Raw genomic sequence first — 126,228 nt, 5'->3', positions numbered from 1 at the left:
AGGCAGTGACCTGGCCCAGGCCCCTGGTTTGGAAGAGAAGCTGCAGCTTCCCTGTGAAAGCCATGGGAGAGCTCTGAAAAGAGTAGAAGATGGCCTTGGGGGCTCAAGAGGGAGGGGAGCAGGCTTAGGTTTTTCAAAACCTATCTTAATAAGGGTTCTCAAACACTTCAACCTCCCTCCCCCAGCCCACCATCTAAAGGTAGGAGGAAAACAGGAAAAACAGGACAAGGGACCTGTTTAGAAGTAGTTCTTTGGTGTGATTTCCAATCTCCATTGTCAGGATACCAGCAGTCCAGTCCAGTAGGATCAGGATAGCAAATACAAATCAGCAGTGGTGGCACAATCCAGCAGAAACAGCCAGGCCTCTGCTGAATCGGCACAAGTCAGCAGGAGTGACCAGAACCAGTCGGGTTGCCATGAGTTCTCTGCCGTGCCTCTCAGTGAAATGAAGATCAGCCAAGATACAAGGGCACCAAAGCATTGAGAGGTTAGCTATGCAAGCCCCTGTCACTGTCCGTTGAGTCCCATTTATACTCTCTCCAAATATCACGCGTCCTCTCATGGGTTTTGCCTCAGCAAAATACCACATGAGTCTGCATCAAATGACGCTACCAGAAACTTCCACTTCATAGGGGTGTGGCCCATGGGTGATGTTCCAGGGCATGGCAGTGTGTGCTCACACGGAGGAGAGACATGGAGGCAGTATAGGGAACACTCAGTGGTGGTATGTAGTAAGTTGAAGAAGACAGAAATATTCATAGGTAAGGTTTCTAGCAATGATGGTTTGAATATGCTTGGAGAGGCACTATTAGGAGATGTGGACTTATTGGAAGAGGTGTGGCTTTGTTAGAGGAAATATGTCACTGTGGAGAAGAGACTTTGAGGTCTCATGTATATGCTCAAGTCTGGCCAGTGGGACAGAGTCTCCTCATTGCCTTCACATCAAGTTGTAGAACTCTTGGCTCCTCCTGCACCATGCCTGCCTACGTGATACCAGGCTTCCTACCATGGTGATAATGGACTGAATCTCTGAAACTGTAAGCCAGCCCCAGTGAAATGTTTTCCTTTGAAAGAGTTGCTTTGGTCATGGTGTCTCTTCACAGCAATGAAACCCTAACTAAACCAGAAAACCACGATGCAATGGGGCAAGCAGGTTGGGTTGTTTAGAGCAGACAAATTCAGTGTGTGTGTGTGGCAAGGGGAGCTGTGTCACCAGACAAAACCTGAGAAGGTGGAGTGGGCTCAGAATCCCTGGTAAATTCTTGAATCTGAGAATAGTAGGTGTTTCATCTACTCCTGACCTGGTTCCTGTCCTGGAGCACATGACCACGACACCCTACATGAGGATGGTGACAGGTAGCACAGAAGACAGAGTTCTCCATGCTACTAAGGAGGTATCTAGAAGGGCCCTGAGGGTTTAAGCTTCCCTTCCTGAACATTCCTTGCAAAAGGTATTTGATTTCTGGTCCACCCTGAGTAAGTGGTATGCACCCATTTTCCATGATGAACAAATGAATAAACAGTATGGACAAACAAGAACTGTCTCTCTCATCATGAACCACCATGGGGAAAGCCTTGGCCATACACAGCCACACAGCCTAAGTCTCCCACAGAAGGACCCTCTGCCCTCCAGACACAGACCCTCACCCCTGAACTAAGCCGGAGCTTTCCCTCCCCCTAGCCCATTGCCAGCCCACATGGCCCCCTGATTCCCAACTCCACTGTTCCCAGCAGTGACTAGATGCTCTGGAGTTTAGGAGCCCCTGCCCCCTTCCTCAGCCTCAGCCTGCACCACCTGGGCTGAGGCCCGGATCTTAGCCCTCTGTTCAGCCACCCCCACACCCCTATGGCGGTGAGGATGGAATGGAGCCTAGCACCCCCTTGTTTTTTCTGCCTGGGTGTGTTTGCACATTCTAGCAGTGAGGCAGAACTAGGGCCCACAAGTATGGACACACTGAGTGCAGAACTGGGCGAAGAGGGGGGGCCACCCAAGAGACATTCCACAGGGTATTGAAACCCAAAGTCTGGTTCTGAAGACAAATGGTTCAACTTCTAGTAATGGGAGGCAAAAGGTTTGTTTGTTTATATTAATCCTTCTTCCTTCCCTCCTTCTTTCCTTCTCACCCCCACCCCCCGCCCCCGGGTCTATTGTAGCCCTGACTGGCTTTGAACTTGCAATATGACAGAAAATGACCTTAAACTAGTAGTTCCACCTCCCAAATGGTGGGTTGTAGGTGTACACCACTATGCTTGGCTTAGTTCTAAGAATCGTACCAAGAAAAAAACAAAACAGAAGTGTTTGGCAAAAGGCCTTGATTTTTTTTTTTTTATTTCGGTAGACATGGTTACATCTGAGTGTGGGACTGTGCCACAGCTCAGGCGTGGAGACCAGGGGTCTGGGCTTTTTCGTGAACTTGGGCCTTGATGTTCGTTATGCTGGCTGAGCACGGAGCACCCAGGACCCACCCATGTCTGCCCTGTCCGGCACTGGACTTACAGATGTGCACCACCACAGCCAGATGTTATGTGGGTGCTGGGCATGAGGACTCAGGTCCACATGTCTGTGCAGCAAGTGCTTTACTGAGTGATCCTGAACCCAAACCTGTGCTGCTTTCTATAGGATTTCAGGGCTGGAGAGATCACTCAGGTGCTGACAGGGCTTTTGGCTCTTACAGAGAACCAGAGTTTGGTTCCCAGGACAAAGGTCAGGTGGCAGACACGGCCTGTACCTCCAGTTTCAGGGGATATGCCTCTTCTGGCCTCTGTGGGCTTCTGAACACACACACCAAACACATACCCCAAACACACACACCCCCCAAACATACACATATACATACACACCAAACACACACACCCCCCAAACATACACACACACACACACACACACACACACACACACACACACCACGTTTTTATAAAAGATATTTAAAATGTATCTAATGGAGAAAGGGCAGGTGGATTTCCATGAGTTTTGATCAGCCACGGCTACACAATAAGACTGTCTAAAAAAAGCCCTGAACTAAATATAACAGAATCTAAATTTGAGGTCTGCCTTCATCCACTAAAAATACCGGTCAGTGGGGTGTGGCTCACTGGTAAGGCACTTGCCTAGAGCAAAGAAGGCCCAGAGTTCCATCTCCAACACAGAAAAAGAAAAGGCTTGAGATAAAGTCATATCAGACCTTTGTGTTCCAGACACACATCCTGCCATTAGAATTGCCCCTGAATTTTGTCTTACTAGATTTTTTTGTATGCTTTGTTTGACTTTTACTGACCCATCCCCCCACACACACACTTTTTTTTTTTGTGGTTTGAAGAGTGTCTCAGCCCTATGGTTTTGACCTCATATGGTGTCTATTGGTTTTGACCTCAGACCCATTTTTTTGCCCCAGCTTCCTGAATACTGGGAGTCACCAGTGTTTACCATCACAATCTATTGATTCCTTTTAAAAAATATTTATGATTTATTTTGTTTTTGTTTTTATTTTTTAGTGTTTTTCAAGACAGGGTTTCTCTGTGTAGCCCTGGCTGTCCTGGAACTCACTCTGTAGACCAGGCTGGCCTCGAACTCAGAAATCCACCTGCCTCTGCCTCACAAGTGCATGCGCCACCACTGCCCAGCTAATATTTATGATTATAAGGCTCTAATTGTTAAAAAAAAAATTTGTGGTGAGGGCTGGAGATAGCTAGCATTGCAAGGTCCTGGATTTGATCCCAGCACAACAAAAACCTCTTGTCCTAGACTGACTTTCATTATGTAACTAGAAGGCCCCCAGACCTTAGCCCAACTGACTCCATAATGGAAGTACCATTCAGGCTGTAAAATTCGGTATGTAGACAGCACCACCAGCCAGAATAAAAGCAAAGACCTAACCCGTCAGAGTTCATAGTTCTGGGAAAGTCTCTAAGGCACTAATCTTGCCTTTGGGCTTCTGTGGTTCTGCTTTTGGCTAACTGTTCTTGTTAACTGAAGTACATCAACCCAGAACATGATTTTTTGTGCTTAAAAGCTCACTGTGAGAAAGGCTCAGGGCTACACTGAGATCCTGAGCACCCAGTGTAGTTGCTAGCCAGCTAATACAGGCTTGATACTAACTTAAATCTGTGTTCAAGCCATCTTCTCTGGCAGATACCACGCAACGTTTCCACTTACAGTGTACACTTCAGCAGAGGTGCACAATATGCCAGAAAAGTCATAACAAGTAGCTCTGAGATGTAATTTACATACACATTCCTTAAAGGGATAGGTAACCTGTACTGTCTATTGCCATGTACTAGCCGTCTCAAAACTCTTCATAACAAACATCGTCTACAAACATCGTCTCACACAGTCTCTCAGGCCAGAGCTCTGGGTGAGCACAGTCAGGTAACTCTGGCTCAGGAGCTCTCCTTAAGCCAAAGGCAAGCTTTTGACCAGAGACACTGCCCTTGAAATTTTCACTGAGGCAGGACAAGGCTCTACAACACAGAACTTGGCTTTCCTCAGAGGGAGGGAGGCAAGTGGGAACAAGCAATATGGAAGCCCTGATAATTCTTAAACAGTTTTATTGAGATAGGATTTACATGTTTCATATATTCAAAGGTTTTTTTTTAATCTACCAGTGATGTGCAATTACAATTGTTAGGACATTCCCATCACCTGGAAGAAGACCATCCCCTCTGGCAGTAGCTTCTTCAAACCCCTCCAGCCCTGGGAAACCACAGTCTACAGGACCTCTCTCTGCAGGCTAGGCCTGCCTGGAACTCCCTAGACAGCCAGGGATGACCTCTGACCCCTGATGTCTAGCCTCCACCTCCCAAGGGCTGAGATTACAGGCCTGCCTGGCCATCACTGGAGAGTTTAAATTTAGGCTCAGCAGATGCTTGCCAAGCCTAAGAACTTGACTGGTTCCTGGGATCCACATGGAGGAAGGAGAACACTGTTTCCTGAGGGTGGCCACACACAGAGCACGAGTATACACCACTAGGATTGGCTTATAACATGCTCCTAGCAAGTCTGGGATAATCTAACAGAGGCTGACAGACAGACAGACTCTCCATCATTCTGTGGTCTGAGACGATACACTACAGGATTAGTCTCAGCCGTAATCTTTGTTTTAGCCTGTTTTAAACCTCTTTCTTGCCACTCACAAAAGGGAGACAGGAGGATCTGAGTTCGAGACCAACTTCATAACAAGATCCTGCCTCAGATAAAAACAATTTCTCCGATAGCAGTTAAGAAAAAGCAAGGCTAGCTGGGTAGTGGTGACGCACGCCTGTAATCCCAGCACTTGGGAGGCAGAGGCAGGCGGATTTCTGAGTTCGAGGCCAGCCTGGTCTACAGAGTAAGTTCCAGGACAGCCAGGACTACACAGAGAAACCCTGTCTCGAAAAAACCAAAAAAAAAGCAAGGCTATTTACTAACTCTCATCCAATAAACTCAAGAAAAAGTGTTCGTTATCTTTGATTATTTCCTTTACATTCCTGATCACAGCTTCCCCTCCCCCACTGCTCTCAGTCCCTCCCTCTCCCCTCCTCTCCTACTATTCTACCCTTCTTTCCTTTCTCCTTTGAAAAGAGGAGGCCTCCTTGGCATAACACGGTGCAGTAACTGCAGTGAGACCAGGCGCATCTTCTCCTACTGAGGCAGACATTTAGGAGAAAGGGATCCAAAGGCAGGCATGTAGCCAGAGACAGCCCTGTTCTTTGTCTTTAACTATCAGAGAAATGCAAATCAAGTCCACAATAAGATGTCACTTCATGTTAGTATCCAGAAAGACAGCATGTGTGGGTTGGAGGCCTGGGGGACCGGAGCCCTCAGAGCCTTCATCCTTGCTGTGGGAAGTGACACCAGTTGCTTTGGGAATCAAGTCTATCATTTTGTCAATTGGTTAGACCCTGAATTCCTAGACATACCCTCCTCAGTGTTCGCCCAACAGAAATGAAACATTCCTTGTCATAGAAACGTGTATAGTACTATTCAAGTCAGTATTATTCCTGATAGCCCCAAAGTAGAAATCATCCAAATGTTTATCAGCCATGATGGTATAAAATGTGTGGATGAACTTTAAAAACACAAAGCTAAGCCGGAGATGCCAGATCAGATAAATATGTCACTCGCTGTAGCTTGCTCACCCCTGATTTAAGCCTCACATTCCTGAGAAAGTTCGCTGTGAACCTCTCCAACTAGAAGCAGTTGTAAGCAATCCTCAACTTCCCCCCAAATGAGACATAAACCACCCTAGGTACACAAATACAACGGGGCCGTTGACCCTGCTTGTCTCTGGAATTGCACCCACACCTCCTTCCTCCCCAGCCTACAAGGCTGCTGCTCTCTCAGACTTGGGATAGGTCCTTTCCTGTCTCCCAAAAAGACCTGAAGCAACACGTGCTGGAAGAGCCCATGACATCACAGCTCTGAGCAGAGATTAATGCGCCAGCAGATCCCTGAGAGGTGACTCCAGGGCTAGGGCAGGGGGCGCTCAAACATCCCCAAGCTCAGAGTCAGGGAGGAAGATCAATCCCACCACCAAGGATTATCCTTCCTGCCTCAGTTTAGAGACCTCCAGTGCTACAATAACAAAATTAATTAATTAGTTAATTAATTACTTAATCTACCCACTGTAGGTCACCAACAAGAGACTCCGTCTCTGCTAGTTACCTCCCCTGAGACATTAACCCTGAATCCTTCCCCTTCAAGAACACGCATAGCCCAGCGCTCTACTTTCAGACCCAAGCACTGAGCACCACTAGAAGGAGTCCAAAGCCACATTCCTCCCTTGCTCTCTGTCATTAAATTGTGAATAATAATGCATTTACTTATTCTCCCACTTAAAAAGTTGTTTAAATTCTTTGAAGAATCTTGCAAGGCAGCTTGGCTAGACAGCAGGCAGGACAGTCCAGTGCCTCAGGTGGGCAGGCAAGGGTCTTCCATTCGCCTATCTTTTGGTCCAGCAAGTAAGCGTTAGGATTGATGGTGTAGTCCTTTGTCTGGACATCGCTGGCTGTGGTGACGCCCCCACATACAAAGACCTTGCTGTCTCCGATGGAGCAGATAGCGTGGGATACATCCAAGGGACAACTGTTGGGCAACAGAGGTACTGAGGTTGTTGACTTGTTGGCCTTGATCTTCTGTAAGTTGATCTCCACGCTCTGCCGGTGGCTGTGTACACGAAGGATGTTGTCCTGATGGAAAGAGAGCAGGGGCCGGTGGTTGAATTCGATAGGGAAAGTGATACACTGGACCACTTCCCCTGTACAGGTGTCAAAACAGTCCACAACACCGACCCGGGAGATGTAGCCCTTCACCAGGCATCGGCCGGTGACAATGTACAGGTTCCGGTCACCCTTAGTGATCACCGCTGTGCCGTCCATAGGGATGCTCATCTTCCCCGCCAAGCACCAGGCTTCCTTCCGCTCATCATAGCGATAGATGTTAGAGACGTACCGGCGTGGGGCAATGCTCCCACCCACTGAGTAAACGGTTCCCCCACAGGTCACCATAGTGTGGAAGACAAGCCCAATGGGCAGGTCTGGTAGCTTGGTCCAGGAGTTGTCATCCATGTCATACCGCCACGCTGTCTTCAGTCCTGAAATCTGCTCAGTGGTGCCACCAGAGATGTAGATGTACCGGCCAGCAGCGGTGGCACTGAGCGCGGCTGCCCGGTACGGCATCTCTGAGAGCTTCAGCCACAGGTTCTCCTGGATGATATAGGCAAACACACCGTCGTTGAACTTGCCATGGGCCTTCTGGCCACCGAGGATGACGACCGAATCGAGCAGGGCCCCTTTCCGCTGGTAACTCAACAGGCTGCAAGGGCGCTCCTGCTTGCGGTCCATGAGGACGCTTTCGATCAAGGTCGCGTGGGCAGAGTTGTTCTCCAAGCCCATGAGCTTGTTGCTGGCAAACATCAGCGTCTTGTTGGAGACAGCATTGAGATTGATGTAATTGAAGAACTTCTTGAAGTATTTTTCCCGCTCTTCCTTCCGGAAGTACACCCAACTGATGAGTGCGCTGAGAGCCTGGTCCTCGTTGAGCACGTGGAGGTTTTCATCACGGAGCAGGCGGCCGAAGATGACAGGTGGGCAGCGCATGAAGTGCATTGAGCCCTCGGGACTGGCCCAGAAGTGGAAGTTGTCACGAATGCCAGAGTAGGCCAAGTCTGATACTTCTTTGAGCTCAAACAGCTCAGCCAAGAAGAGGTAGCGCAAGCAGTTGACACGGCGAATAGACTTAATCAGGAAGTCATTGCAGTGGATCCGAAGGCGTGGGGTATTGAAATACTGAGCGCCCCGGAGCAGCTCCTCCACATTCTGCTCTGAGATTACCACTTTGCCGCTGTAGAAGTAGTCCAGGAGTTGGTCCACCGTGGCTGGACTCAGGTAGTTGGGGTCAATGGTGATGTAGAGCTCATCGGTGGTCTTCATGTCGTTGCTGGAGATGAGACTTTTCACTAGTGGAGAGACGGCAGCCAGCACGTTGCGATGTGCGAAGAAGACGTGGTGGTCCACAGTCAGGGCCATGTCCCAGTACTCTTTGCGCTTCCTCTGTTTGTTCAGGTTTTGCAGCACAAAGCTGTTGTAGTTTTTCTCTGTGAATTCCAGTTTCATGGTGCTTCTTGTTGGCTGAGACAGAAGATCGGTAGCAGGTACTGGAGGGAGGACTTTTTCAGGCCTTTGGGATTTGTACTGATGGTTGTTTGCAGGGCAGCTGACCAGAGAGGAGTGGGTGTGGGAGAGAGGGTGATGTCACAGAATGGATGAGGTCATCATAATGCAACCCCCTCCCCACCCCCAGGCCTTTGTCAGAGGCATGGGGCCTTTCTCTCCCCAGAACTTGGTAAGCTCAGGAATGGGGGCCCTGGTGTCCCCCATTTCAAGGCTTCGACAGGAATGTCAGAACTGGTTTGGGTGGGGTAGGAAGGCATCAGTGGAGAGGGTAAATACTGGGGTGGAGGGGAGGTTACCTTTGTCTAGAAGCCTCCCTTTCAACCAGGAGGCTGGAGTCCTGCTGAGAAAGGACTCCCCTGTGCCACAGAGGCAGTTAGAGGCAGAGCAAACCTGGAATTCCCGCTGTGTGGCCGTGTGTCAGGCATTACCCCTTCCTCCCCTCCAGGAAGTGGGGACCACCCAGTTTTCATGGTTCAATTCTTAGGCCCTAAAGGCCCCTTTTCTACCAACGTTCCTGAACATCTGAGAAGACAAACACTGTAGTCGTTAAAAAGGGAGAAGTGGGTGACACTCACTAGAGCAGAAATGGTGGGGCCAGCCAGCCCTAGGAAGCTGGGAAGACTTGGAAACGCCCAGCTCCAGATTTTCAAGTATCTAGTAAAACGCAGGGGACGGTGCCTGTTGGTGTCTCTCCACTCCGAGTTTCTTAGACCAGTTGACTCCTGAGTGAATGAGACGAGGATAATACTCGCTTCAAAGCGCAGCAGGCGCAGTGCTTAGCTTGCAACAAACATTCAAATAAATGCCAGCTCTTGTTCTTAGTCAATATTACCGCAGATTATGGGCGCCGGTGGGAGGCCGGGGGCGTCCCTGAAGCTCTTGACGGGTTATAGGAGCCTGCTTCGGCCGCACGGTGGCGCTGCCGGCAGGAGCTCGCCGCCTGCGGGCCTTGCCTCCCCAAAGGCTTAGAGAGGAACCGCCCTGGGGCCCCCTTTCTGTCTGCTTTGTCCCGCCAAGGGCTCCTTTGTGTGGGAGCAACTCCGAAACGCACACGCCTGGACCCGGGGCTCACAGAGTGGCACACCCACGCCTGTTCTCATTTTACAGATGTGGACAGAGCCCGGCAATGGTGTGTGACCGACAGAGAAGAGCCATCCTGGGAACTCTTGGGAGGAACCGTACCACACCGGCACTTGTAGTGGTCAGGAGGACCTGACGCAGACCCTGATCTCCGCTGGGCTCCAAGCCTCACTCCAGACCTTCCGGTCCTCCTGAGTGCTCCTCCCAGACAGACAGTCAGCTCCATTCCCTCCATTCTCCAGCCCTCTCCCCGCCATTGGTTCTCATTTATCTTTCCATTCCACACCTGGCCTTTTCCTTATCTAGGAACTTGGTAATTTGAAGTTTGTTTATTTGTTTGTTTTTGACACTGGGTTTCTCCGTGTAGCCTAGACTGTCTTGGAATCGCTCTGTAGACTTAGGCTAGCCTTGAACTCAGAGATCTACCAGTCTCTGCCTCCGGGGGGGGGGGGGGGGGGGAGGGCTGGAATTAATTGAAGTTTATGTTTAAAGCAATTACATTTTAATACTGAAGTTATACCTCTTTTTTTTTTTTTTTTTTGAAGTTATACCTCTTGATACCTGATTTTGGGGACAGATAGTCTCTTTGGATGTGATTGATCCTGTGAAGGGCTTAGAACTCCATTTCTCCATGGGGAGTACTTAGGTTCCAGCCCCACTTCAGAGAACTGATGTGGCTCAACTCAGTTCTCCACTGCCCAGTCTCTCTCTCTCTCTCTCTCTCTCTCTCTCTCTCCCTCCCTCCCTTCCGCCCCACCCCCTCTCACAGAGAATTTTAGACTTGCATGTTTCTCCAGGTCTCATCACCCGAGAAACAGGGGCCACTTGTCTAGAGGATGCTGATAAGGACAATTGGATCCAATGGCACCCAATGACTGTCAGACCCCACTCCCTGGGACGTTTCCCAGAAGCAGAAGGTGGTCAGATCCCAGCTCACCAGGACAGTAATGAGCTCACTCTCCGTGTGCCTGCTGGAGATCATGGAGGTCCGGGAGGGTCTGACAGACTTGACTGAGGCCTGGAAGAAGAGGCTTGTTCAACCGGAGAGTCCGCCACAGTCTCTTAACTGCAGAGTTCGCCATCCCCACAAACTCAAGACTAAAAGCTCGGAATCTCAGAAGCCGGAGGAACTTTGAGCTCAAAAGTTTACGGTCAGCCTGGGCAACAGAGACCTTAAAACAAAACAAAAACTGGGGTGTGGTGCTCCACATGTGTAGACCTTAAAATTAAAGGTTGGGTGCGGTAGTCCATGTGTCTCGGACCTTGGAGATTAGGAAAGGCCTAAATTCAGGCCAGCCTGGGGCAACATAATAGATTGCCTCAAAGTTAAAATTTTAAAACAGCAAAAGCTCACAACCCTGGGGTGGGGATTGGGGATAAAGCTCAGTGGATAGAATGCTTGCCTGTGCACACACAGCCGTAGGCTGGATCCCTCGAACCACATAAACTTGGAAGAGTGGCACCTGCCTGTGATCCAGGCTCTGGAGAGATAGAAGCAGGAGGGTTGGAAGTTCAAGGTCACCTTTAGTTACATAGTCTTACATTCTGGGCCAGCCTGGACACTTGAGATTTAAAATTAAAAAAAAAAGAGGTGTTCGGACAGATGTTGTTGAGGTAGCTCTGCAGGTAAAATGTCTGCCCAGGCCGGGCATGGTGGCGCACGCCTGCAATCCCAGCACTTGGGAGGCAGAGGCAGGCGGGATTTCTGAGTTCAAGGCCAGCCTGGTCTACAGAGTGAGTTCCAGGACAGCCAGGGCTACACAGAGAAACCCTGTCTCGAAAAAACAAAAAACAAACAAACAAACAAAATGTCTGCCCAGCAAGTCTGTCCACCCAAATTCAACTCCTGTAACCCACATAAAGGGAGAAGGACACAGAGATTCCACAAAGCTGTCCTCTTTCCTACACACGGGACATACAGCTTTATTTTGTTTAGAGATGGTGATATATTTGGCCTGTATGCAAGGCTGGGGGGGAAGGTATGGGGGAGGGCCCAGCCCACTGTTGGCACCATCCTTGGGCAGGTGGTCTGGAGAGTGAGCAGTCAGTCAGTAAACAGCACTCCTCTGTGGACTGTTTTAGTTCCTGCCTCTAAATTCCTGCCCTGTGCTCCTCAGTGAGGGACTGTTAAGTGTAAGATGCAAGAGCCCTTTCCTCCCTAAGCTGCTTTTGGTCATGGTGTTTTAACGCAGTAATAAACCGCCTAAGACACAGGGTCTCCTTAAGTAGCCCTGCCTGTCCTGGAACTTGTTAGGTAGCTCAGGCTAGCTTGGAACTCATGGAGAACTGTCTGTATCTGCCTCTGCCTCGGCTGGAACTAAAGGTTTGCACCCCCACGCCTGATTAATAAAATGTTCTTCACAGTTAAAGAAGGAATGAGCCGGAGCAGGAGAATTGCCAATTTGGAGCCAGCTTAGTGTACTTAGCAAGTGCTGGGACAGCCAGGGCTACTTCGTGAGACTCAGAATTTGCGAAGGAAAGTGGGTGTGCCTGTGCCCCTCAGCCAGCATCGCTGTCTGGCTCTACTCCAGTCCTGGAAAGCAGCTTGCTTCGTAGTCCCAACCAACTGTGGAAACAGACGCTAGCTTAGGGAGTGGCTCCACGCCAGCTTCCACAGCCTGGTTCTAGGCAGACATTGGTACTCCTAGGGGGGGCGACAGGAAGTTCATTGGCTCTTTGCTTGCCCTGCCAGGTGTCTCTAGCCTACCCACTTTCCCCCTGCCCTGACCAGCATTTTCCATTTATGGGAATTTCCTGGGAAGGAGACCCTAATATTCTAATTTTTATAGGTTGACATCATTGTATTGCAAACCCTTAAGGATAATTAGGGCATTTTCAAAGATATACAGAATTACAAGCAGGCAGCCCAGGATAGCCTCTTGGTCCTCAAAGCATGAAGCATGGTACTTGTTCCTAGAGCCTCGGGCATCCAAGCGACAGTCCTACCTTCCTGTGAGACAGGGTCTCAGCAAGTTGTCCAGGCTGGTCTTGAACTTCCGTTCCTATCGTCTGGCCTCAGTTTTTGGAGTAGCTAGGATTCTAGGCTTGGGCCCCAGGGCAGGCTCCCCTGTCTTTACTATTAATAACCGGGCGACATAGCATATAGCTTAGGCTTGCGGGGCCTCTGTTTTCAGCTTGTACCACCCGGTTACTTGCAGTTCCACCAGTAAATTCTCTCCATGTGTCTGAGCTCAAATTCCTTGTCCCTGGTGTGCCCTCGGATCAGGTAGTCTAATTCATCTGTGAGTTACCAGGTCACGTGCTTCCAAAAGTAGCTATTTAGACAGTGTGGTCCCCAGGGGAGGGGGCCCGGGAGGAGGAAGTGGCTCAAGTTGGATTCAGAGTCCCAAATTACCTCAGCCATAAACCAAGCACGAATCGCAACAGAGGAAGAAATTACACAAAAAGGAAAGGATTTTATTGTCTCGTTAGTCGCTATCCCTGGATGAACCAAGTGGCGCAGTGTGGGACTGTTCACAGTGTAACGAAGACCAGCCAGCCTTGCTGCCTTTAGGACAACCACCCCTTTATCTCCTTGCAGGAGGAGATACCACCATTTCAGGGATCCGCAATTGAACATCTGGCTTGGTCCCTCCCTGGTGGACCTGGTTAAATCATCTCTTTCAGAGGGAACTGTGTATAGTTTGAGGCAAAACACAGGAACAAATTAGCGTTCCTAATCTCCTTGTTTGGGCCTCTTCCTCCCGCGAGCATTTGGGCTTGTCACACATTCCTGGAGGAAGGCAGGGCGCAGCTGAAGCCACAGCTGCCGCGGACAGGCCTGGGTGGTCACCGCCTGCAGGGCTGGGGAAGGAGAGAGGCTTTGGGGCTTTCTCCAGGACCCCCAAGTGAAGCTCACCCTCAGCTCTGCTCTATTGAGTTCATAGTCCAGGGCTTTGGCCGAGAGCCCGGGCAGTGGGAGAGTCCGCCGAGCTGAGAGGGGGCGGGGCTGCATTCCAGACCTAGCCCCGCCCCCCGAAGCCAGAGTAGTGCTGTGAGCATTGAAACTTTCGAAAAACAAAACACAAAACAAAACAAAACAAAAACGTGTGAGGTGTGAGAGCGGCTGTGGTGTTTGCTCTTTAAAGGTTGGAAAAACTTCAAGGATGTAAGGCTCTTTTTTCCGTCTCCATTTGGTTTTTTTTTTTTGGCAATTCCATTAGGGAATCCCGGAGGATGCAGGATGATATCATGTCTTCCAACTGAGAATGAGAGAGCTCACTGATCCTGTGAAACGCAGCTGGCCACATGTTTCTAACACAGTTGCTTCATGTCATATCTAAAGGACGTGTTGATCCCTTCAATATCTGCTGAAAGATTACAACGCAGGAAGAGCGTATGGAAGGACCTCACTTCTCAGAATGACAAATATTCAGAATACTCAAGCCCAAGGATGCATACTAGAAGTAAGACTGTTTCAAATGAAATTTGCTTTAAAAATAACAGAAGAAAGAAAGTAACCAAAATCCAAAAACAAAAAATCTAAAAAACAAAATAAAACCAGGCAGTGGCAGCTCATGCCTTTAATCCCACATTTGGGAGACACAGGCAGGTGGATCTCTGTGAGTTCCCGGCCGTCCTCATCTGCAGAGTAAATTTCAGGACAGCCATGGCTACACCAAGAAACTCTGCCTTGAAATAAGCAATAAGTGCCGGGTGGAGGCGGTGGTGGTGGTGGTGGTGGCGGCGGTGCACGCCTGTAATCCCAGCACTCTGGGAAGCAGAGTCAGGCAGATTTTTGAGTTCGAGGCCAGCCTAGTCTACAGAGTGAGTTCCAGGACAGCCAGGGCTACACAGAGAAACCTTATCTTGAAAAAAATCAAAAACGAAAAAAAAAAGAAATAAACAAAACAAAGAAACAAAAACCCCCAATCCAAATAAAAACAGAAAAAAAGATGTCAGAATTAATCTTACCCAATCTCAGTAACTGTGGTCTGGCTAACCCTCTGGATAGATATTTTGGATGCCCCTCCTTTAATCAGAAGGAGCTCATGTGCTGCTGCTCACAGGTAAACATGTAAGTACATACACCCACGGGACCAGACACTCGCGGGCGGTTTGTGGTTCTATAGGCACTTCACATATGCGTCTCCATCATTACATTTGGTGGTGTGAGTTACTTCTTTGGAGGTGGGACATTCTCTTCAAAGAAGCCCTGGTTGACGATATTCCCCGCTGGAAAGTATCTGGCCACCACAAAGGAGGACCCGTCACTCGCAGATGCCTTCCCCACGCCTATCTTCTTGGTGTTCTTCCATACCATGGCTGTGAAGTGTCCTGTGGGAAACAAGGGAGGGGCAGGTGAACAGACAGAACGCAGAGAGGATTTTTAAGGGATCCTCAGAGCCCTGTGCATCCTGGTCCAGCTCAGGCTGTTTGGGATTTGCAGATGCCAATTATGAAGAAGAAAGCACATTGGATGTGTAAAGCACGTCCTGCCAGTCAGTCACACAGACTTCAGCCCACTCAGCAATTCCTCCTGGTCTTCCTGAGATCTGGTAAAGCACACGGGTCCAGCGACCCTGACAACAGCTTACCGGGCACCCACCCCAATAATGCCCCCCCCCCCAGATGAAACTATCGTTTAGACTTTTAAATTTTACTGTATGTGTATCAATGTTTTGCTGGAATGTTTATGGTTTCCTGGGAAGTCAGAAGAAGGTGTCACATCCCCTGGAATTGGAGTTCTGCATGGTTGTGAACCACCACGTGGGTGGTGGGAACCGAACCTGGGTCCTCTGCGACAGAAGCAAATGTTTTTTATCTACTCAACCATCTCCAGACCCCCCCAGAGCTGAACTTAAACATCCCTGTTATTTTCTGGTCTTTTTTCCCCCCTTTAAATCTGTGTCTTATTTGATCTCCCAGGAACACTACTGCCATCAATGTCCCTTCCTTTCTAAGCTTTCTCCCTCGCTGAGTTCCGGGACACGAGTCTCGTAGCATCACCCCCCAGCCTCCACCCTGGTTTTTCTCCCTCCGCATCCTTCCCAATCCAACGCTCTTCTTTTTATCTACACTCTACTCTTGGGGCAATCTCATCTTTTCCTGGCTCCTGGTGGATTTCTCCAGCTCAAAGCTGCAGTTTCTGTTCCCAAAACACATTTCCACATCTGTGACTCACAGATGTAATCTATCCAAACCTCACTCTCCATTTCCGTCCTCCAGACCCCCTCCTCTGCTGACCCATCTGTGTCAACAGCATCTTGGTGCTCATGAACCTGGGATGAGCCTGCGCTCTTCCCCCTCCTAGATATTTCTCATAACTTACTGCTACTTCCTGAGGAGTTCAAGTCTAAAAGCTGACTCCAGCCTATGTCCTTCCAAAACCTTGGTTCCATTCAGCTTTCTCTCTTGGAATACAGACCATCTCATGACTGTTCTCGGAACCACTTCCGTGCTCTCTAATTCATTGTCACTGTGAAATCAATGACTCGGCAAGGTGATGAATTAGAGAGAGCATGCCGAGGCATCAGTCCTATCTATTTAATTTCCTCAAGTAAAAACTGTACACTCATTTCCGGTCACACGTGGAATGAAAGCTAATACTTCGGCCTGCTATTTCTGACCAGAGACCCTGTTGGGAATAAACCCTTGCTCAAATTAGCCTATGTGTGGATATTTTTGTTTCTTTGTTTTTCAGTACTGGGAATTGAACCCAAGACTGTGCATGCCAGTAAACACTCTGCCACTGTAGACCCCCAACCTTGGGAGTTCTTCTGTTGACCCACAGATTCTTGTCCCTTAGGTCTCTGACTAAATGACATTTGTTTAAATAAGTGGTATACAATCACCCTTTTGTTTACCAAACATCTCCCTCTCTACCCTGACTGTACCCCTGTACCCCATTTACTCCCCTCCCTGTTCCTGCTGTCTTCTTCACCTATGTCACCCTACACACACACACACACACACACACGCACGCACGCATGCACATGCACACATACACACACACACACAGCAGAGAAAAGTCCCCCTTTTTTCTTTCACAGAGTTGGAGTTTGATAAAGGTATTTCAAGTTCGGTTTATGTACACACATTGTTCAGAAAAGGGAGGAGCCTAGAAAAAACCATGGCACACTCAAGAGCACAGGCTTGCAAAGAGAAAGTCATAGACAGGAAGACAGATGCATCCAAGCGTGGGTGTGGTCTCTCCAGGGGAGTCATAGTCAGTGAATACAGCTGGTATTCAAGAACGTGACAGAGGAAAAGGAAACATTGTGCTGTTTGGGCTAGAAAAGCAGGCACTTTTTTTTTCCAGACACACACCGGAAGATAGCATCAGATCCCATTACAGATGGTTGTGAGCCACCACGTGGTTGCTGGGATTTGAACTCAGGACCTCTGGAAGAGCAGTCAGTGCTCTTAACCGCTGAGCCCTCTCTCCAGCCCGGCACTTTTTTTTTTTTAAGCCAGGGTCTCTGTATGTCAGGACAACCTCATATTTAATATATAGGAAGAATGCCCTGAACTTCTGATCACCTAGCCTCACCTCTGATATCACAGGCACATGTCAGCAGCACACCAGCTTTAATGCCATGCTGGGGGGATTCAACTGAGGACCTCATGTGTGTGTGTGTGTGTGTGTGTGTGTGTGTGTGTGTGTGTGTTAAACAGGCACCCCTACCACCATGCCCAGCTCATGTACTGGGGACTGAACCCAGGGTCTCAAGCATGTTAGGTGTGTACTTTACCAGCTGATCTGTATCTCACCCACTGATTTCTGTTCTTATTTGCCCTTTGGATATCACTGGCTTTGAATTCAAAGATTGAGGCTGTCTTCCTGACTCAGTCTCCCAATTGCTGGTATTACAGCCCCAAGCCATCATACCTGGTTTGTGCTTAATGTTTTTAAATTGAAAGTTACATTTGTTGCTGGGCCTGGTGGCACATGCCTTTAATTCCAGCACTTGGGAGGCAGAGGCTAGCAGATCTCTTGAGTTTGAGGCTAGCCTGGTCTACAGAGCAAGTCACAGGAGTTACAGGTTAGCCAAGGCTACATAGAGAAACCCTGACTTAAAAAACAACAGCAAGCCGGGCGGTGGTGGTGCACGCCTGTAATCCCAGCACTCTGGGAGGCAGAGGCAGGCGGATCTCTGAGTTCGAGGCCAGCCTGGTCTACAGAGTGAGTTCCAGGACAGCCAGGGCTACACAGAGAAACCCTGTCTCCAAAAAACCAAATCCAAAAAACCAAACCAAACTAAACCAAACCAAACAAAACAAACAAACAAAAAAAAAAACAAACAGCAAAACCAAAACAAAAATTAGTCTGTGAGTGTGTGTGTGAGTGTGTGTGTGTGAGTGTGTGTGTGTGAGTGTGTGTGCACATGTATATGGGGGCACATGTGTGCCTTGGCACCCCTGTGAAAGTCAGAGAATAACTTCAGGAGTCAGTCTTCTGCTGCCTAAGCGTAGGTTGTCATCTTTGTGGCAAATGACTCTGAGCCAGCTCACAGGCCCCTAATTTTTAAATCTTGAAACCCTAGCTCTAAAGAGGCAGAGGCAGAAAGATCATGAGCTCCGGGTTAACCTGGGGTACATAGCAACTTCAAACTTAGACTATACAAAGAAATCCTATCTCAAAGATTAATTTTTTTTTTTTTTAAGCAGAAGAAGACTGCCTAGGTACAGCTCTACATCTTTACTTATCTTTAAACTTGTACTGATCTCAGCTCTATAAAGTCTGGTTTTCAATTCTGAGCAGAGAGGCCCTTCTGGCCTGGCCACCCTTGGTTGATCTGTTGCGGATCACAGCTCCAGGCGCCGGGCAACTGTGCCAGGCACTCCCACTCCCATGGCTGTCTCTTGGCCAGGGCTCAAGCCCTTTCTCCCACAGGCTTCTCTCAAGTGACCATGACCACAGGCTTTGGCCATTGACCATCCTTCTGTTTCCCAGAGGAGGAGGAAGCAGCCATCATCCAGTGGTTGCCAAGCAACTGGCTGGACAGAAAGCGCTCCTCAGCGATGACTTGACGCATATGCAACTTTACTCCTTAAGGGAGGTCACTGAGCAGTTTCTGTGGAGGTTTCCATCTGCATGGGGTAATCCCATTATGGTGTTTAGAGATGAATTAAGGAACATAACTTCCTTAGCAACATCAGATACATACTGGTTTCTAACACTAACTTCCAACAACAGTTCCCTTTTCTTTTCTTCTTTGTCTGAACCCCTTAAAAGGATCACATCCTCTTTCCGGCTGTGGACAGAACTTCCTAGAATAAGCCGTAGAAAACCACACTGAACCAATGACAGTATATCCTTGCAAAGAAATAGTGTACAAAGAGAAGAAAGAATGAGACAACTTTCTGTGTTGATATGGACAATCTCTGACAGTACAAAAGAGGATACACACAGATACACATATGCACATATACACACACTCACATACTCATGCACACACACACACACAAACACACAGTCACATACATACACACACATACACACAACTCAGGATAGCTTTAGGATGATACACAGAAACCATGAGCTTCCTTTGCTTTCAGTCAGCGTGCTATGTCAGATTAGTCCTTATTTAGAATAAATAAATAAATTTGCTCATTTAAATAGAACAGAACAATAATTATAAAGAATAGTAGGGCAGTTTGCTAGACCACGCGTGGCTGGCTGAGGGAGGGGCTGTCAGTTCAAGTAGATGATAAGGTATCTCAGAGGCCTACAGAAGCTCAGGTTGGGGAGCCCCAACAACAGTGCAGCAAGAAGCTAGGAATTGAAAGACTGCAGGATGGGCTTGACAACCCTCAAGGCTTGAAGCCATAGCTCCACCACACCATCAAGGCTCTACTCTGTCTCAGCGGTCAAGGGTCATTTGTCCCCAGCGTTGTGCAGGGGCCATGGAAGAGCCACTGGGTGGGAGCAGAAGACCCGACAAAAGCCTTTCTCTTTGTAGGTCTCAGTCTTCTCTTTTGCTAAATGGGCAGAATAGAGCCCTGCTTTTAGCGCCATTGGAGGCTGGTGTGGCTGTGGATGCAGTCAACTGATCAGCATCAGGCAGTTCTACGTGCAGCTCCAAACTCCAGCATGTGTCCGGTTGGTCAAGAACCTCACTCCCGGGGAAAGCAAGCTGTGAGGTGAAAGTCTCTGGACACCGTGTTAAGAGGAGCCAAGGCTCTGCCTACACACTAATCACTGCTCCCTCTCCCTCATTCAGTGGCAAGGTCATTGCCATCTGAAGCTCGGGCAGCTGCTTGCCGCTGCTCAGCCTGGCAACCTGGGGGCGGGGGCGGGGTGCTAACTGAACAAGAAACGCCCCGATCTGCACCTAAGGTTGCAAGAACCCTTCCTGGACATGGTGAGCAGTAAGCCACAGGAAATGGTGAGAACATGTCATTTCCTGCTTCTGAAGAAACTCTCCAGGGGATGGGAGGCCCCAGATGGTGCTAGATGGGATGATGGGGGAGGGCTTGGAGTGATGAGGAAACTCCCCCTTTCAGTTTCTCGGGTGTTTTGAGTCAGACACACATTCCTTCCTAGCCTGTCCTGGGCTCAGGAGGGTCTGAGTCACTTCTAAGGAAAGGCAAGGGGTAGGGGTGGGGGCAGTAAATGGACCAGAAAGACCTGAGAGGCCAGAAAAGCTGTGCAGACTTTAATAAGATAAATGTTTGCTGTCCAGGGCTGGAGAAAGCGCTTGTCCTTAATCTGGTGCGCAAAGGTCTGTCCAGCAACGTTGTAACCTCCCAGTCCCCTCTGGGTGGAGTGGGAGTAGGGGTGGGGCTCACTGGCTGGCCAGGCTAGTTAAAGTGCAGGGCTCCACATACAGCGAGAAACCCTGTCTCAAAACTAAGGTGGAGAGAGACTGAGACAGACATTAGACATCAACCTCTGAGCTCCTTATGAACACTCATGTACGTACACACATGTGTATATATACATATACACACAGATGCACACACACAGACACACACGAGCATCATCATGCAGACACACGTGTATCTGAATGCACAAACACATGTATCTGCATACACACACACACACACACACACACCACACAGCTTATAAGAAGGGTGATCTTTCCTGCTTCTGAATCAACAGTTGCCAGAAGCACCAGAGAGGCCACCATCATGTCCTTGGATAGGGAAAAAAGAATGACTCAATGTGAAATGAAGAGAAGCAGTGTGTGTGTGTATGTGTGTGTGTGTGTGTGTGTATGTGTGTGTGTGTGTGTATGTATGTATGTGTGTATATGTATGTGTGAATGTGTATATGTATGTGTGTATGTGTGAATGTGTGTATGTGTATATATGTGTGTGTATGTGTGTGTATGTATGTATGTGTATATGTATGTGTGTGTATGTATGTGTGTATGTGTGTGTATGTGTATGTGTGTGTATGTATGTGTGTGTATGTATATGTGTATGTATGTGTGTATGTGTATGTGTATGTGTGTGTATGTGTGTGTGTATGTGTGTATGTATGTGTGTGTATGTGTGTGTGTGTATGTATGTGTATATGTATGTGTATGTGTGTGTATGTGTGTGTATGTGTGTGTATGTGTATGTATGTATATGTGTGTGTATGTGTGTGTATGTGTGTGTGTATGTGTATGTGTGTGTGTATGTATGTGTGTGTGTGTATGTGTGTGTGTGTGTGTGTGTGTGTGTGTAGAAGTAGGAGGTGAAGACAAGCCTGACCCCAGGGAGCCACAGCAGGGTAACTAGAAGAGCAGCTAAGGCAGGAGAGACACCAGAGGCAGAATGATCAGTCGGTCATATGTGCTCAGGTATGCTCAGCTCAAGAAACACTGCAGGAACACACCAGACTTTGAGCTGGCTGGGGATGTGGTGTCTGGGGTCAGGGTCAGCATCCTTGGTGCCCTCAGGTGAAGAAAGGATGCAGGTCTGGGATGGTAGTGGGTGGGGTGAGGTGGGCAGGCACTGGGAAAGAAAAGCGTTGTGTTCTGGGCAGAGTCAAACCAGACAAGTATGACTGAACCAGCGCAGGAGAGAAGAACAAATGTTCTGGAGACCGCGTAGGCCGACGTTTAGCCCAGGCCGCTCCACTCACCAGTCCCGGAGGTGAAGCCAGGCCGCTGGAAGTTGTAGCTCTTGATTTCACTGTACCACCTATCAGCCACATCCTTTCCTGGACAGAAAAGACATCTGAGAGCTCAGCAATAAAGTCTACACACACCCCATCTTCTTCCCCATACCCCAAACTCCCATCCCACACTGGATGTTTGGCAAAAGCATTGGCAAGGTAAAAACATCAGGGTTACTCCATGCAGAGTCCTGGGGACTCAGGAAGAAGACAGTGCCTTCGCTGGGTTGAGTTGAGTACTGGGGTCAAGGGTCCCTAGATGAGTTAGCCTACATCCTGCCACTGAACCACTCACGGTAGCATTCTAGACAGGGCGTTCCCCGCTCTGGACCTCTGCAATGGAATGTCGGACACAGTGCATCCCGAAGGTCTTCTAGCCATGTTTTGAATTTCTGGGAGCCTGTCCCCATCCCACCTGGGGTCTGTTTCTAAAATACCCATAGGAATAAAGGGAGCTGAGCCAGTAGGGCCTTCATCTTGAGCATCCACTGTCAGTGTGACATAAGGAAGTGTCTCCTAGGATCTATTGATCTCAGAGCCACAGCTCCAATCAGGACATAGGTGTCAAGATGAGTCACTCTGGGAACTATTTATAAAAGGCCAGGGTCCTTTTTGAGATCTGCTGTATTGGTTTCTCTAGAGGAGAAACCCAGGGGTTGGGAAGTATTCTAAGCTCTCCAAAAGATCCTAGTATGTGACTAGGAGACATCAACTCAAACTTCTTTGTGCGGGAATGGGAAAACTCGGGCCAGAGAGAGTACTGACTTGACTGTGATGCCCTGGGACCCAGCATAAGGGCAGGCTGGATAGAACAGCACCCTGGGCTCCTATCAAGTCCACATCCACCCAGCATCCTTCTCCTGGTCAGGAGGGGCCAGAGCCTGGGCCCAGAGTCTGTAGGCTGAGGAAGAGGCTCAGAGGCCCCACCATCAGCTGCCTTCCAGGCGCATAGCTTTTGGGGAGGGGACAGCTGGTGTGTGTGTGGGGGGTGGGGAATGCTAGGAAAGCCAGGCACTTGGGGAATCCCCTTGGGAGCTCCTAGGAATGTGAGGAGGGTGGGGTGGAGTGGGGTGGGGGAGTGGGCGGGAAGGGAGTCATTTACTTCTGGGATCTGGAGAAAGCTCCAGACAGTGACATCTGTCACTATTTTCCTAAAAAGCTACTTCAGGGCTGCAGGAGATAGAGGCTCAAGAATGTCCAGTGGGGGTGGGGTCATTCCCTCCCAGGTCCTGGGCAGAAAAATCATCTTTTTCTCTTCTTCCTTCCTTCTTTTTTTTAAGAAAAGAAAAATGCTCAATTCATCTTTTTCCTTTCTGATTATGAAAGCAATACATCTCCAGTGCAAAACCAAATAATTCAGTAAAGCCCAAGGATGCCCCGGTGCCCTCGGAAGCAGGCTGACGTTATGCAGATGCTGCAGTCTCCAGCGCCCACGCCTCTCACTAGGACTTCTGCACCCGAACTGTCTGGTCTGACTCATCTCTCTGCAGGCTCCCAGCCTACTGGCTGTGGGCCAGCTACTGAGGTCAGCCCAAGAGCAGATGCCGAGAATTCAGGGGTTTTCTCTTCCTTCTTGGGCCTGTGGCTCTGCCATCATTGAACCATGAAAGGCAGTGCCAGGCGGAGTGCCCAGAGGCTTTGTTCTAGGTTTAGCTGAGAAGGGCTGAGAGTGTCCTACCTGTCTGATCATAGGATGCCCACGCAAGGTTCTCTCCACACTGCCCACGGCTGGACTCTGGACTGTGCTTGAGAATTCTTGTGCTGGCCAGGGCCTCCGAATACCTGTGTAATGTGTCTCTTTAGAGAAGGCCCAAACCAGGGACACCCCACCTCCACCTCCACACACCCCCATGCAATACAAACCCCATCTGGCCTCTGAGATTTGTACAGCTGAGCCTCCTTTCCTATCTGGGCTCACTAAAGGGATAGCAGAAACACCTGTCCTGTATAGCCTGGGCCTCCCAACAATCCCATTCTCAAAAGATTGAACTGACTGTCAGGAGCAAAGGGACCTGCTTGGGCCAGCAAAAGAGAGGGTCCTTAAGTCTGGCTATGTCTGAACCCCAACCACATTCCTTCAACCACCCAGGGACCCTCATGATTGCAGAAGCAGCGCCACAAAGGCCGGAGCCCGATGGCTGCTGCGGACTCACTGTTGAGCCTCCCGGTTGAGCTTCTTGCAAAGCTTCAGGGGCGGGACGCCGTGCTGAGCCCGGTACTCATTGTGGGCCTTCAGGACCTCGTTATTAAACTGTTTGGAAGCTGAAAGGATAGAGGAATGGACAACAGCTCAGTGCAGAGGGGAGACCACCAATGGTCTATGGGCACACTCCGGGACACAGTGACGGCCAGCCCCTCCCTTCCTCTTCATCCTGGTCACACCAGCCCTGTTCCACACCAATGTTCATTCTGCCTCTGTCACCACATCACCCTCTGCGGATCAGAGCTCTATAGATTAGGATCTTCTGGGCCATGTTGGGGACCTGGATCTTTATCTGAGGCAATAGGAGATGACTGAGTAAAAGCAGGGAATTGGTGGAGTCAGAAAACTGCAGCTGGTTGCTGAGCGGTGCCGAGGAAGGTGCCGAGCTGCTCAGACATTGCTAGAAGAACATGTCTGAAGGTGACTGGATACCTCAGACTAGACCAATGGAGTCTGGAGAGACCTGGGGTTGGGAGCTCAGGGAGAAGTAGCATGGCTGGGGTGGGTGGGACCATACTGGACCAGTGAATACAAGAGGCATGGGTGGATGGAGAAAGGGAGGAGGAAAACACACAGAGAGAAGGGGGTGGAGAGAGAATCAGATAGTGCCAACGAAAGAAAGAGAATTCGTGGCAGCAGCCTTGAGGGATGGACCGAGAGCATGGAGAAGAAAACACCAAGGCTGTGGGAAGGAGGACGGCATCACATCGGCTGGGTGGGGCTGTGGCGAGGGATGAGCCTGCCCCACCTCAGTTACGAATTCAGCAAAGTTAACATCCTGAGAACCGGGGTTAGCGAAACAGGAGATGGAGCACAGGAAGGTCAAGAGTGGACAGAACCCACACTGCTTCCGATGGCTCTAAGACAACCTCATCCTTCCGGCATCCTTCCTCCATTCGATGCTTACCCCAACCCATCCATCAGTCCCTCCAACAAACCACCACGCACCAAGCATCCATCCGCTTCCCACCTTTCCAGCATCAGCACCTGCACGCTCATTCCTCCCCTGCCAACACCTACCCATCCCCCAACCCATCACAGCCGCACAACCCACCCGAGGGCTGGCCATCGACTCAGTCCAGCGTTAATCTCATCCGCTCCCTGAGCACAGCCCCACACGACACAGGCAGAGAACGGTGATGCCACTCGAAGCAGACTGTTAATGGAGCAAGAAGAACCTGGAGGAGTGGCCAGGATAAGCTCACACACCGTGAACAGCCTTGGGAACCTAGGAACCCAGCCTCCTCTGGAGACCTGGGGTACAGGGCCGGCCTATGAGTGAGCACCAGACGGGTCCCATCTGCTAAGAGCCTGCCTTGGCCGGGGTAGGAAGGGTGTAGCTACAGTCATGAAGGAAATGTTTAGGGCTAGCTGCTGGCAGGAAGGAGGAAGAACTGAAGGTCATGGTTGGTGATCACAGGGTCCTAGGACAAGTTATGGAGGAAGTAGACTGGCCCTAGGGGCTGTAGAGTCCGGCGAGGCTGCATAGGAGATACAGTCCCAGGAACATGTGGTGGGGCAGGGTTGAGAGGGGCTCTGAACCTATTTCTGAGGTTTGGGGTAACAGGTGGGGATGTGAACAGAAGGCAACATGGTAACTGTGCAGAGGGTGGAGTCGCAAGCAGAAATCCTCACGTCCTCGAGGCCAGAGAAGGTCCACACCCTTGTGAGAAGAAAGACAGAGATCAGGTGTCCTGAGGTAGGAGGACACCGGTGGTGTTTAATGAGTGTAGAATTTGCAAAGTGAAAAGATACTGGAGCTGCTTCACGGGCAGTGTGAATCCATGTGACAGTAGGCGGGCACACGTGCAGCATCTGAGGGTGGGTTTCGGGTTTGGCATGCTGATATGGAACAGGGAACATCCAATCACAGTCTTTCAAGAACCACAGGGAGTGGGGGGCAATGGGAACGAGGGCAACTCCTGGACCCAAGTCACAAGCTGGGTCTCTTGCAGCGAGCTAAGGAGCCAGCAGGATGATGTGGTAACCAGAACCGCAGGCCCCAGGCCAAGGGCACCACACCCTGCCTTGCACAAGAGGCAGAGAGAGCCAGAAGTGCGTGCAGGAGGCTGAAAGTGAGACCCTGTGAGAGTAAGCAGGAGATGAGACTGGGGGATGCACGTGGGTGGGGTGCTCTGGTAAACACTGGGATCCTACTGGACAGAGCTGGAACCAACCAGTAGACAGGGCAGGATGACGGTTTAAGCTGGACTAGGAAGGCCCTGTCTCCCAGTGAAAATGTTACTGGAGCTCTACGGGAACAAGCTGGGCCTCTGGCAGCCCTGAGAGTGAGGGTCCACCCCATCTTCAGTACTCCATGACAGCCATCCCTGTCCTCAGATCTCCAAGATAAGAGTGGGAAAGGAGAGAAAGGTGACAGCATGGCCATGTTGAGGTCTGGGTTTAAACGAACCTTGCGGATAAGGAAGTGGTTCTGCCCAAGGTTGGCCCGCACACACATGTCAGCTCTTTTCAAGTTGTCAAGACTCTATGAAGTCTCTTCCTGGAAGGCAAGTCCCTTCCCCCACCCCCCTGCAGCCCTTTCTTTCCCCAAGCATGAGACTCTTGGGGAGCTCCAGTTCCTTGAGTCCACTGTCCCAGTAGTCTGATGTCTGGAAGGAAATATGTGCTTCTGCCTGAACTGTGAGGAGAGCTTTCTGAAGACAGAGGGGGCTTCCCCCAAGAAGGTGGCAAGAGATCTGCCACCCGGGCCTGCAAGCAAGTTAGTCTCCATCCCTTGTAAGGTTCCGTGGGTGTGGGTGAGAGAGATGGAGGGCTGACCTATAACTTCCTGGAGTTTCCCCGCCCTTCAGTAAATAGGCTGTGTAACAAAGCAAGGGCTTGAATGAGCCACATGGTCACAGTGAGGAAGGCATCCTGTCTCAGTGACAGGTGCAGCCAGGGCCATCTTGAACTTCCAATTCCCATGTCTCAGACAGGCCGGGGAAGGTCTGGTGGGACACCTTGAGAGACTCTGTGAGATATGCGCTATCCTGGGAGCTCCCTGGAAAAGTGTTCCAGGATCAGGAGGCACGAGGAGGAGGGAGAGGCTAAGGGTGCAGAAAAGGCCAGGCTATTAGGGACCCAGGAGAAAGGGCGCCACCTCGAAGCACTTGGGGGTTGGGGTCAGTCTGTACTGGACCCAGCTGTGCTGTAGGTCCTGCAGGCTCTTCAGAAGAGACATATAAGGCCTTTTAAAACTAGGTCAGTGCACTCCCAGAATGGGGGAAGTTCCAAGGGACAAAAGTGAAAGTCCCTGACCCAACAGGAGCTCAGTGTCAGGAGCTGATGCCAGACACAGGCCACAGCAGGGCCAGGCTCCCTCAGTCAGGGCCTCTGTGCGGGATCACAAAGAGTCCAGAGAGGAGGGCTCTCTCAATGCCCTTAGCTGGAAGCCAGAGGCCCCTCCAGCCACTCAGGGTTCTCTTCGGAGTCCCCTCCCACACTGAGCAGGATAAGAGCCCTAGGAGGTAAGTTATCGCTGGTGACCACACCCAAGCCAGGGGCGTGCCCTGCTTCTATAGAAAAACCCAAGAACACAGAAAAAGTCAAAGTAAAATCTCCAGCCCCCAGGCAGGCCAAGAGGGCCCTCAGCTGTGCCACGATGGGGAAGGGCAGGGATCCACACTGAATCTTGCTGAGGACCCAGAAGGAGGGGCAGGCAAACCCATCTGTCCAGGCTTCTGCTTTCTCCTGCTGTCTCTCCTTGAGGCCTGGCCATCTCACTAACAGCTCACCACCCCTTGGAGCAGCCTTCCTCTACCCACCTCTGGGACGAGACCAGAGAGAATGTGCTTTGCAAGGGAGAGAACCTGTCCGATTTCCCTTGCTGGTCCGGGGGTGCCATCAAGAGGGATCTAGATCCGAAACTAGGCCCCGTTCTGAAGTTGAGTCATAGCCCGTGGGTCACCAAATGGAGTGGTAGAAATGTCACCTAGGTGACGCTCAGGCTTCCGGAGGACAACCAGAGGAGCAATAGGAGAAAGGATCCCACACTGGCAGCTGTCTCCGATCTCTCACAGGAGAGATGAGGAAGGAAGGGGAGAAGAAACAAGCACATTCCTCAAGAGTCTCCTCAGAGCTGGGAGGGCCTGCCTGAGAGGCTCTGCCATCTTGGGGCTGCAGGATAAAGGGGACAGCAGGACAGCTGCAAGGCTGGATGTTCTGGGTGGGGCCACTCCAGGTCCTTTAAGATCTCTTAGGGACCTGAGGAAGTGAAGGAATTCTGAGGTCCATCCTCAGCCTCCTCCCCCCTCCCCACCCGCACTTTTGGCAGACAGCATCTTCCCTCAGCGCCCTCTTCCCTGAGGCCACATTGTCCTGTTCTGCTTCTCTCTCCAGACTCCCCACAAAAGATGTGAACAGGTCCCTGGACATCCTCTGGACGAGAGACTGAAAAGCAAATTGCTCTGGAAAGAACTGGTCTTGCATCGTCATAAAGAGTAGGAAGTGGGTAACTGGAGGGAAAACAATTTTTTAAGGTATCTTTGAGTTCTTTCAAGCCTGGAAATTTCGCTGTGTGAATGAACAAATGAATAATTTTTTCACACCAGGTACAGAGACAGTACCAGGACTAGGTTCCTGTCCTTGTGTCCAATGGAGAAATCACATCTGGGGCAGTATACGAATTGCCTCAGGTCACTCAGACCCAGCAAGCGGGTTAAAGCCAGATGTAAGCACACCCCTCCCCTCTCCTCTCCTGCCCTCTCTTTTGCACACTTTCTACGTCACACCCAACATCCCCTCTTGATGTCAAGAACAGGCAGCCAAGAGTTTTTCAGTGGCCCATGGGCAAGGAATCCATGTCTCTCGGAGTGACGGCCAAGCAGACCTGCTTGCAAGATGCCGCCTACGCAAGTTTTGAATGACTGACGCTGCCCTCAGCAGTGCCTGCTCAGGCGGCTCTGCTGCCAGGCCTGCCCATGGTGTGAAGATCAGCCTACAGCAATGGCTCTGAACCTTCCTAATGCTGTGATCTTTAATCCAGTTCCTCACATTGTGGTGACCCACCAACTATAATATTATTTTTGTTGCTACTTCATAACTGTAATTATGCTACTGTTAGGAATTGTGATGTAAATATCTGTGCTTTCCAATAACCTTAGACACCCCTGTGAAAAGACTGTTCTAGCCCAAAGGGACTCGCAACCCTCAGATTGATAAACACTGGTCTAGAGTCAAGTCCCTGCCCCCATAGGCCCCAGGCTCTCCTCTGTGCTTACAAAATGACAGCTGCATTTTGAGATGGCCTCAAAGCAGGGGCAGGGGGAAGGGGGGACACGTTTGAACTGAAGTTGCTGGTATTGCCCTGGCCCATGTGGCCTCTCCCTGCATAGGTCTCAGGCGCCCACCTGGTAGAAAATGCCTGGCCTTCTGCTCTCATATTCCCTGCTATTAAGAGTCCAGTGTCTGGAACACCAAGCTTCTTAGAGATGATTCTAGTGTGTGTGTGTGTGTGTGTGTGTGTGTGTGTCTGACTGACAGTCAGAGTCCATTTGGGATGGAGACTGGAGTGAGGACATGTATGCTATGGAAGCAGAGTTTGGAAGTCAAAGAGCTAGGCTCTGCAGACACACACACACAAATACACACCACACACACACACACTCACACACGCGCACACTTACTGGTCCAGACATTACATAACAAATTGACAGTAAAGGCCTTGTGCGCTATTTAAAAGGTTAGTAATATAAAATATCTCACCCTGCTGCCTATCATACACCAAGAGGCTACATGACTGGATATCACTATTATTTGGGGGCAAAAACTACCTCATTCTTAGGACCCAGCACACCTGTTGCGCACTGAAGCCAAGGAAGGGGAACAGGACTGTGGGCAGGACCTTGAGATCTTCCAGCACTGGCCCAAGCTCTCTGTGTTTGAGCCTCGGCAGTCGTGTGATGGTGTCATGGGGTCACTCATGGCCACCATGAAGGTCTAGGAGTATAAGTGAGATTAGGATGTAAAAACTGAGTGACATCTGTTCCATGAGGCTAAACTGAGGCCCAGACAGGCAGGGACTGATTCCCTAGGTGGTCTTTTGGGAGCCACATAGAACTCCTAGGTCAATGAGTGTATCTCTGAGAGCCACCTCCCTGAAGCCTCCGTTGGTGGCCTGGATTTTCAGGATTGGGTTTGTATACAAGGTTTACTGGGTCTGAGTTATCCAACAAAGTCACTTTCTCTTTTGAGAACTTAGAAGAAGCAGATGTGTGGATGGACTGTAGTACTAGCCAGTGAGTGTGGGGGCCAGTGGGGGTGACACCAGGCTCTGCCCCTCCTCCCTGATGGCTCCCATCCTGTCCTAGGCCACGGCTTCCCACACTGTGGGGTAAGACCCTAGATAGGCACATCACTGAATGTGGAGGTGATGGAAATTTTGGCAACATTAAAAGATTTCTGGACTGGGCGGTGGTGGTGCACGCCTGTAATCCCAGCACTCTGGGAGGCAGAGGCAGGCGGATTTCTGAGTTCGAGGCCAGCCTGGTCTACAGAGTGAGTTCCAGGACAGCCAGGGCTACACAGAGAAATCCTGTTTCAAAAAACCCAAATCAAAAAAAAAAAAAAAACAATCTGAATGCACCACTACCAAAACTTGATTTAAAAGCAGGGGAGCGGCTCTGAGGCATTTCTGCCAGTGTTGGCCAGGTTGTGTGGCTGTCTCCCTGCAGCCTTAGTTCTGATGGGGTTCAGATGCACATGTCCTCACACCAGGCACTTCTCGAAGAAGCTCACTCGTTAGGGATGCCCCTGGTTTTATTGCACATATGAAGTGTTCTGCTCTTACAGAAACACAATGGTTTAATAACTGAAAACACTTTTCTTCTGTCCTTTCTCAGTCAAATTAGTAGAGCTTTGGATTCTATCTTACTAGAATGCTAAGTTCCTTCTCCTTCCTCTTCCTCTTCTTCTTCTCTCCTCTTCCTTTCCCCCTCCTCTTCATTTTTTACATGTTTTCAGGATGTGTGTGAGCACCTTGGTCTGTGTTCAGAGGCCAGAGGACAACCTGTGGGAGTTGACCTGCTCTGTCTACCATGCAGGTCAATTTCAAGTCTCCAGGCTTGGTGGCAAGCGCCATTACCCACTCATCCATTTTGTTGTCCCTAGAATGCTTGATTTTAAAAATTGCTGTTGAGTTACTGACTGGAGAGCAATCAAAAACCAGCAAAGATCAAGGGGTGTTGTCAGTGGAGGAATAGTTCCGTGTTCGATCCCAGCAAATCAGTGAATGGATTTTGGCTCGAGTTAGCACAGAAATTCCAACGATAAATTCCATATGACAGCGCATGCTTTTAATATCAGCACTCAGGAGGCCGAGGCAGGCGGATCTCTCTGAGTTTGTTGAGACCAGCATAGCCTACACTGCCAAGGCTACATAGTGAGACTGTCTCAAATGTGTGTGTGTGTGTGTGTGTCTGTTTGTTTGTCTGTCTTGAAAGAACTTTTAGAATAATTTTCTTAGAGAAGGGGAAATGGCTTTTGGTAAACACTTGCCAGGCCAGCATACTGATTTAAGTTTGGGTTCTCAGGATTCCTGTTTAAAAACAACAAAAGCCAAACCCAAACTGTAAAACTGGGCACAGCAGCCAGGCCTGTAATCCCAGAGCTAGAAAGGCAGAGAGGAAGATTCGGGGGCTCAGGGGCTCGATGGCCAGCCTATCCATCCGAATCAGCCAGCCCCAGGCTCAGTGGGAGACCCTGTCTGAAAAGATAAGGTGGAGAGCCACTGAGGAAGACACCCAGTGCCGGCCTCTGGCCTGCATCCACTCAGGAACGCAGAACACACACAATAATAAAACCAATTTCCATATGAACTGTTATCAGTAAACATTTGACTTGTATGCTGGTTTTAGCCTGCACACCTGGAGTTGTAAAACAATCTGTTGGGCGGGGCTAATTCTTTCACAAATAGACAAAGTTTAAGAAGCATGGCCCTAGGTACTTGCCGTACTGTCTTCTGTCTCCCCACTCTCTAGCTCTAGCCTCTCCCTTCTGATCCTCCTCTCTGCTGCATCCTGGTCCTTACCACCTGTCTCCCTTCTCCAAACCCTCTAGGTCTGATCAGTTTCTTCAGGCTCCTTTGATGAGCCTCTAGAAGATGCCTCTCTCCTGTGCTTCCTGCGCCCTGCGCCCTCCCGCCCTGCGCCCTCCCGCCTTCGCTTGCAGACCTTGGCCTTGGGTCATTTCCCACCTCTTCCTGAGTCTCATCCCCAATCAGTTTCATTTACTCATTGCACAACTCAAATGAACTGTTCCTAAAGACCGGGCTGTCCCTCCACTGTACCGGTCCCCAGCTTGGAAGAGAGCACAGATGGTAAGAGGGCGGGGACACAGGGAGAGATGAGAGACGTAACAGGAGGACTGCACATGCGCAGTTCTAGAAAGTTGTATCTTAGAGCTGGCGCTGGAAACTAGATATCTTTAGAGTGGGCTGGAGCAGGGAGGGGGTGCGCTTTTAATCCCAGCACCAGAGAGGCAGAGGCAGGTGATTCTTTGTGAGTCTGAGAGCAGTTTAGTCTCCCTAGGGAGTTTCAGGCTAGACAGAGGTACATAGTGAGACCATGTCTTTTTTTTTTTTTTTTTTTTTTTTTGTATTTTGAGACAGGGTTTTTCTGTGTAGCCCTGGCTGCCCTGGAACTCACTCTGTAGACCAGGCTGGCCTCTGGAACTCACTCAGTAGACCAGGCTGGCCTCGAACTCAGAAATCTGCCTGCCTCTGCCTCCCAAGTGCTGGGATTAAAGGCGTGCGCCACCACCGCCCGGCGAGACCATGTCTTAAAGTACTAATACTAACAATAACTATCCATCAAATGAAATGTAGCTTTAGAGAATCCCTGGGTTGACTCATGAGTCTGGAGAGGAAGGAGTTAATTTTTCAAGTAGCGATCTCAGAAGGCTTTCCCAGGTCAGGTATCACTTGCCCCACCCCCACCTCCCATCTTTTTTTTTTTTTTTTTAAATTACGTGGCTTTTTTCCTTTCCACTGCAAAGGATCACATAGGACACCTTCTTTGTACAGATGGGTAAACTGAGGCACGGAGAAAGAAAAAATATATACTTAATATCACATAGCAAATGATCCAGTCCAGTATCGAAAGCCAGGCTTGTCACTAAACTTGGAAGAAAAGCAGATTAGGACCGGGTGGGAAGATCACACTTCCCACACAGCTCCTCGGTCCTGGAGGACAGGTCCACAAAGGGTCTCAGCCTTGGTCCTTGGCTGAGGCTTACAGCCCACGGACTCCCTGAGTGGTTGTCAGCCTGTGGGTTGCGATCCCCTGGGGTCGGTGACCCCCCCCCCCAGGGGTCACACATCACTTATAATTTATATTACATGTTATAACAATATCGAAATGACAGTCATGAAGTAGTGACGCTGTAATTTTATGGTGGGAAGGGGGTCACCAGAACGTGAGGAACTGAATTAAAGGGTTGTAGCATTAGCAAAGTTGAGGGCCACTGCTTTAGAGCCTCCCACAAGGCAGGAATGATGTCCTAATAAATAGGAAGCCTTGATGCCCATGAGGGAAGTCTGGGGCAAGAAGATCTGTTGCCCACCTGTCCCTTGTCTATGCAGGAGTGACAACAAATGGCACAGGGTGTGGGCTGTCCCTCTGAAGGAGGAGGGAGAGACTACGGGCGCGATCCCCTTCACAGAGTTGAGCACAGAAGGGTGGGGAGGGTTTCAGGCTGCACGATGGGCAGGACACGGAGAGGAACGGACCTGAGTGCCTGACAGCCAGCCGGCTGTGTCGCCGAGCGGGTGTTACCAGTGGCCAGAGGGCCTGACAATGGGGGTGGCAAACAGGGAGCGACAGGAAAACTGCTTTTCAGAAACTTCAACTTTACAGCCACAGCAGTGAGGGCGGGCGGCAGCAGGGCAGAGGTGACAGGGGGAGCGACTCTGCACAGCACCCAACCTGGCCCAGAGGGGACTCAGGAGCCAGAAGAAAGAGAAGGAGTCTCAGAGCTGCCTTTAGTTGGGTGGAACCAGGCTAGCTGCTTCGCAGCCCGGGATGCTGCCACAGTTTCGAGACTTTTTCCCACTGTAACTTTGTCCTCCTCTGGAACAAAGCGTAGCCACGCCTTGGCAGACTCGGACCGCTACCCCCATCGGCGCTTGGAAACCCTCCCTGACGCAATCCCCGGCTCGCGGCCAGAGGGACCCTCCATCTCATCCCCTTCTTTCTTTCTCTCCAAGCTGGTGTTCTTACCGCTACCTCCGCCCCCGGGTAGGAACCAGAAACAGCCCAATCGCTCCCCCGAGCGCTCTGCTAAGCGCGCTCTCCATCCCGCACCCTCCATCCCGCACCCAGGGATCCCGCATTGCAGCGAAGAGTGACGGGAGACCTTCCGGGGGCTCCCGGGGGATCAAGCCTCCGATGGGACAGGGTGACCGTGAGGGTCCAGGCGCCATCCCCGCTCCCCCGCGGGCCCTATGGTGGCTCACCTGATTTGCCCATGGCCTGCTGTGTGTGCTCCTCGGCTCCGCTGCGGCTGCGTTGCTCAGCGCTGGGTAGCGGGTCCCAGCAGCTGGCCGGGGCCGGGAGGGACAGGGGTGGCCACAGCCACTCCCCCGGCGCCGCCCGGCCCCGCCTTATAAGGCAAAAGCAGCTGCGGGCGGAGGCGCGGGGGGCCACCCCTAGAATTCATTTGCCTGGTGGGATTCCGCCGCTGGCTAGGGCGGTCCAGATGTGGACACGAAAGCTGGTCCTGAGCTTGCCTCTTCTCCCTGAGCAGAAAGTGCGCGTGCAAGACCGCGGGGAGTCCACGCCTTCCCTGTAGCGCCCCACGGTTCCCGCGCGACCGACGCCTCAAGAAGGCCTGGTGAGGTACGGTTCCCTCCGGCGCCACCAGGGGTCGGTACCCTCCCAGACTCAGTCCCAGACACCACCCCCTCCCAGATCCCCAATGCTCTGCTTCCCCTTGCCTGTGACAGCGTGCTCCAACCGCTGCTTCTTAGGACCGCCATGCGACCCCAGCTTGTAACAGTCCCAGCCCTCCAGCTCCGGCCGCCCCAGGGTGGTGCCCACTGCCCGACTTGGACCTATCTATCCTCTTGACCCCCCACTGCCTTTAAGACCAACCCAAATCCTCCACCCGAATTTGGATCCAGCAACCCCGAACGTTGGTATCATGTAAACAGAGTACTCCCCACCTCCTTAATTCAAAATACATCTTTCTCCCCATAAAAAGTTTAATGATTCATAGATTACAAGGACAGTTTGCCTCCCCTTCCCTGGGTACATATATATTTTAAAAATACATTTATTTGGGCTAGACTTGGCGGTACATGCCTTTATTCTTAGCACTTGGGAAACAGAAGCATGCAGATCTCTGTGAGTTAAAATTAGCCTGGTCTACATAGTGTGGCTTTATCTTTGCATTTATTTTGTTTGTTTGTGTGTGTGTGTGTGTATGTGTGTTTGGTGTGGGGTATGTGGGGGCATGCATCTGTCTGGGTGTTTGAGTGCTATGACCTGGGGAAGTCAGATGACAACTTGTGGGAATCTGTTCTGACAATGTGAATTCTGGGGAATAAATTTGGCCTTTATTTGATAAGCCATCTCACCAGCTACATTATCTTCTCTCATCTTTTCTAGTTTATTTTTTGAGACAGGCTCTTCCAGAAGCTCAACTGGTCTGGGGCTCCCTACATAGCTGAGAAGGATTTTGAAGTTCTGATCTTCCTGCTTCTGCCTCGCTAGTGCTGTGACCACAGACACACCCAGCAGTCCATATGCTATGACTTTAAATGCATTTTGTTTTCAGGTCATTGCTTGTCAGATGAGTCCCAGGTACAGCCCATTGTAGGTCAGGCCTTACCACCACACCCGGCCTCCCTCCCCAAGCAGTAAGAGCTCAGATGTATCCAGTAGGTTAGCACAGAGCTAAATGCTGCCCAGCCCCCACCTGCTATTCTTCCCACATGGCCAGCAAATATAATTCCCACCTTCTACACTTCAAACAGTGGATACTTGTGCCCATCTGACTTAAAGGAACGTTTAGTGCTGGCTTGGGATTCTGACTCTGCGTTCAATTCTCTGCTCCATTTTGCCTCTAAATTCCCATTGAAATAATCAAATGACTCAGGAGGAATCCCTATCACACCAAGAATCTCTAGAAAGCTATTCCAGAAGAACCAGAACTGCGAGGCCATAAGGAAACGGCTGAGCACAGAGGAAATCACCTACTGCATGCAGAGGACGAGCATCAGTCCCACGTACACTGTGCGCAGAAGTGTCTTTGGAGATGGGAGGGCTGGAGACCCGGCGAGGCTAGATTCCTGCCTCTGGTCATTACAGTCTATGGTTAGTGTGCCGTGTGCTCCGTGAACTGGCTTTACCAACAGCACAGTGTGCCAAGTAGACTTAGGGTTGTTAAAGCTGATTTCTACTAAGGGCAGACAGAGACAAGAGACAAGCCATAACAAAGATCAGACACCAAGAAGAGAGATAAACCCAATTTCTGTTTTGTTACCTAGCCTGGGCTCACATCAAACTAGCCATGTAGTTGAGGATAGCCTTGGACTCCTTATTCTCCTGACTCCAGCTCCTAATCAGTTTCATCAGTTTTTCTTGGTTTTGTCTCATTTAAGAACTCCAAGCCTCGGGCGGAGCTCAGCAGACTCTGCTCAGCCTAGGGAAGCTTTGCCTCCTTGTCCCCGCCATCACAGAGCAAAGGAGACTTGCCTCCCCACCATTGTCTTGTGAAGCTTGTGGGTTCTGGCTCTTGTACTGGAGCTCTGATCGTGACCCAGCAAGGAGAGCGAGCCTGCGGTTCTCTCTGCCGCTTCGTTGCTGTTTTAATTGGTGTGACTAACCTGTTGCTCTGGGATTATTTCTTTTTTGCTCTGTCTTCTCTGTGAAAAGCAGAAAAAGGACTTTCCAGCCGCAACGACCTCCCTACAAGCATGTGCTTGCCCTGAGGCTCTCCCTGCCTCTCCAGAAGAGAAGAGTGCCGGGTGAGGTGCATCAGTTCTTCTCGTGGGTGTCGTGGGTGTCATGTCCAGGATGCTATGAAAACGGCGGGCTCTCAGCTGGCGGCTCCACGGTGTCACCTGTCTATAGGTGGGAAAGCAAGGCTGACAGATGGATGAAGCACCCGGACCAAGATGAAAGGAAGACACTCCCACCCACACAACCCAGAAAAAGGAGACTGACTTAGTGGGTCACCCCGGGAAGAAGGAAGCGGGCTATGACGATCCCCAGCCCCCAGTCCATCTTAGGATCCTTACATGAGGTTCAGGTTTGAAAAGAGGCAAAGGTGTGTTGTTAACTAAGCACCCAGCACCATTATCTCAGTACCGGTCCCCTGCAAGGTCTTCTGACAAGCTAAGTCTTCCCCCAACCCCAGGCTGCTGTGATATTATGATCAAGGTGGCCTATAAAAAAATTAACTGAGTTTCCAGTTCCAGAGGATTAGAGTCCATGATGGCAGAGCCAAGGTGTGGCACCAGGAAAGCTGAGAGCTCACATCTCAAACTGTAAGTGGGGGACAGAGATTCTATCCATTTTCGCCATACACTTTGAACCTTTTTATTTGAACATAAACATTTATGACTTTTACCATCTTGATAAATTCACCCTACCCCACCCCAGTTCTCTCTCTCTCTCTCTCTCTCTCTCTCTCTCTCTCTCTCTGTCTCCCACTCTCTCTGTGTTCATATTTCTTCCTGTGAATTATATGTTTTTTTGACATTAGTACAGTCATTCTAGCTTGGTTTGTCTGTTCACTGTAGTACTGAGATGAACCTGAGGCTTTGCCCAGGCTAGGCAAGCTACCTCTGAGCTGAACTGTCTGTCCCCAGGCCAGGTCATCTAATTTGTATCTTTTAACTTCTTTTCCTCTTCCAACAAGTTCAGAAGACTATTATTGTATACAGCCAAACAAAGTGTACTGGCTGGTTTTGTGTGTCAACTTGACGCAGGCTGGAGTTATCACAGAGAAAGGAGTTTCAGGTGAGGAAATGCCTCCATGAGATCCAGCTGTGGGGCATCTTCTCAATTAGTGATCAAGGGTGGGAGGGCCCCTTGTGGGTGGTACAATCCCTGGGCTGGTGCTCTTGGGTTCTATAAGAGAACAGGCTGAACAAGCCAGGGGAAGCAAGCCAGTAAGGAACATCCCTCCATGGCCTCTGCATCAGCTCCTGCTTCTTGACCTGCTTGAGTTACAGTCCTGACTTCCTTTGGTGATGAACAGCAGTGTGGAAGTGTAAGCTGAATAAACCCTTTCCTCCCCATGACCTTCTTGGTCATGATGTTTGTGCAGGAATAGAAACCCTGATTAAGACACAAACCAAAACGAAAAAACCCAAAAATTACTTTTATGGTTTATAAAAGTGACCTTTACTGGCATAGAGGTCTTGATATATTTTCAAGCCTTCTTCAGTAGCGTGGCAGACTACTTGATAAGTAGCAACTTAGGTCTTTGAAGAAGGGCTTATTCTTTTAAGTGTGAGGGGGGATGCAGACTCCTCAATGCATTGCGGCTAGGAAGGCGTGGCGGCAGGAGAAAGAGCAAGCAGTGAGGAGGCAGAGAATGAACAGGGAGCGGGACAGACGGACACCTCAAGGCACACCCACAGGGACCGACTTCCTCCAACAAGGATCTACAACCCTCCCAAACAGCACCACCAGTCGGAGACCACGTATTCAGATGTCCATACAGGGTATTCCACGTTCAAACTACAGCAACAGCTAAGGTATATTGAGTTAGTTATGAAGTATGCAAGAAAAAATTTCATACAGAGGCAAAAGGATTGCTACTTGCTTTACTGCAAATTTATTTGTATTACAGTGGACGGTAGAGGCGCTCTGCCTTTAATCCCAGCAAAGGTAGAGGCTAACCTCGGTTAAAAAATGAGTTCCAGGATAGCCAGAGCTATACAAAGAAACCCTGTCTCAAAAATAAAAAGAAAACCAACTAACCAGAAACAACGAAACAAAAAAACCAATAAATAAATAAATAAATCCCCTCTCTCCTGTAACTTAATGTTTTGCAAAATGAACTCTGTGCCTGTCATAGCTGGATGTAGTGTTGTAATGCCAGGGAAATGTTAGTGATCCCCCCAAAACAGACAGGAGCCGTTCTGATGCAACTCACAGCAGGGTCTTTATTCTATTCCAGTTAGCTTGCCTGCCCCCCAATGCAAGACCGTCACAACAGGCGACGGTTTTGGTGTGTGTGTGTGTGTGTGTGTGTAGCCCCAAATGTCTATCAGGGCAAGGCTTTATAGTAAGCAGCAAATGGAATACGTGTGCAAGCATCTAACTGGAAAGCTACTGTGGCCTTTAACATAATTGGCTGGTGCTAATCATAAACTTAACTTCTGCTCCCCTCTGCGTTGGTTAGGCAGGGGGTGGGCTTGTAACCTGGGGGTGCAGGTTTGTTGGGGGAATAACCTGGACACACTGGTCTTGTTGCGGGTGTAACCTGGAAACGCTGTGGGCCTAGAGATCAGAGAGCTAGGCTCCGGTTTGTTGAGGGGCAACTTGGAAACTAATGCTAGGTACAAGCCTGTTAGTTTACCTGAGTTCAAACGTAATAGAGTCGGAACTTAAAAAATTTGGCATCTCAGTGTCAAATGTCTTTAATCCCAGCACTACAGGAGGTAGAGGTAGGCTGATCTCTGTGAGTTAAAGGCCAGCCTGGTCTACATAAGTGAATTCCAGGTCGGCCAGGGCTACATATGAAACCCTGCCTCAAAAACAAACAATCCAAAATACAAATCCCAAACCAACAAACAAAAAAGAACTCTGTGGAACAATGCATGAACTGAGACAAGTGAGTTGACTCAGTTTCCTCCTCTGTAAAAGAGGTGGTCACATAGTCCTGTGACCAAAATTCCTGAGAAGACAGTGTACGGAGAGGAACTATTTATTTTGGTCACAGTTTCAAAGCCTTCAGTCCATCGTGGGTGGGGAGGTCATGCGAGCAGAAGACAGAAGGGCAGAGGAAGCAACCGGAAGAAGCTGGGACGTTCCAAAGGTCACGCCCCAGGGACCTGCCTTCTCTACTCAGGGGCCACTTCCTGGTTGTCAACTCAGATGAAAAAGAATTAGTGTGTGTGTGTGTGTGTGTGTGTGTGTGTGTGTGTGTGTGTGCCTGTTGGGAGGTGCATGCTTCACGGCTTGTTAAAGTTTGAAGTCAGGAGACAACTTGCTGAACTTGGCTTCCTCCTCCCAGGGGGACTGACCTCAGATCAGATCAGATCAGACCTCAGATGTTGAGCTTGACACGTGCTGCCCCCCCCAGGGCTGTCTGTGGCCTCTCCTCCCCCACAGCCATCATTCTCAACTGAAAGTTTTAAATCGTCCTGAAAAAAAAAATCCTCTTAGGACACTGAACTGCAAAATTAAAACATATTTACAAACGCATAATGACTGGGCTGTGGGTATGGTCGAGTGTGGGTTGATTTGGTTTCACGGTGACCAAATTGGGACTTTGGATTGCTGCTCACTGTGACTCTGACTCACGTGCTGGGGCCTCACCATGGTCTTTACTGTCACCTCTTCTGTAGCAGGGATATAGTGATACTTGGAGATCAATCAATCTCTCTCTTCCTTCCTGCCTCCCTCCCTCCCTCCCTTCCTTTATTTAAAGACAGGGTTTCTCTGTGTAGCCCTGGCTGTCCTAGAGCTCACTCTGTAGATGAGGCTGGCCTCAAACTCAGAGATCCCTCTGCCTCTGTCTCCTGAGCGCTTTGATTAAAGATGTACGCCACCAGGCCTGGATGCTTGAAGCATTTCTTCACACTCCGTCCAGTTAGAGAGCTTTTACCTCACACCCCTGAGGCAGAGGCAGGAGAATTCAAGCCCAGCCTGATGGACATGGGGTGATTTTGTCTCAAAAACAAGGAAGAGACAACCAACCAACCAACCAACGCTTGGACTGAGCTCTGAATGCAGACATTCTCAGGAGTGTTCGCATCAAAGTCAGGACTTCCTGCACGAGGCTCTGCTGCCTGTGTATGGAGGAAACCGGTTCTACAGCTTATATTCGCACTGCAGATGACATTTGAACATATCCAGTCAAGGAAACTCGGTCACATCTACTTCAGTTCCTTTAGGGAAAATAGTCCAGCACCTCAGAATCTTTCCTTGGCACACCTTAGAGCCAGCTCCTCTAGAGTCCCTGGGTTCACAGGGCCTGAGTCCTGCCCTCGTTCACAGGGCCTGAGTCCTGCCCTCAAATCAGAGCCAGAAAGAGGGCGGGCGGCACAAGCCTCCTCCCACCACTGTCCGGCCTCGGCTGCATTTACCGGATTCTTCCACTTGCTAAGCAATCTAATCTAGCTGATGGCCACCACCCCCTTCTTATCTTTTCCCTTGTCCTTTCCTTTCTTCCCTTCTGAGTTTGGTTTTAAGAGACTGACTCTCAGGTAACCTAGGGTGTCCTTGAAAGTTACTTGGAGCTGGAGATGGCCTTGACCTTCGGAGCCTCCCGCCCCTGTTTCCCACACAATGGCATTAGACATGTACTCCCACACCTGGTAACACACAGAAACACACCACACACATACATACAAAGAACACACACATTATATATACATGCCCCATATACATCATACATACACAAAACCCTCCACACACATCACAGAGAACACATACAAATCACACACACACACAAAACACATACCACACACATATACATACACAGAGAACACACACATATACACACACCCCATACATATACACATAACACATAGACATACACACATAACACACACATACATCATATATGCATACCATACATATCACACACAAATCATACTACACATACACAAACATCATACACCCCCATACACATTACACATACAGAAAACACATACCACACACACATGCACCACTTACACCCACCACACACACCATACACATTCACACACACACATATACATATCTTACACCACACACCCCATGCACATCACACACACACATACACACACAAAATACACATACACACTACACACATACACACACATTCACATGCATACAGAAGACACATACCATATACAAACCCTACAAACATCACATCACACATACACACATCCCACACCACACATATATATGCAAAATATACGTACACACAAAACACACACCCTACACACATTACACACACACATACTATATATATCACATACACACACCACACACATCCATCCCACAACACCTCCACCCCCACCACCAAGCACACCATACCACACACATGCATATACATACACAGTTTTTCAGAATTGAGGCTAGAACACAGGGTCTTACATGGAGTGAAAAAGCTCCCTGCCACTAAGCTACACTGTAGCCACACCCTTTTCAAAAGGGAGACTTGTTTCTATCTCATTTCCCCAGGCTTCAGCATTTAACTCATCCTCCACTCAGTGTCTAAGCTCTCGAGCTGCCGGAGTTCTCCCTCAGACTGTGGCTTATGGGAGAAGCTGTACCCAAGGCATAGCTTGACGCTTTGGTTCTTGATCTGCTGAGGTTTGAGAAGGGAAAATATTCACTGTAATAGACAATGGGTTGAAAGTGATGTTATTAGGAAAACGGCAGAGGGTTTCATTCTATTGCTACAATTTATCATCTTTGTTATTCTGATTGTCTCCTGACACTTCAGGATGGAGCCCAAGGCCTTGACCATTCATGCTGGGCAAGTTCTCTATCACTTTTTTTTTTAATTATTTATATTATGAATGTGATACACTGCAGCTGTCTTCACACACTCCAGAAGAGGGCATCAGATCCCATTACAGATGGTTGTGAGCCGCCATGTGGTTGCTGGGAATTGAACCTAGGACCTCTGGAAGAGCAGTCAGTGCTCTTAACCGCTGAGTCATCTCTCCAGCCCCCTCTATCCCTTTTTATCTTCGCTGGAAAACCTGGGCTGTAACCAAAGCTGCCCCTGGAGGGAAAGGGTGGCACGATAAATGTGAATGTCGGCTGAGTCAGACTCCGTTCAAAATGTCTTTGCTCTGCTTTTAACCAGCTGTGTAACCTCAGAGAATCATGGCTTCCATCACCTGCCCTGACAGGAAATAGAGTTCAATTCCTGACTCTCACCAACTTAGTACAGTTAAGGTCAAGTCTTCTTCTTAAAGGACATTGGTTTATATACTTAACTTGTATGTTAAATTTCTCAGTTTTTTTTTTTTACATCATTTGATTCCTATTTTTGGAAGGATATGACAATGGATTTATCCCTTCCTTTCCCAGTTTTATATCATAAATTGTTATTAGTTTAAAACCTTTTAATTTTTGAGAGCATAATTACATTATTTCTCCCTTCCCCTTTCTCCCTCCAAACCCTTTCACATACCTCTTCTTGTTCTCTTTCAAATTCATGGCCTGTGAAAATAAACCTTTTTCTTTGTGAATTTCGTATCATGCACCCGATCTCATTCGTCTTCCTGTCCCTCCATATCCTCCCCCAAAGCTTGCAAACTCCTCCCAAAAAGAAAACAAACAAGAACCATTCTTGCCACGGAAGCTGCAGTGTGCCCGCAGTGCACCCTCTTGTCCACACATCTTTACTTGCAAATAAATGTTCATTGCAGCGAGTCATTGGTCTGGTTGTTCGAGGCTCCGGCTTCTGCTACACTTTCAATACAGGATCCTCGCAGACTCCTCTCGGATCGCCTGCTGTTGCTGTGTTGTGGAGATGCTGCAGCCCTGGATCTGCAGGGCCCGCCCTTTCACACACTCCAGCAGCTCACAGGTGGGGTAGATGCTGGGGTGGACCAACTTCTGAGCCCTGGCTCTGGGCTTGGGGCGTAGCTAAGTCAGTCAGCCCGTCAGCTCTCCCATGATCTGCACCATGCAGGGCGAGCTCTCCCGTTCTGCCCAGGCAAGGGGTAGGGCCACCTCTCCTGAGCCTGTGGCCTCTTTTTTTTAACGGTGTTATTACATGAAATTCAGTGTATGTTATTATTCAATGTATGCTATCACATGCATATATGTATTTGTGTAAACACATATATTCCAAAATACAACCTGCTCAGTCTGTATAATGTTACATGTATGCATGTTTTCAGTGCTGATTTGGTATAGGATAACCAATTGTGTCTGTCTCCCTGGGGAAGATTACTTTCCCTACTCCCTGAGGTCAAGTCTTGAAAAAAACCATTTAATTTGTGTGTGTGTGTGTGCATGCCACTTGTGTGCATGAATCCACGGAGATTAGAAGAGGAGGCTTTGGACTCCTGGACCTGGAGACACAGATGATCGTGAACCACCTTGCTGCTGCTGGACCTAGACCTGGGTCCTCGGCAAGAGCTGTAAACACTCTTGACCTCCGAGCCATCTCCCTCTGCCCCTAATATAAAATCTGAATCGTATCAACTGTGTGGTGTTAGAATCGCTGAGTATGAGGATCCCACGAGAGAATTCATTTAGGATTTTGGCGCTGTGCTTAGATGACAAGAATCCTCGGGCAGCCTTGAGGAAGTGGGTCAGGAATCTTGATTTTTCTTCATCATTTACCAAGTGACAGTTCTCCCAGGGGAAGGTGAGACATAAAACACAAGCTGTCCCATTTCAGGGGACAACTGTACAGGGCCTCTGAGTGTCCTCCGGGTGGGGCGGAGACCGGAGGAATGAAGAGAGGCTGTCTAAACAGCGGATGGTAGTGAATGCAATTCTGGAACAAGAGCCGTGTGTGGGTGGGGTCTACTACTTGGCCGGGGGACAGAGGTGTACTCAGCAAAGCCAGAATGGTCCCTTCTTCTTCTTGGAAAAAAATAAAGTGTTTTTATATGAAGCAGAAACTGCAGAGTCAGACACGCAGAACCAGGTTGTGTAAGCGCCAGCTCTTTGCTGTCTAGCTCACCCACACTGCAGAGCCTGTATTGGTTCTAACAGCAGCAGTATAGCCCCTGACTAAGCTAGCATGGCCCCCACTCCCCTCGGCCAGTAACTAGTGTGGGAGCTTGATCCTGTCGGCCACAGAGAAATGAGGGTGGATGTGGAGATGGTTCTGAGAAACAGTCCTACCCATAAAAGCTGCTGCTGAGAGAAGGGCTCCCTGGGGCTCTAGCCACCTGCCCTCAAGTGAGAACACTGAGGTCTGCGGACATGACTGCATTACCCAAGCTACAGAAGCAAGGCAGGCCCTTCTCACACCGTTACCCCAGCCACCATGCCTTCTCGTGCAGAAGGCCTTTCCCCCTGCATTCTCAAGTGCTCCCTGCTTGGGTAAGCTCCAGGGCACAGGGATCTCTCCTCAGTCTACTTCTCTGCCCGTGGATCTCAAGATCACTGCTGGGGTAGGCGCAAAGGCTCCATCTGCTTGGTGGCTGGGAAGCCATTATGATCTGTGCACAAGGCAGTTGGATGTCCACTTTAGCATCAGGGCCTGTGAGGACATTATCCCCCAAGCTAATCTGATTCTATCACCATTTGGGGGTTCTTGTGATTATAGTCCTAGGGTGGGATCAGCTTTAGGTCTCTCCATTCATATAGCCCTCACCCAAACCCAACCTGACTTCCAGGCCACAGCATATCATACCCACCCACCCTTCCAATAGAAACCCAGCCGGTCCTGGCTCTTGTCCGCCCTCATGAGGACTGCATCATTCAAAATACTCCTCACCTCTCCCCAGGATGCAGACACCACCACCATGGGAATGCTTTATATATTCCCACTCAGAATTTTGCTCAGGAGCAGTCATGTGACTTTCTCTGGCCACTAAAATGTAGCAGAAATGACTGACACTTGGGAGTGGAGACTTTGGGGACAGCTGTAGCCTTTCTCCCTTCTCTAAGTAGATAGCAATGCGACAGTGTCGAGGAGAGCTGCAGCTATGGGTGAGAGCCAGGGACACAACAGGGTTGTGTGCTTATCCTAAGCAGGTCCTCACTGGGAGACCTTACACCCCCACACTGCGGTCACCTGCCCCAAATATTCCCTGGAGCTGGAACACGAGGCCAAGGGAAGAGACCTGTCTATTTGTTCCTGTCTTGGAAGCTGCAGCCTGCACCGGACTCTGCTCTCTGGCCGTGCCTGGGTGTTTGATGCATTGCTTCCCTCTCCTACAGGCCTTGGCTTGGGATGATGGGACCTCTCACTGTACAGTAAAGACACAACTCACATATGGGTGAGGAACTGTTTCATTCTGAGTGTTCACATTGCCTGAAAGTACACATGATCATATAAAATTACTTTTATTAAAATAGAAAAGCCTTCTAGTATATTGCTGTATACTACATATAGGATATATATAGTATATTGTGGTATACCATATAAAGAATAAACATACAATATAGTCTAGTATATTGGGGACATTTAGACAGAAACAGGCAGCTGTGACGGAGGCACATCATCGCACTGAGGCCCTCTGGAAGCATTAAGTGCCCACTTTGCAACAACATTTGGTATAATAAGCATATTGCTATATTTCAGAGGGTACATATAACACTGAAAAATACTTCATGTAAAATCTGAGTTCAGGTGCATACAAACAGGAAGTATTACATTAATAGCTTATTTCAAACTGTAAAACATTCAAAGTATCCAATTTCTTAGACAACATGCAAACATTTTAATATTTAGCCTGACATTTTAAATATATAAACCACATTCTTTATAATTCTATATAAAAGGCAAGTCAGACACACACGTCTCCACACTGTGCACACTGCAGATGTGCCTTCCTGAGCGGACAGTGTGCAGCTAACACACATGATTGTCATTTACAAATATGGCTGTTCACCTTCTAATAAAGTTAAAACTCATGTACTATTCACATGAACTACGAACTATCTTACTTTTTGGCAATTATATAGTAGCAGCAATTGGCTTAAAGTCTGATCTTTAAGCCTGTGGACTCGTGAGTACTACTGATAAGTGTATCTGGCTGACACAGGCGCCTGGATGCTGCGGGGCTGCCGCCATTCACAGGCACAAAATGGCAACTACTGAGCGGCCACTGTGAGACAGGCACGTGAGTGTCACTTGGTCGGCTTGCTTTTGCTAAGCGCAGTAGAGTCCTGCCTTAAACATCTATGGCGTCAGCCTGATGAGCTAGTGATGAGTTCTCTCCTCCCCGTCAGGGCAGCAGCCTTTCACTGGGCCCTCAGCTCCTAGACACAGAAACACGGCAGCCTCAACTCTTACGGGAACCAAGGACCCAGGGCATGAACCCAAGGCCAAAGGGACCTCCCCCATAAAGTGGCCATGTCATTGATCAGCGATGCTAAATTTGCTCTGGGAGCTGTCTACCGAGCACTGGCCAGTGCTCCTGCAGTGAGAGGCGCCGTCTTCCATTACATCGAGAGAGTCTAATTTAACATTTTAAAAACCAAGGCAGAACGCCTAATATTGGCAGATTAAAAAAATACTGTGTGGTGCTAAGAGGTGACACATGCTGTGCTTGGCCACCAGCTAGCAGTCCTGAATGTCCTTCACACCGTGGGATGGCTGGGTCAAGGAAGGCTTTGCTCAGGGCCAAGTCTGGAGCAGGTGCACGGTGAGGCCCAGGCCGAGGAGGAGGGGCAGGCAGGGAAAGGGAGGTCTGGCCACAAACGCAGAGGACGGGAGGCTGCTGGAGACCTGCACTTGGGAAATGATGAGGGCAGAGAGCGGGACGTGGGACGCCAGCGTGGGGCTGTCGGCGTTGATGAGGGACTCGATTTTCTCGGCCTCCTTATTGCAGGCCTCAATCTGCAAAGGAAAAGGTCCTTTCAATGTAAAACCTCAGCACCTTGAACAGGTCCAGGCAGCAGGTCCTGGCACATGTCAGAAAGACAATGGCCACAGAGGCAGCTTGTGCTCCTCCGTCCCTACTGTAGCCAGAGCTACGGGTAACCATGGCCTTAACTTACCACACATATGCAAGAGCACTAACGGAGATTAGAAACAGCCACGCCACGGCCCTCGCAGTCAGCCGTTGGGGTTTTGCACTACAGCCCCGCGCACTGCCTGTCTATCTCACTAGACACCATGGCTGCCGTTAGGCACAGCCACAGGAAACCCTTTACCTCTGCTTTAAATGTGAGGACAGAACCAGGCTTGGACCGAGGCAGCTGGAACTGCTCCCGTTCACCCGCCTGGGCCTACACGAGTGAGCAGGCCTTGGTGGCCTCATCTGCACAATGGTGAGACCTGGTGTGCCCAGCCTCAGCCTGGCACAGACTGTCATTCAGAGGCCGCCTTACTCTTTCCCTCTGCCCTCTCCAACTTCCGAGGTGCTCCCATTCCCTCACCCCGTAGTCCCCTTCTCCACCCAACTTTAAACGGACAAGATGGCTGCACTGCGCACTGAGCCTCACCTGCAAAGCTTTTGGATAATGGTCCACAGGAATAATCAGGATCACAATTTCCGATTCAATGCTCAAGTATCCAAACACATCACACTGTGGCACAGACACGTGCATGCGGATCTTCTGGAGAATCTCCAGAACCGTTATTGGCTTCTTGTTTGTCACCTGGAAGACATTTCAGGCCTGGAGAGGACCCCTGCTTGCTGCCCAGGCTACTCTGCTCCAGCGCAGCCAAGGAGGCTCTGACCCTGCGCTCGGCACCCGGCGTGGCTCTGCTGGACACAATCCTGCCCCTCAGGGCCCGGAGTGTAACAGGGTTGGGCCGCCCGCAGAGGTATGCAGCTACAGTTAACACTGACCAGAAGAACTGTCTTTTATTGTTTATGTTTTCTTTTGAGCAGGGCCTTGCTCTGCAGACCAGGCTAGCTTTAAATTCACGATCCTAGCTCAGAAGTGCTGCACATTTATTTAGGCTTATTTGTGTTTGCAATAGGGTCCAGGGAACCAAGGATGGCCTTCAGCTTCTTACCCTCTTTCCTCTGCCTCTCAGGAGCTAGGAGAGGGTAACATGCCTGCTCTGTCTGTGTGTGCATGGGAGAGAGAGAGAGAGAGGGAAAGAGAGAGGAAGAGGGGGAGGGAGAGGGAGAGAGGGAGGAGGAGGAAGAAGAGGAGGAGGAGGAAGAGGAGAAGACAGACAGACAAACAGATAGACACAGACAAACATGCACAAGTCAGAGGTCAATCCTGCATGTTATTCCCCAGGAACTATTTATACCCCCTTTCAAAAACTATTTTCAGATTTTATTTTAATTATGTGTGCATGTAATTTGTAAGGGTGTTGTATGTATGCGCGGGTCCCATGGAGGCTGGTGTGGCATGTGGCTGTACGCTGCCTGGTGTGGGCACTGGGAACCACATCTGAGTCTTCTGAAAGAGCAGGAAGTGCAGGAGCACTTAGGGACTGAGCTAGCTCATGCTGGTTTTAAGACGCAGCCTCTCATTGGCCAGGAGCTTGCTGAGGACCAGAGCTGGAATCACAGATCTCACATCCATCAAATTGTAAAAATTCTGTGTGTGGTAGGACACATTTGTAATCTCAGCAGAGATACAGAGGCAGAGACGGGACAGCCGGGTGCGCTTGCCAGGCAGTCAGTTTAGCCAGATGCCAGAGCCTGACTGTAAATACAAGGCAGAGTGACTAAAAAGGCATCCCACTGGGCGATCTCTCCAGCCCCATATGCACTTCTCAAAAAGTGAGTGAGTGGGGAGGAGGGCACAGGGTCCCACAGGTCTCAATAAAGACAGGAAGGTGCTCTGGCAGTGGCAAGTATTTGCCTGCTGTGTCACTAGAGTTCTGGCTTCCCAAAAGAGAGCAGCAGGCAATGACAGATGAACAGACAGGGAAGTGTGTGCTGTGACGAGGTGGGGTGCAAACTGGATTTCTACTACTGTTGGCCAAGTGGCCCTGACCATGCTCTCTGAGCTGGCAGGGGCTTTCCTAAGAAAGGGCAAGCAGGAGGGAGCGCCGGAGGAGTCAGCCTCACTGGGTACCAGCCCGTTTTATTGATTGTGAGATATGGTCTTGAGCGAGTCTAGGGACCTGGATTTTTACTGAAACACAGAGACAACACATTCTGCTCTTGAGGATTCCTGAGAAGTTTAGCACTATGCTTTTGGCAGTATCCGGCTTATGAAGCAACTTACCTTAGCAATCGTGTCCAGTTTTTCTTTGTCAAATAAAACCCGTAACATCCCAGCACATAATGGGCAGCAAGCCCCTGTAACAGAAACCATTTTTGTATGTTCAGAATTAAAACAAGGAGGATCCAAAATCCCCGGTGAGGTGGCCAGCTTCCATGTGGCCCTCCCTGCCCTCCTGGTGACTGTATTTTCAGGTGTGCTCAACGGCCAACCCAAGGTCCTAAGATCACAAAGTCCTCCCTCCTCAGAACACCGGCCTCTGGTGACGGGGGAGGAACAGCACACCAGGCCCACCCGCCTCTCATCTCCCGCTCTGGTCCTGACCTACAGCTTGTGCTGGGCCTCTCTCTGCTTCTCTGTCTGCACAAGGGAATTTCAGGGCTCCCGAGTGCTTGCTTCACATGTAGAATATTATCCTGAACACAGTGGGGCTGGTGAGCCCCATGAGCTTACACACGGAGACTCTGGAGACCCAGAATCACCTGGACTGAGCAGGCTTGGAGTGAGGGGTCCTCCAGTCCTGCCTCTGCCTCACGGATGAGCATGTGTGTGAGGTAAACTGTCCCTGAAACTGACGCTCACAGCTTCCAACACACAGCTAAAATAAGGCAACTCCCCCGCCCCCACCCCTGCCTCTCTCAATTACACGATTGTGTTCATCAAAACATGTCAACTATCCATTTAACAAATAATTAGTTGTCCAGGCATTTAAACATAAGTAAATGCTATGTATCTAATCCATAATCCTAATCTTTTAATTTAAATGCTACTTTACCTGCTTATGTATTGATGCTGATGTAAAATATTGCTCAAAAAAGTTGCCATGCTGTTGTTTTTCTTTTTAATTTTTATATTAGATTTATTCATTTCATGTGCATTTTCATGTATATGTGTGTGTATGTGTGTGTGTGTGTGTATGTGTGTGTGTATGTACCATGTGTGCACTGGGTGCCAGAGGAGGTCAGAAAGGGCATAGGCTCCCCCAGAACCAGTCACAGATGGTTGTGAGCCAACTTACTAGTGCTAGAAGTTGACCCAGGCCCTCTACAGGAAGTGCTCTTAACCTGCGCTGGCTCTCAGCCACTGCCGAGCTGCTCTGATGTCAGCAGGGCACACGCTACCTAAGGCAGCCATGGCTTTGGCGTTAGCTCACGGCAGTCAGCATGAGTCACTTTTCATTTGGGACAGCGTCTTCTACCGTATCCAGGATACCTGTACCATGGGCATCCTTCCTGTCTCAGCTGACTCTGTGATCACAACTTTTCAGAGTTTACAGACCAGCGAACTCTCTTCTCGATGGCTCCTTTTCTGGGGTGGGTCAGTGAATCTTTCTGGTCCCACCCCTGCCTGCCCCACGGCTGCAGCTCACCTGGTGGAGTGATGGGTTTGCAGCCCATAGCTGAGCGGGAAGGGCACTTCACAGCAGCGCACTCAGCCACGGCGCTGTATTCGGAGAGGACCCCGACAGCCTGGCAGGGCCCATAGTAGTCCACTGCCACACGGTCCGAGTAGGCAGCACACACACTACTGTACGTCTCCCCATTGTGCCCACAGACAGGCTCTGTGGCTCTGCAGAAAGGCTGATGAAAGACAAATGACTTTAAGACTGGAAACTTCCACAGTACATCTTTCTAACTGTGAGCATAGAGCTGATCTCTCTACTTTCGGGAAGTAAAAAGACACAGGTTAAGTTTTGGGGACCCTCTAAAGTCCTGGGGTGGACCAAGTAATAGGTTGTCACAAGATAACTGAAAAGCCTTTGAAATGTTGGCTTATTCCACTGAGACTAATACAAGATAAAAATATCCCTTCACCCACACTTCTCTTAGCAATCATGAAAGTCTAAACAAAAAGATCACTCTTCATGAAAAGGTGGGTATGGGAATGAGGAGGGAGGGATGGGAAGACATGCTCTCCGATGATTGGGTAGTAGGGATATACCTGAGAGGGAGCAGGGGCAGGGATGCAGAGAAGGGTGTGTGTGTGTTTGTGTGTGTGTGTGTGTGAGAGAGAGAGAGAGAGAGAGAGAGAGAGAGAGAGAGAGAGAGAGAGAGAGAGAGAGAAGGAGAGAGAGGGAGAGAGAGGTTTCAGTGGTTTGCAGGTGATGCTGGCCTAAGAGTGGAACCTCCCAGGCAGGGATCAGCACAGGATGGATCAGGTCAGCGGGAAGCCCCAAGCAGGCTGTCCCATGAGGTTATTTAATGGGGAAGCAGATCTTACCAGCCTAAAAGGCTGGGTCAGGCCTATGTAAAACAAAGCTTAGAGATTTTCCTGTCACTTCAGCACAGTGGGAGAAGGAAGGAAGCAGGAAGTGGGGGAGGGGAGATAGCTTTTCTTCCTGATTTGTTATCCTTCCTTCCTTCCTCCCTCCCTCCCTTTTTATTTTTTTATTTTTTTTTTTGAGACTGGGTTTTTCTGTGTAGCCTGTCCTGAAGCTCACTCTGTAGACCAACCTGGCTTCACACTCATAGATCTCCTCCTGCCTCTACCTCCCAAGTGCTGGGATCAACGGTGTGCACCACCACTGCCTGGCCTGATTTGTTTCTATGGCAGTCCACAGAACTGTGAAAAGATGGATAGCAGTGACCACAGCGGGTGTGAAACCCTAAGTCTTTTCCTAGGCATAGGTTCTACGAAGCCAGCGTCTGCCGGCTCCTACACCCCTCCTCAGAGACAACACACACACTAACACCCAGGCAGCGTTAGCCACAGACTGCTTTCTCAGCCGGGCTGCATTCTGCTTGTCTGAAAAGGTCCCTTGGGTTTGGTGGCCACAGCACATACCTGGCACGGGCCTCTGTACGACAGGGTTTTTCCTCTTTGGTACAAAGTGCAGAGGCTGCTGTGCTCCATGTGATCCGTATCACACACCGGGTCGCGGGCCTGCTCACAGCTGAGCTGTCTGGGCACACACTCATACTGGCTACATCCAAACTTTTCAAAGGTTGTCAGGCAGACTTGCGGTTTTGGCACACATCTGAAAATGATGACAACAGCAGGTGACCAGGAGCAGGGAGGAACTGCGGTGGGGCAGCAAAGCTCTGGGAGAGGTACAGGAAGCTGAGGAAAGAGTTGGCTCGTGCAGGGGAGGACAGTCAATAGAAAATGGCAGAAACAAAGGCTCAGAGGGAATTAGTTGCCGAGTGGTGAGCCGGGGCACTCAGAGAGAGGGCATTCTAACTGGAACTTGGGAGGAGCAGGCTAGGCTGTGGGGTGGGGAGGGGCAGCCTGAGGTGGGGCTGGTAAATGGAGGGTAAAAGCCAAGGACTCAGGCCTGGAGTAGAAATGCCTGACCTAAGACTGCGAGAGGGTGGGTCCAGCACTGGAGAGCAGTCAAGAACCAGACCTTTCCAGATGCTTTATTTCTTAAGGCAAGGTCTCACTTGGCCCTAGCTGGCCGGGAACTTACTAGACAGAGGAGACTGCCCTTGAACTCACAATGACCTATCTGCCTACGTCCCGGATGTGGGACCTCTATCTCACCTAGCTACTCACTTAACTTTTAGCTTGATTAACATGAGTCTATCTTAAAAAAGGCTTCACTTTTTATACTAAAAATTCAGCTTTCTGTGCCTGTTGGATGGGGGTGAGCTAAGGAGAGGCCATAGAAGCAAGTCCTTCTGGTGACCCAACAAGGAAGGCGTTAGAAGCAGGGGTAATGCAGGGAGGAAGCGAGGGATCACACTGAGGACACCGAAGTAAGAGGCTGGGCTGATGGGATGGATGCCCAGGGGACAGAAGCGCGTGCCGCACAGCCTGATGTCCTGAGCGTGACCCCAGAACCTACACACACACACACACACACACACACACACACACACACACACAGAGAGAGAGAGAGAGAGAGAGAGAGAGAGAGAGAGAGAGAGAAATTTTGTTTGTTTGCTTTTTGAGACAGGGTTTCTCTGTGTAGCCCTGCTGTCCTGGAACTCATTCTGTAGACCAGGCTGGCCTCAAACTCAGAAATTCACCTGCCTCTGCTTCCCAAGTGCTGGGATTACAGGTGTGCGCCACCACTGCCTGGCTTTGGAGTTTTAAGAAAAGGAAGTAAGAGGATCGCAGGAAAAGGCTAAGGATCTGGAGGATAAATGTAAGAAAATGATCCACGCAGTGATGGTCTGTCTTACCTCATCATGTCCTAATGTATAGAAAGATGTCTGGTTTATCAATAGGTATTTGAAGGAATATAACTCTTTCTTAAGAAAACAAAGGTAGAAACTAGCCAACCCTCCACGACTACTGCTTTGAAAGATGACACGCACCCGTGGGTAAAATGAAGAGGTGTAATGGCATCTTGTGCAGTCAGCCCCTCCTCCTGCAGCTCATGTCCCAGGTACCCAGCTCCCTTTCTTAGCTACTCCTTCTGATTCTTGCAGAGATACTGTGTGCAGGAAAGAACCGTTACCTATACTGACCCAGAGGGACTGTGCTTTTCCCTTGTGCTAGGCAAGTACTCTACCACCAAGTTACATTGCCAGGGTTCATGCACTGAAAACTGGCTCAGGGGCTGGAGAGCTGGCTCAGTGGTTGACAGATGTCTCTTTCCGAGGAGCCAGGTTTGATTCCCAGCGTCCACAAGGCAGCTCACAACTACCTGTACCTCCAATTCTAGGGGATCTAGCGCCCCCCTCTGGCATCTGAGGGCACCACAAGCACATGTAAATAGACATTCACATAGACAAAACACTCATCCACATACACTTTTACAGTAACAAAACAGGTTCGGACCTGATTGCCCCCCAGAAAGAAGGTACTAACTTTCTTCCAGCCCCTCTTGTATGATACCATCTGTTTTTTAAATTTATGTTACCATTTTTATTAATCTTTGCCAATCCAATAGATTCGAAGTGACACACAGTTTTAATTTAATTTTCATTTCTGGCAATATGGTGAAGGTTAAAGGTTGGTGCTAACTGATGTACATTTGTCAAAATCACTTAATCTCTTATGGGTAATATATATATTGCATTCCCCCCTCCCCCCATCCCGGTAGCTGACTAGGCCAACAGCCTTGAGTTCTAGCAGTGGAAGAACTCAGTAGTAATTACAATGGAACCTCTTCAGGTGGCTCATGACGGTGCTCAAGAGAGCCCTTCATCCCCCCCTCAAAGCTCCTAGCCAGCAGTGGGGAGTATAAAGGGCTTTGTAGTTGTAGAGAAGGCAGAGTCACTGCAAGAGAAAGCCAAGTCTCTAAGGAATGGCTACTGCAACCACCTGCTGAATATGACGATGGACTTCATTTTCTATCATATGAAAGAACTGAATTTTGGTGATTTGCATAAAACAGCTAGTTACTTAATTTTTAATAAAGCTGCCCCCCAACCTCTGCCAAATGTTTGAGAGCCACATCTACTTTTTCTGTGCTTACCTCCTTGGCCCATAGTTTTTATGAGGCCATGGTGGCTCACTCCCCTGCTTTCACATTGAGTTCACATTCTTCACACTGATTTGTTAGGGCTCTTTCTCTGTGACATTCTACCTAATCTGTCATAAGTTACCATGCAAAAAAAGTGTGATTTTCATGTAGCTGAATTTTTTTTTTAACTTTTCTTTTATATTGTCATTATATCCAAAAAGGCCACTCTACTTGGAGATTGTCATGGTTTGAATATGCTTGGCCCAGGGAGTGGCACTATTAGGAGGTGTGGCCTTGTTGGAGTAGGTGTGTCACTGTGGGTGTGGGCTTTAAGACCCTCATCCTAGTGCCTGGAAGTGAGTATTCTGCTAGCAGCCCTCAGATGAAGATATAGAGCTCTCAGTTGCTCTGTACCATGCCTGTCTGGATGCCGCCACGTTCCCGCCTTGACTGAACCTCTGAACCTGTAAACCAGCAACAATTAAATGTTGTCCTTTATTAGCTCTTCCTTGGTCATAGTGTCTGTCCACAGCAGAAAACCCTAAGACAGAAGTTGGTACCAGGGCCTGGGGTATCGCTGCGATAACCCTGAGCATGCTTTTGTTTGTTAGGATGTGGATTTCAGGCTTTGGATTTGGAAAGCCACGGAATGCTTTAAGTGGGCCTTGATGGGCCAGCCTACTAGGAATGTGGAAGACTTCATTGCTGTGAGTGATTTGAACTGTGCAGATCTGGACCAAGAGGTTTCAGAGGAGAGGAATTTCAATATGTGGCCTAGAGATTATTTCTGTGGTATTTTGGTGAAGAATGTGGCTTCCTTCTGCCCTTGTCTGAAGAGTCTGCCTGAGGCTAAGGTAAAGAGATTCAGATTAACTACGTTGACAATTTGTACTCTGGTTAAGTCTCTTGAGGAGAATTTTGAACAAATGCAGCAAGCTTATAAAGAAAAAATATAAAATATATGGCTCAAATATTAAAGGGGTACCAGGAAGTAAATGGAGCTGAATCCTGTGATAAAGGAGATATCAGATTAAGGGAGTGGGACTTTGGGGCAAGATCCTAGCAAGTTAAATTTAGATCTAGGCATGGTGGTACACACCTTTAATCCAGCTTTCAGGAGACAGAGCCATGCAGATCTCTGAGTTCAGGTCAATCTACAGAGCAAGTTACAGAAAAGCCAAGCTTAGGCAGAGAGGGAGTCAGAGAACAGAGAGTTGGTAATAAAATAAGGGGGGGCATGTTCCAGCCCCCTAAATTCAGCAGAACATGGAAGCTTTGGCCATGTGGCTCTGACTTTAGAGTGAAAAACAGAAGGGACTTCTGGGACAATTGTTGCTGTTTAGCTGGAGCTAAGAAATTAGCGGTGATTAAGAAGAGACTAGCAGCACTGAAGTGAAATCTTCTGGGAAGTGTTTTCTGAGAGCACAGAGGCTGTGTTCCAGAGATAACTAAGGTTGTACTTTGTGCTGCAGCTGTACTTGGTACTGTGCAAGAGTCACCCAGTATGAGGTATGAAGGGGTCATGAAGAACAGCTGAGGCTCGGCACTGTGAGAGGCCACGGAAGGCCACTGGAGAAAGTGCATCCTCAGTTGTAGTTGACGGCCCAGGACTGTAGGGGTCATGTAAAGGAGTAAAGGCTTGGCACCGTGATGAGAGCCTTTGAGAGGCTATTGGTGAAGCCTACTTGCAGCAGAAGGCCCCAGTGTTTTGGAGATGCCAGTACCATGGGATGATGACCGAGAACAGCGGTGGCAGTGGAGTGGATCAACCTGAGCTTAGAGTGCTGCAGAGGGCAGAGATAGAGAAGTGATGCCAGCCCTTTGCAGGAGCCCCGAAGATCATGTGTGGATCCCAACACTGGAACAAGAAGCTGTAACATTGAAGGTGCCTTGGAGACACCAAGATTTTCAAGATGCCAGAGCCATGAGGTATCTGCTGAAGAAACCTGCTAATAGGGAGTGGAACCAGCCCAGGAAAAAGAAGTTTGCAGTCAACAAAAATGAAAAAAGGAGTTGGAAATCTGAAGACAGCTTTGACAACAAACAAGGAGATGCAGAGTCTGGAGTTTTGCCAGCCGGTTTCCTGGCTTGCTTTGGGGATTACAGTTAACTGATTGGATAAATTTTGGAAGACTTTGACTTTTAACATTGTTGATATTGCTCTAGGCTATGGGAACTTTGGAAGTTGGACTAAATGTACTTCTTTATTATGTTATGGCTAGATATGGCCCCCATAGACTCATGTGTTTGAACAAGCCTATGGGGGTCAGGGGGTGGAATGTCATGGTTTGAATACGCTTGGCCCAGCGTGGAACTATTAGGAGATGTGGTCTTTTTGGAGTAGGTGTGTCACTGTGGGCATGGGCTTTAAGACCCTCATCCTCGCTGCCTGGAAGTGAGTATTCTGTTAGCATCCTTCAGATAAAGATGTAGAACTCTCAGCTCCTCCTGTACTATGCCTGCCTGGATGCTGCCATCTTCCTGCCTTGATGATAATGGACAGAACCTGTAAGCCAGCCTGTTGTCCTTTATAAGACTTGCCTTGGTCATAGTGTCTGTTTACAGCAGTAAAGCCCTAATTAAGACAGAGATGTAAAAATAAGTCAATTTTATTCAGGGTATCAGCCAATACCTCTCAGTTTTGTTCCAATTGTGTGGATGTGCTGGTTCGCTTTTACTGTCAGCCTGACACAACCAAGAATCATCTTGGAAGGGAAATTATCTGTATCCTGTCGGCCTGTGGTCATGTCTGTGGAGACTGTCTTGATTGCCCTGTGTAGACAGCTGCATTTTATGAGCTGGGTCCTGACGGTGTAATCAGTGTAATAGCGAGTGTGACAGAGCTGTCCCTCTGCCCCTGCTGTGGACTGATGCCTTAGGCTCCTGTGTGGTTTCCTGATGTGGCAGACTGTCACCTGGAACGAGCCCTTCCCTTCCTAGAGCTGGACTGTGCTCAGGGTGCTTTATCACAGGAGAGGCGACACTGGAACCACGGGTTCTGACAGACAGTGGCTGACTCTGCCACTTTAATACCTAAGAACCTCCCCCCTCATTCTGTGCCAGGATTTCTGAGATGAAGACGCAATTTTCTGCAGAAACTCCTTCTTCAGGCTGGGTGAAGACCTGCTCAAGTCTCAAGGTGAAGACCCCGGGTCTAGAAACTGATCTAGGTCAGGCACACCTGCCTGGGCCTCCACATACAGAGGTCACCAAGGCCAGGCTACTGTCATCTGGCTTGGTGAGATGACAGAGAAAGAAATCCACAGAGGAATGACAGCAGCTAGCACTAAAGCTCACTCAGTCCTCATGTCCACTGCCTACAAGAGTGCTCTAACAGAAGAACCATGGGTGGCCAACAAGGACGCATCCGCCTCTCTCGGCTCCTTTGCGACTGTCCTGTCCTCTCTCTCTGCTTCAGTCTTATGGAACCCCAGCAGACTCTCTCCTGTCCTGCTCCTGTGGCCGCCCACTTTCACCTACGTCAGCTTTCCTCTCTATCTGCTGCTTTTCATAGCTCCAGCCGAGTGTCACGTCTGAGACCTTCTGAGTCCCTCCCTACCCAGCTGCACTATTGCTCTCCGTCTACACTTGTCAGCGTGAAGCCAGTGTGCTCCGCAGCACTTTCTCTCCAGACTCCACTAAATTCAGGACTGGGATCACTCTTTCCCTTGAGACGTGTGGACATGTAGTACTGCATGACCTTGAACTCACAATTCTCCACTGCTCCAAGTGCCAGGATTCCATGTGAGCCACCAAGGCCAGCTAGATGACTTCTCAACCCGCTTTATGCGTTCATCCTCTAGGACACGCAGCGTGGATAACCTATCTGGTCTTTGACAGAGAAGGAGAAGTCATTTTTGGCCTACCTTTGGTTTTTGGGGCAGAGGTTAGGATTACAGGGATCCTTGGAGATACAAGGTCCGAACTCAAACTGATGGTCCTGGAGACCCACACAGCGAGCGATGCAGGCACTGGGGTAAGTGCGTCCATTCTGTGCACACACTGGGACAAACTGATCTGCGCAGTTACAGGGCAGCCCTGAGGAGAGAAAACAGCCTTACATGAACACGTCTGCTCCTTCCTTACGAGCTGATGAAGGCAAACCACTCACAAATCATAGCAACATGGAATCATGTTAATTAACTCGGGGAAAAAGACAGAAACAAGACAAACCTCTCCCACAACCCCTGACATCTATCTATCTATCTATCTATCTATCTATCTATCTATCTATCTATGTATGAGACAGGACCTCACTATGTAGCCTTGGCTGACTTGGAACTCGCTATGTAGACCAGCTTGGGCTCAAAGTCAGTTATCTGCTGGCCTCCGCCTCCCGAGCTCTGGCCTCTCAGGTGTGCGGCCCCACGTCTGGCTCTAGCAGATTGTAATGAGAATAAAGCTCTTTCTGCAACACGGCATTCCTTTGTTCTTTTCATTGCTATTTAATAGGTGTCTCCAGACCCAGGCAGAAATAGGGCTATAGGTAGGGTCAACAAAGCTCGTTTCTCCTGACCTAGCAAATCAAACTTAGAAATCAGATCACTGAAGTCTAGCTTGGGGTTCCTGAGTCTTGTCTGTGGAAGCCGGTGCCAATCAGTGGACGTGGAGAGCTGGCTGAGGAAGAGCATGACGAGAACACAGCTGGACGCCGTGGACCGCAGGCTGCTGCCCAGGGCCGACCTCGGGCTCCTTTGCAGACAGGAAGAGCCCGAGGTCTGAGGGAAGGTGCCGTGCTCTCAGATGGGAGGTCCTACACTGCCTAGATGAGGACGAGTGCAAAGAGCGATGGCCCTGAGGACAGGCTCTGGTCACCATGGCTACCTGTGAAGGTGCGGCGGTCATCGTCTGAACTGTGCTCACTGAGGCACAGACGGGTCGAACACACTAAATTGCCAGCAAAACACGAGCAGACATTGCAGTCAATAGTAAAGGACGCTCCATGGCCTGAAAGAAAGAGAACACCGATGACATTGCACACTAGGACGCAGAGCACAGGGCTGGGAGAGGGCTCAGGGGTGCTGCTTGCACTCCGCCCACCGGAGTCCAATCCCCAAGGCCTACCTGGTGGAAGGAGAGAACTAATCAAGTCCCCCAAGTCTTTCTCTGATATCCACAGATGTGCTGTGGCACAGACACACAGACACACATGTACACACATGTATACATACAAAACCAACATAAATTAAAATTTAATTGTTTGAAAGTTTAAAATTTTGAAAATTTAAAAGCCTGAAATTAAAAAAAAAAAACTACTATTACTATTGTGTATGCACACACATGCGTGGGTGCACACGTGTACCACAGTGTGAATGTGCAGGTCAGAGGATGACTTTTCAGAGCTGGTTCCCACCTTCCATGGTAGGGTCTGGGACCACACTCAGAATGTCAGGCTCACACAGCAAGCAAGCCCCACCAAGGCTGGGTTGCAAGTGTGTAACACTGTGTCCAGCATCTTCACGTGGGTTACAGGGAATCAAATTTAGGTTGGCTCAAAATGCTTTGACAAATGAACCATCCCCCAAGCCCCTCAAAAAGTGTTACAGTGTCAATTCTTGAAAAACAACTTATTAATACATAAACTAGGGGCTTAAACCTAAGATATTAATTTTGAGACAAAGTCTAATTATGTAGCACTGGCTGTCCTGGAGCTTGCTATGTAGACCAGGCTGGCCTCAAATGACAGCCCTCATGTCTAAAATGCAGTAGTATACTCTTAGAAACTCATTTTATTGTCCTTAGATCGCACCACCCCCATCCAAGTCTCCCTCTATATCTCAGGCTGGCCTGGAGCTCACTATGTCACCCAGGGTGTCCTGTCACTCAGTCTCCCACGTGCTGGGGTCACAGCTGTGAGCTTCGGTGCCTGGCAGAGTGACTCCATGAGAATCAGTTGTGATTAGTGTGATTGTTTGTATATGCTTGACCCAGGGAGTGGCACTATTAGGAGGTGTGGCCTTGCTGGAGTAGGTGTGTCACTGTGGGCGTGGGCTTTAATACACTTCCAAGTTGTCTGGAAGCCAGTCTTCTCCTAGAGGCCTGCAGATGAAGGTGTAGAACTCTCAGCACCTCCTGCACCATGCCTGCCTGGATGCTGCCATGTTCCTGCCTTGATGATAATGGACCAAACTTCTAAACCTGTAAGCCAGCCCTAATTAAATGTTGTCCTTATAAGAGTGCCTTGGTCATGGAGTCTGTGCACAGCAGTGAAACCCTAACTAAGAGAAGTAGCAATAATGACAATGCCAACACAAGGAGGAACTCGGATGATTAAGAGAAAATGTGAGGTAAGACTTGGCATTGTGCTTGGCACACAGAGTTCACAGAGATTTACAAGCAGGCCCTTCTTGGGAGGCTTCCAAGAGGGCTCTTTAGAAGTCCTAGCACTTGCTGGTTGTGATGGTGCCTGACTGTAACCCTATTACTTAGAAGACAGAGGCAGGAAAGATTATTGCACATTCAAAGTCAACCTGGGCTATGTAGTGAGCTCCAGGCTAGCCTGGGCTATATCACAAGATCCTATTTCAAACAAAACATCCCCCCCAAACTCTCAGTATTCTGTAAAGATTGAAAAGTATTGTCCTGGAATACATGATGTGTAGATTGCACTCTTGAGTAAGAACTCATAATACTCTTTGTGCAAAGTGAAGACAATCAAGTTTGCAGTGTAATCAGACCAAACACGAGCATCCTCAAGACTTACTTTTTCTTTTTCCTCCAACAATACAAGACTTCTGGAGGTCGATACAGTGCATTTCCATACAGTTTTCCAAAAGGCCACTTTGTCCACAGGAACAGATCTTGTAACAACCAACATCCCCCGCAGAGGACGGCACCTGGATCAGTGTCCCCTGGCGGACGATGAAGTCAGAAGCTTCTCCCAATTTGCAGCCTGTACAAAAATACAGAAAGAACGGGACAATGAACTGATAATATTGTCTATGACAATGTTTCACATTAGGCATACTTTATAGATGTCTTCCAGGACTGTAGCTGTTAAAGATTGTAAGGTTATGTTACAGAGCTGGAGAGATGGCTCAGCAGTTAAGAGCACTGTCTGTCCAGCCAGAGGACCCAGGTTCATTACCCAGCACCTGCGTGGTGGCGCATAACCTTCCTTGCTCCAGCCAACCTGACACCCTCTTGTGGCCTCTGTGGCACTACACTCACATGGTATGCATATATAGATGCAGGCAAAACACTCAAACTCATAAAAATAAATACATGTTTTTTTTTTAAAAAGATTATATTACAGAATTTTTATCAAAATAAATTGCTTTTGCTCACTGGCCAAAACAAAAATACAAAAAAACAAAACAAAAAAACCAAACCTTTCAAATGAAAATTCCATGTCTTATGCATGATTAAGAAATGTACCCCAAATAATTTAGTACAAAAATACTACGAAGATACATAGCTTTGGCCAAGTACAGTAATATACACCTGTACTTCCAGAACTGGAAAGCTGAGGCAGGAGGATGGCTTGGGCTACTGTGTAGTGAGAACTTTTCAAAAAATAAATGGAGGCTGGAGAGTCGGCTCAGCTATTAAGAGCACTGACTGCTCTTCTAGAGTTCCTGAGTTCTATGCCCAACAACCACATGGTGGCTCACAACCTTCTGTAATGAGATCGGACGCCCTCTTCTGGTGCGTCTGAAGACAGCTGCAGTGTGTACTCACATAAAATAAGCGAACAATTCTTTAAAAAGCAAGCAAGCAAGCAAAAACAGTGTAGCTTTCTACTTCTGTGGACTAAATATATTTGAAAAAAATGACAAAATGTTTTAAATAAAATATATAAATTGACTATTTTTAGACTAATTTTGGCCAGGACAATTTTTAGTGATGGAATATAAGCATACTACTATAAATTCAAAGAAAAGTTGAGTATTTGGATGGGCTTAAGGAAAACCCATTTTCTAGGTAATACATTTTCAATTTATCATAAAATGGGCTTTCTGAGTTTAAGAAAACAGGTTGGAACTGTTGCAATTACATACTGTAGACTAGAGACCCTGCCATTTTCTTGGTAAGGAGAACACTGGCTGACCTGCAGCACAATGACAAAGCCATGCAGCAGCAGCGGTCTGAGTGGAGAGCAGCTCACTGTCCACAGCTAGACCACCCCCGTCTTCTCGGGAGCCGACACACTGCCGTGTTACTCAAGCAGACAGTCCTTCAGACACCATGCTGAGTCAATATTTTTACTTCTCCTTTTTACTTCTAAGATTTTAAAATGTTGATTCTAACATGATAAACATCTTCAGCAGAGACAGATTAAAATCATGTTCCTACAACTATATTCTGAACAACTGACAGAGAAACTATCAACACACACACTCTCTCTCTCTGGCCTCTTGAGTTCTAGGATTAAAAGAGTACGCCACCATGCCCAGCTATTTCTGTATTTTGACATTACTCTGTATTTTTGTTGAAATAGGGTGTCCTGTTGCTTAAGCTGGCATCAGATCCTTGGTGTAGCTGGGGTAACCTTGCCCTCCTGCTGATACATCAGCATCATATGGTGCTGGGGACTGAGTCCCAGGCTTTCCATTAGGCGGAGCCCCTGTAGGGCCACATCTGCAGCCCACACCAGTCTTACAGAGATGTTTTCTCCCTGTGCTACAGAGAGGAGGAGAAAGCCACGAACAACGTTTTCAAACATTACAGCATAGAAGAGCAGGTACAAATGGCTGGCCAAAGCTTCTTTTCTGTTCTATAGAACTCATTATGACAGTCACATTTGTATTGATAGCATTAGTTTACAATTTAAATGGCAACTGAAATTCTATGTGTGTTGTGGTAATTATTTAATCACAACCGGGTGTTTCTTTGATCATACAGTTCCCAGATAAAAAACATAACCTTTGTATTTATGATAACCCTTAAAGCACTAGAGCTGGGCAGAGTCTACCCTCTAAGCTATTATGTCTACTTCCTTGTTAATAACCCCGAGATACGACTTGCTATGTTCTGCCTGAGCCGATCTTACTCTGACTGGCCAGTTCTCATGAGCCCTTCTCCTCTCTCCACCTTTTCTCCTTCTTCCTCGTGGTGGTCTCTGCCTCAGACCTCGAGCCCGGAAGCCAGAGCCCTGCCCACCTTTCTTCTGCCCAGCTACAGGCTGTGGCATCTTTACTCCACCAGTAGTTTTTTTTTTTTTTAAATAATGATGGGGTGGGAGGGGGCATGGCCGTGGGCAGCTGGGGCAGAGAGAGCTTAAAGATCAACATTTTTTTTTTAAGATTTTATTTATTTATTATATGTAAGTACACTGTAGCTGTCTTCAGACACTCCAGAAGAGGGCATCAGATCTTGTTACAGATGGTTGGAAAGTCCTGAGTAGTTTTAAATTAAGGAGCAGGGTCACACAGCCTCGCTTGGTGTACAGGAGGATTTCCTCATCCCTGGGGGTAACCAGGCCTCGGGAGCCAGTGTTTAGCATTACAATACATAGCAAGAGACAAATCGCAGCATATGTGTCTTTATTTGCATAAGTATATTTTTTTGGTAGGGAACCCTTAAACATTACCCAAAGAGTCAGCACAGAGAGTGTCCCTGTAAGTGGGAGTGCGACCAGTCCTCCAAGAACGGGCCAGCAGCATGTCCCATGTTCACATCACCTCACAGCGCCATCTCTTACCTTGAACACAAGAATATGGAAGGCAGGGGTCTCCAGAAGGGCACCCCTTTCGGTTCACCTCACAGAGCTCGTTGGCTGGGCAAGGGTTTGGATTACAGGGATGAGTCACTTCTTCTATGATGTTACCTAAAGTGCTTGGCCCTGAAAACCAAAAACTGATCAGTACAACCGATCTCAAACAACAGCACCTCTTCAGGTTACCTGGCTTCATCGTGGAAGAGAAAAAGACAAACCCAGATAACTTCAGTGGCCAGCAGTTCAGAGATGGGACATATCTGGGGTATGGTGATCAAATACAGGTTTATGTGTAAGAGGGATCATTTTGCACTTTAAAAATAATAAAATAATAAACGGCCATCTGTTATGGAGACACGAGCCTATAGCAGTCATATCTACCTCCCAACGTCCTGACCCAGGACAGCAGCACTTCACACACATGTAGTATAAGAGACTGCTGCTATTCACGCTGGAGCGTCCTCTAGTTCCATCAGCCCCCCTGCCCTCCATGAGTTGGTTTTCTTCCACACACTGCTGAACGCTGCTAGCACCATGAATACACTGATGTGCTTACTTGATCCTCAGTGGAGACAGAGGCTGCGGGAGCCTTCTCACTCGGCCCTCTACTCTGGGCGGCTTTACCTGGAACTGGGAGGGGATCTTCCCGAGGTCACAGGGGTTCACTTGCTCTTTTTCAGTACGGGTCACAAAAGCTAGGACATGCACATAGTCTCTCCATCCTGAGAGCCCAACGGATACTGCCAGTTATACACTCACCACCCTGTCTTCTCCAGTTGTTTAGTAGATCCTTATTTTTATTCAAGGTGGCCATAAGCCCAAAGCTAAAAAGACCACTCATCCAAGTTTTCCACACATTCTAAGTGTCTCCTGTGATTAAGGAGAAGTCTCTCCCCCACTTCGTTCCTTTTGCCAACTCGAGCGAGTTGGACAGACACCAGCAGCCACGGCAGGACAGTACAGTGCAGGACAGTACAGTGCAGGACAGCACAGTGCAGGACAGTACAGTGCAGGGAGGGACTGAGCAGAGGGTAGAGAGGCTGAGACGCCTGTTGCACCACCGTCAGCACCCTGGCCTACCTGCTTCTGAGCTTTCCTGTGCTTCTCTAACTGCTCTGTCATTGGCAGAGAAGCAACTATGCTTCCCGGCTGGCCAACGGCCTATGGCACTGGCGCCCCCTGGTGGCAGCACTAACACTTAGGGCATGGCCTCACTGGTCTCATCACTGCTAAGGAGCTCTTTCTGAAAGTGCTCCCTCACCCACAGGCATACCAATCTACAGCCATGGCTCTTGGCAGAAGTGTTGGCAGGGAGAAACTAAAGAAGTGAGAAAAGTTCCACTTCCCTGCGTGAGCCCAAGGGAGAGCTCTTTCTTCTCTTCTCTGTGGTAAGGCCAAGCTTTACCTGGCTCAGGTCCTGATACACAGATGACAAAACCTGACAGCTTCCTAGGGGAAATTCCACTTTCTGGTCACATCATGGGAAACAACAATGACTTCTGATGATGTTGTCCTCTGCTCTGATCTTTATAATTGCTGACTGCTAAACAGATCATATTTCCTCCGAAAGATAAAATACAACTTCTGCTTATACGTTTTAAGATGACAATGACAACTTGACAGAATCTAATCACTTAGGAGACAAAACTCTGAACCCCTGGGTGAGAGATTAGCCCTGCCCTATTGCACGGCGCCATTCCATGAGTTGGAGACCTGGACCTGGACTGAAGAGGTGAGCAGTGCACAGCCTCTTGGTTCCAGGCGCCCGATGCTCCTGCCTCCTACTCCTGTTGCCATGGTTACCTTGTACCCTTGAACTGTGAGTCGAGTAAACCCATCCTCCATTAAAATGCCTTTGTTGGGTATTTTTGTCATAGCAACAAGAAAGTGACTAATGTAGATGGTATCATCAAACAATACATCTTCATCCAAGGCAAAGAACAGAGCAGAGGCCGTGAAAGAAGCACTTGAACTCTAAAGTCAAACCCACTCAGTGCTTACTGAGGTACGTGTCCAGGGGTATACAGTTCTCCAGGTCATCTGCAGGGGACAGGAACTCACAGATACTCTCAGCCGTGTGGTCTTCAGGAAATTTATTCTGGTCTCCACATTTCTTGAGGATCTCTACACAATCTGATCTTAAAAGAAAAAAGAACATTTTGTATGCATGGCTCCGCCTCATGTTGTATGGTCAATACTGTTTCTCAAACTTCTCAGAAGCTCTCGCTGCCTGCCAAGCTCGCCCAGCTGGGAAGGGAGGACTAAGTCTGCTCAGAGGGCAGTTCCAGGAAACTTCTAACTACACAGTAAGTCCAAAGCCTAACTTCCTATAATCTGAGACCAAAGGCCTTGCTCCAGGCCCTGTGTACGGCCCCAAGCACGCTGTAGCTCCTCCCACCTTTAAAGGACAGTGAGCCAGGCTAGTCTGCTCTGCAAAGTGTAGGCCATTTTCAAGGCCTGCGCCAGTTGCTTCCGCTCTCCTTCCTTTCCTCCCTTTCTCATTTTTAGTTGTCACTGCTAAGGTGTTTGGCTTATAACAACCAGAGAGTTTACAACTTTTTGTTGTTGTTGTTGTTGTTTAGGGGCTAGAAAGATGGCTCTATAGTTAAAAGCACTTGTTACTCTTGCAGAGAATATGGGTTTAGTTTTTAGTACCTACATGGTGGCAGAAAACCAACTGCAACCCCAGTTCTAGGGGTCTTCTGACCTCAGTGGGTACCAGGCACGCATGTGGTACAAATACATACATATAAACAAAACATTGATACACATAAGACACATACATCTTTAATCGTTCCCTTCAGTCTTGAGTAGAGCCTTGACTCATCAGGTGAAGGCTTCCTGTGAGCACGTCCTTCCCGTGTGTGTGACCTTCCAGTGTGTGAGAACGTCCTTCCACTGTGTGACCTTCCCGTGTGTGACCTTCCCTTGTGTGACCTTACCGTGTGTGAGCACATCCTTCCCATGTGTGAGCACGTCCTTCCCGTGTGTGACCTTCCCTTGTGTGACCTTACCGTGTGTGAGCACATCCTTCCCATGTGTGAGCACGTCCTTCCCGTGTGTGACCTTCCCGTGTGTGACCTTACCATGTGTGAGCACATCCTTCCCATGTGTGAGCACGTCCTTCCCGTGTGTGACCTTCCCGTGTGTGACCTTCCAGTGTGTGAGCACATCCTTCCCGGGTGTGAGCACATCCTTCCCGTGCGTGACCTTTGACTTATTATCACCGCAACCTTTCCCTTATTCAGTTCATTCTCGAGTCATGTCAGAAAACTGATTAGAAGCCAGGCATGGCAGCTCATAACTGTAATCTCTGCTCAGGAGGCTGAGGCAGGAGGACTGTTATGAGGTCAAGGCCAGCCTGACTATAGAGTGAGACAGGAAGACTCCAAAATCAAAATTAAACCAAATAAGAAGAAATAAAAATGATCTGGATGGTTAATAACCTGAGCTGAGCAGTTCTGAGCCACAGGCCAAGGGCTTAGGACTTGGTCCTGGACACGCTTTTGAAAACAGATGCCTGAGGAGCCGCTGAGGCTGTGCAGGAGCATCTGCTCTCCCGCCAGGCAGTTGTCATCTTGGCCTTGCCTTAGATTTCCTAAGTAAACCACTCTGTTTCCTCGGAACAGGACCTGACGGCTGGCCACTGCCTCCCACCGGATAACAATAAAGACAGAACAGTGGCTGCGGAGGAGGGCGAGCAGGAGGGAAAGGCATCGCACAGAGAGAAAATCCCTCAGTCACGTGGAATGCACGTCGGGAATACAACTCAACCACAGACAGCTGGAGACGGAGGCGGCCGGCACAGTGAGCTGAAGTGCTGCCCACCAAGCCCGGAGCACAAGGAGCCTGATCCCTGCAAACGGCAGCCGTCACTGAGGTGGTGTGCCTTCACCCTGTCCTCCCTTCCTAAACGGATGAAAATAGGGCCGCAGGAAGGCGCCTGCTGTGAAGGCTGACAACCTGAATTCAATCTGGGATGCACTGAGTCCCCCCACACCCCCACACTCTGGCCCAAGTTGTCCTTTGATGGCCACATGTGTACACATGGATGCATTTGTACACAGCTGTACACATAAACACTAAATAAATAAATGTAATAAACCATTTTAAAGTATAAAACCATAATTGTGCACTAAAGGCATTTAGAAACTGCTTCTTGAACTAGATTCCATAATAAAGTACACATTACGTTTGACGGGAATTTGCACTAGAGATAAATTACTATCAGCAAAGGAATGTGGGAAGACTGTAAGAATGTCTGGTATTTGACAGGAGCGAAGGGCAGGCTTCAGGCAAAGACTGGGGAGCATCCTTCAAGCAGACCTGGAGAAAGTGTGACAGTACCATGTGGGGGAGGAGAGCAGGCCAGGGCAGGGAGTTCTAAGGGAGGCTGAGGAGATCAGGGAGGTCACCCGGGACTCCCCGACTGGATGACTTACTTGCAGATAATGCTTCCTCGGGACTTGCCACGGCAAGGCTTGATCTGCAGGGAGCAGGCGACGGCCTTCCACATCTCCGGCTGGCAGGTGGTCACATCGAGGACGGGGATGCTGATGAAGGGCATCTTTATGCTCCCCTTCTCCCACAGCTTCATGTCGCTCATGGCCCCCTGGTCAGACTGAGCGGTGCAGCTCCTGAACAGCTCTGTTGGCCTGGAGAAAAGCCGGAAGGGACGGAGACAGATTACGTCCTGGATAGAGACAATGGCTAAACTTTTGTTTCATCCACATATCAGGAAAATCCAGTTTCTTTTCTTTTCCTTTCTTTTCTTTTCTTAAAGTAAAGATTTATTTATTTATTTTATGTGAGTACACTGTCGCTGTCTTCACACACACCCAGAAGAGGGCATCAGATCCCATTACAGATGGTTGTGAGTCACCATGTGGTTGCTGGGAATTGAACTCAGGACCTCTGGAAGAGCAGTCAGTGCTCTTACCTCTGAGCCATCTCTCCAGCTCCTCGATTTTCTTAGAGAGCGTATAAGGCCCATATTAGGCTTTCAGCTTCAAGTGGCTGAAGACGACGGAGCGCTAACATCAGGACACTGCGTGCTTTAATGTAACACAGGCTCTTCTGAAGCAGGCTAAAACTTCAAGGTGCTCTGGACAGGACTACCATCCTGACCATTTCACTTTATTTCACAAAATAAATGAGTGTCTTTAAAACAGAGGTTTGCCTGGGTGGTAATGGTACATGCTTTAACCCCAGCCCTGGGGGTAAGGGTGGAGGAAGGGGGATGGGGAGTGGGTCTCTGAGGTCATCCTGGTAACAGAGTTGGTTCCAGGACAGCCATGGTTACACAAAGAAACCCTGTCTTGAAAACCAAAATCCAAACACAAACAAAAAGGCAAGCAAACAAAACTGAGGTATAAGTAAAAACCAAAGTGTACAAACTAGGTTGGATGTGACACGTGCTTGGCTCATAGACAGGCGTGTAAATCAGTAATGAGCACTGCCATCACCCCAGTGGTACCTGTACCCTGCTGAATCCCCATGTGATCTGCAGTCTTCATACACACTACATCACAAATTATTTTAGCCTGCTCTAGAATGTCATATAAATGAAATCATTTTCTATTTTGGGGGCCTGGATAGTCACTAAAACATAATCTTTTTGATATTTACACATGTTGGTCTATATGTAAGCATTTTATTCCTTTTTTATTTTATTTTATTTTTTTTGCCGGGAGCCAGCCATGTCAGGGTCAGGTACTGAGGTGGGACACAATGACAAATGAAGGCCAAAGTCTGATGACTTCTGGCCTGGTAACTCTTTCATACTGTTCTGAGGACCAGAAGCTGATGGCAATTTAAAGGAAAGAAAGACAGGCACACACACACACACATACACACACACACACACACACACACACACACACACGTAGGGCCTGACCACCTGTTTCATCAATTTCACAAGTGCACATGCATACTTCTATATGTATCCATATACCTACATAAGTATGCATTACAGACATATAAACAGACATATATACACATTTATATATGTACACATATACCTACATAAGTATGCATTACAGACATATAAACAGACATATATACACATTTATATATGTACACATATACCTATATAAGTATGCATTACAGACATATAAACAGACACATATACACATTTGGTGGATGGAGCAAAGCCCAACAGCCACACTTTATATTTTCTCTCAGCTTTTTTATGCCTTCTTAGACAAAAGTTCTTTATAAAATGACCTCATAGATAGAATGTTACACAAAGGGGAGGTGCAGAAGGATGTTGATAGTAAGTTCAAAGCAGGGTTTCATTCTGTAAGCTCACTGTAACTTCAAAGCAACAGCCTCACATGGCCTTGCTCTATCATGGCTCACACCCGTGGCCTCCTCCCCGGCTCAGGAATCATTAGGGTATATTACAGCGGCGGGAAAGGCGTATCAGCAGCGAGAAGCAATCCTGGAACGAAGTCTCGGGACTGTGTCTCTCCGGAGCACAGCCACTGCAACCATGCTATACGGTGGGCCGTCTCCAGGAAACTCAACAGAGCCTTTCTAGATGGCTTCCGTCACTTTTTATTGTTAGATATTATCTATTAATAAAGATTATCTTTTGTGAAATGCTCCTTTCTGTCTCTCTTTTAAAAGTTGAGGGGCTGGAGAGATAGCTCTCAGTGGTTATGAGAACTGGCTGATCTCACAGAGATCTCAGGTTCAGTTCCCAGCACCCACGTGATGGCTCAAAGCCACCTGTAACTTCAGGTCCATGTATGTGGTACTCAGATACACACAGGCAAAATATTCATACACATAAAATAAATCATAAAAAATTGAAACTTTGATTACTGAGGAGTTATAGGGTTCTTCATGTATTATAGATGTGTCATTTGTCAGATGTATGTAGTACAGATATTTTCTGCCAGGTTATGGCTTATCCTTTTACTGTCTGGTAGTATCTTCTGATGAGGAAAAAAATAACTAAGTTTATATAAAACACCACTTTAAAGCAGACATGACGGTGTAAACCCTGTACTAGGTAGAGGCAAGAGGATGAGGAGTTCAAGGATAGACTCAGAGATGTAGCTAGTCTGAGGCCAACAGGGACTACATGAGACCTTGTCTCTAATAAAAACAAAATTTACTGTTGTTTACATACATTATTATGTACAGATTGAAAATTCAGTTCAACAGTGTTTGAAGACTGTATCCAGCTATGTAATTAAAGCCTCTACTGGGTGCAGAGGTGGTGCATCCCTCAAATCCCAGCATTCTGGAGGCAGAGACAGGGATTTCTGTGAGTTTGAGATCGGCTTAGTCTACACGGTGAGCTCTACAACAAACAGAGCTTCACAGCAAGACCACCCCCAAAACAAAACTTGGCCCCTGTACACGATCCAGAACACTTCCATCGCCCTGCAGTTCCCTGAGGCCCCTGGGTTCTGGTGCTTATCCTTAGATTACTCTTGCTTATGTCCCTGGAGTCATGTCCCGGAAGCACAGAGAGCACTGGGCTTCTGTGGCTGACCAGGAGCCCACTCACACTTGGCTGTCTTAGGAGTTTGCCTTTTTTCTGAACACTCCCCCACTGTTGTAGCATCATGGTATGGTATATTGTTTTTCCTCGGTCTCCTGATGGATGTTTTGGAGTCCTCTCCTAAAATGGGAGATTAAATAATGCTGGCACATGGGGACTTCCTTGGACATATGCTTTCATGTACCCTGGGCAATAAACACTTTAGAGTAGAGTTTCTGGGTCACAGATTTAATCCAGATTACTTCCTGGCAGAAAAGAGTGAGAAGCCAACACACTTCAAATGCATGCCAGGCTTTTCCTCTAGCTATGCCGATGGGCCTGAGGGAGCTGCCACAGACATTTGCATTCACACTTGCCAGGACTAGTACTACCAAAACTTTTCACATATATTCTTTTAAAAAGGTACTTTCGACAGCTAACTCTATGGCATTCAACATGTTTTCAAATATGTATACATTGTGGAATGGCTAAATCAAACTAACTAGTACATATTAGCACAAATCCATACTCTTAGCAATTTCACATATGCAAAGTACTCATTAACTGGAATAATTGTCTTTTTTTGTTGTTGTTTTTCAAGCCATGGTCTTGCTCTGCAGCTCCATCTGTCCTGGAACTCCTTGTGCAGACCAGGCTGGTGGGTGGAATCACCTGCTTAAAATTCAAAGATATTTCTTTACTGAACAAATCAGAGTATCCTGAGGTATCAGGATAGTAAGAAAAATAAGGAGCCAAGATCTGAGCCTGGAACATATCAGTTAGCAGCTGAAGAAAACAGAAAAGGGCACTGTCTTAGCCAGGGTTTCCATTCCTGCACAAACACCACGGCCAAGAAGCAAGTTGGGGAGGAAAGGGTTTATTGAGCTTACACTTCCACATTGCATGTCAGGAAGCAGGAGCTGATGCAGAGGCCATGGAGGAATGCTGCTTACTGGCTTGCTTCCCCTGGCTTGCTCAGCTTGCTTTCTTACAGAACCCTGGAATACCAGCTCAGATGCACCACCCACAAATGGGCCCTCCCCCTTGATCACTAACTGAGAAAATGCCCCACAGCTGGATCTCATGGAGACACTTCCCCAACTGAAGCTCCTCTCTCTGTGATAACTCCAGCCTGTGTCATCTGACACACAAAACCAGCCGGTGCAGGCACTCAGAGCAGAAGCCTGGAGACCTCCACCGTTCCCAGTGAAGCCATGAGCGCTGGTGCAGAAGCGAGTGACTGAAGGCACAGAGTATTCTCTGAGTTCCCGAAGCCTGAGGCATCTCCTGATTAGAAGAGACTTTACAATCATCCTTCCTTTCTAGGGGCCGTGCAGAAGGGACAGAGCATTTCAAAATGAAGTCAGAGAGAAACACAGCTTCTCCCTTTTTCCTCCAGAAGGCACGTCAGAAAGTGGGGTTTATCTAAAACAAGTAAGCCAGTGCCGGTGCGGTTTCTATTGCCAAATATAACAATCCTCCTACCTGTTGTTAAAGTTCGTACAGTAAGTAAGGTTTGCACAGCCCAGCTGGCAGGGCTCCCGGACATCAGCCAGACATGTCAACATGGACACTTCCACCGGGTTATATTCACAGATACGGTCAAACTCTTGCCAACTCTGTGTGTTTCCCCAGCTCATGCTATAAAGTTTCGTGCACAGTTCCCTGAAACAGAAGAATAAATGCAGAACATTTGAGAGAAGCCCAATGAATATCAGATCTGTGCAAATCTGCAACTGTATTAATTATTCTTAGGAACATAAATAAAAAAATACAAATTAACTAGCTGGAAATTGGAACCAGAAAAAAAGTCATGTTCTCCATGAAAAGTGGCCTTTTAAAAATCATCTGAGGGTGGTTGGTGGTGCTCCCCCGGAGGACTCGGACTTGACCACCAGCACCCACAAGGTGGCAGCTCACACTGTCTGGAGCTCCAGCTCCAGGGGACCCAACACACTTTTCTGGCCTCGGAGGACATCAGGTTTGCATGTGGTGTACAGATATACATGCAGGAAAACACCCATACACACAAGATAAAAATACAATTCAATGTATATATTAAAAAAAAAAAAAACTCATCCCGGGGACAGACTGAAGACGCTGAGAGGGTGCAGTAGCTTACCATGCACACCCGGGGACCTGAGTTTGGCCCCCAGAACTCACATAATGCTGGAAGGAAAGAATGAAGTGCAGTTTCCTCTGATCTCCACACATATTCCACAGTATGCATGCCCATCCCGTTCTTCCCCAGTAATAAATAAATACATTCAGTAATAAATCAGTAAGTAAATTTCCAAAAATTAAAGAAAAATCACCCAACCTCTTTGCTATGACTAACACAAAGGCAAATACTACATTTTTTCCAGTCCCTTAAGGTGTTTTGTATATCCTTGGTTCTGAACAATTATTTTTCCCATAGCTTTCTTACTTCCTCCTTTCCTCAATGTGTATTTAAAGTAAAACACAAGGTTTACCTCCACGAAGGTTCAATCTCCTCTAGTTATGCTCATCATAGAAGGCAGAGTGCTTTACTGAAGAAGCATTGCAATAGTAACTCTGCGTGAGACTATGTGCCTGGGTGCTCAATCCCCACAACCAGGAAGGATGGGGTGGGGTTTACAGATTCAAGTTTGTTTAAGTCACTTACATCCCTTAAGACCCTCAAAACCTCTCCAGACTATTGCAGTTGATCCACAACATCTGATGTTAAGTATTCCATAACTGTAAAGCAACGTACACGTTTCTACAGATAAAGCAATTCTGCTAGGACATTTCCAAAGTGCTTTTATGCACTGGATTCATTAGTTTAATTTTTAAAATAAAAGTAATACATGTTCACTATACAAATTTTATATCATTGAAATATACAAAACTATAAGTAAATATTTCCCACTGTTCTCAGTTATTGACTCAAAAATACCCCTATGAAGAAGGGTTTGTTTTTTAATGTGTATGAATGTTTGCCTGCATGCATGTCTGCGCACTATGTGTGTTGCCAATTGGGTTGCCAATGGAGGACATCAGACCTGTTGGAACTGGAGTTACAGACAGTTGTGAGCTGCCATGTGGTTGCTGGGAATTGACCCTGGGCTGGCTGGAAGAGCAGCATTGCTCTAAAACGCTGACCTACAGAACGTCTCGCCACTCTGCAGTCTGGCTGCCCTCTCTTCTGTGTCTGGAGCACAGCTTTATGTGCGTGCTTCTTCAAGGCACTGGTGATGAAGTATCATTAAACAGACCAGACCCTGGTTCTCTCAGGAGCATGCACATTTTGAGGAAGAGGAAGTCAGTATTTTCTCTAGCTGTTAACTTTCTATATTTTCCCTGAATAGATCATTCAACATCTCAGAGTTAGTTTCTAACATTTAAAACAGAAATTATATAAATTTCCCCAATTATTTCCTAAGGTTTCAGAAAGGTCAAGTCTGATGAAATTGAAAGCATTCAACAAACCATATACCCTGGGTTGTTAAGGTAGCTCAGCAGGTAATAGGTCCTGCTGCCAACCTAACAATCCCTGGGACCCATATGGTGGAAGGAGAGAACCTTTAATTTCCACATGCACTACAGCAGACTCCCTCCTAAATAAATGTTAAAAAAAAACATCAGTAACACTCTTCAAAACCAAAACCAAGCTGGCTGTGTTTACCAAGCCAGTACCTTTAATCCTAGCACTTGGGAGGCAGAGGCAGGTGGAGTCAGCGAGTTTGAGGCCAACCTGGTCTAAATAATTCAGGGCGGCTAGGACTTCTTAAAGAGGTGTTGTCTCAAAAAACAAAACAAAGCAAACAACAACAAAAACCATCCCAAGCCCCAGCCACTCAGTGCGGACAGAAACTTACTGCTGTGAGGGCTGAAGCACTCTCAGCACCCCTCTCACTAATATAATACCTTTATTAACTTGTGTATGGAATCCATCTCTGTAACTATATGGCCTGGTTACTTATAATTAGGCCTTTCAATTGACTTTGTTTAGATTCTTTTGTATCGTTGGTAAAGTTTGATGGATTATCCTAGGCATAATTTATTTTTGTAATGGTCCATCCAATTTTATGAGACTAAAATAAAATATTTTTATTTTCCCTTCAGGATATCCTAGTAATGTTGGGCCCCTTTCTGTGCACAGACAAACTTCTGTTACACCTTTGTTGTAGTCTGAATGAGAATGGCCTATGGGCTCACGTATTTGGATTCTTGGTCCTCAGTTGGTAGAACTGTTGGGGAAGGATTAGAAGGCGTGGCCATGTTGGAGAAGGTGTGCCATTGGGGAGAGGGGCTTTGAGGCTTCAAAGGACCTGTGCCACCCTACCCCCAAGTCTGCTCAGGATTGTATCTCAAGATATGCGCTCTCAACTACTGCTTTAGCACCATGCCTGCCTGCTACCACACTCCCTGCCGTGATGGTCACGGACTCCAACCCTCTAAGTCCCACATAAGCTGCCCTGCTCATGGAGTCTCATCACAGCAATAGAAAGTGACTATCCATCATGGCCCAGTTGATGGTGCTGATTTGGATGGGAAATAATTCCTTAAAGGCTCATGTGCGGAAGGATTGGTCACTGGCCAGCAACCCTATTTTGGCAGAACCTTTAGGAGGTTGAGTTTAGCTGGAGAGTTTGACTAGAGGGAGTAGGTGACTGGGTGGGCAGCTCTGATCCTAAACTCCCTGCACTGGGATATTCTGTTTCTCTTCAGATCAAGCCAATGGAGCCAAAGGACTATGGACCAAAACCTTCGAAACAGTGAACTGAAATACATCTTTCCTCATTTATTTGTGGCAGATCTTTTGTCCCAGAATTACTACTCCTGACACACACACACACACATACACACTAATTCTCCAACTAACAAAGATGCCTATATCAACTAAGGTTGTTATAACAAAAGACTTTTAAATTCAAAGTTTGTTCCTTCCTTCAACAGTGGGTATCATGCTGCTCAGGCTGGCCTTGAACTCAGTATGTAGCTGAGGCTGATGCTAACCCTCCTGTCTGTACCTCCTGAGTGCTGGGATTATAGTACTCAGGGATTGTGTCTCCATGTCTAGTTTATGTGGCATGAGAGGGCTTTATGCACACTAGGAAAGTACTCTACTGAGTTATACTCCCCATCCAAAATTTCATAATTTAATAGATTATCTCTTAAATATCAGATCAAAACATATCATATTCTTCTAAAATGATTATTTACATGTATAAGTACGCACATACTTGTGTGTAAAGGGCCTGAAGATGCCAGAAGAGAGTATTAGATTCCCATAATTGGAGTTACAGTAATTTTGAGCCATTCAATGTGGGTGCTGGGAACCAAACTCAGGTTTTCGGCAAGAACAGTAAGTACTCTTAACCACTAAGCCATCTCTCCAGGTCCAAAATACTGTAAGCTTAATGATATCACATCATCTTTAAATATTTATTGCCCTTTTAATAGTTAATCTTTTACACTCCCACTCAATGTATAAAACAAAAAGGTAAAGGGCTGAACTCAAGTTTCATGAGATTTTATGACCTCTTCTGACCTCTGTGGGCACCAGGCATATATGTGGTACACATGTAATACATGGCAAGGAAAATATTCATATAATTTTTAAAATTAAACTACATTTATTTATGTGTGTGAGTGCATGTGCATTCACAAATGTGTAGCAGTAAGAGAACAACTTGAGGGGGTCTGTTCTCTCTTCTACCATGTGGATCCCAAGAATTGTATTAGATTATTTATTAATTAATCAGGCCTGGTGACAGGCATCTTTACTTGCTAAGTAGTGACCTTGCTGGCCCTAAAATATTGTGTTGTACTTAAACAATCTTCAGTAAATACTTGCTGAACAAAGTAATTAGAGACTTTGGGCTGGTGAGATGGCTTAATGGGGAAGAGTGCTCACCACTCTTGCAGACCCAGGATCAGTTCTAGCGTGTGCATGGCACCCAGCAGTTGTCTAGAGCTCCAACTCCAGGGGACCGGATACCCCCTCGGGCTCCTGGGGATGCCACCCATTCACCCAAGTATAGACAGAACACTCATGTGTATAAGATAAATAATTTTTTAATTTTTTTTTTAAAAAATGAAAGATTTTATATCTTCTATTATCTTTTGCACTGAGAATGGAATCTGTGCGTGCTAAGCAGTCTACCACTGAGCTATACTCCCCAGGTCAGATTTCTCATCTCCCAAATGCTAAGTCTACACAACACAAGAATAAGACATTTGTTAAAAGTCACCAATTAAAATCCTGTTTCTATTGATCTTGATAAAGGAAAATGTGATACTAACCTACAGGTTGAAGTGTTTGCTTTAGAGCAACAGTGCAATTTGGCCCCATCAAGGCCGGTGGAGGGAGGAGGGTGCACAGTGACTCCAGGGTGGACCGACTGTGAGCTTTCGAGAAAACACTGCCAAAGAGGATCTTGAGGCAAGGGCTGGGTCTTACAACCCTCAATGAGACCATCAACAATCTCCATTTCTGTTTTCTTAGACATTAGAATTCTCTTGCAGGCGTTTTGGCACGCATGGTCTTCAGCTCTGTCACAGCAATATAAACCTACATTTAGGACATAAGCCCTTTATTAGCTGGTTTTATAACATTGCTCAGAAGAGAAGAACATGGCAACAAGGGAGAAAACAAGTCTCTGTGGAAGTCTCTGCAGCAAACAGGGCCTACCCTCTCCATCATTCTGCAATGCTTCCCAAAACCCACCACAGTTCCCAGTCAGTTTTCTAAAACTATTCTTATAATATGAAAGTCATCCCACACCTAAGAAGTCCTCACATAAACACTTTATTATGCTCTTGGAAAAAATACTGCAAATCTAAGTGGGCTTAATTCTTGCTTGTATCTAGTGGGAACTCTTTATATAAGATTGATGACTAATTTCCATAGCATTAAAATCATTCCATTTAATCATGCCCTAAGATACCACAGACCTTAAGTCTGTAGAAGCTAATTAATATACATTGTAATTTAGATAATATGGACTCTGGCAATATCTTAGTTTATTTCTGCCTTTAATTTTCTTTTCTTTTTTTGATGATAGGGATTGAACCAGGGCCTCAACATGCTAATGAGCCATGATTTTCCTGTCAGTGTCCCCACTCACGAAGCCTTTAATTTTCTACAAAGAATCAGAAACTAAAAGAATACTTTCAGCCAGGCTATAGACTTCGGAAGGGTTCTTTCAAGTAGCTTTCTCAGGTGTCTGCATTTGCAGAAGTATACTCAGTCTGAAGCCTGACTCCTAGGTTCCTGTGTTAGGACAGACACTGGAGTGTACTGCTCTACCCTTAAAATCTCTTTCTGTCTTAGTTGGCTTAGAGTTTCTATCCCCTCACCGCCAGCAACACTTCATTCAGTGTAGCCTAAATGTCAGGAAACACAGATCGGCTTTAAAATAAATGAAGGCCACGTGTCTGATTTTCACCACATTGCCACATCACAGGAAGTCAAGAGCCTCAGATTCTGATTCCAATTATGGCCATACAATGCATACCACTTTCAAGATAATAAAAGAAGCCTAAGAATATGCCAGTATAAGCACAAGCATCTGCCTTACAAGTCAGTCTTTCGTCAGTCTGGTTGGTCAGTCAGTTCTTTAGAATCTGATTGCCTCTCGGTGAGCAGAATAGATTCTAGGATATACAAAGTAGGTGCTCTGAAGATCCTGCAAGGACAGCTTCATTAGGCAGCCTTGATTTTTTAAAAGTATTATTCTTTTATTTTTATAAGTTTTTTTTTTATGAAAGTAAGAACTTCTCATTAATAAAAGTTCCAGCATTACCAAAATATATAGTGTAGAACAGTTAAATAGAACCCAAACGGGTTGGAGAGATGGCTCAGTGGTTAAGAACATTGACTGCTCTTCCAGAGGCCCTGAGTTCAAATCCCAGCAGCCACATGGTGGCTCACAACCATCTGTAATGGGATCTGATGTACTCTTCTGGGGTGTGTGAGGACAGTTACAGTGTACTTATATGTAACAAATAAATAAATCTTTAAAAAAAACCCAAAAAGAACAAAAGGCTATGCTTTCAGTTCTGAAACTTTGTTTTCTCAATACATCTTGGACTTTCTGAATGAATGTTCTCCCCTCTGTTACCTATAAAGTGTAGTTATTACATAAAAATATAATTTAGTCAATATTCTACTGATGTATTTTTGGGTCATTTCTATGTTTTTTCTTATATACATATATGTAAATTTGTAAGTTTTCTTGTATAAACAACAACATGGAATTTCCCGGTCAAAAGGTATAATCTGATGTACATCAAAGAAATCTGGATGTTTCTCAAGTGAAGAAGACCACAGACACCTACATGAACATTTCGGTTTGTAAATGAATTATCTTATCAAAGACTGAGAAGAACACAACCCTTTTTACTTACTATCAGTTGGGTTTCTCATTGGATAAGACTGGGTGTAATTGTTCACACAGTGGATCAACTGAGGACTGATAGAGGCACAATAATTTTCCACTGCTTTGATCTGAGATGGCCCAGGAGAAGAGTCTGTTCGAAAAATGGCTTGACAGAATTCCCGGCAGTTGGTGTGATGGCCTGCGTAACTGCAGCACACGGAGCCCACTGTGGAGAAGGAGACAATGCTGAAACGCAAACGGCTTTTTGTTAATGTTAACTCAGTGACCAAGGCACAGCTCTGAGTGTGGGGTGTAAGGCATGCCACAGACGATAAACCGTGACTCTGCGGGACTACAGACACGGGGACCTTCACATGCTCACTGACACATGACAGTCACACTCATCAACCCAACTCTCTAGTCAACTGCATCCCTAAGTAGTGCCACAACCCTGCAAGTGTGCAGAAGCACATGCAAGTATTGCTGGTTGTAATGATAGGTTGGGAGCATAATCTGGTGTTTAAGCATGTCAGGACTGCTAACGTACAACAAAGCACCTAAAACTGTCACATTACCAAAGCTGCCTCCCCAGTGTCCCAAGTGCCCATTCTGAGAAAACAGGAAGGGCCTCTTCCCACACTGCACTTGAACAGGTTATAGACAAAGCCAAACCAAAGAAAACGCAATGGCAGTGCCTTAAACTTACTGTTTGGATCTGTAAAAACCAAGAGAGAGCACGGCAACTTAATAAATTTAACAAATGTGTACTTTAAACTGAAATCTCAAAATTTCTATCCAGTAGGCACATCTGTAAGAATCTTCCTATATTGTAGAAGTCTTCGTTTTATAACTAATACAATTTGTCTCAAGCCAATGCAAAGTCATTTGAAGGTACGTGACTGCTTTTGTATTTGGAAAATAACCAAAGCCAGTCATGTAGCACATGCCCGTCATCACACCATGCTTGGCAGATGGAGGCAGCATGATCAGAAAGGATGGCCACGGGGACTCTAGGAGACGAAAGTAAAATGAAACAAATCACAACAGCAGCAACCCCAGTGGCCTGGAGAGCTGGTGCACACTTGCGGTCCAGGCAAACAAGCACAAAGAAACACATAACGAACACCATTTCCTGTGGGAAAGGGAAATGTGAAGCTGGAAGTCCAGGTGTGGGACTCCATCATAATGGAGCCGGTCAGGAGCCTTTCCCAGCATCTAAAGGTGTGTGTGTAGGGGTGCTAAAGGAGCTAGAGAAGATGGGTGGCAGGAAGAGGAATATAGAGGCAGCTAAGAATTCCTACGTGATATCAGAAATGGCTACGGAGGAGCCAAACCAGGGTATCATGAATTCCACAGAGCAATGAACTTGGAATACAGATGACTTCAAGAAATGGTAAGTCATGTGTAAATGAACCAAGCAAGGGAGTGACCTTATAGGACACATCTCAGTTTCCTGGGCCAGAACATTGTTCCATACCTATTGTGTACTAGCTTTGACTTATAATTATGCCCAAGTTTATGTCTACTACCATTCATTTTGGGAATTTTCATTTTGCCTTTCATTATTGCAATGTGTGTGGTGCTGGAGAGGACAAGGACCTTAGATGTCTAAGCACACACTCTACCTCTGTGCTACATTTCCACCACACAGAGAAGTTCTGGCTGCATTTATTAGTGTCCACTGCAATGGTGCTGCTCTAGGAGTACAAGTGCGTGAAGAGATAGGATCGAGTGTCTGTCTTCTGATTCCTCCACTGGCTTAGCTTCCTTGCCAGTGTGGGAGGACTCTGGATTACCTGCCAAAGACCCTGAACTAGGCCCCAGTTTGACAGGGTAGAAGTGCAAGACTGTGTGTTATTCTTCAATACACCACATTAGCAAGCAAATCCAACCAACTGCTTGTCCCTCGGTTGTCTTTCCCCACCTCTAACTGTTGCTCTCAGCATTCCCCTCACACCGGATGCTGCTCCTGCAGTCTCCACTGTACACATCACTGTTGGCTTCTCTCTCATCCCCCTTCCACAAATATCTTATTTACCTTCGAGGCCCAGTTAACCTAGGAACTCCACGAGCTCTCCTCTAAGCGATCTTGCAGTGAGACCCCTATTTCTCTGAACTGTTTCATTTTATCACTGTGCTGCCTCATATTCTAATCCATTTCCAAGTTCTTTGTGTTCTGGCCATGTCCTCCCCAGATAAGTGTGTGTTCCATACCAGGCAAGGATTCAGTAAATATCTATAGACTGGACTGAGAGGCAGCCCTTAGCAAAGACTACATCATGTATGTCTCCTCAGAAGTGACCTTTTTTTTTTCATGCATCATATATGACATTTATTAGAAAATTCTTTTTTTTTAATTTTTTTTATTTACATTGCAAATGGTTTCCCCTTTTCTGGGTCCCCACTCCCCACAAGTCCCATAAGCCCTCTTCCATCCCCATATTCTTCCATCCACCCCCTTCCCACTTCCCTGTTCTGGAATTCCCCTATACTCTTGCACTGACTCTTTCCAGAACCAGGGGCCACTCCTCCATTCTTTTTGGACATCATTTAATTTGTGGATTATGTCCTGGGTATTCAAAGTTTCTAGGCTAATATCCACTTATCAGTGAGTACATACCATGATTGATCTTTTGAGACTGGGTTACCTCACTTAGTATGATGTTCTCCAGCTCCATCCATTTGTCTAAGAATTTCATGAATTCATTGTTTCTAATGGCTGAATAGTACTCCATTGTGTAAACATACCACATTTTTTGTATCCATTCCTCCTTTGAAGGACACCTAGGTTCTTTCCAGCTTCTGGCTACTACAAATAGGGCTGCTATGAACATAGTGGAGCATGTGTCCTTATTGCATGCTGAAGAATCCTCTGGATATATGCCCAGTAGTGGTATAACAGGGTCCTCAGGAAGTGACATGCCCAGTTTTCTGAGGAACTGCCAGACTGATTTCCAAAGTGGTTGCACCATCTTGCAATCCCACCAGCAATGGAGGAGTGTTCCTCTTTCTCCACATCCTCGCCAACACCTGCTGTCTCCTGAGTTTTTGACCTTAGCCATTCTGACTGGTATGAGGTGAAATCTCAGGGTTGTTTTGATTTGCATTTCCCTAATGATTAATGATGTTATTGGTGTTATCTTTCTCTAGTGATCTATCTATAGCGTTTATTTATAAATATGCATCTGGGATACAGGAACTGCTAGACCACGTACCTGACTTGAACAGGCAATGGCCTAGCAGAATCCTGTGTACCTACTTCTTCGGATGGCTTAGCAGGTGTAATGCTAAGGCTACGGGCAATCAGTTCTGACTGTTAACTCTGTCTGTAAAATGTCTTGCTCTCTGGACTGCTTGTGCAATCATTGACAATATACTTACTTTCATTTCTGCTAATGCAACTGAAAAGAGCATTCTGTAAATTAAAGAAAAACAAACAAATTAACAAGCAGAATTTCTAATTTTATTCCGTTTTAGAATTACATGGAAATCAGGATATCATTTTTTTAAGTTCTTTTCTAAAGTCAAGACTGCAAACACAGAAGCTTTGAGACAACTTCCTGGTTCATAGTAACCATCGTGGAACCATGGTAGGGATCTCTCTATGAGGAGTGTAGGAATGCGTGAGGGCGCATGTGTGCAGGGGATCACCATGTATTGGTTTCTATATTTTCTTGTAGAGTATAAAACATTTTTTAGAAAATAACATAATAAAAAAAAACCCTTGGGCATACATTATTTCCTATAATCACTGCATTTTAGAGTCAATGCGACCTCAGAAATGACCTCTAATTGTTCTCAAACATGACTGCAGTGGAACCTCCCAAACTTCCCAGCCTATCCCACATGACAGAAATCTACATTTTACACAACACTTCAAAGATAGCTTTCATTTAGTCTCCTTGTGACCAGACTTTGGGAAACTCCCTAGCATTTTATAGAGGGAAGCATTCCGTAAGCAGAAGAGACCTGCACCAGTCCCAAGAAGTTGCTAAAAGCAGAGTCTGAGGTCAGAACCAATTGTTCTAGAAGCCTTAAGACTATTGTTCAGAATGTCCTACCCTGTTTAAGTCATTGCCTGAAAAATAAGGGAAAGCAGGAAAGAAAACAAGAAAAAAAAAAAACAAAAGAAAACAAAAAAAATAACAACAACAAAACCCTTCTTGTCCAAAACCATTTGGATATCCCTGGCCTGTCAGCTATGAGTCAATATCATTCATAATCGGAAGAGGACAACTTAATAAAACAAATGTGCATACACAAAGCTGGAAGGAAATCAGATGTACCGTGACCGTCACGTCCAGCTAAGTGGCTCAGCTTAAAGGACCATCTTTAATTGGGCATGGTGGCACGTGCTTGAAATCTCAGCATTTGGGAGACTGAGGCAGGAGGATGTTGAGTTTGAAGCTACCCTGATCTACACAGTGAGCCTGAGAACTTGTCTCAAAAAAATGAAAAATGAACAACAACAAAAAAAATACAGGTAAAACAGACCAGCATTACCGACCTTGGAATCCATCTTCAAAGGCTTTGCAGGTGTGGTGGCCTCTGCCTATACCCATCACTAGAGAGGGTCAGGTGGGAGGTCTGTCACTGGTGTGAAGCCAGCTTGAACTACATAGTGCATTCAGGTCACCCTGGGCTACAGTGGAAGACTGCTCAAACAGCCAAAAGAGAAGTCTATCTATATTGTTGATAAAGCTGCACTGCACTGCCCCTCTCTACCTAACCATAGCCCATTGTAAGAGTAACCCACGGTGGAGTCATTCATTCAAACAAAAGTAAGTTAACAAACCAATCAACCCAGGTCTTACAGGAAGGGACAATGAGTTCTTCCAGTGTGCACTGGTTCTGCCAGAGCTGGTAGATCATATCAACAGAGGAAAATAAATAGCCTCTCAGTGTTCTGCAACAGTGAACCGTTTTGTATGTCTCTTCATGCATGTTCCTTTGCAATACTGTGATGTTTCAGTTACCCATTCCCAGACAACCCTCCACTGGGGCTCATCAGCCCAGGAACATTTATAAAATACAATAAAATCAACATTAAACTAGTCTGCAGAGAAATAGCCTCCATCGGGGATGGCTTGCCTCCTGGGGCACCTGATGCCTGCAGTCATTCTCTGTTACTGAAAGTACGGTGGAGCGGGCACTAGTTAGCGTCTCGTGGGTAGAGGCCATAAAGGTTGCTGAGTACAGGCCAGATGCCCAGGTCGCTAAGGATCCAGATGGCACTGTCAATCACGACAACTCTCCAAACCCCTGCCTTAACACTTACTGATTTGCTCAAGCTAGACTTTTAAAATTTGACCTTATGAGCAAGAGAAATCTCACTTCTAGCTCAGTCTTGCGATCACTTAGCTTAAGAGGAAGGCACAAAAGAAAATAGAGGCTCAGGTGTCAGAAATTGTCTAATTCAACTTCCTTATGTGACTGAGGTCACAGGAGGGAGAAGTAGCTACAGAAGCTAGTCTTCCCCACAGGGCAAACAATGCAGAGTTTGCAAACTGTTGAAGGAAAAGAAGGACAAACCTGTTTTCAGTGATGTCACCTTCAGAGTCTAGACATTCCCCAAGCAACTATATCACTTCTCTTAATGTTTTCCTGGATGTATTGAGTAAAAACTTGATTTTTTATACAGAAGCACCATTAATGTTCATATATCACTACTTCTACATCTTTTCTCAGTCTACAGTTTAAAATATGTTTTGTCTGGGGCTGGAAAGATGGCTCAGTGGTTAAGAGCACTGGCTGCTCCTTCAGGGGACCAGAGTTCAATTCCAAGAACTCACATGGCAGCTCACAATGGTCTCTAACTCCAGGTCCAGGGGACCCAACACCCTTACACAGTCATACAAGCAAATAAAACACATTCAATGCATATAAAATAGCTAAATAGACAAACCATTAAAATATAAAAATGTTTTGTCACTTTAGGATGTGATGAAGTTATTAATCTGCTAAACCATGTTGATTTTATAGACTGATCATATCTAGCTTTGATAAGAGTCCTATATTTGTTATAAGTAATCTTCGTTCTTCTTAAAGTCAGCTGTCCTCAAACTCAATTCCTGCTGCCTCAAATTTCCAAGTGCAAGAATTACAGGGTGTGTCACCATGCCTGATTAGCAGCAACTCTTTTCGATGCTTCAGCTACTATTGATTACTGATAGGCCAAAGGCGTGTGTATGAATTATAGTATTAGCTTATAAATACTTCATGTCTTAAATCACCTATTCTGGTGTCTTAGCTAGTTAAGGCTTTCAAATGTCTGATCGCCATCTGCTGGCAAGGACAGGAAGTAAGAGTTCACATTCTCTAGCATGGAGGCCTTTCTATGACCTGCTTACCATCACCACACCCACGGGACCTCCACTCAACAGCTCTGCATCTGACTTAACAGATAACAACTACAGTGGTACTGGGGTGAGGATATACCACACTAGAAACCGAAGAACACACCAGTGTACTGAGGCTGACAGGATCCTAAGATCAAAGTGGGCAACAGGATAATGATTTTAAAAATAGAACCCACCTAAAAAAGCACTACCATCCCACGACGGGCCCCAGCTCAGACTGATCCTGTCTTACCTTACTTTCTCCTTAGGCTGAGAAAGGTTTCCCTCCAGGTCCCAGTGTGGCTCCTGCAGGTTTCTAACAGTGTGCTCGCTCACTGTTTCTAGGTCTATGTGTTCCTCTTCCCACGGACTAGACTGCAAGCTTTTGGCAGACAGTGGCTCATCACTGAGAAAGTTCCTACACGCTCTGGTGTATCAGCTCACCGTGCACATCAGTTCAGTGAGTGTAAGTAAATGAATGCCAGACAGATACAAGACAACCTCAGAGCTCTGCTCCAGGGGCTCAGAGGCCAGCATTGACTAAGATATACTTAGGAGATACACACAAGCATACATGCATACACATACATACATACATGCACACATACATAATGCATACATGCATACACATCACATACATACATAATACATACATGCATACATGCATGCATGCATACATATTTAATTACCTCCAAAGTGAGGTAATACTTTAAGTCTATCTTCCTTCCTTCCTTCCTTCCTTCCTTCCTTCCTTCCTTCCTTCCTTCCTTCCTTCCTTTATTGGTTTTTGAGACAGTCTCTCTCTCCATCCCTGGCAGCCTTGGAAGTTACTATGAAGATCAGGCTAGCCTCAGACTCACAGAGATCTACCTGCCATTGTCTCCTGAGTTCTGGGATAAAGGTGTGTACGGTCATACCTGGCAGTAAACAAATCTTCAAGGTATAATACTTAGTGATCCATGGGAGATGATTCCAAAGAGGGAAGGGCAGATAATATCTGTTGACTTTTATTTGGTTACATCTGGGAAGAATGTACTTAGCATCTCAATGAGAAGTGTAAGAAAGATGACAATTTTCTGTTTTGGTGTGTGGGGGTGGGAGTGCATGCCTTTCATGAATCTGTTAGTTTAAGGCCAGCCTGGTCTACATAGCAAGTTCTAGACCAGCCAGGGCTACACAGTGAAATCTTATCTCAAAAAGAAACTTAGCATAGAAGATTCTAGAATTGTCATTAAATAGTGGTAATTAAAGATATGGGGTCTGGGCTAGGGAAGTGGCTTCATGGTGGAGCATGATTCCTAGCTTCAACCCCTGGAACCACAAAAACAAACAGTAACTTCCACCCAGTGGAAGGCCATTTAAGAAGAGACAAGATCAGGCTGACCTGACATGACCACGACCGTAAGCATACTCTTACTCAGCTAAGGTATGAACGGGAAAAGAAAGAAACCAGGAACAAGGACACCAAACAGGAGTTTCTCCTCTCCTAGGACAATGCTAAGTGACAGTGCAGCGCAACTCAGCAAGTCTTGCGATCGATCGTGAGCCAGTACTGCAGGACCCACAGGTTTCGCTCTTGTTGGAGCTCATCAGCTGCAGGTAACGGCTCAGATCTGATACACACACCTCTGCAGAGATTCACCATTCCTAAAGTTTTCCACCATACTCTGCTATTTACTACGCTCTAACAACTCTTGGCATTTCCTCAGTGTGAACTGATACACACTTTATATTTAGACCCTTAAGACTTCACAGAGGGAAAGTATCACTTTGTGTATGTTTAAGAGCAAGTGTGCACCCACTAGGGATTGAGCTAACGGCTTTTAAGCCACATCTCCAGACTGTGTACTTTTGTTAAAAGCTGACTGGATGAGGGACAGCACAGCTGCCCAAAGCTGATGCTGTTACCCACCACACCAGAACCACTGCAGCAGACTGACATCACACTAGAGCTTAGGGGACCTCCAGCTGCCAGTCTGTTCCCTTAGACTGTTCCCACCTCCCTTCTTTTATGCTTCTAACAGAAAGCAAAAGTAGAACCAAGCTTAATTTGAGAAAAAGGAACAAAAATTTGATGCAAACATATCTTCAAGCATACATTTACTGAACACTCACTGCATGGCACAACCCAGTAGGCATATACAAACATGCACTCGACATGGGCACCCAGGGACAGAGCAAAGTGCATGCTAAAGGTGGCAAGGGTGGGTGGCGGGCTATACACACACATTTCTTTTTTATACATAAAACATTATTGGAAACTGCAGGAGCTGATGGCTGTAGTAGACGACATGGGAAAAGACCTGATTACATGCTATTCTCAATTGTGAACCACATGAATAATCAAAAGATAGTTTTACACGAACCTGCACTTTGTCACACACAGCCACGTGCTGGCAGTGGTGCAGACAGCTGTAGCTTAGGTTCTGTGCTCTAAGGCCTCAGTGCTACCTTTATCTTAGCATTCTCGCAGAACCAGTGGTCAGCAGCAGAACAATCTAGTTATATTAACAATTACTTAACCCAATATTTTTGTCTTAAAACCTTTAGAAATTATTGTTTCATTACTTTATATGTGCAAGCATTTTGTTTGCATATGGATCACATGCAGGTCTCATGACCTCGTGGTCAACAGAGGTATCAGGTCCTGCAGGGTTGGAGTTACAGATGGCTGTGAGCAGCCATGTGGGTGTTAGGAATTGAATCTAGGTCCTTTGTAAAAGCAACAAGTGGTCTGAACCACTGGACAACTCTCCAGCTTCTTAACCCTTTAAAAGGCTAGTCCGAGGGATATCTCATCCTGGATACTCTTTACTGTTTGCCACCTTCTTTACCAGACCGGGGAAAGGAAGGAAGACAGGAAAATGACAGTCCTGGGGACCATGCGGAAAGCCCAGAGCAGGAGTGGAGAGAGGAAGGGCAGGCAGGAGCCTGGAGGCCTGAGGGCAGCTGCGGCGCTCACTCCAGGGGCCTGCGCAGCACATGGGAGCCACCCTAGGACAGGGTCAGGGAGTCTGACGTTAAGGAGGACGTGAACTTATGGATCCTGAATTAAAACTTAAACTCATCATTTTATTACCATCACCAGGTCTCTGGACATTTCACTACCCTCACATCCCTTACAGAATTTATCAACGTTTATTCTGATAATCAAGGAAAAAAATAACAATAATAAAAAATTCTAAATATTACCAAACTGGTATCCAAAAGAAAAGGTCCACAGATAAATTATGGACAAAGATGGGTTGAAAAACCATTACCGGTTATGTCTCATATCTCACAGAAAACAATTTCTTAGTTACCTGAGTTTCAGTCAGATTAGCCAGCACACACAGCACTGGCTGTGTTAGGCTTACAGCCTCTGCTCGGGCTGCTGGGGCCAATGCCATGGCCGGCTTTGAGTGTTCTAACTAGGAGCGGGTTCCAGCACCACACATCCACGAGCCTCCCTGACTTTGCCCATGGCTGGGTGTCTCAAGTTCCACGCTAGTGGGAAAATCCAGGAGAGCCTAGAACTGAAAATGCCCACAGCATGTGAACGTGTGAGTCTGTGGGAACCATCACCTTAAAGGTGGGCCTCTGTAGCTCCTAGACCAAAGCTTGGTAATCTCACTCAAATATATAGTCTAATTTTTTTACATTATTTATTTGTGTGTCTTTGTGTGTATATATGCGTGTGTGGATGAGTGTATACCTTAGCATGCGTCAGAGGTCAACTTACAGAAGTAGGTTTTTCTCCCTCCAACATTTGAGGAATGACACTGTAGGTGGCACTTGGGTAGTGAGGCTTAGCAGCAAGTACCCACATCACTGAGTTGTCTTGCCAACCCAGAAGTACTTAATGCTGAAGGAGGTACTCCTTTTTGGGGGGGAGGGGTAATGATCAAATGAGAAAAGCAGAGGTGAAAGAAAGATCATCAGTCAGATCTCTCTTTTTTAGATGAAATTTCCTATGTAAGAACTTCCTACAGGGCCTGGTGGTGCATACCTTTAATTCCAGCACTTGGAGGCAGAGGCAGGCAGATCTTGGCAAGTTGAGGCCAGCCTGGTCTACATATTGAATTCTAAACCAGTCAGGGCTACATAGTAAGACCTTGTCTCAAAAAACAAACAAAAAGTTCTTCAAGAAATCCCTAGTCTCTGTGTATGATGTGCACGTACGGCAGAATAGAGCACACGGATGTAAGGACAGCCTCTGGTACTGACCCCACCTTGTCTGAGACAGAGTCTCTGGTGGTTCCTCAGTTGTGTACGCCAGGCTAGCTAGCTAGGTGTCAGGTTCCAGAATCCTCCTGTCTGTCTTCCTTTTGCCAGTGCAGTACTGGAACTACAGACACGCCTGTCCTATGCTGGCTGTATCTATGTATACACTCAGGTCCTCACATTTGCAGAGTGGCCCCTGCGGCCCCGTGCATTCTTAGTTAACCTCAGAGCAGCAGGTTTCACCGACGGTCACACACATGCACATGCGCACAACACCATTATGTTTTGCTCTCACTTGCCCCTGCTCTCAATCAATCCCACTCTCCTGTGCAACCATCTTGATGCATTATTTCCTGAAATCTTTTTAAATACAAAATTCCAGGTTAATAGTTATTTTCTTTAAGAACCATACTGTCTTCTGAGTATTTCTTTTGTTGCTTCTGAGAAATCAGCTATTGTTCATTTTTGAAAGAAAGTTTTTTTTTTAAATTCTTTTGTTGTTGTTGTTGTTGTTATTATTAGTCTATAATATGTAGATACCATCTCTTGCAGCCTGGGCTGACTTGAACTCACTATGTGGCTGAGTATGAACCTGAACATAATCCTCCTGCCTCTACCTGGACTCACAGGACAGAAACACTACCCCAGCTTCCACTATGTTTTTATTTCTTCAATTAAATTTGTATTTTATGAAATTCTTCCCAACTATATTTGCTCTGTGTATTTTCAGGATCTTGTTTCTTACCCATAGTAAATATGTCCAGTCTGTATATGAGAGTGTCCTATATCTCTATGAGTTTTTTTTTCTAAGTGTGAGTTGTTTATTTTTCTTAGAATTTTATCTATGTGAGCTTTAAGTCTGGAATAAAAATCCCTTCTTCCAGAGAGAATGTGTGTTATTTGTTTTAGGCGTCTAAGAAAGGACTACCATTTTAGAATTATTTTAGATACAGTCTCAGCTTGAGATTTTCTAAGCACCTGCTTTATATGAGTGGGGCTTCAAATTTAACTTATTAATACCAGTTTTCAAGAGAGGCATTAAGTTTGAGAGGCAGTATATTTCTCTACAAAAGGAGATGGTCACAGTTTTTGTCTCCCATATTGCAGCCTCTTTTAGAAGAGACCACAGTTGGGTTGTCCATCTCCTATTGGTACCAAACATCTCTTCTTTGACTTCCAAGTATGCGAGACTATAGAGCTATGGAAACCGACTCAGTAAACGTCAGTGTCCTCAAAGCTGACACTGCTCGGTGCTCAGTTCTGCTTAGCTTTTGGCTTGTGTATTCCATTGTTTCTTTCCAGCAAATCAAGCTGGCATTTTAAACTGCTATACCTATAGCACAGAACAAGGTAGTAAGTGTGCCCTAAAGCAGAAGCTGAGGCCCCGTGTAGCACCTACAAGCACAGGACAGGTAGACGTATGGAGGACACCAGGTGTCTTAGCTAGGGGTTTCATTGACATGGAGAGACACCATGACCAAGGCAACTCTTATTTAAATAAGTTTCCTAGGAAATCCCCCTAAAGGAACCAGGACCAGCTTTTCATGGAAGATAATAAGCTCTTCTGAATGTAATCACCCAGTCTCTGAATCTCTACTCAAACCACGTAAGATCTGTCCTTTAGGGTAAATATGACACCTGAAACCACAAACCTAAAGGAATGGCCACCCCAAGGCAAAGAATAAGATATTAAATGCCCAGTTTGTAAGACTGATGTGAACAGAGAACCAGCAAGCTAAATAGACTGTATTATACCAAACTTATCTGATTTACTTTAGAGGTGTTCACAGACAGTCCTATCTCTAAACTAGACTTTAGATGTCATTTGCTTTGGGTCTGTAATGCAGAACCAGTTTTCTGAATTAAAGTGATGCTGCCTCTCATTATTTCTAAATAATATGTGAGGAATCAAACTGAGTTTTGAATTATGTTGAGTTATTTGAGCTTTTAATACAAAAATAAAGAACTCGTATGCTCTATAGACTTTTGAAAAATGGTTGTTTAATTAATTCTAGGCCAGATAAAGACACTCTGGGAAGCAATTTGTTCTTATCTCTGTTGTAGCAGTGTTTGTCTCTCTTACCTTTCCTGTCTCGTCCTTCATCAACACACACTGCAGACTTCCTAGGGCAATGCAGAAATCCAAACAAGAGAAGGAAGCACACTAAGGTAATGGAGGACAGGCTACAGGAGATGGACAGTGTCAGACATCATGTGGAAGAAAAGAAGGAGTTATCACAGTTAGCCACTTTGTTCAAGAAAACCCAAATTGGTCATTTCAAAGGTAGAAGTAAGAAAAAAATTAAAAGATCCCTTCCTTCTTGACAGTAGTCACAGGGAGGCTGATGTGAACTTGGAAACTTTTCTTCAGAGACCAGAGGTAACTTAGCCAACAGAACAACAGGACAAAGGATCAATAAGACTCCCCAGTCTAAAAGTGTTAATGAAGAAATATAATACAGACTTTGAGAAAAGAAAAAAATTAATCAGAAGTATAATATAGAAGCAGTTGGGAATGACTCTGTCTCTCCCAAATCCACAGACTGTTAACAGGGTCCTCACTGTCAGGCAGTTAAGTCTCCCAGCCCCATGACCTTAACTCTGAAAGGAATACAGGTGTCACACTTCATGGGGTTTCTAGAAAACAGACACCCAAAGGACTTTGTACATTTGCAGAAGGCAAACTATGTCCTCTACTTCCACTCTCTTCTCTCCATACTAGGGAGCACGGCGCTGGAAACGCAGCCTGGAGCCAAGGGCTTCCCACATGCAGGGTGCTGGAGTGTGAAGTGCTCCCTTCAGCGGCCTGGCTGTGTTAGTTCACTTCTTCTTGATATAGGAAGTTTATTAAAAAACGGACATCAAGATAGGTCCAGAGATAGGAAAGGAGCTGAAGAGGATACAGAGCTTAGGAAAAGCAATTTCAGAATCTTAAATCAACCAGTAGCTTTGCTATGAAAATAGAGATGAAATCTTTGCATGAGAGATTTAAAGCATTTCTTTAAAATCAATACTTAATCTCAACAAACCTCAAAGTCAAAACACTTTAGAGAAAGTAAATGACTTTTTTTTATCAAGGCTAAATTTTCTGTTAAGTTAGAACACAATTTGTTTAAAACTGAATTAATTTTTAAAATTTAAGTTATTTTGTCAGTTCTGAGAACATTGGAATAGTCTATTCAAATTTGTTAAATAAGATACGTACCTCATATTCTTTCCTGCAAACTTTGGAAATATCATTCTTTGAAGATGCCTAAAAGCAACCAAAAATCTTCATTTACTACATGTGCTGTTTCTTTTGTATAGAACAAACCCCACAAATTAGTATATATTATTATATATAATTGTTGGTATAATTTTCTTTATTTCCTCATGGGAAACCTTATACTCAAATATTTAGATGTTCCTAAACTACAACAAATGCTCTGTAATGTTTGAAAACAAACAGCACTCCAGGACTCGTCCAATACGCTGCAGCTTCAGCCCAACTTTGATGGTTTCAATCTCACATAACAACATGGTTCTTCTGTTATTTTGGAAACTAGAAGACTTTGAAGGAAATGTAAATCAGAGGCCTTTTAAAAGCCGAATTCCACTCTAGTGAATTTTCTTGTGAAGTTCTGCCAGGGCGCTTACATTTTGCTTTTTCTTTAACCCCTCACATCCACCATTTTATACTGACTACAATGAGCCGGCTCCCTCAGAAAATCAGCGCGTAGGATGGAGAGCGCAACTGAAGAAGGACACAGTGCTCAGGCGGCCTTGGCCATGGGGCTCCCCTGCCGCTGACAGACCGCACATGCTCCTCACAGGGAAGCATGCTTCTGTGCAAAACAATGCAAAACAGACCTGCTGCCAAATGTTACTCTCCTACCTGCCACCAGCCTCAGCTTAGAGACCCTGTTCCAGAGTCAAGGGATCCCGCCCTCTTCTCACTTCCTCCTATTCTGTCACCTAGTCTCAAGCAATTTATAACAAACTAGCTGATAAGGACGGGGAGGCGGGTTGTGGTCAGGGCAAGGAGACCAATAGGCTGGCAACTGCTTTATGTCCTTAGGGTCTGAGTTTAAACCAGTGTAATTCAATTTTACTTCAAGGTTTGGAGGAGAGCAGCAGACCCTGGGCCACGGGCTGCCCACTATTGCAGAGCAGGCTGTAGAACAGTGTGGTGTATACGGAAGTGAAGGTGAGGCTGGGTGTGGTGGCTTGCCCTGTAATCCCAGCACTCAGGAGGCAGAGGCAGAAGCAGAAGAACTGCTGTAGACTGGGACCTGCCTGATGCACACAGAAAGTCACAGGCAGCCAGGGCTACACAAAGACCCTTTCACAAAGCACAAACTCAGCAGCAGAAGTGCTGGGGACATGGCATCTCACATATGCCAGAGAAGTCTCCAGAACAAGCTCCCGGCTACGTTCTGGGTCAGCTTAGTCGGCCGTTCAACCAGCCAGCCTCCAGCCAGGTCTATACGCACCACTTGGAATAGCAAACCCAGGAAGCCACTGTTAGCAATGTGAGGAGCTACTGAAAAACATGTATTGTAGACTCAGCGGCCGGCCGGCCTATCTGCATTGGAGCAGAGACACACCTACTCAAAGAGAAGGCCTGGCTTACTAGAGGGAGGGGTCACATGTGCCTTCAGAGCAGAGGAAGGAAGGGATCGCATGTCAGTCAGAGTAAAGCCACGATGAAAAAGAGAAGGAGAAATGAAGACAAAATAAGCTACACAATGACTCAGCCTGAGGCAAGACCCTGGTGATCTATCAGAGGACCCAGGTTTAATTCCCAGCACCCATGTGGTGGCTCATAACAATCTGAACTCCAGTCCCAGGGAATCTGATGCCTCCTCTGGCCTCCACAGGCACCAGGTATGCACATGGTACATGAACATACATGAAGGCAAAACACCCACACACATAAAGTAAACACGTACATAAATCTAAGAAAAAAAAAGACAAAGAGAAGGAAAAGGTTGAGGATCTTATGTGCAGTGGCCGCAACCGAGGAACAAGCCTAATGCAGAATTTGCAGGTTTTTTTTAGGTCATCTCTCCAAAGCTATGTAGCAGACAAGTCCAAAGCACACAGCTAAAACTCCTACTGTAGTCCACGATGCTTAAAAGCTTGGCTGTCAGGTATTACCTGCTTGCATGCCTGTCGGCACTCCAAGCCGATAGCTAGCTCACAGCAGCCTAAGCCAACCCAGCCATCGGACTTCTTAAACACTCCTGAAAAACAAAGTGTTTAGATGTCTTGGTCATAAGTATCAGCGAAGACAAATAATATAAAAGTAACGGGATATCATTACAAGTCAATGAGAAAACCAGTTCAGACAGCGGGGCCTCTGAATGATTTCGCACCTCCCCCGACCCTTACTCCCAGTGATGTCATTTCCTTAGGGTACCACACTACACAATATCAGGCCCTTTGGATTTATCCTTTCCTGTTCACCCTGCAGTCTCTCATCCTTCATCTCCATGAGAGGACATGCAAGGTAAGGAAAGCTAGGGAGAAAGAGCTTCTCCTTATTTCATACTGTGCATCACATACACAAATTCTAATGTAACCAAACATGCAAAAGAAGCACATGAATCTTTCGTGTTGAAATACTATATATATAGAATAGCATAAAAACTCATTACCTTGTTTAAAAACTGATATACAGAAAATATGCAGGAACAATTTCTATGAGCCAATCCTGGCTTTGATGGGCACAGCCAATCATACAAATTGACTATGGACTATTTCGGTTTAGTTTGCTTTCTGGTTCAGACACTCACACTCATTGTTTGCAATGCAAGCTTCAGAGAGTACAACATTCCTCATAAGCTGAAGAAACATAAGGCAGATGCCTTCTTTCTTTTAGCCCTTTAACTTGGGCTAGAAAATGAGTTTCAATTATAGAAGACCATGTATGCAAGGGTATAGAATTTAGGCTTTATTACAATGGAAGCAGAAATCCTCTGAGGTATTCTTTCTGAAGGAGATGAGATGTACACATATAATACACTTAGACATTAATCATAAATTTATTATAATATTCTATCCCAAGAGTATAGTAACAAAGACTTCAACTGGGAACAGAAAAGACGGATGCAAGGCCTTGCAAAGGGCGTGTCACTGGAATTAGGATCTTTCTTCTAATTTGGTTTTGTACTTCAGATGTTACCCGAACACAGAGATCTAGGCAGTGATGTCTACCAGTCACAAATAACATACTCCCTTCCTAGAGGTGATTAGTTAACAACTTACCTGTCCAGTGTGGAGAGAGGCAGGAAGAGTTCTGCATATTAGAACAGCTACAGAAGAGGAGGCATGGGAGAGAGTCTAAGGTCTAAAGCCAAGGTGAGAGTATAAGATCACATGTTAAAGGAAACTCAATGAGCACAATCACTGAGAAAAAAATGAAAGGTCTGGAAACCAAGAGGTACTGGTGATCTTCCAAAGACTAGTTTCCAGAGAATGGCAGAAGTGGAGGTAGGAATTTTAGTGAGGGTGAGCATGCTAGTTCACACCTTCAATCCCAGCACTGCTGTACGTGGAGAGTTCCAGGCCAGTCCAGCCAAAATTGTTTACAGAGAGGATAAAAGTCCCTGACTACTCAGGGACTGGTGACAAAGTTCAGCAAGGTGAACATGCTCACATTGCAAGTCTGGTAAAGTCTGGGACTCCCCTACAAAGGTGGCTGAAGCACGTCGTGCTCACCGTGATCCTGGCACTCCTACAGGCACGCACGAGGCTGAAGCCCACGGGCCAGTCAGCAGCAAAGTGAGAGAGCTAGCCCTCAACTGGGGGGGGAGTGGGGGGGGGGAGAGTCCCAACTCCTGAAAAGCTGTGCATGGGCACATCCAATGCAATAATAAATACATCATTTAAAAAAATCCTGTATACAAATCAGGTTTAGGACTATGATGCAAATTTTACATTCATGGAATAAGTTTGCTTACCTGGCAAAGATGAATTCATGCAACTCCAAATTTCAACCTGAAATTGTAATGACCAAAATGCTTTTATGCAAATAACTACCTTCTATGCATGGTTATTTCCACATGATAAATTACATGATAAATTCCTGGGCCCCCTGAACCCTCATGGTAGAAGCTCCTGCACACACTGCAGTGTAATCTCAATGCACCACCAGTCATAGTGCACACACGTGCACATGCATACATGCACACAAAGTATAAAACATGGGTAAGCTGGAATGAGAACCCTGCACATTCTTTCCTCATTTTCCCACTTAAGAGCACTGAGAGTAAGCCAGGTTACTCGGGTTATTCAATAAGCTACCTTTTACAAGTGCAAGAAAGTGTCTGCCGGGCAACTTAAGGAAAAGAAGTCAGAACTGTCTGACCATCATCGGCCTCTTCCTCCTTCCATACAACAGAGGCCACTGCATCCACAGAAGCTCTCTCATGTACACCCAGGCTCTCTGGGCCTGGCCCACACACATTCTAAACAATGAAACCCGCCCAAACTCCGGAGACGCGTCAGACTTCCTGATTCAGACTTCACGCAGTGGGTCAGTCACAGTGTGCAAGAAATGGAGCGTTAGAAGGAAACAAGTCACATATTTTCCCTTATCTCAAATTCAACTTTACAAATCCAATTAACATAAGATTTAGTTATTATAGTTTTCATAAAATTAGTCAAATCAGTGATAAAATTCTAAATTCTAGATGAAATACTACAGTGAAATTTAAAGACTGGAATACATTATATTTAAGACTATTCATATACCTAGGCCCCAAGCTAGAGGATAACAGGTAAAGATACTAACTTATTTACTAATTTGTATTTTTAAAAAGTTAGGTTTAAATTTTTATTCTGATCACACATTCCGACCACACTTTAGAAGTTTGATAAATCTAAAAGTAACTAACTCATCAGATGCCTTTGTGGGTACAAAGCTTCCAGGACTCCGTAAGACTCACCATTGTTTCTGGGCAATAATCTGGGGCTCTCTGCAACAGATGTTTCAGCCGGGATTCACTTTTTGAGGAGAAAATCTATTTGACAAAAAGAAAAAAGGCCAAAAATCTTTGAGATATTTTTGTTTTACAGGAAAAGAGGATAAAAGTAGCATCCTCTAGTTTCCTACAATGCTTTTTGTTTTATAAGAGGAACCTTTGGAGGCTCTAAATCAAGCTATGATTTGTTTTACATACTTAGTCTCACTATATAGCCCAGGTTGGTGTGAATTCAGCATCCTCCTGCTTCAGCCTGCAGAATGCCAGCATTCCATACAGCTTCTGAGGGAACATTTCTTATAACATTATTTGGGAAACAATCAAGAAAATTCAATTACACTGAGTTGGTAATCTTTCTATTAATTGAAAGTGGAGGGAAATAAGCTACAACCTACGGGGTAGGAATGAATGACAGAGAGAAGGAAAGAGAAAAGGAAGAAGATATCTATCCTAACTTTTCTAGTTGTTTTTAATCAACTGGTGGTAATTTCAAAATAAACTCTTGTTTATTTTACCCTTGCTGCTAGTGAGGTTAAATCAGCTAAGCACTGGCATTAGCTTACAGACGACGTCATCGCTGAATGCTGAGGAGCTGGCCAGGTTCACTTTCAGTACATGACTAAACAACCCACTCCTCACAGGAATGTCATTAGTACAATTACAGTTTGGTATCTCAGTAAGATATAAATTATTATGTTACAGAGAGACCTTCATGGTTTCCTGCAAAGTTAAGACCATAAAATGCGTGGTTGGTAAGAGCAATGAAAACTATTTATTTCCAGTGTAGTGTATTCAGGAGGCACTTTTCTCTACAACCTGCAAATGTAATTAAAAACTAATAGGAACTAGAAAAATCACCACTTTGCAGTATCTAGTGAATTAGTGCAATTAGACAATTATCAGCAATGACTATTAAATATCATAAAAGGGTAGATCTATTATCATTCATGGGCAAGACTTGCTAAACAATCAAAAAAACCTTCCAGTCTGATGAAGTGTCCAGCTTTATCTCAAAAAGCAAATGCAAATCAAACTGGCTATTTAACTTAAATGTTTATCAAGTGAAATTAAATAAAAATAGCCAAGTAGAGTAGTACATACCTGTAATCCCAGCCCTTGGACCCTTGGACCAGGACACACACACACACACACACACACACACACACACACACTCACCCACAGCAAAGGAACAATTACAGTGTATGTGGTGGCACATGCCTGTACCCCCTGGGAAGTGAAAGGAGGCCTTACCTGGTGCATAGTGAGTTTGAGTCAAAATTTACATAAAATAAAAACATAGGCACATTTTAGGTATGTGAGAGTTAAATCTTGTTTTTCAACTTGACTATATCTGGAAGTAACTGAAACTCAAGTAAGCATCTAGGAGCACCTGTGGGGGATTTTTCTAGGTTGTATTATTTGAGGTGGAAGAGCCACCCTAAATCTTGATCATTTGTGGTCAGACGCCTTCTGACTGCATCCCAATAATGGGACGTGGAAGGAGGACTCGGGGCTTTCTGTCTGCTTGCCCTCCCACTCACTGCCAAGCTCACCTCCCTGAGCCATTCCTTCACTGGTGTTAGCACCTAGTCTTCAGGACTCCAACGTGGACTGAAAACTGCAGCTCTCTCCAGCTTCCCAGGAACTCCAATACCAGACTGGGACTGTTGACCCTTCGGCCTCATGGACTGAGCAACTACTGGATCCTTGGCCTTTTTGTCAGGAGAGAACCACTGTTGGACTGCTCAGACCACAGTGTGAAAGAGCGTGTGCATGTGAGAGCACACACACACACACACACACACACACGCACGCGCGCATGTGCACACGCATGCAATGTGCCCCAACTCCTGTGTGTCTTTCTGTATGTTCATCTTTCCAGTCCTGCTCCTTAGAGAGCCCTGACTAATAGAAGGTCTTAAACAACTCCTAGATGGTTCTGCTCTAAATCAAACTACTGGTTACTAAGAAGCACAGACAAGACGTTAAATGATACCAGAGAGATTTGAACAATGAAGCTGAAACTATGGGAAACTCAACAGAATAAATGACTGAATTTACTCATCATAGCAATTCCAAGAAAGCTATAGATCAGCCAAGTATGGTAGCTTTTATCTGTAATTCCGACACTAAGGAGGCTGAGGCAGGATGACTGTGGAATTCATGGGCAGCCTGGGCTATGTTCTAGACCAGCCTGAGGTACAAAGTGAAACCTGTGGTTAAGAGCCCTTGATGCTCTTCAGAGGACTTAAGTTTGGTTCCCAGCATCCACATTAGGTGGCTCACAATATCCCTTAACTTAAGCTCCAGCGGGATCTGATGCCTGTTCCCAAACCCCACAGGCACCTGTGCTCATAAGCATGTACCCATACACACAAACACATCATTTTAAAATAAAACTCAAGAGCATTAAGTGTTCTTATCCATTGAGTCATCATTCCATCCCCAAACACTGTCTTTTTAAACAGGTGATAACAGTATAATTGTTGTTACCATCATTGTTATTTGTGTGAGACACTTCAAGCATATCTAGAGCTGTTACATCCTCTGTCCAGTATTCTTTTGTCTAAAGTCCTTCTAAATTATAGGTTGAGAAATAATGTAACAAATAATATAACAATTGGTCTGCTCTAATATAAATTTGCTTTAATAGGCTAGGGAAGAAGAATAGGAAGACTCAGACTTATAATAAGTGAAGTATAATTGACCATGATAAATAATGTTAAAGCTCAACATGAGATTGACTATTCTTTTCTATCTTTGTATTTACTTACATTTTTCCACTATAAAAGGATAATAGGAGGAGTAAGAAAAAAAAAAAACAAAGCAGGCAAAGAGAAGGACAATAAGGGAGACTAATGATATGTGACCAATCTCAGCAGTGCACTGAGAGAAAGCACTTTTAAAATAGTCTCTGGGGCCTGGAGAGATGGCTCAGTAGTTGAAAGCACCGGCTGTTCTCCCAGAGAACCTGGGCTCAGTTCTCAGCATCCACAAGCAGCTCACAGTCATCTACAACTCCTGTTCCAATAATTCGACATCCTCTTTTGGCCTCTGAAGGAACTAGGTATGCAAGTGGTACATAGCTATACATATAGGCAAATCTCTCAAACATAAAGTAAATATAAAAATAAAAATTATTCTCAAAGCCATCTCCTTGTTTTTCTCTATATTTCTCAAAAATAAGAAAGACAAAATAAATTTAAAAAATTAACAAAATAAATTAAAAATCCCAAGCACTGTCAGGTTTGACAGTGGTGAGGACATGAACTGAGATCATAACTAACGTGGCTCTAAGGACATGGTCGCTGGCTTGGCCTTATGTCAGGGCTGCATAGGTGGTTAAGGATGGGTCACCAACTTAGTCACCAACACTGAGCACACAGTAGCTATTCTTCCAGTCACTGGTGTGGGGACTTTAGTAAGCTTTTTAACTTTTTTTATACTTCAATTTCTTTATCTATATCATGAAGATGACATCACTTCCAGACCGTTACTAAAAAAAAAAAAAAAATGTGACTGGTTCCTGAGAACATTACTTTTCAAGCTCCAAGTCTAGAAATATGTAAGGCCAAGCCCTAAGGTGAAAAAGGAAGATGAGACTTTACCAAGATGTCTTGCTGCGATAGAACTCACATATTCAACCAGAAAAACTCAAACTACAAAACATTTTTAAGACAGTAAGAAAGACAATGGATCTACAGTGTCCAGCAGGTCTGCCGATTATTAGCACTGTCATGTTCCCTTCAACTGTCTCTGCATATGCACATATGGCTATTATCTGTATCCGGATTATTTCGGGATTCATGAGAGACAGTGAGATTACTTGTTCCTATATCCTGGCATGAGCTTGGGATGTAGCCCAGCTGGTAGATTGCTTGTCTAGCGTGCTCATAACCTTGGGTTCCAGTCTCAGCATGGCAAAGTTAGGTGTGGTGGTGTGCAATTGCAGTACCAAGCCTGGGATGCATGAGGCACTGTCAGCAAAACAAACAAACAAAGAAACAAACAAAATCCAAACCCAAACAAAAAGCACCCCAAATCAAAAAGCACCCCAAATCAAAAAGTACGCCAAATTAAATCTTAGCTTTTTGGAAAGGACTCTGTCACAACTGACCACACACAGTGACCAAGCTCAGGATCACAACACAGATAGAACACCATCAGTTCATGTCTAGGCTACACTCAAGCTTCACGCGTTGGCCTCGCTAATTTTGGTTATGAAACTTCTTTTCCACTCCAGACTCATTGATTGCATCCGGCTGTCAAGTCTCATCAGTCCATTTTACCTGGAATCAGTTCTTAGCCTTTCTTGCATTACAATAGTGGTATTTTTAATATAACTGAAATGTCTTAAGAGTACATGCTATTGTTTCAAGGGACAGCCCTCAATCTGTGTGGCCTGATTGCTTCCATATTATTTGGGTTATAATACTGTGTCCCTTTTCAGTGCTCCATGTCAGCAAACACATTATTTATGATATAAACTGTGTGTAAGCTGCTAGACAACAGACTTTTGCAAAAGCAAGTTTAATACTTATCTGATTGTATTCTCCAATATTACCAAGCTTACCTGCTCACACACATCATGGCACATTTGGTTATCCTTGGAATGGTTACAGCACACAGCACCTAGAAGAGGAAACATGATGTCTCACTGTTAAACTGTCAGGGGATTATGCAACAGGATTCACCACTCCGTAGATTCTCCTTTTTTGTTTTCTGTTTTTGAGACAGGTCCTCCTGATATTTAGCACAAGCTGGCCTCCACATCCCTCATCCTCCTGACTCAGCCTCCAAAGTGCTGGTATTAGGCTGGTTCTAAGTCATGCACGGTCACCTCTGGCTGTCATTACTCATTTTAACTGGATCTTCAATGCATCTACTACAACGTGGGTGCTAGGTCCTTACCCTAGAGAAACTAATAGGAAAGACAGTCATTTTCTACTAAGCTTGTTATATATATTTGTTCAGCCCTTAAGATTACTCTATGGAGCTGAGCAGTGGTGGCGCACGCCTGTAATCCCAGCACTCTGGGAGGCAGAGGCAGGGGGATTTCTGAGTTCGAGGCCAGCCTGGTCTACAGAGTGAGTTCCAGGACAGCCCGGGCTATACAGAGAAACTCTGTCTCGAAAAAACCAAATTAAAAGAAAGATTACTCTATGGATAATATTTTATTAACTATAACACAAAACTAGCTTGTTTTTAAAGTGTTGAATTTTGTTTATGACTTGTTGAATTTGAGGTTTCTATAGGACATTCCAATGGAAACTCTGGTAAAATCCAAACCCAAAACTTGGAATACAGCTATGAGCCCAGCCTAAAGATCCAAATGCGCAAGTCATATGCATACAGGGCGTAAAGAGATGTGATGGTATCTAGGGAGCTTCTACTAAAAAGTAAATGCAGCACCAGATCCTGATGACAGCCACGCCCAAGATACCTAAAGGAACAGAAATGGGGCTGCACTAGAGCAGGAGAGGTCAGCCTCTAAGTGCCATCCAGGACAAGGAACGGCAGTGCCCACAGACAGAAGGCAGGAGGCAGAAAACCAGTTTGCTCAGATGCTGGATGGGTGTTGTAGCCCTTGTCTGTGATCTAGCATTTGGGATGAAAAAGCAGGAAGATTAGAAGCCCAGCCTGGGCTCCATGAGACCCTGTTTCAGAGAAAAAGACAAAAGGGCCAATATGTAACATCTCAGGTAATTTCTTTTTTACTTATTCATTTGCTTGTTTGTTTTGAATGTGTTAAGTGAAGAAGAGTAGTAGACATATAGGAAGAAAATTAAGAAAAAGAACAGTGAACAGAAGTTCCCTGAAAAAGCCACTTTAGTTGAATATTCTACAGACTGATTAGGACTTTCTGACTGTGGTAAACCCAATTATCGTGGGCTCTCTTTAGTCCTTTAAGAGTCATTATCAGCCACTTCTGTATGAGACATGATTTTCTTCTGACTATCAGGTCAAAGCTCTGAAATGTATCAACCTAGCAAAGCATTAACCAGCTTCCACTAACCCCCAAATTAAGAGTGTAATAATAGTATCCGAAACAGAGTAGAGATCTTCCCACTTTGCTACAACCCACTGGCCCGATGTCCCCATCCACATAGCTAGTGACTATAGAACTACTCACTTATTACTCTCCTCTGTTGTCTGAGTACACAAGGGTTTCCACAGTGGACCATGTCATCTAGGGGAACTGGAACCCATGCCGCTGGGCCATGGTCACTCATATTTAGCTTGGAATAAAATATTGCTTATTCCCTTTGGAGCAAGAGCATGTTCTGCCTGCTAGAAAGGCAACCAAGAAATCAAGCAAGTAAAATGTCTCAAGAAGGTGGCACATGCCTGAAGCTGATATGGAATTTACATTGATCATAATAGGAATTTAAAAAATATTGTGATTAGTGTGGACCAGTGTAGGCAAAGATGAGTTCAAGAAGGTGCACACATCCTCTTTCCAATTCATGAAGGTACACACATCCTCTTTCCAGAGTTAGGTTGTACAATGAAGAATCTGGGTGGTTTTGTTCTATCTACATCATGAGAGGGAAGTCTCCAGGTCCTTGGAATTTCCTCAACAACAAGAATGCCTTTGCTACGATACGATACGAAGCAATCACTTCAGAATGGGGATGAGCCAGGCCTGAAAGGCAAGCGCTGTAAGCAGGGAGGTAGGGACTGGGTCATTTATCAACTTGGCCTCTCAATCTTTGGTGGGGAGGAGGGGAACGGGGACTGATTCAACCTTTTCACCAAAAATTCAGTTAATCCTAGACAATGAAACCAAATCAAAACTCTGACCCAGAAAGTTTAGTGAAGCTTCCCTGTGCCGGGAGATTTTACATATGTAAATGGACATTGGTTCTGCTGGGTCTGGTGGCATATACCTTTAATTCCAATGGAAGCATATAGATCTCTCTGAATACAAGGCTAGCCTTGGCCAGCAAGCTCCTGGCCAGCCAGGGTTACATATTGAGACTGTGTTCAAACATTAAACTGTACATATGAGAACACACACATGTACTCAGGCATGCATGCACACACACATTCTCTGAGAAGAAGGGACAGAAAGCTCTGTACTTCCTCCCAGACTTGGCCCTGTGAGCCTTTATTGGGCTCGTCCTCCTGGATCACATCCTCTATACAAGATAGCAGTTGTATAGGAAACTTATCCTCTACCTTGGAGCTTCTCCTCAAAGAGTAATTTGAAGTATTCCATTCCCCGAGCTCTGAGTTGTTCTGTGAGCTACCGAACCTGGTCATGGGAATGTTAGATCTGTACCCAGATCAAAAGTATGTAAGTTGGGGCTGGACAGATGGCTCAGTAGTTAAGAGTGTTTGCTACTCTTCCAGAGGATGGGAGTTCAATTCTTAGCACCTATATCATACAGGCTCAAAGTGCCTACAACTCTAGCTCCAGGGGACCCAATGCCCTCTTCTGGCCTCTACAGTCACCTACACATATGGCATATACTCATTAAAAAAACAAAAACAAAAAACCCATAGTCTTTTAAAAAAGTGTGTTAACCTGGCAAAACAAGGAGCTAGTTTCCCTTAGGCAGCAAGGGAGGGCTCAGGTGGGTGAAGAGCACACAGCACACGACTCTGCTTGGGCCTGTGAATTCCTTCATGCCATTGTCCGCATGTCGTCGAAAACGATCATTCCAATAGAAATTAGCTCCCTTTCCACCCAATCCCCACCATAGAAGCCATGAAGGATCAGCAGGGCCTTCCTGCACACCAGCACTGCTCCAGCAGGGCCTTCCTGCACACCAGCACTGCTCCAGCAGGCAGGGCAGCACACCAGCACTGCTCCAGCAGGGCCTTCCTGCACACCAGCACTCCTCCAGCAGGCAGGGCAGCACACCAGCACTGCTCCAGCAGGGCCTTCCTGCACACCAGCACTGCTCCAGCAGGGCCTTCCTGCTCTCTGGAGTTCTCATGGTTCTTTACTAAATCTGTTTGCTCTGGTTAATCCTTGTCAATATTCTTATTCTTGGGCAAGAAACATCAAACTCTTGGGCTTGAGACAACATACTCAAAAGCTACTGGCTTGGGGGACTTTGGTGACTGACTATTCCATGTTCTCAATTCAGTTAAGGTCACCATGACCCAAGAAAGGCTCCACTGTACTCAAAGAACCTGAAGTAAGGTTGGTGTGTGTAGAAAGTGGTCTTGGTAGAGCCATGCACTTGAGCTGGCAGGGTGTGTGCACACTCTGGGCGGCTGTGGCAGAACTGCATTGTAGCATACCCAATTGGAGGTCAAGCAGAAAGAACATGGTGAAATGAGGCGGGGATGTCCACTCCAGAGGGGGGTACTGCGCTTGGGGACATGGGTTCCAGAAGGAGTACTGTGCTTGAGGATGGAGGCTCAAGAGGGGGTACTGTGTCTAGAGATAGGGCGCAGTAGTGAACAAAGAGGTGTGTTCTTTAGCTTCTGGCAAATTACAGTCCCGTGGTAGCGGAACTAAAGTTTTAGAGACAAAATGCTCAGTCTTTGGAACCACCAACTGGTTAGACTTGGCTACCTATCTTAACAGTAATTAAAGAGACAAGTAATAGTAAAAGGCAGAGACCTAATAAATGTGCTTGAAAGTGAAACAAAGAAATGGTTCAGTGACCCCAAGTTTGTCTTTAGGGTATTGGTAGGAACTGAAGCAGTGGACAGAGGCTCATATGAAAGCAGCCCTGGTTAAGGTGTGGCTGGCTGACCGAAGTCTCAGCGCTCTCTTTACAAGGACTTGCTACAGCTGCTGTAAGCTCAAGAGGACCAATCCGTGATTAATACTTCAGCTCCAGGAGGCAGAGGAAAAGTAGTCAGTCGGTCCCCAAAGTTGGTGCACCTACAGATTTAGGACAATGGCTTATCTCTGTGACTTCCACCTTGAAGGGAGTGAGACGGATCAAGGAGATAGCTACACTGAATGATTAACGTGACAATCAAGGCGAAGTCTGAGCCAAAGAGAAAGAGACAGGCACAAAGTGAAGGATGAGATGCCAGGCTTTATCTTGCTTTTATGATACCTTGTGGGTGAAGAGTTCGATGCCTTTTATGAAAAGCAGTTTCTACATGCTTGCTGCAGCACAATAACATCCTAGCCAAGGAAAGGATTTAAAGACAGTGCTAAATGAAGAGGGAGGCGACAGCATCTATCTTCTGTGTGAAACAGACAGGGTGTAATAGGATTCAAGTGTGTCATTGTGTGGGCTTGACTGAAACTGTCACTGTCTGAACTGGTCCCTTTAAGAACTGAGAAAGGAGGCAAATATAAACATTATAAACAAATAATAACAAATAAAAAATAAACAAATATAAACATTATAAACAAATATAAACATTTAAAGTATGTTCATACAGGTTTCTTTTTAAAATTGTGTATGTGTGTGTGTGTGTGTGTGTGTATGTTTGCAAGAGCATGTATGTGTGGGTCCATGTGGACAAGGTGTAATGCATGCGGAACCCCAAGGCTGATGTCAGAATCATCTACAACTGCACTTCCATTTTATTTATTGAGGCAGGGTGTTTTGATCAAGCGCCAAGTGTGTTGACATGAGAAGTCTTGCCAGCCAGCGTACTCTGAGATCCCCTGCTCTGCCAGTTGAAGCTGAATTGGTAAACACATTCACCGGGTGTTGGAGATCTGAACTCTGGATTAGTATTGAGGAGAAAAGAATGAATAAACGAGTGAATAAAAGAGAAATAATCTTAGATGGCATTTCAAAGGCCACTAAGTGCAGCACTGGAGACAAGCTTCTGTGAGCTCAGTGTCTGGCGGAGAGCGTCTACACAGCCTGCTGGTACAGTGCAAAGCTTCGATCCCAGCAGTCTGGGGCTGGTGCGGAAGGAGCAGGAAGGGGTTGAAAGCCAGTCTGGATTATGTGGGGAGTTTGAGGGCACAAAAGTTTTTCTAAATCAAAAATGGTGTGTGTATCTATAGACATACATGCATGCATACATGCATACATACATACGTACAAAACACTTTTCTTACACCCCCTATACACTATACATACATATATACACACTTTTCTTGCCCTCAGTCTGCAGCCCTGCTGGGAGGGAAAGGCAGCCTCTTCTCTGGTCCAGTGTGTTGTAGAAGCTGGCACTTTCTTCTGCCCTCTAACACAAAGGTCATATGAGGGCGGAAAATCCAGCTGATTTGGAGGAGAGATAACTCAGAGTAACATATGGTCCCAATAAACACAGACTTAACAAAAAGAAAAGAACCAGGCAGACAGGAGTCTGATTTGAGCCTAGGAATTAAAAAAAAAAAAGTCCCTGGAAGCAAAGGTCTATTTAAAAGAGTCATGACATGTATTCTAATTAAAACTCTCAAAGCAACTGGAGGTTTTATTAAATTATAAATACAGAAGCCCCCTCCCCCATTTTATATTTAATAGTGAAGGTCAAATTTATTATAAAGTGACTTCCAAATGAGAAGTTTCCAGAAAGAAACTGTATTTTTCAACTGACCCTTCTGCAAGGCTGAATAACAGCTTCACATCAGTGAGAGCAGAGAGGTTGGACTACTGCAGGTCCAGAGCCTAATTACAATTTATCTTGGGTTATCTTTAGCCCCCTAATTACACTGTGACTTTCTGGAATGTATTAACAAAATCTTAGTTTCCCCCACTCAAAAGGCTAAGAGCACTAGCAGACAGAATCTGAGGCCAGCAGAAGTTATTCACCCCACTTTGCTCAACACATGCACTTAATGTGTCCACCGACGTATCTGGAAGTGCCCTGATTTAAGATTTTCTTTGTGACAACGCTGCAACATGCAGGGGACTTGGGTTTCTGGGCTAAGGCCACTTCTATTTGGCTTCAGAATAAACGACCGTTTATCCTTTTGAGGTGACAGTTGTGTTTTTGTTTTGGCACAAAGCTAAAATTAAAAAAAATTATACACAAAAAAGAAAGAAACCACAAAATTTGGAAACTAAAGATGAAAAGGAAAATAATTTGTACCCCAACTGTCCTGCCACAACCTCTGCTGACATCATGGCATCTCTCCTCCTAGCTTTTCCAAAAGCTTTTTTTGGTACTTCTGACAAAATAGGATGAAAGAGGGCAGCCTGAAGTCCTCCAGTAATAACCCCTTCCCCTCTCACTGAGCATTCCTCTCTAATCGTACATTTCCGCCACTGGGAGGACTGCCATCCTCCACCAACAGACCCAGGGCTGTTGCCCCACCACACTGCCCCTGCTGATTATAAACAGTGGACATTACTATATTAGTGCATACTTTTTTTTTACTTTTAAACAATAAAAGCTTATAATTAATCTTTAGCACTGCATCCTTTTCAAGAAATAAATGTATATACGTTCTCAGTTCATATGCCTTCACTAAGAATATGAAAAATCTGAATGCAATTAAAGTAATTAAAGGCATCTTTTTTTAGAATAATTAAGGTGGATTAATTGGGTCATCATTCAGCTATAACTGGGGCATGGGGATGGGAAACGGCAAAAACAAAACAAAACAATCAACAGCTACAAAAGAAACGTGCTCTGGCCACTTTCTACAGGGCGAGGGGTTCCAGAAACGTCGTGTTTACTCTAGTTTGCCTACTTGTTCCCCTACTTTGCTGTGGTTTAAAAACCCTGCGCATTGTCATAAAATGGAACTGGACAAGGAGGGAAGAGGTGAAGATAAAACTTGATACTGACACGAGAATAAAGAGCACCAGCCTAACCCCCTCTGAAGGGATACAGATGTCATGTTCAAGTCTCAGTCCAAGACTCAGATTATAAAATTGATGAAAACCAACAGGGAATTGCTAAGAGCCATGCTTGCTGGTTTTAGGAGGGAATTGGTATAGCCTAGGAACATTAAAGCAGAATTATCCAATAACCTGGAACACTAAGGGCCAGCTGGAGGGTACCACATGCACACCAGAGGCGAGTGAGCGGCAGGCAGGCTCTGGCTTCACTTGGAAAATGCAATTACTAAGACCAGCTAGCATTTAAGGAAGCAAAGACACACCATAATCTAAAAATAAATACCCCTGGAATTATAGGCTTTTGGAAATTAAAAGGGATTTTTCCACAGAAGCCTCCCAAACGCTAAAATTCAATATTGTCATTGCAAAGCCATTCCTGTTTTCTTAGCTAAAGAAAATAGGTTCTCTAATAAATACATCACAAAGAATTGTTAAAACAGAGTATGCATGTAAGTAAATATATTCATATGTATCTTATAGTACTGAGAGGGGAAAAAAACAAAATCTGGGCTAATACTGAGATTATAAATAAAAAGACCAATTTTTATTTATGTATGGTATGTGAAACCTTTTACAATAAAGTTTGTTTTTAAGACAACTTAGAAAGTGATAATCACTAAAAATATTTAAATGACAAATGTAACTTTAACATATAAAAAAATATAAGCAGCCCTGTAATCTTAGCACCCAGGAAGCGCAGGGATAAGGGTCATTATGAATTGGAGGCAAGTCTGGGCTACAATGTGAGACTGTCTTAAAATTTAAAGATCTCCTCTAGTTTCTCTAAAACAAAGACATAAGGATATGCAAGCATATGCATTTACACACACACACACACACACACACACACACACACACACACACTATCACCCAAGGGAAAGTGAAAAGCAAATGCTTAAGCATATACCCAGCACACACTCAATACCACGTCACACTGCTGCATTTGTCTGCACACGCGTAAGGAGGCACACATTTTGTTTCCACATTATACACCGTCCCCACTGCTTGTCAACACTGCAACGATTTCATTTGGTTCTGACATCAATACAACTTCCATGTTAATTTTTCCTCCCCATTTTTAGAGACAAGGTAATGTCACTCTTAATCAGCCACCCATTTCCTACTGGTTGACCTCTAAAATTTCCAAATATTTTCCCAGTTTTCCCTCCCTCAAACTTTAATTATTTTGTAAGGAAAATGTACATTTACCACCTGGACCCAAAGTAGGTCTTTCTTCTCTAATATGGCTGTTGATTTTCTGGCTAATTCAAAGTGGCAGAATGGAACCTTTAACCCTTGACTCTTCTCTGGTTAGTTCATGAGAGTTCTTTTGGTACCAGAGACTGACTAAGTTTCTGGTATGCTGTTTTTAATCAGTGAACCACTCACTGATTAAAAAACATTATAGCCTGTTATACACCTTTAAATGTTATATATCTAATGTGTATGGGTGTGTTGTCAGCATTATGTCTGTGGACCTTGTTCATGCAGTGACCATGGAAGCTAGAAGGGGGTGTCAGATCCCCTGGGATTGGAGTTAAGTGGGTGGTTATGAGCAGCCACGTCGGTGCTAGGAATGGGACTCTGGGCTTCTGGAAGAGCAACCAGTACTCTTAGACACTGAACCATCTCTCCAGCCTTTTTGTTAATTATGTGTTTTTTTCAAAGCTTATTTTTATTTATTTATGTGTGTGCATGTCTTTGTATGCTATATACAGGTGGGTATTGCAGAGGCTAAAAGTGGGTGTCAGATCTCCTGGAGCCAGAGTTACAGAAGGTTTTGAGCCACCTGATGTGGGTATTAGAACAGAATTCAGACCCTCTGGAAGAGTAGCAAATGACCTTAACCACTGAGCCATCTCTCCAGCCCCATATAAAGCCCCTCTAACAAAAAAGGAAGTACAGGATACTTTCTGTCACTTCATCTCAGTACATTAGAGTGATACACTCTTAATTCAGAAAACAGCATGATTAACAAAAAATATGCAATTTGGAGTCAATAGTACACCGAAGGTAAGAAGTCTCTAGAGATAGCTTTGAACTCAGGACCCTGATAAGCGTACAGAAAGCCCAGGGACAAAGAGGAAGCATTAAGAAATGAATTCAAGGCCCATACCTAAACATAGTAAAAGCAATATACAGCAAACCGGTAGCCAGCATCAAACTAAATGGAGAGAATCTTGAAGCAATCCCACTGAAATCAGGGACCAGACAAGGCTGCCCCCTTTCTCCTTATCTTTTCAATATTGTACTTGAGGTACTAGCTCGGGCAATTCGACAACATAAGGAGATCAAAGGGATACAAATTGGAAAGGAAGAAGTCAAACTATCATTATTTGCAGACGACATGATAGTCTACCTAAGTGACCCAAAAAACTCCACTAGAGAGCTCCTACAGCTGATAAACAACTTCAGCAAAGTGGCAGGTTATAAAATCAACTCAAGCAAATCAGTGGCCTTCCTATACTCAAAGGATAAGCAGGCTGAGAAAGAAATTAGGGAAATAACCCCCTTCACAATAGCCACAAACAGTATAAAGTATCTTGGGGTGACTCTTACCAAACATGTGAAAGATCTGTATGACAAGAACTTCAAGACTCTGAAGAAGGAAATGGAAGAAGACCTCAAAAAATGGGAAAACCTCCCATGCTCATGGATCGGTAGAATCAATATAGTTAAAATGGCCATTTTGCCAAAAGCAATATACAGATTCAATGCAATACCCATCAAAATCCCAACTCAATTCTTCACAGAGTTAGAAAGAGCGATTATCAAATTCATCTGGAACAACAAAAAACCCAGGATAGCTAAAACTATTCTCAGCAACAAAAGAAAATCTGGGGGATTCAGTATCCCTGACCTCAAGCAATACTACGGAGCAATAGTGTTAAAAACTGCATGGTATTGGTACAGTGACAGGCAGGAGGATCAATGGAACAGGATTGAAGATCCAGAAATGAACCCACACACCTATGGCCACTTGATCCTCGACAAAGAGGCTGAAAACATCCAATGGAAAAAAGATAGCCTTTTCAACAAATGGTGCTGGTTCAACTGGAGGTCAGCATGCAGAAGAATGCGAATTGATCCATCCTTGTCTCCTTGTACTAAGCTCAAATCCAAATGGATCAAGGACCTCCACATAAAGCCAGACACTCTGAAGCTAATAGAAAAGAAACTGGGGAAGACCCTTGAGGACATCGGTACAGGGAGAAAGTTTCTGAACAGAACACCAATAGCGTATGCTCTAAGAGCAAGAATTGACAAATGGGACCTCATAAGGTTACAGAGTTTCTGTAAGGCAAAGGACACCATCAAGAGGACAGATCGGCAACCACAAATTGGGAAAAGATCTTCACCAATCCTACATCAGATAGAGGGCTAATATCCAATATATATAAAGAACTCAAGAAGTTAGACTCCAGAAAACCGAACAACCCTATTAAAAAATGGGGTACAGAGTTAAACAAAGAATTCTCACCTGAAGAACTTCGGATGGCGGAGAAGCATCTTAAAAAATGCTCAACTTCATTAGTCATTAGGGAAATGCAAATCAAAACAACCCTAAGATTTCATCTTACACCAGTCAGAATGGCTAAGATTAAAAATTCAGGAGACAGCAGGTGTTGGAGAGGGTGTGGAGAAAGGGGAACACTTCTCCACTGCTGGTGGGGTTGCAAATTGGTACAACCACTCTGGAAATCAGTCTGGCGGTTCCTCTGAAAACTGGGCACCTCACTTCCAGAAGATCCTGCTATACCACTCCTGGGCATATACCCAGAGGATTCCCCACCATGTAATAAGGATACATGCTCTACTATGTTCATAGCAGCCCTATTTATAATTGCCAGATGCTGGAAAGAACCCAGGTATCCCTCAACAGAAGAGTGGATGCAAAAAATGTGGTATATCTACACAATGGAGTACTATTCAGCCATTAGAAACAATGAATTCATGAAATTCTTAGGCAAATGGATGGAGCTAGAGAATATCATACTAAGTGAGGTAACCCAGACTCAAAAGGTGAATCATGGTATGCACTCACTAATAAGTGGTTATTAACCTAGAAAACTGGAATACCGAAAACATAATCCACACATCAAATGAGATACAAGAAGAAAGGAGGAGTGGTCCCTGGTTCTGGAAAGACTCAGTGAAACAGTATTCGGCAAAACCAGAACGGGGAACTGGGAAGGAGTGGGAGGGAGGACAGGGGAAGAGAAGGGGGCTTACGGGACTTTTGGGGAGTGGGGGGGCTAGAAAAGGGGAAATCATTTGAAATGTAAATAAATTATATCGAATAAAAAAAAAAGAAATGCACAGTGAGCAGCCGCAGGCAGACACCGACTTTCCGATGCAGTCTTGCTTCTCAGCAGTTTCCCACTGCCCTCAGCCCTCGGGAGGGTAAAGAGTGTGCTGAAACGCCCCACACTCGGTGCAAGCCGCTTACACTGCAAGGCTACATAACCGCCCTGATCTCAGGCAGCCATCTTGTTTCTGGGCCTTGGCATCAAAAGCACTTTAATCCTGATATTCATTATTATGTAAAAAACTTAGGGTGACTCTTAGGAAGATTCTTCTAGATTATCAGTTGTCAGTATTCTTGAGTAATTCATTCTTCATTCTCCAGCGTTCCCATTATAAACACAGGATCTAATGATATGAGATTTAATTCCCAATGAAATATTTCTTGGTTAGAATCTCTCTCTCTCTCTCTCTCTCTCTCTCTCTCTCTCTCTCTCTCTATATATATATATATATATATATATATATATATATATATGAATTCTGTTGATACAGCATCACATTCTAACCTCTAACTCACTATGTAGAAAAAAAATGACTTTTAAACTCCTGATCTTACTGCCTTTATCTCCCAAGTGCTAGTATTCAGGTTATAGCATCACATCTGGCTTTTTTTTTTTTTTAAAAAAATTTATATGTTTACATGTACATATGGGTGCATATGTTGGTGGAGGTTAGAGATTGATGTCTGGGGTTTTTCTCAGTCTTTCTCCTCTTTTCCCTCCTCCTCTTCTTCTCTGCCTTCTCCTTCTCCTTCCTTTGTTTTGAGACAGTTTCTCACTGACTCTGGACTTTATCAGTGAGTTCTAGGGATCCTCTTTTTCATACCCCAGTGCTGGAATCACAGACACATATTGCTACACAACTTTTCATGTGAGTGCTAGAGATCTGAAGCTTCTTGTGTATGAAAGGCACTTTACTGAACTACCTCCAGTTGTCTGTTGTGTGCCACCCCCACGCCCTTGCTTTTGAGACAGGTTCCTCCTACAAAAACCAGGATGGCCTGGAATTTGCTATATGCCTAGGTGAGCACAAAAGAAGAGAACATGTGTGTTTTTGGCATACCACATTATAACTTGGGCTGTAGTTTCTGGCACTATTAGCAGCTTAACAAATGTCGGTCACTCCTAATATCTGTCATAAACACATATGAAGATGGAATTTTTCTTTTTCCACTGACTCTGCTCACCCGTTTCCAGTGCTGGGGAATGAACTCAGGCCTTGTGCATCTAGATGCTCTAGCACTGAGCCACATCCTCACCTTTCATATGGCTAGCACCTTCGCTGACTTCCATTTTCACTGCAAGTGTCACTTCCCCAAGAGGCTGTTCCTGTCAGCTCTGCATAAGACACAGTCTGTCCCTCACATAGTTCTGTTACCATGTTGTTAAGTTTCTTCACACCAGACTCACACCCAGAAATCCTTTTATCCATTTCTTAACCATTCTCCATTCCATCACCATTTGCTCCCTCGAACTTCGGGCATGACATCCACACCAGTCAGAGTTTCCTGAGTAAGTGAGCCTCAGGCCAATGCATCTTGCCTTTTGAACAGTCAGTTTATAATAACAAAGTCTTTCTCCTTGACATTGTCTCACTTTCTTCAAGGAGTGTTAAACAATGAAAAGCATGGAATAATGAAAGACTGCTTAAGTCTATAGATGCCAAAGAGGCGCTCCTGTATTGTATGCCAGGATAAGCTGCCCGATCTGGGCTGTCACCAGCCCCGACTCTTTCAACATCAGGGGCCAAGATAGTCAGCAGGAGGAAAATCTGCTTTTTATTACTTTCCTCCAGATAGGCGTTTCCTTTTTCTAACTTAAAATTCATTACATTCTTCTTCTGGATTCTAGGCTATTACATAATCCCTCAAATGTCAACTCCTTGAAACTTGGCCCTTAATGTTACACATCTTTCTCTCTTTTGTATTACTACAAAACATCTTAAATAGAAGCAGAGCCACCAACGTGCCCTAAGTCACAGACCCCAGGCCTGCAACATGGGCTCTTATCCCATCCCCCAATGTGATAATCACTGAGCAAGCTGCACCACTCCTACCTCCACCCCAAGAACAGCAGTCAGGGCAGATACTGCCGGAGGGAGGGGTCAGTGACCTGGAAAGCTTTGTACCAGAGGACACTATCTCAGAAGGGGGTAATGAGAGGAGAGATGAGAGCGCCCGAACGGGACTACAAACCAGGCCTTCACTGAAACACAATTTAATAATTGTGCTCTCCATTTCTGCTTCAGCCCTTCTACAGATCCACAGTGGAAGCTTTTGTCCACTATATCACCCAGTGCCCTTCACATGAGAAACCAGTACTGTATGCTTCCCAGAATTTAGCACAGGGAATGGGGCTCAACCTCCAATCAGTCCTGGAACCTCTCTTTGTATTGAACAGTGCAAACTACATGAAGCCACGGACATCTTAGAGATGGACGGGCTACTGGAAACAACCAGCCCAGTGTGTTCCACGGCGTTATACAGAACGTTAAATAGCAAGCCTTTTGTTCTTTCCACAGCTGTTTTACTGGGATATAAGTCTTATCTTGTGAAGTTCACCCTTTTAAAGTGTATTAAGTCAATTATTTTCAACATATTCATCTATATAACATTTCTATAGACCAAAAAGAAACTCTCACCTGGGAGGCATTCTCTAGCTTCTCAGTCAATGAGTGTCTCTGAAAGGACTCAGCGGACCTTTTATTGTCAGTTCATTAGATGGGCTACAACTGTAGTGTGCTTTATTAACCCACATCCACACACATGCATGTATACATGCATACATGCATGCATACATTCATACATACATACTTACATCTATCTTTTTCAAGACAGGTTATCTATCTATCTATCTATCTATCTATCTATCTATCTATCTTTTTCAAGACAGGGTTTCTTTGTGTAGCCCTGGATGTCCTGTCTGTAGCCTAGGCTGACCTTGAATTCACAGAGATCCTCCTGCTTCTGCCTCCCAAGTGCTGGGATTAAAGGCATGTACCACCACTGCCTGGTCTACATTATTTTATTTTTTTGTCTTTCCTTTTCTGCTTCTCATTTTTTGTTTGTTTGCTTTTTATTATTTGAGACAGGGTATCACTCTGTGACCTAGGCTGGTCTTGTGGCAATATTCCTGCCCTAGCCTTCCAGGAACTACAAGTATAAATCACTACACCTGGCTTGTCCAAACACATTTTGATGTCTGCTATTCTGAATGCTATATGAGAATACCTCAGTTAATCCTCTTAGTAAAATCTGAAACAGTGGTTCCCAACCTTCCTAAAGCTGTGACCCTTTAACATAGTTCCTCATGTTGTGGTGAGCCCCCCCCCCCACACACCATAAAATTGTTTCTGTTGCTACTTCATGACTTTAATTTTGCTACTATTATGAATCATAATTATATCTGTGTTTTTGATGGTCTTAGGTGGTCCCTAAAAAGGATAGAGACCCACATGTTGAGAACCACAGTTCTAGAAGGTACCATATATAAGAATGTGAACATTAAAGTAAAAAAAGATTAAGGCCAAGTAACTTACTGAAGTTTTCTTACTTCAGTAACTTACTGAACTTACTGAAGAGCCCTATTCTATAACAGTGGGATAAGAAGGGGTAACTAGTATTCTGGAGACATCTTTGGGCTAACTAGAACACAGAGAGATAAGCTGAATTAGTCAAGAATTCACACTACTCTTTCGTTCCTTTTCTACTGGTTTCCTTATTAGTTTATAATTAAATTTAGAATTCAGTTTACTAATTAACTAATCCCAGGTTCCTGACACAATTCTTCTTTTCAAATGCCTGCCTTCCAAAACTCCTTAAGTTTAACTTTACAGGCTTGCAAAAACCTCGTTGAGAGCGAGTATGTTTTTCCCTAAATGCCTTTCCCTGTGAGCAACACACTTCTCCCTTACTTTTGTCATAAAAATCCCAGTCATCTTTCGATGCTAGTACGGGTAGACACTCGGGTTTTTCTCATCTTCTAGGTGACTGTCAACCCTGCTCTGTGCACATGCAGCCCCGCCCGCATCTCTCCTCTGAACAAGTTTGCCTGAATTCAAACTGCTTAGAGCTCCTGTCTTACGCCACCTATCAGCCTGAGGTGTCTCGGGAAGCACAAGTTGGTGTGAAATCCAAACGCCCAGCAAGCAAGCGCAGGAAGGACAATCATAAGCGGTCAGGCTTTCCATCCATCTCTGGTGTGGCTGCTTTAAGAGAGCCCAAGAACACACCTCTCTCCTGAAACTCGCCCGCCACGGGCTGATTTATCGATGTGTAGATGTCCCCCACGCCACTCCACACCCCCAGCCCGGTCTCAGACCGACAGTGCACCCGGCAGGCAGCCTTGGGGAGCCTATCAAAGTCCACCGCCACTCAGGCCAAGTCAGTCAAATTAACAAGTGACAACAACTGGCTGGGCAGCAGTAGGGGAGCTGCACCTAGGTATCCCTTCCGCCCAGCGGGGCTATCGGGAGCCCAGGCACCTCCCTGTTTTCTGACAGGGATCCGGGCCAGGGACCAGGGTCCGGCAGGGCAAGGGGCCCCTGTCTGGGAGGTGACAGAGCAAGGCCTCGAACCCAAGTCACCAGCCAGGGTTCGGAAGCTCCTCAAGTAGAAGAAGGCGAGGGCGGGGAGCGGCCTCCGGGTCCAGCTCCAGAGCGACAATCCTGACCGCCGCCCGCGGGTCTGGGGGCACGCGCACCCCGCCCCCGGCTCCGCGCCATCTTGGAGCGCTGAGGCATTCGCTCGGGACCGCCCCGATCGTGACTCCCCAGGCTACTCACCCGCGCTGCCCGGGGCCAGGCCCCCCGTCACCTCCGCGACCCCCGCCACGGCCAGCAGAAGCAGCAGCGCGCCTCGCGGGGAGGCCCGGACGCTCGCCATGTCCGGGCCGGGCGGGTCCGAAGCCGCGGGATGCTCGGACCCAGCCTGGCCGCTGCAGCCGCTGGCACCAGGCCCCGCCCCCAGCGCCTTGGCCCTCTGGTGATTGGCTACGGTTTTCCGAAGCTCCGCCCCGGCCTCTCTGAGTTTCCAAAACCTCCCGGGGGGCGGCAGCGCGCCCTGGACCCTGGCTCTTTGTTACTGGCCAGCTGTGTGTCGCCTTCGGCCTCAGGCTCCCGGGCTGTGGTCTTCAAACGGGAAGTCAGAGACTGGAGACCCCTTTGGAACGCCTCCGTCCCGTGCCGGGGCACATGGGAGCCCCCCCGCAGCTCAGAGGAGACTGGCCTGCTGAGATCTCTCTGCAGGGCCGTCTGATATCCAAGGGCTAAGTCAAAACTGAACTGCAGGGCGTGCACCCCTAGTTGTGTCCTCCTGGACACTCTTAATATCCTGCCCAAAGGCTGCCTCGACCTAAAATAGGCGTGTTACCTGGCCTCCCCTCAAAGCCAAAGGGCTCTGCTGAGGTCATGGACTCGCAGGGTGGCATCACTGGTAATACCTATTCGACTCAGAGAAAAGGTCAGGCAGGGCAGCTTGTATGACTAGATTTGGAGAGCCTTGAAATCCAGAGTCGTTTCCAGAGGATTTGGAGGTGGATCTTCCTACTCTAGCAGCTACTCCAGAGAACGTACCAGAGGACCTACTAATCAAAGCTACTTCACTGTGGAGAAACGCCTTCCGGGTCCCTGGCTGCCTGACCCTTCATCTGATAGCTCATGCAGTTGAGAGCCTTGGTGTTCAGAAGTGAAGCCAAGTGCTTATTTCCAGATTCCTTTATTGAGGTCACTACAAACAGCTTTCCCCTGCGACAGATGGCAGCTATGCCTGTAATGGAAAGAACAAAGTCTTGACATGCTCCTCGAGTCCGGATTGTACACTACTCCCAACTAGCCCTGTGTCTGTGGGTGGGGACATTTTACTTCCGAGTTCCCCCCCCCCAACCCTCACGCCGGCCTTCTTGATAAGATTAATGAACGTATTGTGTTTATGTACTTATATTTGAAGACAGGATCTCATATAGCTCAGGCTGACCTTGAGCTTACAATGAAGCCAAGGCTGGCCCTGATTTCCTGATCAAGGGCTGAAGTTACAGGAACCCAGTTTCATATTGTATTTAGAATGTCTAAGACAGTGCTTGACCCAGTGAATAATTGAGAGGTCTGAATTTGGGCCATGGGGCTAACTGGCTGAACTTAATTCCCACTCTGCCCGACCACTTTATGTTTCTTCAAAACAACAGACTTTCTTAAAAAAAAACAAAAAAACAAAAAAAAACCACGGAGGATTGTATTATATCACTCCTACCCCACCCTCTTCCCCTGTCAACTACGGCTTTACGTTTGGAACAGTTTTAGGCTCATAGCACAGTTGAACGGAAGGTACAGACACAGGAGCTGCCCCTCATACACGCAGCCTCACCTACAACCAATGTCCACCACTTGGCACGTTTGTGACAATGAGCTTACCAGCGCTGACACATTGGTAGGAGTCACTATCGGGAATGTGCAGCCCATGCGCTCTGACAAACATATAGTGTTCATCTGCCACTCTTCCTTTTAACTTTTTAAAGTGTAGCTGTCAGAAAAAGTGTGTGGTTCACCTCGGCGCTCACACTATGTTCTGTCCTACCATGCTGGTGTGATCACGTTTCACTTAAAATGATTGATGCTTAGAGATCAATATGGTGCTTTTAGAAAGACTTAATCGCTAACTATTGGTTGTTCTGAAGCTTTAATTTTTTTCAAACTCTATTTTTGATGATGGTTCTTAAATGCTTTAACCTTCCTTATAACCCATCACCCCCCAGAGGTAGTGGAAAACAGAGGATGGGGCGGGGCGGGGGGGGGGGGGCGGCGAGTGGACCTGTTTAGGATGGCTCTTTGGAGCAACGCCCATCTGCGTTGTCTGGAAATCAGCAGTTGAGTTCACAGGTTAGCGGGCAGCAACAACTTGATCCACTGACAAACACTTCACAGATACACCAGCAGTTCAGTTTGGTAGAGACGGGTCAGCCACCGTGGTGACAGGTGACAGCCGGGCCTCAGCCTCTGCTGAAGTCAGCAAGAGGGACCACTAGGACCACCAGGAGAAGTTCTTGGCTGTGCCTCTCTCAGGGAGACCCACAAGTGTTGCACAGCGAGCTATACCAGCAAGCCGAGCTCTGTCTCCGAGCTCTGTCTCCGTCACTCTGAGGAGTCCTATTTAAACTCTCCAGACATCACACGTCCTCCACATGCCTTGCCTCACCACTGGCCTTGGAAGCAGCAAGGAGCTGCAGGACACCACCAGCAGTTTTTTGGTGCTTTTCTCTCTATGATGTCCTGACAAATACAGCTTGACTACGCAATGTAAGGCAGACCACTATATGTATGTTGTTAGCAAAGAATACTGCTTCACGAGTCTGCCTTAGCCTTTCATACCTATATCCACTTCAGCTAAACCTTCCTTCACACATGTGACTTTCCAAAGAACCCTTATGTTTCCATCATCTCTCTGTATTTAAAGAACATTCAGTAAGCCTTCCATCTCTCTCTCTCTCTCTCCCTCCCTCCCTCCCTTCCTCCCCCTCCTCTCCTGTCCTTATCATTGAACCAAGGACTTCCCCTGGTTCCCTCAGTGGTAAGCAGGTGCTGTACCACTGAGCTATGTCCCCAGGCTGCTCCACAAATCTTTTGGTTAATGGTTTTGTGGTGTACTTTCCCATGATTCCATCCCTACTTTTTATTTCCTTTTGAAATAGAGTCTCCCTGTGTAGCTCAGGCTGGCATCAAACTTGAAATCCTGCCTTAGCTTCCAAAGTGCCCCACTGCCTTATCCTTTTTTAAGTATTGAAGTTTCCTTTGTGTCTTTGCATGACTCTATACCCCTCCTCATAATATATATGCTTTCTCTTTTTAATATTCTTTATATATATTTATATATAAAATATATCTCTATTTTATATTCTTTATATTATATATAATGTATATTATACATAGAAAACATTTGTTATTTTTATAATGGCTATTTAATGTCCTTGTTTGATAACTCTGCCATCTCTACATCTATTTGTATCAGTTTTGAGTATTTTTCCAGTTATGTGTAATATTTCCCCTTTTCTTTATATGCTGGATAACTTTTGATTGTATGATGTACACATGAATTTTGTGTTTGGAGTGCCAATTGTGTGTGTGTGTGTGTGCGTGTGTATGTGCGTGTGTGTGTGTGTCTGTGTGTGTGTCTGTGTGTGTATATGTGTGTGTGTCTGTGTGTCTGTGTACTATAAAAACAGCACTGTTGCTCTGGTTTTTCTGGCATGTGGTTGTTACTTGAGGACTTCCTGAGATCACACAGTTGTTCCAACAATGTCACCACATTTTTCTTTTATATGATTAAATGTATGTATGACAAGTGCTTTAAAGTCCTAGTCTACTAATTCCAACATCTGGGTAATCCTGGCAAGGACTTCTAGTGACTGCATTTAATCTTGATAATTGATTGTATTTTCTAATCTCTTCATGACTAGTATATTTTTACTTTACAGTAGACCTAGGAAAAGGTCCCTACAATCCTAGTCCCCACCCCTAGGCGTGGCTTGTCACTGCAGCAGGAAAACTGGAAACTGTAGAAATAGAACCAAATGGGGAGTCCAAAACCTATACATAAAGAATAATTCATGAATTTAACATTCTGTACATTGGCAATGATAATATAACTTGAAGCCAGATCAATAAAAATGATTCTGTCCCAAGAACAGGATGGAGAGAAGATGAGGAGGAGGGAAGTGGGTTCAGTGTCTGATTGATGTGTGCATACTGATGTGTACAGCCTGATGTGTGCATACTGATGTGTGCAGCCTGATGTGTGCAGCCTGATGTGTGCAGCCTGATGTGTGCAGCCTGATGTGTGCAGTCTGATGTGTGCAGCCTGATGTGTGCAGCCTGATGTGTGCAGCCTGATGTGTGCAGCCTGATGTGTGCAGCCTGATGTGTGCAGCCTGATATGTGCAGCCTGATGTGTGCAGCCTGATGTGTGCATACTGATGTGTGCATACTGATGTGTGCAGCCTGATGTGTGCAGCCTGATGTGTGCATACTGATGTGTGCAGCCTGATGTGTGCATACTGATGTGTGCAGCCTGATGTGTGCAGCCTGATGTATGCAGCCTGATGTGTGCATAGCTGGGTTCCGAGAGGGAGAAGAGAATCAGAGGGCAGAAAATGATGAAGAGACCAGTACCTGACAACCTCCCAAATGGGTGGAAAGGACCCAGAAAGCCGAGTCTACCCTAAGAAAGGAACGTTCAAAGGAATTTCACCCTAGACATCATCATCAAACTGATGGATAAGGAAAAAAATGACATATACAAAGATAACAATCCCACAGAGGATAGCTGATACTTCTCCAGAAGCAGCAGCGGCCACTCAGCTACCCCCATTGCCGGCACACTAGTCCGTCATTCTGCCTTGCCTTGCCGTTGGAGTAGCTTCCTAACTGACTCGTCCTTCATCTATTGGTCCCTGCAGTCTTTTCAATAAAGCAGTTTAGTGACCCTTTTAAGTCGCTCATTATGCTGTATAACTTTCTAAAGTCTTCCTGTCCCACTCAGGAAACAAGGATCGTATTTATCATAGCATCTCTCTAAGTTTTGTCTCTGCAGCCTCTCTGACCACCTCATTTCCCACTGCCCCTTGGGTGCAGGCACACACTCCAGCCATGTCCAGCTCTTTGACTTTGCAGAATTCCTCCGTGCAACTCTGGCTTGGGTTCTTTGCTCAATTCTCTCCCCTTTTTGGTGAAAGGAAGTGGATTTATTTACAGTTTTGGCCAGAACTAGGGGACGGGAAAGGTCTTGGCTCTTCTCCACCATTCGAAGAACACCTGATGCCCTCTCTGGCCTTTGTGTACACACACACACACACACACACACACACACACACACACTGCTTTCTTTAAAAAAAAAAGAGCTGGAACACAAGGCGGGGAATGTGCATATGTAGGTTTAGATTTATCTGTGAGGCAATTATAAAAGCAATTTCAAGTGAGAAATCTTCCCTTGGAGTAGCTGTCCCTCCAGATCTCCTCACTTCCAGCTTAGGAGTTCTTAGATCAACTTTAATTCTAAAGGGTGCAGGTTATCCTGTTACAGACTGAAGGGATGATTTATGTCTATACAGAAGGACACGGCATGGAAGAATTCTGTGATCAGTCAGAAACAGTCCTTCACATACTTATTAGAATCCAGTGATGTGATCCCTCTAGTGTGGGAGAAGAAGTTCAGAGGACAAAACGGGGTTGCTTATGCGGGAGGCACTCGTGGGTCACAGGCCTTATTTCCCATGTGGAACCCAAGGAAGTAACAGAGCTTATGACATTTCTTTTTTTTTTTAAAGATTTATTTATTTATTATATGTAAGTACACTGTAGATATCTTCAGACATTTCAGAAGAGGGCATCAGATCTCATTACAGATGGTTGTAAGCCACAGTGTGGTTGCTGGGATTTCAACTTAGGACCTTCCAGAAGAGCAGTTGGTGCTCTTAACCACTGAGCCATCTCTCCAACCCCCCCCTTTTTTAAAGATTTATTTATTTAGACATTTCTCTACACACAGCACGTGAGGGCATTGAATTGATGCAGCCTCTAGTGTATGTTTTTCTTACTCCTCAGAGAAGATGGGTGTTTTCTATGCCCTCCACAAAAGGTAACCTAAAAGTCCAGCAAGCCAAGGCCCTGGAGAGATCTCCAGCCTAAAGCTGTTGTGCCCCTGGCCTGTTTGCCTGGAAGCCAGATGGGAATATAGGGGTCAACAGGGGCTGACAACAACAGCTGAGCACCAGGTGTCCTCCCTTTTCCCAGGCCCAACTTCTGGCTTTGGATCTATAAATTTCTTTCAAAACTGGGGAAGACTCTTACAAATGGCCTTGACTAAATTAAGATTTTCCTGAACGCAGGTCAAGTTTTAAT

General features: G+C 46.3%; 3 protein-coding genes across 3 annotated transcripts; all 3 read right to left on the bottom strand.

Annotated features, from left to right (window-relative positions):
- Nucleotides 1-6,809: 6,809 nt before the first annotated feature.
- On the bottom strand, nt 6,810-8,589 carry Ccin (calicin). Its single transcript, XM_052175473.1, has one exon. It carries the CDS (start codon nt 8,587-8,589, stop codon nt 6,823-6,825), a length of 1,767 nt encoding a protein of 588 aa, XP_052031433.1. The 3' UTR covers nt 6,810-6,822.
- Nucleotides 8,590-13,125: 4,536 nt separating this feature from the next.
- Nucleotides 13,126-34,775, bottom strand: Glipr2 (GLI pathogenesis related 2). Its single transcript, XM_052176376.1, has 5 exons — nt 34,438-34,775; nt 23,935-24,043; nt 23,460-23,563; nt 21,749-21,826; nt 13,126-15,006 (listed from the first exon to the last, which is right to left on the bottom strand). The coding sequence occupies exons 1-5, from the start codon at nt 34,448-34,450 to the stop codon at nt 14,846-14,848; spliced, it is 465 nt and encodes a 154-aa protein (XP_052032336.1). The 5' UTR covers nt 34,451-34,775; the 3' UTR covers nt 13,126-14,845.
- Nucleotides 34,776-46,125: 11,350 nt separating this feature from the next.
- Nucleotides 46,126-120,289, bottom strand: Reck (reversion inducing cysteine rich protein with kazal motifs). Its single transcript, XM_052176375.1, has 21 exons — nt 120,127-120,289; nt 103,881-103,939; nt 99,272-99,346; nt 98,285-98,321; nt 96,480-96,565; nt 94,546-94,593; nt 84,181-84,214; nt 80,828-81,025; nt 78,722-78,989; nt 73,934-74,113; nt 69,396-69,608; nt 66,955-67,091; nt 64,939-65,079; nt 61,999-62,187; nt 60,120-60,242; nt 59,162-59,333; nt 52,724-52,916; nt 51,309-51,519; nt 49,943-50,016; nt 48,248-48,403; nt 46,126-47,639 (listed from the first exon to the last, which is right to left on the bottom strand). Exons 1-21 carry the CDS (start codon nt 120,224-120,226, stop codon nt 47,418-47,420), a joined length of 2,916 nt encoding a protein of 971 aa, XP_052032335.1. The 5' UTR covers nt 120,227-120,289; the 3' UTR covers nt 46,126-47,417.
- Nucleotides 120,290-126,228: the final 5,939 nt, after the last annotated feature.

The sequence above is a fragment of the Apodemus sylvaticus genome, chromosome 3 (genome assembly GCF_947179515.1).
Source record: "Apodemus sylvaticus chromosome 3, mApoSyl1.1, whole genome shotgun sequence".
Taxonomy (NCBI): Eukaryota; Metazoa; Chordata; class Mammalia; order Rodentia; family Muridae; genus Apodemus; species Apodemus sylvaticus.
The sequence above is the reverse complement of the archived record's forward strand: the minus strand, read 5'-3'. Positions and strand labels throughout refer to the sequence as shown.

What these genes read in the sequence shown, in the direction of transcription:
- Ccin (XM_052175473.1), bottom strand. Translation starts at nt 8,589, where the DNA reads ATGAAACTGGAATTCACAGAGAAAAACTACAACAGCTTTGTGCTGCAA.
- Glipr2 (XM_052176376.1), bottom strand. An exon ending in CTCAACCGGGAGGCTCAACA is followed by an intron (nt 23,564 to 23,934) that starts GTGAGTCCGCAG and finishes CACATTACACAG; the next exon opens with GTATTCGGAGGCCCTGGCCA. An exon ending in TGGCTTCACCTCCGGGACTG is followed by an intron (nt 15,007 to 21,748) that starts GTGAGTGGAGCG and finishes TGTTTCCCACAG; the next exon opens with GACACTTCACAGCCATGGTA.
- Reck (XM_052176375.1), bottom strand. Translation starts at nt 120,226, where the DNA reads ATGGCGAGCGTCCGGGCCTCCCCGCGAGGCGCGCTGCTGCTTCTGCTG. An exon ending in CCTGGCCCCGGGCAGCGCGG is followed by an intron (nt 103,940 to 120,126) that starts GTGAGTAGCCTG and finishes TTCCTCTTCTAG; the next exon opens with GTGCTGTGTGCTGTAACCAT. An exon ending in AACTGGACACGATTGCTAAG is followed by an intron (nt 48,404 to 49,942) that starts GTAAGTTGCTTC and finishes AATGTCTTCCAG; the next exon opens with GTGACAAACAAGAAGCCAAT.